Below are 131,755 nucleotides of genomic sequence, written 5' to 3'. Positions count from 1 at the left end.
AGGATGACCTTGAACTCCTGATCCTCCTCTCCCTCTCAAAGGCTAGGGCTGTGTCACCTTGTGTGGATTAGGATTTCAACATGTGAAGGGGGCAAGGTACACACTCGACCTTGCAGTCAGTCCCTCCTTCCCAGTCAGGCATCCCATTTCCCTCTGAAGGAGCTCTCCACTCAGAACCCCAATATTCCTGAGTTATTACTATATAACCTGAGCTAAATTCTATATTCCATCTTTACTGCCCTGGACCCAGTCAGACCCTCCCCCCCTGCTCCCACATGGCTGCCATGCTCTCTGTCCTGCACCTTCTTAGGCGAGGCATCTTTCCTCTCCTTCTCTTGGTGTGGCCGATCTCCTTCTCTCCCAAGTCCCTCACCCATCCCTCACCCAGGAATCCTAAAAATCCTGCCTCTGTCTTCCCTGCCCAGTCATTGGCTGCCAGCAACTTTATTTACCAATCAGAATCAACTGGGGCCAAGGTCCCTCAGTGTCTTAAATGCAGAAATGCAGATTCTTATGCAAACCATTTTGGGGAGTCAAATTAACGTAATACAAGCAGCCACAAGGGACATCTATGGAGCCAACAGTCTTGCATTTGGGAGAACTCCTGGTGTTCTTCTGATACCCGGGACATCTGCCCCCACCTCTTGCCATCCTGCTTGTCTGCCCCAGGGACACAAATTCAACCTTCAGTTCTCCTGGATAATGTGATCGCTGGATTAGGCTCTGGGGTTCTTGGCTGGTGCTGATGCTGGTGGGGACTGTTTCAAGCCCGAGGCTCTGAGGCCATAGCCAGCCTCTGCCTACCATTTTGATTTCTTTTCCTTCTCTCTTAGCTTCTCTCCCTTCACTTCAATTTGCAATGCCAACATCCTCTCTCTCTGTCTTTGTCGTCTCCTCTTCTGAATCTCGAGATCTAGCTTGGAGCCGTTCTCGAGTGGGAGTTTCACAGCTAGGGTGAACTTCTAGCGTGACATTTTCCCACACAAAGCCAATTTCGTAACAGAAAATCGGAAGCCAACTATTAACTATATATATATATTTTTTACCCCCATCTTGTTCCAGGCCCATTTTTTGACTCCTCTCTTTCGGCCCACATTCTACACTGGTGCTCAAACCTCTGGGTATCTGAGCCACAGCCCCCACCCCTCCCGCTATCATCTCCCTTACTCCTGACTAACCCTTGGACCAGGCTCCTGGGTTGTGCCTGACTGCCACCTTCAGACCGCCTCACCTCTTACTTAAGAAATGCCTCCCTGCATCCTCACAGCTCTACCCATAACTCTATCTTCAACACCAGGGGATGCTGCAGCCGGTTCCCTGTTGATGTTCCCACCGCTCCCAGCCTTGGACCGTGCTCTCGGTGCCTAGTTCCTCATGGTGTCTCTGATGAGCCAAACTCTCTGTCACTCCCTAGGCCTTTGCCCCGAGTACTAGTTACATCTCTGTTGCTGTGATAAAAACACCACCAGCCTATAGAAGGAAGGGTTTATTTGGGTTTACGGTGCTAGAGAGATGAAGAGTCCATGATGGCCGCTGTGAGGTATGTCACCTCAGGCAGGTAGCTGAGGGTTCACGGTTTCAAACTGCAAGCAGGAAACAGAGAGACCAAACTGAGACTGACACGTGGCTTTAAAACCGCAAAGCCTGCTCCCAGGGACACACCTCCAAAACTCACCCAAAGGTGCCCTTTGACCCCACCAACTGGGGACCAAAGATTCAAATGTCTGAGCCTATGGAGACTGTTCTTGTTCACACCACCTCACCCCAGATGTCTCTTCTTTTGTCCCTCTGCCCTTGGCCTGCTATCACAGGCTTGTCGTTTTCTTTGTTACCTCTTCTGAAAATCTGTCCCCAATCTCTTCCTTGTTCCATGATGGACAGAGTCTAATTACATTTTCTATGGTCATAATAATGTAAACACGACTGACTTAATTAAGCACTGTGCTAGTTTCTCTCTGGGGATGGTGTTAGGCTGGAACCCCTGCCCATGCCCTGCCCAAGCTGAGAAACCCATCTGCCCTCCGTCTCCCAACCCTGCCCTCACAGAGAAAACTCCAGGCTAACAAAACTCCTCTGCTCTCTCTTTCTAGCAACCCACCCAAGAGTGCCTGACCAGGGGCTCAGTTTTTGACCATGTGTGGACCACATCCCAGATCCTAGCTGTCATGTTATCACTCCTTGACTAAACTCTATAAAAGCCCCTTGCTTTAGCCTGGATGTGTGACTTCACTGGCCTCTCTACCTGTAAGATGGGTAAACTCACCCAAGAGCTGCCTCCTAATAAACCTGTTATCTACTTTTAATCCAGTCTAATCTGGTTTATATCTGTATCACCAAGGGAGATAATATTCCTATCAATAAGGAGGGGGAATCAAGTCCTTGAATGTCAGTGTGGGAGTGTAGAAGGGGACAGGATACATGATTTTTAGAAAATGAAGTCAGAAATAAGATGTTAGTTCAAACAAACATTACAAACACCATAGTCTAGCAGGAATAGCAGTGCCAGCCTGTAATTGTAGCACTTGGGATGTGAAAGCAAGAGAATCAGGAATTCAGGGTAATCCTCAGCTACATAGTGAGTTCGGGTTAGCCTGAGCTACATAAGACCCTGTCTCAAAAATAAACATACGGACTGGCAGGATGGCCCAGTGGGTATAGGTGCTTGTTGCCAAGTCTGGCTATCTGGGTTCTATACCTGGGATACCTGTTAGAAGGAGAAAACTGACTCTCAGATACCGGCCATCTCTGACCTCCACACAAACATCATACTATGTGCTCCCTACCCCAGGCTAAGAAAACCTCCAAGACTCTGAAAGATATAGAAGTGTAGTATTTAGACTTTACAGAAATAAACAGCCAAATGTAGATCACTTGAGTTCGACCTTTGAAGGGCTGGGTTAGGAGACCGCCCGCTATTTAACTGATATTTAAAATACAACAAATCAAATAATTAAATTAGGGAAATGAGTCCACCAGAGCCAATTAGAGCTGCTTTGCTTAGGGTCGGAGAGCAGGCCCTGGACGCCAGCATCTGCCTTTCAGAGCGCAGCTTGAAAACAGAGAAGCCACGCAAGCCTCCGAGGAAGGGTCAGGCCGGCTGGAGGCATTGGCAAACTCCCCATCTGAGCCCCCATCAAGGGACTCCGCCGAGCTTTGTTCTTATGAAGAGGCTGAGACAGGCGTCCCTGTCTTCCCTGGTTTGTTTAACAGTAGAATCTAGAGGCTGGAGCCTCCTTTCCGCAGTGGAACCTGAAGTCTCTGAACTCTCACCTACCTCCCCATTACCTGTGTCTTTGGAAAGTGCCTTCTGCTGGCTGCCCACGAGCCTTCCTTGTTGTTTCCTCACTGGAGTTCAGGGAGGGCACCCTCCCAGACAGCTCTGGTCTCTGACAACATGCAGTTTATTATTTCTTCTTATTATTATTAGTTAGACAAATCTTGGCTACATTAAATCATGGAAACTGCATCTCTTGATTCAATTCTTTGTGGGCCAAGTTTTTAACATAGGCTCTCAGCAATGTCAGACATGACATATAATTATAGCATCTTTAAATGACAGGAGGAAGCTGTGTGAAGACGCTGCCGCAGCACACGGAGCCAAGCAAAGCTTACAGCCAGAGTCTGGGACCATGGGGACGCCTACCATCTCATTTGCAGGCACCGGGCGATGTGATCTCTGTCCAGCCTTAGGAATTTGCATATAATTATAGAATCCCTCAGAGGAAGTGCAGAGTATCAGACTACACACAGGTGCTTCCCAGGGACTTCCTTCCTGGTACACTCTTTTTGGAGACTTAGAATCCTTTTCAATGATTTTATAGAAAAATAGAGGGGAAGGCACAGAGAGTCCTAAACTCCTGCCCTCGGCATGCTTAGACACACATGCACACACATATGCACACGTGCACATGCCCACCCCCACCCCATCTCTGCTTTATAAACCTCCACCCCAGAAATGGCAGTTAGTTATACTCGCAGCCCACACCACTGCATCCAGGTTCAGTTTCTATGACATTACGGTCACGGTCACTCTTGGTGTGTGCTCTATGGGTCTGGAACAATATACACGACACAAACAGCCCTAAATAGATGCTTTTGAAGTATGTTCCAGATTTTACCCTTTTATCGGAGAATTTCTATACCCATTGCCACCCTGAGCCTGGGCTCTGTCCCCATCCCAGACACTCCTGCTCCCACCCACAGCTGCCACAGGACAAAGGGGAGGTGACACAGAGAGACCCCCCCTCCAAGGGGGAGGCCTCCACCTGAGGGTTTGGAAGTGGGGTCCAGGGTAAGTTAGTGCACAAATTTGGTGAAGGAAACACACAAAACTCAGTCCTTGTGCGATTTGCAACTGTGCATGTGTGCATTTGCTGTCCCTAGAGCCCACACCTGAGGCAATTGTGTTATAAAAAGGAAAGGGATATTTCTGTTCACTGTCATAAAGGCCTTATTGCTTTGGACCGAGAGGAGGCAGTACATCAAGGCGGGAAGCCTGTGGCTGAGCAAATTCAATGACCTCACGGCAGGGAAGCAAAAGATGGAGGGGACTAGGCTGCCATCCCAAGGTCCTCTTCAAGGGCCCGCTCCAGTTACCTGAAGCATTTCCCAAGGCTCACCTCCCAGAGGCTAAACCACTGGGATGAAGCTCGAAGCACATGCACATTTGGAACCCACTTGAGATACAAACTACAGGAGAGCGAGAAGGGGTGGGGGAAAGACACACACACAGAGAGAGAGAGAGAGAGAGAGAGAGAGAGAGAGAGAGAGAGAGAGAGAGAGAGAGAGAGAGAGAGAGAGAAAAGAGAGAGACAGAGAGAGAGAGAGAGAGAGAGAGAGAGAGACAAAGAGAGAGACAGACAGAGAGAGAGGCACAGAGAGACACAGAGAGACACAGAGAGAGAGAGAGCGAGAGAGAGCACATCTTTAAAAGCAGTGCTCTTTCTCAGTTTATCAAGAAATTTAAGGTCTCTTTTTCCTTGCATACCCTATCTTCACACTTTATCCTAAAAGTCTGATGTTCCTGTTTCCTTTTAAGCTCTTCATTAACACCCCTCCGTTGCCACGCAGGCTGCCCTTGTCCACCTTGTGCTTTCCTCTCATCCTGTTCATCCCGGCTCAGGGGCCCATCTAACATGATGAGCAGCCTTCTCGGCATCATCCTTGCCTGTTCGCGGCATAGGTAGTGCCACGTTCTCAGATGTTCTTACATTCCACCAGAGGTCAGTCCTATGCAGACCACCACGCCACTGCCCTCTTTTCCTTGGAGCTGGGTCCCTTGAAGTTTTCCTCCTTGTACCCAGCCCTCCCTCTGCTGTGTGTAAACCCAACGGGAGTGGATGTTTCTTTTTAATTCTGTGTTCAGAACAGAATTGAGGGAAACAGAGAAGAGTAAGGTACGGTTCAGATGGAGCCCACTCCCTGCTTATAGCTCTACAAGGAAAGGGAGCCCCGGACAGGGCAGAACCAGAGGTATGGAAGGTGCTGCTTCTCCCAGAGGGTCCATGTGGGTCTCACACGCTGCTCAAACCGGAAGCATCTCTTCCTGAGAAGTGGGACTCTTCTGTCGACAGAGCTCTATTTTTCAAACAACATGACCCATAAGGCAAGCCTTCTACTTCATCTGGTGTCACCCAGAGAGACAGCCATCTGTTCCCTTTCTGGAAGGAAGACTGGCTGATAGGTAGTACTATATAACACAGAAATTCATGGGTAAGTTAAAGAATTTTCATGAGTGACTGTGACCATCTGGGGTAGTCTTTCAAGGAGACGTTAGGATCAATCCTCAAATAAGATGCACTGCTTTGAATTAGGCTTGTTAACCACAGCATCCGGGGGTGGGGCAGACTCCTGACAGACACTCTCCCTGAGCTTAATAACTCACAGCACATCTTTGTACAATCAGACAAGATATTTATTTCAGAAACTTCTATTTTTTTGTTCTTTAAAAACCCTTTAAATATTTTTATGAAACAGTCAGACCTATCGGACTGGAGAGATCACCTGGTGGTTAAAAGCACAGGCTACTCTTCTAGAGGATGCAGGTTCCACTTCCAGGACCCACATAGCAGCTCACAACTGTCTGTAACAGCACTCTGAGGGGATCTGATGCTTTCTACTGGCCTAGACACCAGGCACACACGTGGTACAGAGACATACATGTAGACAAAATATTCATACACATAAAGTATTGCTTTAAGTGCATGTTATTCTTACCAAGGACCCATGCTTTGATTCCCATCACCCATATCCAGAGAATCTCATGCAGTCTCTGGCCCATGAGAACACTGCATCTCTGCATCTCTCTCTCTCTCTCTCTCTCTCTCTCTCTCTCTCTCTCTCTCTCTCACACACACACACACACACACACACTCACACACACACACACACACACATCCATCTCTCTATCCAAGCATGCTCATCAGCCTGTGCCTGCCCAGAGCTGGTGCCATCTTTGTACCCCCTCCAATGCTTATCCTACCTACTGTGTGTCCTACCAGGGACACATCATGGGGCTGTCACCTCCTGTGGTGATGACGGTGTCTTCTGGAACTCTTCCTTGAGGGCGTTCTCAGAAATGGGTCTCATTAATTTGATTCTTTTCTTCATTAGAGATTTGTTATGAACATTTACTGACTATGAACATTCTTGTTAATGAAACTATGTTAGTGTTGGTGGGAGTCTTGGCTTCCTTGCTGCTGCTGTGATAGAATACTGACCAAAGCAACTCTGGCTGGGGAAGGTTTATTTCCTTTTCCTGTTTCCAGGTCACAGTCTGTCACTGAGGGAAGCCAGGCAAGGACTCAAGGCAGGAGCCTGTAGGCAGGAACTGAAGCAGAGACCATGGAGGCATGCAAACCAAGGAATGGCTTGCTCCTCATGGCTTGCTCAGTCTATGTTTGTATTTTTTCCCAGGATCGCTTGCCCAGGAATGACAGTGGGCTCACAGTGGGCTAGGCCCTCCTACATCAATCATTAATCGAGAAAATGCCCCACAGATTTCCTTACATGATAATCTGATGGGGGGCATTTTCTCAACTGAAGTTCCTCTTACTAATAACCCAAAGGTATAAAGCTGACAAAACAACAAAACAAAACAAGCGCTCTCTCTCTCTCTGTCTCTCTCTCTCTCTCTCTCTCTCTCTCTCTCTGTGTGAGTGTGTGTGTGTGTGTGTGTGTGTGTGTGTGTGCGTGCGCGCGCGCGCATGGGGAAGAGGTGCATCTTAGGTGTCATCTATGTTTTTTGAGACAGTGTCTCCTAGTACTCTGGAACTTGCTAATGAGACAAGGCTGGCCGGAGAGCCTCCCCAGCTGGAATCACAAGCACACATTGCAAGCCATGTATGTATGTATGTATGTACGTATGTATGTTGTAGGAACCAAATAGAGGCCAAAGCAACTGCTTTTCCAGCAGAGCCATCCTTGGATTTTTTTTTAGGAGCTAGTTTTGGAGTCTGCAAAGGCTGCTGAAACTCTTAACTCTGTCAGTTTCCTCATCTTCCTCCTCCTTTTCCTCTTTTTTCTTGTCTCTTAAAATATCTTCTTTATTTTTAATTTTGTATATATGCATGTGGGGTTATGGTGGGTTGAGCTGCCATGTGGGTGCTGGGAACTTAACTCATGCCCTTTGCAAGATCAGTGAGCACTCCTAAATGCTGAGCCCTCTCTCCAGCCCTCTCTTGTCTCTTGTTTAGCTGTGTGTTTACTGGGCTCCATTATAACCATCTGGGACACCACTGTGGAGTACCCACTTGGCTCCCAGCGGTAGAAGGAGACCTCACGGGGTGTCAATCTGTGATGTTCCCAGCAGGATGACTTCTAAGCCTCATTGTTGAATGCCCTTGAGATTTTGTGTGGCATTTAGCATCCTTTAATAAGGTTCTGTTCAGCGTGAGACAGCTAGAGAGGAGGTCGTTGCTTGTAGCCACAGGACTTTCCTGCTACACAGAGGAGGAAGGTCAAGTTAAGAGAGTTTCCCAGAGAGCCCGGTGTCAGCAGAAGGTTTATACAGTGATGGGAGAGGGCCATGCTAGAGTGACAGTCAGGGAATCATGGAGGGGAGTCTGGAATGTACGAGGAACCAGCCACACAAGATGAGAGCTACGGAGACTGCTAGGCAAGTGAGCAGAGAATACAAGGGTATTGTGGCAGAGGGGGGTTGGCATGCTGGGCTAAGTAGAGTTGGGTAAAGAGGGACATTAGACTGGAAAGAGGTGAAGCCTTCCAGGCCAGGGGACTACAGGTGTGAACCGTCACATTTTGGCTTTTTAATGAAAAGATCTTGCTATGTAGTCCAGGTTGGCCTTAAACTCAATCCGCCTGCCTCAGCTTCTCAAATGCCAGCACTTATACCATGCACACCAGCTTCCAACCCACATCGTGGCTACAACTCACATCTAGAGTCAGAACCCAGAGCAACATACCAAGTTCCTGACTGGCAAGTTCGTGAGACACACACTTGAGGTTTTCAGCCATTAAGTCTGGGTGATTTGTCCCTTCTGTCCTCCCTTGTGCACCACAGTGGCTATGGCATCTGACTGGCGAGTGCCCGAGTTGCTAACTTTTCTGTTGCTGTGATAAGACACCATGACCATGGTAACTCCTAGAAGAAACCGCTTCCTTGGGGTTTATGTTTCTAGAGGGTTAACGGTCATCACCATCACAGACAGGAAGTATGGCATCAGATGGACACGGCGGCTAGATCTGGAAACAAAACTAAAGGCACAAACAGGAAGCAGAGAGAGAGAACTAGAAACCAAGAGAATCTTTCAAACTCTCAAAGCCTGCTCTCAGTCACTCACTTCCTCCGGCAAGACCACACCTCTGAAAGTTACTCAAACAGGGCCATCCACTTGGGATCAAGTAGTCAAATATACAAAGGTGTGGAAGGCATTCTCACACCAGCACAGTACCCATGCTCAATTCGTGGTAGCTGTTCTGACTACCATTTCTAGTAGGGGTTGGTTTAGAGAAAGACAAGACTGTGAGAGGAAGATGTCTGACGGAGGTAAAAAGAAAGGATGCATAAATGAGTCACTAGCATCATTGGAAAGACAGCATGAGAGAGAGCCCAGCTTCACCACGGTCCTGGCCCTCAGCACTCCGCTTTTCTCCTGGGCTCCTAAGTTTCTATGTCTTCCCTGTAAATGCTCTGCAGCTTGGGTGAGCTGTCTCTCCACCATGATGGTACCCACCCGGTGGCTACACTCAGCCCTGTGTCAGCCTTCAGCTGGGTGGGAGGGGGCACTGGAAGGGCGGGGTTGGGCGGTTTCTTCTGCCTTTTCTATGGGAGAGGCCGGATTGCGCAGACTCAGCATGCTACACCTTGCTCACCTGTGCTGGCTCTGACTGACATCTGGTCTGGGTGGATGGCTAGGTTATCTCTGCAGAAGGTGCCAGAATTTCTGCTTAGTCTTCCAATGTCCTGGAAGCAGATATTGAACATTTTAAAATTTTTATTTTATAAAAATCAATTTTGCTTTTTTAGTGTTCATTATAAAACAAATACAGTATAAAACAGGGCTGGGGTGTAACTCTGTTGTCAGAGTGCTGGCTTAGCATGAATGAAGCCCTTGGCTCCACCCCCAGGACTGCGGAAACTAGGCATGCTGGTGCAGTCTGCAGTCCTCAGGGGTGTATGAGCAGGCAGATTAGAAATTCAAGGTCATCCTCAGCTACCTTGTGACCCCTGGGTCAGTCTGGGGTATCTGAAGCTCTTGTTTTAAAACAAACAAGAACCAGAGGGATGGCTTAGTGGGTAAAAGGGCTTGACACGTAAGCCTGTGGCTGACAACCTGAATTTGATCATCAGAACAGTCTGGAAGCTCGCAGGACGGCGGGAAAGCAAGAAGACCTGTTTAAGAAGCACGAGGAAGGAGGGAGTGGCTGATGGAGCCAGCCCAGCCCTGTGGCTTTGCTCAGGCCTTCCCACTGCCCTGAGTTAGGTCTGGGAAAAACTTAAAGTCCAATTTTGCCTTTTGCTCTTCTCTATCTCTTTCCGATTGATCTTCTCTCCCTGCATCTGCCAGGTGACAGCTCGATGATGCTACGGCCTCCTTCCTTCCTCTTCTCCGTCTTCCCCTGTCAGGAGCCTTGGAGCCTGCCTGGAGTTTTTCTTTTTTTTTTTTTTTTTTTTTTTTTTTTTAAAGATGTATTTATTTATTATATGTAAGTACACTGTAGCTGTCTTCAGACACTCCAGAAGAGGGCACCAGATCTCGTTACAGATGGTTGTGAGCCACCATGTGGTTGCTGGGATTTGAACTCCTGACCTTCAGAAGAGCAGTCCGGTGCTCTTACCCACTGAGCCATCTCACCAGCCCCGGAGTTTTTCTTTTAAACTCAATAAGATTGTCTCTGAGCAAAATAAAAACCAAAACAAGCAAAGAAAAAAGACAGTCAGGTGAGGTAGGAAAACTGTCCTCTGACATGCACACAACCCCATGTGCACCTATCCATGTATTTATACACTACATACACACAGATAAACAAAATATTTAAATAATAACACACACACACACAACTGCAAAAGTGAGCCATCCCCTCTCTTCCCACTCCTGCTGTTGCGATGCTGCCATTCTCTCAGATCCAGACATTCCTTGCCAAGTGTAGAGTCTGGATTGCCAAAAGCTAAATTGCTAGAAGTTTATCTGCACATTCGACATGTTGACAGGTTCTTCTAAGTGCTACTCAGAAGGCTAAACAGAAGCGTCTACAGGCACGCTCCTCTCCTCCTGCAGATGCACAGGGAGATTCGCGTTCCTCTGATCCGCCTCGAGTGGACGTGTCCTTTCTCCACAGCTGTCTGAGTTTCTTCCCTTATGACTGGCTGTTCTTTATCCTTGGGCCATGTCTGCATTAGGCTCTGACGATGTGCCCTCTGATGTAAAGGGGCCCTTTGTATTTGGGGGTGATTGTGCATGCTTCTGTTGCACGAAGTGTGTATCGTTTGATCTTTTCCTTTGCTGTGGGCTCCAGCTCTAGGAGACTGCTTTTTTTTAATAAGGCCAAACCTTAGGCCTTCTAAAGATTTTTGCCTAGAGGGTTTTCTCTATTTCAATATAAAAATATCTTTATCACGTTTCCTTCCAAGACCTCAGTAGTTTGGCTGATAGTGGAGACCAGACTGTCCTTCAGAGAGGCTAACGGTCCACCCGTGCTACAGCTCTGAGCACAGGCAGAATTTCAAAGTCTTTGTTACTGATGAGCAAGATATATACATGTATTGGTGTACATATGGGGGCCAGAGGCTGACGTCATTTCTCTTTCCCAATTCCTGCCTCTCTCCCTATTTTTTTTAAAGTTGGAAAGGGGTCTTCTCTTTTCCAAGGGAATCCTTTATTTGATCCACTGAGGTGGGCTTGAGGGATTAAATAAGATTTGGACCACATGTGCATGCTGTACAGAGGCAGGAAGCCACCGCTAATTTCTGTAGACCCGTAGAGCATTTTCCTTCTTGTTTCTTGTTGGGAGCTTGTTTGTTGTTGTTTAGGGCTTTTGAGACACTATAGTCTGGCCTCGCCTGGGACTTAGTGTGTGTATATGTGGGTGTGGGTGGTGTAAGTATGTGCTAATGTGAGTTTGTGCACATTGTATGGTATCAAATGCATGTGTGCGTATTCAGGTATCTATCTCAATCTTTCTCTACTTTATTCTTTGAACAGGGTCTCTCACTGAACCTAGAGCTCATCGATTTTGCTAGGTTGGTTGGTCAGTGAGTCTCGGGGACCTGCCTGTCTCTGCCTTCTCCAGCGTGTTCTTGCAGGCATGCACCTCTGCAGCAGGCTACATGAGATCAGACTTACATGGCAGGTGATTACCGAGTGAGTCACCTCCCCGGCCCCTGGCCTGGCACTCTGTGTAGCACAATGAATTTCCTGATCAGTTCTCTTGGATGGCTGCTGTGACATGTGTGTAAAACTGCATCCGACTTTCTTGTGGTTTTAAACTCAACCTTCCTTAACCTGACAGGTCTGGACTCATATGCAAATAATGGTCTTTAGCAGGCACCTGCATTTTTAACAAGTGTGCATTTGAGAGCCACATTGTCATCCTCACAAATGAGATGACCAGGAATACATTTTTTTTTTATTTCAAAAATAAAAACCGGGCTGGAGAGATAGCTCAGCGGTTAAGAGCACTGACTGCTCTTCCAGAGGTCCTGAGTTCAATTCTCAGCAACCACATGGTTGCTCACAACCATCTGTAATGGTATTTGATGCCCTTTTCTGGTGTGTCTGAAGACAGAAACATTGTACTCATATACATAAAATAAATAAATCTTTAAAAATAAAATAAAAACCTAGCCCAGAGGCTGCTGGTGGGCTCTGGTGGGCTCTGGAGGGCTAGAAGCCTAGAGATGGTTGCCACATAGCTATGGAGTCATCAGTGGGTGTTTTCCACTGGTGATGGGGCCCTTTTCGAGCAGTACTGGGATCCAAAATACTTTTTTCCTTAAGGAAAAAAAAAGTGTATATGTATCTGGGTGTTCAGCCTTCACGTATATCTGTGTACCACATGAGAACCCCTCTCCTCCCCACAGGGCCAGAGGGTTTTATATACCTTGTGGGTCTGAAGTTGTGAGCCACCATATGGGTTTTGGGAATGACCTCCAGGCCTCTGGAACAGCAGCCAGCGCTCTTAGCCACTGAGCCACTGCTTCAGTCCCTCAAACACGTGTTCTTGGCTATGCACTCATATTGATGTTACGATAAGAACATTAACGGAGAGGCTGGACAGACAGCTCAGCAGTTAAGAGCACTGGCTGCTTTCCCAGAGGACCTGGGTTTGGTTCCCAGCACCAGTATCAGGTGACCTACAATCACCTGTAACACCAGCTCCAGGGGATTAGAGCCTCAGAGGGCACTTGTGTTTCCGTGTTCATATCCATGTGCAGGCACATAACACCTACAGGTAATTAAAAAACAGTAAAACTTAAAACAAAACAAAACAAAACACTGATGGGTTGGTCCCTGAGCCTCCTGTGGTCCTCCATATTGAAGTTCCGTGGCATCCTGTCTTTCTCTTGGCTTTGGTCTCCTCCTTCCCTTTCCCTTGGGGTTGGAACGCCTTCCAGTCTCTCCATCTACCTCTGAATACAATTTTTCTCATGCGGATCCACAAGATGTTGGGGCCTGAAAGGACTCGGGGCTCAGTCTGAAAGCTGCTGGTGGCCATGCCAAGCATGTGGAGATGGATTGGCACTCTGAGGATGCTGAGAAGTCTTTTAGCACAAACCCCTCTTCACTATGCAGCTAGCACCCTAACCCTACACAGGTCCCCAACTGTGCACCCTGTCCTCAGCACCACGAAGGACCCGTGCTTGTCCCAGGAATGCCGATGTTCAGGCCCCCTAGGGGAGGAGTGGTTAGCAGCAGTGGATGCTGCCACCCTGTGGGGTCACACAGGAAGTTCCTCAGAGCCAGGCTAAGCAGCTTCAGAAAGCCTGAACTGGAAGTCACATATCATCAGCCCCCACTGCCCTGCCTGATTGCAAAGGGAGGGCAGAATCAGCCATGCAGGTCGAGGAGAGGCAGAGTTTGGACGCTACAGGCTGTCCTTAGGGAGTGTGCGTTGGCAAGCTAGCCAGCTGATGTGCCGACACCAGGGCTCCAAGGAGAATGTCGGCAGAGCCCCTTGCATGGACTGAGGAATCGCTCAACCATCAGGCCTCCCAGAACCTTCTCTCTGGGGCATGGCCATTAATTTGGTTTAACTCCCAGTCTCTCTGTCTCTCTTACTAGTGCTTCAGACTCCTGAGAGAGTGCATCTAATGGGCTGCGTGGATGGGCCAGCATTGTGGAATTTCATGGCCCAGTTCCGGGAGGTGAGGGCCCAGGTAGCCTCCAGCTTGCAGAACTCCGTCCTGGGCCCAATAAAAGACCTGTAGATGTTTGCAGAGGTTTGTTTGTTTGTTTGTGTGTTTGTTTTTTGGAGAGAATCAAAGCCCCTGAAGAAACCACCAGAGGAAAAGCCTGATTTTAAAGGAACAAGTAACAAGCAAGCATTGTTGGAGGTTGGTCTGGAGGCTCCTGAGGCTAGGTAGGCATTGGTATCTTGAGAAGGTAGAGCAGAGCTGCCGGTTCCCAGCTGTGCTGGCTCCAGTGCAGCTGCAGAGGCAGCCATGAGACCTTTCTGAGGAGTCCCAAGCACTAAGGTGCTCACTTCAGAAGTCGTGGGCCCATTGCTTCTCAGAAATCATTTTCTCATGGTTTGAGGTCTTTGTAATAAAGAACTCACTTTAATATAAAGAATAACCAGAGGTGGTGGCATAGGCCTGTAATTCCAGCACTGGGGAGGTGGAAAACAAAAAGTGGGGAGTTCAGAAGTTGTTCTCAAACACGCAGCAGTTGGAGACTGGTATGGACTATAGAACAATAGCTAACAATAAATAACAGTAGCAATAGAATCCAAAGACTAACAGCAGAAACGGAGGACGTTCATCCTGTGATGATGGGGAGGGGAGGTGGGGTGTCCCTCTCTTCATCTGATAAAGAAACTTAGGCAGAGAGCAACCGCCAGCTTGCCTCTTTTTCACAGTGAAGGGTAGAGGGCAGACATTAACCCCAGTGTCTCACTCGAGAGTCCATATGCTTAGGCCCCATGTCTGCTCCTGAATGGGGGCCCTGTTTGCTTCTATGGTCCTGGCTGATGTCGGATTGTTTCTTTTCACTCCCAGAAGGATCTGGTTTGGGCAATACATGTCCTTTGCTATCACAGGAAGACACTGGTGGATAGTTTGCAAAGCCTAGCCTACAGCTGCTGTGTCCATGGATTCTGGCCCCTGGGTCTCCTTCTCTTGGGCCCCTACCGTGAGATGCTTCATGAAGCATTTAAGATTTCCTACTCCAGGGGCTCGTGTTGATACTCAGAAAACCATTCAACTTTCTCCCTGCTCCCTCTCAAGGGAAAAGCAGTCTGTCCTTACCCATGTTGTCAGCAGTCAGTCTGTTTTTATCCATGGTGTTGCCATTGTAGTTAGGGGTGGGCAATCACGGCCCAGAAATAGAAAATGGAAAGTTCCAGAGATGCATTTTCTCTTTCTCTTGGCCTTTTTGTTTTCGAGTCAGAGTCTCAGGTAGCCCAGGATAGCCTCAGATTCACTATCCTCCTGCCTCCACCTCCGACACGCTCAGGCTACAGGCATGTGCATCACAACGGGGAAATCTTGCTTTCCCACGGGTCTATGTGAACCGGAGGCAAGGACTGTGTGTAAATCAATTCTGACTTCCCAGTTCCCAGCTCGGTAGCCTCCAGCAGCATCTTCACACACACACACACACACACACACACACACACACACACACACGGTCAGGACTGCCCGGTTATTTTCTTTAGTTCCAAATTCTAACACTTCAACCATCCATCACCAACTCCGAGTCAGGACTCCTGTACTTATATTGGGATGCATAGCAGCACGGTGTTTTTTTTGTTTTTGTTTTTGTTTTCTTGTTTATTTGTTTGTTTTTCCCTATCCATTTCCCCCAGGCACCAGGCATAAATCAGGCTGTTGTAAAACCTTCAAGGTTGGCAGCAGAGAATCCAAACACCTGTGGCTGAGACTAGCTCAGCCCTTCTGGCAAAGATTCCCTGATGACAAAGGCTTAGGAGGAATGGGGGGAAAAATGAGGAGTGGGAAGCCCATTCTGCAAGGACAGGCCAGAGAACAGAGTCCACACCCGGAACAGCGGCCAAACAATGGTGGGAGTGAAGGTTATCAGACAGGATGTAAATAGTGCAAGCCTTGACAATGAGAAAACTCAAACTCATAAAATGTGGGAGGGGAAGGAGCCCGGAAGTGGTGATGAGTTCATTTCCTTTCCTAAGCTCGGGTTCTAGGGAGATGCCGTCCGTCCGTCCGTCCATCCGTCCGTCTGTCCGCAGTCCCAGTCTGTCAAAAGCACAAGTCAAGCACTTAGTATTGTTCTTTGGAAAACGCTTTAGCGACATAAAAAGCATGTGACTCTTTGTGGCTTGGTAACTTCCCCCATCACGTCTAGATTTCCTTTTGTTCTGTTAAACAGAATTTTTTTTTCTTAAAAGCACACTATTACCCATACCCGAATTCCCATACTCGCTGATCCTTTCTCTATTATCCACGGTGCATACCTCTCTACCGAAGCTGCCTGGCCCCAGTGATTTCTAGGAGTTCCAGGTTCCAACCACTTGAAAGCCTAGCCTCAGGGGTGTGGCCCGGTGCTACTGTGCATCTGTGATAATGAATGTGCACATTTATAAAAACAAGGCTCTTTCTTCTGGACAGTGGTAGAGATCAATTCAAGGTTTCACTTCCTTCCCCAGGCCAGTAAAGCCCTTTAAAACACTTTAAAAAAAATTACATTTAAAAAAATAAACTGCATCCAGTGCCTACAGAGGCCAGAAAAGGGCATAGGCTCCCTGGAACTGGAGTCTTGAATGGTTGTGAGCTGCCATGCAGGTGCTGGGAATTGAGTCTGGGTTCTCTGAAGAGCAGCAGTCAGCGATCTTAACGGTCGAGTTCCCTCTCCAGCACCTCTCTCTCTCTCTCTCTCTCTATATATATATATATATGTATATATATATATATATATATATATATATATATATATCATATATATATATATAGAAATATATATGTGATATATATGTATATATGTATATTTCTAAGATAGGGTATCATGTAGCCCAGGCTGGCTTCAGTCTTGTCATATAGCTGAGGTTGGCCTTGGACATCTGTCCCACCTCCTGAGCATTCAGCTTCCATGTGTGTAGCAGCATGCCCGGCTTCAGGGTGTAGCTTGAAGCCTTGGGAATCCGGTGCCATGGCAAGGACAGAGACAGAAGGCAGGAGGCCGTGGAGTCAGTCTTCTTAGGGCCAGGGCCTTGCGTGCCCCCTGGCAGGTAGGTGACCCTGAGCCTCTCTGCGGTTCTTTTAGGTTGCTGGAAGGAACGTGGGTGTGCAGTGTCTGATCGTTGGTAGCGGTCACTAAGGATGCTGATGGCCTTCTGTGACTGTGGGCGTCAGTCCTTCCTGATGCCAATCTTCAGAGACCCAGGGGATCAAGTGGCTCTCTTTGGTTGTTTCCCCTGTCCTTAGAACCACTCATACAGCCTCAGCTCCATCTAGTGTTCACATGGGGAAACAGCCCCCTCTAAGATCTTACTGCAAATCTTACTTTCCAGAGCTGCACAGACCACAGTGAAGCCCATTTAGAGTAACCCTCCAGTGCTAATATTTGGCATTTCAAATCAAGTGTTGTACAAGCCCAGTACTCTAAGCATCAGTACATATTGTCCTCAAAGAGACAGATTCATGTAACAAATAGTTGTAAAAAATGATGTTGACTGCCAGGTGTGCCATGGCTTCAGTTCCAGCGCTGCAGTCAGAGGCAAAGGAGGACCCCTGTGAACTCCAGGCCAGCCAGGGTCTTTAAAAAAATGGACACTGGCTGATGGAATTGTAGGTGCCAGGAACAATTCTAAATTCTTGAATTGTGCAAGTTCACTTCACACAACCCAGTAGCATGACATGGAAGGTGTTTGCTTCATTTAGAGGTGCAGAAAGATGAAGCAAAATCTGTCCCTCTGAGTGGACGTGGTCCTTTAGGATGCCCGGACAGTGCTCACTGAACCCCATGGGCTATAAAAGGAGGAATTGGTGTGGGGAGAGGGAGGTGGCGGTGAGATCTAGGAGGTGAAGGGGCATGGGGTGTGTTGTATAATCAGTATCCACTGCAGAGATGTATGAAATTCTCAAAGAATGAGCAAAAAATATGGAAAAAAAATCACCACTCTGTTGAGTGTAGGCAAGGGCTTCTGGGTGAGCAGGGGTGAGAAGGGAGCCAGAGTGGGGGCTTCTGAGTGTCCCACTGGGGCTCAGGCTGGATTGAGTGTGGAGAGAATGGCTTACTCAGCAGCTGGAGCACCGGGGTGACAACTGTGACCACAGAAAGAGCTTAGCAGCAGGGAGGTAGTGACTGAGCTCCGACTCTATGCCAGGCACAGGCATGCGGCATAAGGGCAACAGCCACGCCCATCTGAACCCTCGAGAACTGTGGGCGTGGAAGGCCAATACGGAGGGATGGTTTCTCACCCACAGACTTTTTCATTTTTAACAAGGTTTCTTCTTCTTCTGTGTTTTGGTGTTTTGCCTACATGTGAGTGTGCCAGATTCTTGGGAACCAGAATTACAGATAGGTGTGAGCTGCTAGGTGGGTGCTGGGAGTTGAACCCAGGTCCTCTGAAAAAGCAATTGGTACTCATAACCACTGAGCCATCTGTGCAGTCCTCACGCACAGATTTGTAAGTAGAAGGTAGGTGGGGTGGCACGTGGATGAGTCCGAGGGTGAGGGGTACACGCTTGGCGGAAGCAGATGATGAAGGACTATAGGGGAGTGTGTGGGCCTGAGGGAAAGGGTGTAGTCCAAGGGAGTGTTTCTGGGTTGGGGGAGGATCAGCAGGATAGGAACTAACAAGGCAGGACCCGAGAAAGGCTCCAAGTGTTCAGTGTGCACAGGCAAAGGGAGTTCACAGCTGGGTGTGGGAGGTAATGGGTCTGCGTTCTGGGGAAGGAAGGAGATAGCCTGTAGTCTGAGGGGACTTGAGGAGAGGCATCTTGCTTTCTGTTTTAGGGAGGAGACTGAGGCAGATGCAAAGGCTGAGGTAGAGGGCCTTGGGGTGGGAACTCAGGTAGTTCTTGGAGGAAGAACAGAGTAACAGGAAAAATGAACCCAGGTTAGACCAATGCACCATAGGGGAGGGGGAATAAGGTAGTGAGAGATTTGGACAAGCTTAGGGGAGGGGGATGAGACAGAGAACAGAGGAGGAAAAGATCTGGGGGTGGCTGGAGGGGAAGAGTGCTTCACGAGGTTTCCAGAGGGACCCAGAGAGAGCAGAGGACTGGTTGGTGGGCAAGGTGGGCTGTCTGAGTTTCTGAATAGAAAAGGCCAGGTATGGGCAGTCAGAGCAAAGAGAGCTGTCTGCAGGCTTCCTGGCGGCTGCTAATCCCAGGGACCAAGCAAGGAGTCAGGGAGAAGGGCCTGGATGAGGTCACACATGCTGAGAGACCAGGGCTGAGGTGGACTCTGAAGACGCTGGTCAGAAGTGGGATGTCTGAGAGAGATCTCAGGAGTCACCCCTAATCCAAGCACTCGGTGTGGCTGAGAGGGCATGCCTCTAAAGAGAGGCACGGGGAGAGGAGTCAGCGCTGGACTGGGACAGAACAACTGGGTTAAGGGGTGGGGCAACTGGCAGGGTGAGGCAGGAGACTGAGCCATCCAGGGAGCCCTGTCCTTGTTACCCAGTTTTAACAGGACTGTGCGCCTTTCATACATAACGAGGAGGCTCAGGAAGGGCTGGCTCAGGACTCAGCCATGGTTGCAGATCAGTAACGGCCAGCCAAGGAGGCAGAGATGGTTGGAGAAGCTGCCCACCGAGCCCTTCGTTGCACCCGAGGCCGAAGAGAAACACGGAGAGCAGATACAACCATATTGTGCTGCTTTTAATTATGAAAGATGTAAAATGATGCATTATAAAACTTGGAAGCTACTTTATACAAAGTCCGATCTTTCAATATTGCTTAACAAAAGGCCGGGAGTTAGGACACTGGCCGGAAGTCTGACTAGCTGCTGGGATGGCCCTGTTCTGGAGCACTGGGAACACTGGGAACCATCTGTGCATAAATCAGAAGAGCCCAACAGGAAATGTCTTCAGATATGTGCACGAGCATGAATACACGACCTCTCGGCCCAGATAATCTACAGTAGACTTGGGGGAAGGGAGCAGGGCAAAGGAAAGCTGACCCTCACTTCTCCCCACACTCACGTGCTAAAACCCACGACCCTGCAGTGCTGGGGAAGGGCAGCTGGTGGCACAGAGAGAAGACACTGAAGAGAGGTCTGGGGAAGCTGGTAGCCACTTCAATGCTGATGCCTAAGACAGGCTAGTCACAAAGGCAGCATGGAGTGCAGGCTCACATGACTGCAGCAGGGCAACGCAGTCTCCTGCTGTACTCAACACCATGTAGACCTGTAGGCTCTCTAGTGGCTTAAAGCTACACACATGAAAAGATCAGGCTGATGGGCCTACGGGCAGATTTAATTCAGTGCTACATTGTCTTTTTTGGTTTTTGGGGTTTTTTTTTTTTTTTCAACCTTCCCCCTATCCAGTGCTTGCCCATTGGCTGGAGAAAGCCTCAGGAACAGGGTATGGGGTGGTGAGATCCACCCGGGTGGTGAGGCTCCACCCGGCTGTCTGAAGAGCCACGGTGTGGGGTCTCCAGGCTCCCTTGCCTTAGGCACAGATGGGTCAGCTTCCTTCTACTCCTCCCTTGCTCTCCTCCTGGGTGGGGACAGCCATGGAGCCTCAGCTTCAGCCCATGTCACAGGAAGGGGAGCAGGTGTCATGCAAAGGTTCTCCTCCAGGGTCCTCCTCTTCCCCACCCTGGCTCCTCCCCCTGTGCTGGGTGCACATCATTTTCCCCACGTGGGGCTAGGAGGCAGGCTGTGGTAGAATCTGCTTAGATTACTTACTGTGTGTGACGTGTTAATGAATAACAAGAGTCTCGTGAACCAGGCCTTCTTTCTTTTCTTTTCTTTTTCTTTTTTTTCTTTTTTTTGTTTTGTTTTGTTTTTTGGTTTTTTGAGACAGGGTTTCTCTGTGTAGCCCTGGCTATCCTGGAACTCACTTTGTAGACCAGGCTGGCCTCAAACTCAGAAATCTGCCTGCCTTTGCCTCCCAAGTGCTGGGATTAAAGGCGTGTACCACCACCGCCCGACCAGGCCTTATTTCTTAACCTCAAAGTTTGCACCTCTATTTTAAGCAATTTAGGAAAAAAAAAAAAAAAAAAACCATGGGTCTGAATAGAAGAATTTGCTGTGGGGGTCCAGTCTGGATGCCAGGTGCCCCACACTCCTGTGGCTTGGTGTGATCAGCCATTCTGGATGCATTCACTGGATGATGTCCACCTAGCTGCTGAGGGACATATTCCCAAGGAGGAGTGGCGCTGAGCCTAGTGGCAGGTCTGATCACCTAGTGTTAAGGCACACTCAAGTGAGTCTGAAAGGTGAAGCTCTGAGCTAAGGCAGGGGACAGAGAGAGCTGCAGGTTAGACCGCCCCACCACGAGGCACAGTCCCTCTCTCCTCCTCCATCCCTGGGTACATGCACTCCTACTAGGCACTTGGTGGGCACGAGGGGTCAATACAGAACAAGGCACAGTTTCTGCCCTCTGGGAGCTTACAGTCTAGTGGGCATTGCATTAAACTTGAGGTCTGCAGGGCAACTGGGGAGGAGGAGGGCAGTTCAGCTGCCCTGCACTAACACAAGTCCCAGCAGCTCCTTCCAGTGGGCTGGAGGGTGGCAGGCCTAAGAGGGAGGGCATCTTGTGCAGGTGACACACCTGTAGCCTCCCTTTCCTCTTCCAGTCTCCTAGGAGCGCTGTCCTCCTTAGGCTCATCCTGTTTCCAAGGACATTTGTAGTCTCCCTCTCCTCCTGTCTGTGAGGAAAAGGTGCGCATACAGGAAGCAGCAGCAAAGAGATCACAAACCGGGAGGAAGCAAACTGCCTTCGGTTTGCCTAACTTAAGCCTGCCCTGGGACGGCTGGGTAAGCTTCTTCATTTTAAGTGAGCCATTGGACAGAGCAATGGCTGGGCCCAGAATACCCACCAGCTGGAGGGGTGCCTGGCCTTGGCGGTCAGACAGAAAGGCATCATGGTGCTCTGGTACCGTTGTGTGACACTGAGCCAACTCCATGGGCCCGAGGTCCCCAACTGCCTCCTATAGCGTTCCGTCTTCAGTGCTGATGGGCAGCTGAGGTTTGGAGCACTGACGTGCTACACAGCATTTTCTACATTTACACACTGACTGACTGGATGGCCAATTAAGAGAATTAAGGGTGACATGGTCAGCTTCCTGGTCACCGGAAGCTCCAAAGCAGCTGGCCTGCAGCAATACAACTGGTGCCATGGGCCGAAGAGTGCAGCTGTGTCTAGCAAAGCCTTGGCTGAGCTCAGTGGAGTGCCTGGGGCAGCGGCTCTCTCTATGCTGTGACCACCGGCAGGGTGTTTGCTGGCTCCACCCCAGCTTTCTCTGGCCATTTCAGTTCCCCAGTTCCACTGCACTGTGCTCATAGCCGGTCAGCTCGAAACGTCTCCTCCACAGAGGGGTCCAGCAGGCCCATGCTGGAGTCACTTAGCATGTTGAGTCCATCGAGGCTCAAGGGTTCGATCTGCAGCTCCTCTTCCAGCGGGAACGGGGTGTCCATGTCCAGGCTGACCTCGGGCATGCCCGACAGCCCCCCGCTAAGGCCTTTGAACAGGCTGCTGTTTGTATCTTCTGAAAGGAGCAGAGAGGAAATTTGGAGACAGGAGGACCAAGGCTTCTAAAGAGTGACAGTCCCCAACATGCCCAGACAGGACAGCGAGCACCCAGGTACTGGCCACTCCCAGGCCCATGGCTCTTGCCCCTGGGCCTCACTCTGTTTGTAGCCTAGGCTGGCCTCAACCTCAAGGGACCCTCCTATCTCAGCTTCCCAAGTGCCTGAATGACAGATGTGTACTGCCATGCCCAGCTAAGTCTTTGATGTTTTGTAGGTCTCCCCACAATGGTTTTTAATCACCCGAGACTAACACTTGTATCTTAAAAGTCAGGCCAAGGGGGGGAGGGTGTGGGGGAATTTTGGGATAGCATTGGAAATTTAAATGAAGAAAATACCTAATTAAAAAAAAAAAAAAAGTCAGGCCGAGGCGGGGGATTTCATTTACCTAATGCTGCATGATTTAACCTGTCGGCACAGCACAGTGGTAAACACGGAGAGGAGAGGAGACCAGCAATGAAGCTGGGGCGGGGCCCACACTCACCTGTCAGGATGGTACCTGGGAAGCTGCCACAGCTGGAATATGGGTTTGGTCTCAAGTGGAATGAGTCCTGTGGTTCTCGGTGGCTCTGCTGTACCAAAGGCACCTGGAAGCAAAGAAAGCCACACTGTAGGCAAGCGGCTCTGCCTCTGAGGTGTGTGAGCAAGGGCAGACTGTCCCTACTGTCCCACAGTCCCATCTAGGATCCCGGAGGGCTCTGTAGTGTGTTCCACAGGTACAACATTCCCTGGTACTCAGGTGGGTCCGTGAGGACCACACTGGGTGACTTTTCTCTGCCTATACTCTGCCTGCTACACAGCCCCAAGAGACACAGCAGGCACAGTTCAGACTCTGAGTCTCAGATATCCCCGCTCCTCAGCCTCACCAAGGCCTGTGCGAGCCCCTCAGAGGTCCCTCTGTGGTCAAGGAAACAGTAGGCTCTCTGGCTCTGGGGATAAGAGAGAGAGAAAGCCTTCCCTTCCCTTCCCTTCCCGCCGACCAATGTCTCTCTAGGACGAGGCCTGTGAGGGCGGCTTATAACTGGGGTCTCTTTGAGGGATCTATGCTGAAACTATTTTTTAAAACCTTTAAAAAACAATGTCTCAGAAGCAAGCTCCGGCACTTTTGAGGAGAGTGATGACCTTCGCCTAGCTTGCTAGGGCTTCGTCTTTATGAAACAGCGAGGTAGGGCTGGGGTGTAGCTCAGGGCTAGAGTGCTTACCTGGCATGTGTTAGACCCTGGGTCAGCCGCCCAGTACCACAGAGTACAAAAATAACAGAAGCGAATGGCAGAGAGGTGAGAACTACCTGCTCTCGCCACAAGGCACTGCCAGAGCCCACTTGGCACCAGCATTTTTATCTGTTTTACTATTTACTGTTATTACATTCTGGAGCTGGGCCCGTCCTTCCTTCGCTTTTTAATTCATTCTAGAGCCTGAGTATCCTTACCAAACACTAAGATCTCGAGGTGTAAAAATATAAAAGCAAAAGAAAGTGACTGACTGAAAACACTGTGACGGGAACTTCCCCCACCCTGGTCCTGGGCTCAGCTCTCCTAGAGAGCCACGGCCTGAGCTGGGTGCAGCACCAGGCTTGCTGGCACAAGGCTACACTGCTTTCTAACTCTGCTCCAGGGGCGGGTATGTCTCCTCATCCTTCAGAGTCCCGACATAGGAGACTGATAAGTTAGCTGCTATGGCCACTGTGAATGGATGTGCATAAGTGCGTCAGTGTGTGTGTGTGTGTGTGAGCGTGCGCGTGCATGTACTGTGTGTGTGTGAGCGTGCGCGCGCATGCACTGTGTGTGTGTGAGCGTGCACGCGCATGCACTGTGTGTGTGAGCGTGCGCGCGCATGCACTGTGTGTGTGTGAGCGTGTGCGCGCGCATGTACTGTGTGTGTGTGAGCGTGCGCACGCATGCACTGTGCGTTCTAGAGGCCAGAAGGCAACCCTGGGTTTTATTCCTCAGATGCCATCTACCTTTTAAATCTAAGGCAGGGTCTCTCATTGGCCTAGAACTTACCAACTAGACCTGGCTAGCAGGCCAGGAAGCCCTAGGGACCGTCTGTCCTTGGCTTCCCAGTGACAGGGTTATGGGCATTGCACAACCACACCAGGAATTTCTTTCCTTTATCTTTTGGTTTTAAAAGGTTTATTTTTATGTGCATAAGTGCTTGCCTACATCTATGTATGTACACCATATGCGTGTGCCCAGTGTCTGAGAAGGCCAAAAGAGGGTGTCAGATCCTCTGGAACTGGAGTTCCCGGAGGTTGTAAGCTGTCATGTAGGTGCTGGGAACCACAACTGGGTCCTTTGGAAGAGTAGCCAGTGTTCATATCTGTTGAGCCATCTCCCCTGTCACCCCTTCCCATTTTTGAAAGGGGTCTTATTATGTATCCCTGGTTAGTCTGGAACTGGTACCCAAACTGGCCTTAAACTCACAGAAATCTGTCTGTCTTTATGTCCCAAGTGCTGGGATTAAAGGTGTGCAGTGATGCACCTGGTGTCTACTTCTTTTTTAAATGCAGGTTTTGGGGCTGGAACTTTAGTCCTTGCGCTCTATTGACTAAACTATTTGTCTAACTCTATGACTAGAGTGCTATGAAAATCCACCACTCACTGTTCAAACAGCCCCTCTGCTGAGACCTGACCCTGCACAAGGCATCAGCATGGGGAGCCACATCAGTACTGAGGGAGGGAAGATGCAAGGTGCTCCCTCCAGGCTGTGGAACACAACTGAATGAGAGGAGGGGTGCCTTTTATACATAAAGGAGATGGGACAGCAGCGGCCACTTACCTGCTGAGGAAAGGCAGGGCTGGGCCTCATGGGCTGTTGGTCAAAGCCCACATCTGGGAAGAAGCTGGTCAAAGCTGAGCCCTTTGGGAAGTAAGGAGGTAATGGTTTAGAGCTGGAGTTCAGACTGAAATAAGCCCCACCCCCACGCTCCCAATGACTTACCTGGGCAGTGAGGAGCTGGAAGTCTGACTGTGGCAGGGAGGGGGCTGCCTGGGGCTGCTGAGTTGGGGGCTCCTGGGCATGGGGCTGCTGTAGGAGTGGCTGAGGCAGCTCCTGGGATGTGGGGTAAGGGGGTGGTGGGGACACTTGGGCTTGAGCGTCTGTGGGCAGGAAGGAAAGTGGGCTCTGCTCTGAGGTCACCATCTGTGAAACAAACACATGACCTGTTAGCTTCCAAGTATTAAGGTTCAGGGTTAGGAAGGCCTGGTGAGAGGAGAAGCTGGGCTCTCCCTGTGATGCTGAGAGAAGCCCTTCATATCACATCTCCACCTCATGCTCCGGAAAGCATTTCCTATCGGCATCATTTCTATTGCTGAATCAAACAAGAATACAGCCAATTTCCTCTGCTTTCTCAGTGCAAATAATGTTTTCTTTCTAAAGTCACGGCGGCTGGTGAGAGACAGAAGACTGGAAAAGGTAGCTGCACAACCATCCTGTACTAAAACAAGACACTAACAAAACGCTAACAGCAGAGAGCACTACCAGACAAAACCAAAATCATGACCAACACTAATGGGAGAAGACCATGGGAGAAAAGAAGATGGCACCACATCTGTAAAACAGCAGAAACAAAGAAAGCCACCAACAAGGAAGGCCAGAGGTAACCTGAGTCACGAGTCACGTGACTCAGTCCCTACTTAACTCTAGGTGTGAGGGGCAGGACCAGGATAAGCAATGGTTGAAATCAACCCCTGGTCAGAGTTTCTGTGAGGGCAACCAGCCTCCCTCCTTGATGCTGGCCCAGAGAGTAGAGGCATGGTGAACATTAACAAAACAAGAAAGAACTTTTGAAAAATAGTGCAAAAATCTTCCAGAAAGAAAAAAGAGAGGGTCCAGCAAGATGGCTCAGCAGGTAAAGGCTGTCACCAGCCCTCACAACCCTAGAGTGACTGCCCAGAATCACATGGTCAAGGGAGAGAATCGACTCCCAAAGTTGTCCTCTGATCTGTGTGTAGCGCCAGGTCCCACACATCAGACAAACAGACAGAGGAGAAATGAGAGGGCACAGTGAGAGCAGTGGGAAGAAACCCTCCAGACTCATTCCAAGGCACATTATCTCAAAGTCTCACATGCTGGAGATGAGAGAACATCCAGAAGCCTCCAGAGAGGGAGGGAGACGTCACTCAGTCGGAGGCCTACCCCTGGAGTAAGTCAACGGACACCTGATGGGAAGGCCTCCGCCGAGTCCCCTCTCTAGCTCAGCTAGTTACTAAATGGAAGGCAGAATAAAAGCAGTTTACACTCATGCCAAGGCACCTGTACTGCACCCCAAGGCTCACAGGATCTGTTTGACACGGGTTAAGCTTACTCTAATGCCAAGAGTCTGGGCCTGAACTAGAGGTGCTCAGCTAGCTCAACCAGATGACCAACTCAACAGAGCGGGCATTAACATCTGGAGCAAACCAAATGCTCACTTTGTAATTTCTTCCTGTGCTGTGCCGTGGGGTCAAGAGTCCGACCACATCACTGCAGCCACAGGGACACAAACACCACATATTGTTCTCACTGAAATGACAATAAATGAGCAAACTGAGCAAGGTATGGGGTGTGGGGGGCTTGGGAATGCTGAAAGAATACTGAAGCCCAATCTTGGATGGCAGGATGTCATTAGCCAATGTGGATCAGCAAAAATCCAAAACAAAATAAGCACGAAATAACATGTTTATACCAAAGAGATTAGCTAAATGGTTGGAAATGGCCAACTCCAGGCAGTGAAAAATGTGGTTAATGAGTTAGGGGAGACAACTATTATTTCAAAACACACCCTTCAGAACCATTTGCCATTTGAAACCATGTGCAGTTTCTAAACTTAAACATTAAACAAATAATAATATTAGAGAGTTAATGTTCTCTACTTTTAAAATATATCTAGAAAGCAAGAATACTTTTGTAGCTTGTAAAATAATCTTACAAAGAAAAACTAAAACAAATCCAATAATTTTTAAAAGCAAAAAAAAAAAAATTAACTTACTAAATGCCCTCTCATCTTCTCCAGAAGAAATCCCTTGGCCAGTAACTAGTAGAGTGATGACTAACCAGATCATCTAGACTTCTTCCCTTGTGTTCTAACAACTCCTCTTGGTAAACCATTACTCATTTACACGAAGCAGGGACTAGTTACTGAAGTTATAATGGATCTAGTGTATGGCAAATGGGTCAAAAATATATTTACCAGTGATTATGACAAGAAGGCCCACCCTAAGAGTTTAGAGTAAAAGCAAAGCCAGCGAGGCCACTGCCACGTCCTCCACGTCCACAATGGCTGAGGGTTCCAGATGTGCCTCTTTCTAAGCAGACTCCTTCTGGAGAGCTGTCAGTCTCATTACAACTAGGCTTTTATATAATAAGAGTACTGGTTCTCACGTATCTAGTGGACTGAGGGAAGAGGCTAATCCACTATTGAAGTGTCAGAACACCAAGTGTTTCGGGGGGTTTTCTCTGTGATTTGCTGTAGTTATTAGGTAAGTGATTGATTTAAAAAAAAAAAAAAAATAAAGTTTGCAACTTTAGCCTGAACTGCCTTTCATTCTGTATACCCCAGCCCTTTCCCCAGACCCAAGTTTATGAGTTAATGACTAAAAATAGTTTAATATTTACTTCAGGCATAAACATCACAAACCTGCTATTATAAAATCAGAAATGCACACCCCCCCCCCCTCTTATTCTGAGAAAAAGAGAAGCGTGCACTTGCAAGGGACTGCATGCATCTCAGGGATGCGCAGTGTGACAACGCTGACCAGATCCTGACCAGCCCAGAGATATTAGGTCGTCAACTGTCCAGCCTGCTGACTGGAGATGCTGCAGAAGCATCTTTCTCACCTGGGAGGCAGGATACGGGTTCAGTGGGCTGGTCGCAGAGAGCTGTCTGCTGAAGCCTTGATGTGCTTCAGGGCCAGGAGAGAGCGTGAGAGGGCTGACTGGAGGCTGCCTGCGCCGCGAGGGGCCACTCAGGTTTGTGGTGGAAAGAGACGGGTTACTAAGGGAGAAGAGCCGGAGGGAGGGGTGCAGAGCAGAGGCGTTGGCCACAGACGGCTGCGGGTGGCACTTGAGGGATGAGGAGAGTGCCATCTTACTGAGTGTGGCTTGGATGGAAGGGTTACTTCGAGAACTTTGGAGACCTGAAAGATAATGGAGTTACAAGGATCTTTTGGTGACTTTGGATCAAAGTAAAGCAAAGTCCCTACTAGCTGCACAGTCTCTCTCTACGTGCAAGAGCTTCTGGGCAGCTCTCCTATTGAAAATGTCTCAGGTGGACCAATGACAAGGAAAAGAAACCATACTTAGAGAGCTGTCGCCAAGCAGCCAGCTGGATGAGAAAAGAATCTCTGTGCCCAAAGAGGAAGAAGATTGACAAAACCATTCCTGGGGAAGCTCGGGTGGAGGTGAGCTCAGGCTCAACTCAGGGAACAGAACCTCAGGCTAGACAACAGCCTAGAGCCTCTACGAGCATCTGTCCTCACACGGCCTGGGTCCTCTGTGAACATTGGAGGACATACTTGCCCTAGACCTCTCAGCCTTAAAGTTCACTCTTTGATTTGGGCTTCCTTATAAACTGTCTGTTAAAAGTGTGTCCCAACTCAGGGGAAAGGACATTTCTGCTAGTCCCTTGTTTCTCTGAGGTGAAGGGGGATGAATCTTAGTATTAGCAAGACCATCTGGGGATGGAGTCTCCATAGTCCAGGAAGCTAGAGACCCTGTCCTGTGCCCTGCTGGATCCTTGGCGCTTGGCTCAAGCCACCCACAAACAGCACCTCTCTTAGTGAACAAGAGAGCTGCTGCTGCTGCTTTGACAGGCCACACCCACGGTTAGTTCAGTCCACTGCTCTGTGCTAAAAGTTAAGGAGCAGAAATGTGTGTTAGTGTTGATTAAAAAAAAAATTGTTTGTGGGGCCAGGATAGATAGCTCAGTGGCTGAGAACTTGCTTAGAATTCCTAAGGCCCTGGGCTCAATCTCTTGAACCACAAACAAAACAACAACAATAACAATAACAACAACAGCAAGAGCAACAACAACAACAGCTACAGTCTAAGAAAAGGTGAGACGTCGGTAGCTTAAACTGTAAGGAGAGCTAGAAATCTGAATTCAATTATAAAAGAAGTCTCATTCAAAAAGAAAGTCTAAATATATTTCAAAAGCATGTATTCCAGGCTTAAGAAAAGAAAAGGAAAGAAAAGGGAAGAAGAGCAGAGGGAAGGGGGGGGGGGAGGGGAGGGAGGGGAGGGGAGAGAAGAAGAGAAACTTAGGCTGGCCAGAAATTTGTGATGGACCTGCCTTAGCTTTCTATATTTTTATGATATATACATATTTTTATTTTATGTGTATGAGTACCTGCCTACATGTATGCATGTGCACTGTACACATGCCCAGTGCTGACAGAAGCCAACAGAGGGCATCAGATCCCCTGGGACTGGAGTTACAGGGGATACTGAGCCATCGTGTAGGTGCTGGGACCTGAACCTGGGTCCTCTGAAAGGAGAGGCAAGGGTTAACCAATGGGCCATCTCTGTAGCCTCTGTACCATACATTTTTAAGGAAGAGACACTATAAAGCTACGTGGTGTTCTGCATAAAATGATGTGCGTGGAAGAGGGTGACTGTCAATGACTGAACACGAGGTTCTCAGCTAGAAACAAAGCCTACAGTGCCAGCTTCTTCAAGGTCTGAGGGAGCTATGGCAACGGTGTTTTGTTTCAGTGACGCTGGGTATCACTGTTCACTGAGAGAGAATTCATCTAAAAGGGTAATTCTGAGTCTAGAAAGAACTCTTAATGGGCTTGAGTTTCTGTTGTGAAATAAATCAAAGAAACTCAGAATCATGAGACCTATGTCTTCTTAAAGTGCAACCCAGGCCCCTTGGAACAGTCTGAAATATCTTGTATCAAAGACAGTGCTGTGTGGCTTCAGAACTCACTCTTGACAGTGAGTTTGCACACACATGACTTGATTTCTAAAGTATCAAAACTCACCTTAAGAGATACAAGACAGTTTATTATTAAATGGTACCTCCTTCAAGAAATGCTCTCCTGAAATAAAAGTTAAGAGTGGGCTCTGCAACCAGCTGTGCAGAGCTGAAGCCACGCTGCTCAGCAGGAACCCACGGCCCCACTGCAGGCCCACTGCAGCTGAGGCAGGGAACCTGGTGGGGTCATTCCTGGTGGGCAGGCTCTGCTCTGCCTGGTGAGCCTCAGTTAAACAGAGTGGAAACCAGCAACCACTTCCCCCACTGACGTCCGGCCACTGAGGGGCCCTTCCAGATGGAACTTTCCTCAGCACCATCTCTGGCAGGCACCATGAACTGGGGTGGATGGAGGACGGGGTACCACCTGCTCTGGGTGCTGACAAGAGGAGCGTTGGTTCAACCTCAAGTCATCTTTCCGGAAACACAGGGTCTGGGCTGGGGACAATCAAGCCTGCACAGTAACACTACATCATATTACAGCCAGTACAGCCAGTACCACGTCCCTAAGCACTTCTGAACACTTGAATATTTTTGAACTGTTGTAGATTTCTACCTCATCTACATAAGCATAAACATTTCCATCACACCCATTGTACATTTTCTAAACTTTAAGGTACTGTCCTTCTGAAGTCCAGCGGGGAACTGGGGAGAGCTGAGGAAGGATGAAATGATCAGAGATCACCATGTGCTGATACAAACTGCAGGTCGCTCTGGGATGGTGCCTCTTTCTCCACTCCCAAACGTTCCTCCCCAAGTTCTCTGCACGCATGGGCTTGTGAAGACAGGGAAGGAGGAGGTGCGACAGAACTGCTCCAGAGCTTATCAAACAAGCAGAAATGGGGCCCCTAGAGCAGAAGCCAGCCAGTACAAGGATGTAGTGGCTCTCATTCAATGGTGCACCAAACACACACAGCAGGGGACACAGCCGAGGCCCTTACTCACCAGAGGAGGTTCTTATTCCCAGGTGAGTCATGGCAGCTGGAAGGTTGCCCACGCTGTTCCCCACACTCATGCTACCAAAGAGGTGGTCGCTGGTGTCCAGGGAGGCCGGCAGGGGTGCCGAGTAGTGGAGGTTGGTTAGATCTGGTAACGACCCTCCGGTGTTCAGGGTCCCCAGGAAGGGTGAGAGGCCTGTGTTCTGGCCATTATGTGGGAAAGCACTGAAAGAAGAGAAAGAGCATTACTTGTACAATGCATTTGGCTGTGGGAAAATGGGATGCTAATGCTGCCTCTTCCTTGCTGATGACTGAGACCCATGAGGGGTGCCTCTCATGAGAACGCAGTCTGTCAGCTTACCCTCTCTGGAATGCAATTTCCTTACATTTTTTAAAAAAAGATTTATTTATTATACGTAAGTACACTGTAGGTGTCTTCAGACACACCAGAAGAGGGCATCAGATACCTTTGCAGATGGCTGTGAGCCACCATGTGGTTGCTGGGAATTGAACTCAGGACCTCTGGAAGAGCAGTCAGTGCTCTCACCCATTGAGCCGTCTCTCCAGTCTGAAATTTCCTTCCATGTTAAATGAGACAGATTACTTGCAAACCGTAAGTCACTATATAAAATGTAAAACACTACATCATATTGAGAGTTCCTTTTGCTAGCTTGCTAAATTATTTTTGCTACCCAAACCACATACACATATCTAGTTGGGCAACTAGATAGATACCTTCCAGGATATATTGTTTCAATTAAATGTTCAAAAACTTTAAAAACATAGCAATTTGGGGCTGGAGAGATGACTCATCGGTTAAGAGTATTGACTGCTCTTCTAGAGGTCCTGAGTTCAATTCCCAGCAAGGACATCGTGGCTCACAACCATCTGTAATGGGATCCAGATGCCCTCTTCTGGTGTGTCTGAAGACACCTACAGTGTATTCATATAAAATAAAATAAATAAATCTTTTTTAAAAAGCCATAACAATTTTTACTTTTTAAAGATTTACTTTATTTTTGTATTAGACGTGTGCATTTGTGTGTGTGTGTTCATGGGACTGCAGGTGGCCTTGGAGGGCAGAAGAGAGTTAGGCTGGATAGTTTTATGGCAACTTGACACAAGCTAAAGTCCTGTGAAAGGTGATGACCTGAATTGATAAAATGCCTCTATAAGATTGGGCTGTAGGCAAGCCTGTAGGGCATTTTCTTAATTAGTGATTGATGAGGGAGGCCCCAGCTCATTATGATGGGGTCACCCAGGGACTGGTAGTCCTGAGTTCTATAAGAAAGCAGGCTTAGCAAGCCATGGGAGCAAGCCAGTAAGCAGCACTCCTCGATGGCCCCTGCATCAGCTCCTGCCTCCAGGTTCATGTCCTATGTGAGTTTCCATCCTCACTGCTTTTGATGATAAGCCGTTATATGAAACTGTCAGCATAAAGACTCTTTCCTCCCCAAGTTGTTTTTGGTCATGGTGTTTCATCACAGCAATAGTAACCCTAACTAAGAAGGGGGTTGGACCCCTGGAGCTGGAGTGACAAGTGGTGTCGGTCATCCATTGGTTCCTCTGTAAGAGCAAGAAACAAGTGCTCTTTCTCACTGAGCCATTTCTCCAGGCAAGTTTCCATAATCATGAAAATAAGGAAAACATTGCCATTCATTGATTAAAACCATTGACTGATCACTGTGTGCCAGGTACAAGGGTAGGCCCAAGAAGTGATGAGCAAGCAAGGTATATGCTCATGGCTGGGTCTGTCCTTTATATTTGCACACCTCGGGCAAGAATGCAATGGCAGTTAGCACTGCATCTGTTTTAGTCTATGTGCGCTGGAGGAGGGGTGCACACATGCCAGGGCCAGGGTAGGGTGTCAGGGACCATGATCTGTTACTCTCTGTTTTGTTCCCTTGACACAGGGTCTCACTGGACCTGGAACTAGGCTGGAAGCAGCAGGCCCCAGTAATCCTCCTGTCTCCACTCTCTGTAGCAATAGGGTTATAGCCATGTGTGCAGCCATCCCCAGCTTTTCACAAAGGTGCTGGAATTTAAACTCGGATTCTCAAGCTTTCCCAGCAAAAGCTCTGACCACTGAGCCATTGTCCTGGCTCCTGCCATAATCTTCCAAAGTTATAAATCAAAGGAATACACCCTCCTGTCTTGGCAAATCATACCTTTATTTATAATAGATCGGATTCAAATATAGACATCCCAGAATTCTTGGGGCCTTATATTAGCATACACCGGGACTGGCAGATATACCCAGTTTCCTTAGTTCATATTTCCTTCCAATACCCAGTCCTGTTCTGTGCTGGAAGGTGGGTATGTGACTGTCACACGTACATGTGTACTGTGGGTCCCTGCAGTTTCTAGAACTCTGGCAGCTTGGGAGTGAGCCCTCTCAAGGACAAGGCTTCTTGGTACTCATGAAGGAATCGTGTTCTTAGAGTCCAGAGAAGGAACAACAGAACAATCAAGCAGGCAGCTGTAATGCGGTAGGAAGAATGCTGTGCTAGGAGTGGTTAGAGTACAGTCAAAAGGTACAAGGAACACTGAGCACAAAAGCAAGAGATGCCGAAGACAGGAAAGTCATGTCCAGGAAGGCTACTCGTGGGACACGACATGGTGCTCATAGAACCTCGAGATGCCTGGTGTGGCCGAGGCAGTGCAGGCAGTGCAGGTGTTGAGAGGTGAAGAGGGAGAGGCAGATGTGGAGGAAACAGAAGGGAAGATGTTGTTGGGAAGACTGAGTCTTGAACTATAGGAGAGAGGGAGCCAAGTGCAAGCTAGAGATGCTACTGTGGCTGCAGCATGAGAGATGGCTTAAGGGAACAGAGAGGGGCAGCAGGCCAGGTCAGGAGCGCTTGCAGGGTCCCAGCTCAATCCATGACAGAGCAGTGTGGCTGATGAGAGAGGATGGGCTGAAGAAAACCACCTGAGCCAGAGAAGTGAGAAGGAATGGGTCACTCAACCCAGCACATCTTGTGGAGAGTGACCAGCCACAACTCTTGGCATCAGGGCCTATAGGAGACTCCGATAAAGCAGGAGACAGTCATAAAGAGTGCAATGTGTGAAATGATCAGCTTACTCCTGCAATCACAGAGCCTGACGGTATCTAGAACGGAAGGAGTGACCAGCAGATGGGAGGAGGCTTCCTGGAGGCCATTGGAAGCTAAGTTTGAAAGCTGAAGAATTCAGGTGAGCCAGGCAGGAAAGCCATTGTAGGCGGAGGCCAAAGCAGGGGCAAAAGGGAGGCAGGAAAGCACATGGTATGTCTAGGGACTGTGATGACTGAAAACCACTCAAGGTTAAGGTTAGGAGGGTAGGGACTACTGGAGGTGGGGCAGGGGAAGCAGGCACAGAACACCCGAGGCTGGATAGAGGGCTGAGAACAAAGACGTGGCGGGGGGGGACGCGGAGGAGGGAGGGAGCTAAGAAAACAAGTTATACCCAGTTTCCTTAGGACGGTAGGGTGGTCAGACCTGAGGGGCAATGAGCAGAGGCTGGAGGTAAAGGGACAAGTGACCTTGCTGAGTTACCAAACTGAAGAGTGCAGTGTTGTGGGAGCACAGGGATGAAGAAGTGTGGATGGATGCTGGAGACATCTGTGGCAGGACTCAGGAACATTCCTGGCTCCTGGCCTGGGGAAGCCACTCACTGGAGCCCATGACAGACTAGGGGATGGGCATGGAGACAGGTAAGAACAGAACTCCTATCTAGGTCCTTAGCTTGGCTGCAGAGTCTGACATGCAGCTGGGATGTCCCTCATGGAGGGAAGCACTGGAGGAGGTGACTCACAGTCTGGGGGACACTTTAACTGTAACAGTGGAAGCAGAAGCTGGGTTACTTTCAAAAAGTGTGGCTAGCTAGAAAGAGGCCGTAGGAGCTAAGAGAACTGGTTGCCTAGGAGACACAGGTTCACCAGCATCCATGGTGGCTCAGAACCATCTGTGACTCTAGTTCCAGAGGATATGATACTCTCTTTTGGCCTACAACACATGGCATACACATGGTTCACAGATATACATGCAGGCAAAACACCCTTACACATAAATTATACATATATACTTGTAGCTGAAAATTCTGGGAAGCAGAGGGAATGCTAGGTAGTGGAGAGAGGTCTCAGAAAAGCCAGTTCAGGGGAGGGCCAGGAAATGGAAGTAATCCACTTTGACAGCAAGGTGCCTTCACACCTGATAGCAGAAGAGGCGATAGCAGGAGAGGTGTCAGCGAATCTGCTCTGTAACAGCCTCTTCTCCATGTAAAAGGGCCAGAGTGAGGCTACCATGGCTGGGGAGAACCTGGCAGTAGATGGGGCCATGTGGACGAGTGAGGAGGGAGGCTGTGAAATACGCATGTATTCTTATCTTTTAGATGGCTGGATTCTGTCTTTCAGAACTAGCTACAGAGGTCAAGTTCAAGCACTAGAAAACCAGGACAGTGAGTAGCTCATTGCAAGAGCTTCCTGTGTCAGCAGGTAGGAAGGAAGGTTGGGACAAGAGCAATGGCCAGGTGGGTTAAGGAAGACTGTGATGTGAACAATGCGAGCCTGGTCATTAGTGACATCAAAACGATTCTGTAGTTGGGAGAAATACAAACGGTCACTTCTCGGATGTTGCTACGATCGCTCCAGTCCCTGCTAGATCTGCTGTAAGGCAAGCAATGTTCTTCATGGTTCAGATCCTTCTAGTGAGTCCTGTCTCAGTGGACTCCAACTACACAGCTTCCATACTCATCATGCTTTGCACTTGCTGTTCTCTCTGCCTGGGTCGCTCGTCTCCTTTCCTCAGACTGGATTCTGTCACCATTACCCTATCAGATGGCTTCCACCAGCATCTATCCCCCCACTGCTCATCCACGTCTTCCTTGGCTTTGCCTCCTTTTCCCTTTCTGTTTCACTAAGAACACTGGCACGGTACAAGCAGGGACTGACTTGTTCTGTTTATTTCTGGATCTGGTCAATACCCATCTGTATGAACTGATGGAATGCTACCGGTGAGAGCAGCAAGGCAGCCCCTTAACCTAGCAGATGCTAGCTCCAGAGCTCCCCGGGGTAACAGACTGCCTGAGAGTTGGTTTGCTTGAGGTGTCAACCAAGGTGTGCTTTCAATTAATTAATGAGTTAATCAGTTACTTAAATGCATGTGTGGGTACATGTTCAGAGACTAGAGACCATCCTTCCGGCTGTTTCAAAGGTTCCGCTAATAGTAGCTTGTTGGGGTCCTCAGCCGAGTCCCCCACCCCAGCCTCCTTTGATGTGTCAACACCTCGGCCTCACAATCCCTCTGCCTCTTTATTCTCTCTTAGTCTTATCTTTCTCACAAATGCTTTAGATCTGTTCGTATCCCAGGCATTTTTATATTGTATATGTTTTTATAATCTATCCAAAATCTTTTAGGAAGTAAGTCTGTCTGTTATAAAACCCACGTACTAAGCTGGGTGTGGCGGCACACACCTTTAACCTCAGCACTTGGGAGGCAGGTACTGGATGGTATCAGTGAATTCAAGAATAGCCTGGTCTACAGAATTAATTTTAGGTTAGTTGGGGTTACATAATGAGACTCTTGCCACAAAACAAAACAAAATTAATTAATACATAGTGCCATAAACTCATTTTAAATTGCAAATCTTTCTATTCATACATTTTTAAAAATTGTAGTGAAATATACAGATTATAAAATTTACTGCTTTGACCATTTTTGTATGCACAGTTCAGAGGTATTAAGCACCTCCACAAAACTTAAACACCAACTTCTCTGTAGACAATCAAATTAGCCCATGTCTTCCTTTCCTGTCAACCGATGCTGTGGCCTGCCACAGGCTGTGGCTGATGCGTACACACTTCTGCTTCTTCCAGACAAGGTCTACATGCCCAGAGTCTATTGAGCTATTCTAACACTTGCAGGGTAATTTACTGGCTTATGTCAACTGTATAATGAACTGTCTCAAAAACATTAACTATGAGGACCAAAGAGAACAGACATTTTATGCAAATGCAGTTGACTTTGGCTTATAAACAGCTCTGTGACAGAGCAGGAAAGACTGGAAACCTTCAGCAGAAGGAAGGTCACTTACTTGCCGCCCCCAACATCACAGGATCGAGGGCGCCCCGACAGGGACTGGATCTGGGAAGAACAAAGAAAGTTGGGCTTACTCAGTGCACAGCCAAATTCAAGTGTTTGAAAAGTGGGGATCTGGGCACCCTAGTCAGAGGCCAAGAGAGACCAAGCAAAGCAAGGGCATCTTGAGGAATTTTAAATTTCTTAAATTTCCAGACAAGAAGTATACATAACATTAGCACATTTTCTTAACTCGATGCCTTACTAACTTACCTTCTAGTTAAATGTGACTTCCTTCAAAAAGGCAAATGTTTTGCATATTTAGATTTAAATTAATTTTTTTTCAATTAGCAAGGGAGAAAAAGAAGGAAATAAAAAAGCAAAAGCAAAAGCAAAACAAAAAGCAAAACGGGGCAATGGGAGAGGGAGGAGAGGAAAAGGACCCTGGAACTAGAGTGTGCATTAACCAAGGGAGACAACCTGTCTCTCAGAGAGAGCGGCTCATGGTATTTGTGAATGCACCTGCACACCATTATCTGTCTTCTTTTAGGCCCCTAAAGTTAAAACATCAACACATATTTATAAAAAGCTTTCGAGACCACACCGATGCAGAGACTTCCGAGAAGTCTGATGGAGGAAAGGGGTGGGACCAATGGGAGGGTAGGGTGGAAAAGGGCCAATGTGATCCTGCTGGGAGGGAAGCCGGTCCAATGGGATCCTGAGGGGGAAAGAGGAGGGAAGTGGAGACCAATGGGATCCCGAGGGGGGAGGAGCCAGAGGGGGGCGGGGGTAGTTAATCACAGAGACCAAACAGCCAACTGCATCTGGGCATCACTAGGGGTGGATGGAGGACTTTCTCACAAGACAGCTCTCTACAGAAAGAGGCTAAGCTGAGCTCCGCAGTGGGTGAGGTTTACAAAGGGTCGTGGAGGGAGGCCAGTGACAGAGAAATCAGTAGTAAACAGATGACTCATCGCTGCTTCTCAGAGAGCTTGGGTCAAAGGCCTTTGATTTTAGGAATGATCATCTGGCATGACAGCAGTTCTCGACAGGAGCTGGAGATAGCTCCAAAGCAGAGACATCTGCCCTTTCATGCCCAAATCTCCGGGCTTCTGACCATGTAAGGTGAGCAGCTTAACAATTTCCGTTCGAGAATTAGCAAATCCACAGAAAAGCTAGGAAACCCCAGGGGCACTGCCCTAATCGCAGACAGATCACGGTGACCGTGGGGGACAGATCTCCCCACTCTCTTTCCAGTGTCTGTGTCCAGATAAATCCTCTCTTCCTTTTCCCAAGGTCTGGTTTCCACCTCTGCGGGGCAGGCTGCCAGGACTGACAAGCACCCAGGACAGCTCACCCACCTCCTTGCTCTCCCACAGGTGTTTAGGCAGTGGCTTCGGGACATTTAACAGATTCTCTTCTTTCAGCGGACCCGGGAAGGCGGCTACTAAAAGGGAGAAGAAGCATATTCATTGAATTAGTGAAGAGGGCGGCCAACCTGGGCCAAATAAATTAGCTTGTTTAAAACTGCTGGGGGGGGGGAGTAGGAGGGGGTGGCGGCAAACCTTTAATCCCACACCAGGGAGGCAGGGACAGAGGCAGATGAATCTCTGTGAATTTGAGGCCAGCCTACTTTACATAGGAAGTTCCAGGACAGCTAGAGCTACATAAAGAGACCCTGTCTCAAAAGAAGAGAAGAGAAGAGAAGAGAAGAGAAGAGAAGAGAAGAGAAGAGAAGAGAAGAGAAGAGAAGAGAAGAGAAGAGAAGAGAAGAGAAGAGGAGAGGAGAGGAGAGAAGAGAAAAGAAGAGAAAAGAAAAGGAAAGGAAAGGAAAGGGGAGAGCAAAGCAAAGCAAAGCAAAGCAAAGCAAAGCAAAGAAAATTTTTAAATGGCTCTTAGCATTTAGGGTTGGCTGTCGAAGAACCTGCCACGTAGCTCAGGCTGGCCTCAGGCTCTCAGCTATCCTCTCAAGTGGTGGGATTATAAGCATGTGCCACGCTGACTAGTGAACATGATTTCTTTAGCAAACACTATTTTTAACATACGTTTTTCTTTAATTATTGTATTATTTTGTGTGTATGGGCGGTTTGCCTATGTGTGTCTGTATACTATATGAACACTAGTGCCTGTGGAGACCAGAAAAGGGCATCAGATCTTCTGGAACTAGTCATAGATAGTTGTGAGCCACCATGTGCATGCTAGGAATTGAACCCGGGTCCTTTGGAAGAGCAGTCGATGCTCTTACCCACTGAGCCATCTCTCCAGCCCTTTGTGTGTCAGTGTAGAGGCTGAAGGACTGGTTAAGAAATGGATTCAGGGCTGGAGAGATGGCTCAGCGGTTAAGAGCACCGACTCCTCTTCCGAAGGTCGTGAGTTCAAATCCCAGCAACCACATGATGGCTCACAACCATCCGTAATGAGATCTGATGCCCTCTTCTGGGGTGTCTGAAGACAGCTACAGTGTACTTACATATAATAAATAAATCTTTAATAAGAAAAAAAGAAATGGATTCAAATGTGAGGACAGTATCTATCAATAGCCAGGGGACAAAGGCAGCACATCTATGGGAAGCCCAGAAGAGACAAACATCCTTGCTTCGGAGCAGACAAGCATCGAGGCTTCAGAGTTGAGTGCCCTGGGATCCCTTTAGACACAGCAAAGGACAGTCAAGCACAAGAGTGAGGGATAAATAAAAGAAGACACGGTAGCAAGCACCAGCCAGGATGCTCTTGTTATCTGACTGTGGGTTAGGTAAAGAAGAGCAGTAGGAAATAAAATGTACAAGTCTGAGACCTGGCCAGGGCCCTGCGGGTGTGGGGAAGGGGGTGTGGTGAAGTACACACTAATCAAGAAGACACATAAAGAAGGTAACAAATGGAGATGAGGCGGCCTGGGCAGATGGCCCAGTGGATAGAGCACTTGCCCTGTGAGAGTAAGGGACAGAGTTTGATCCCCAGGACCCATGGAAAAGCCAGGTAGGCATGGCAGGTGCCTGCAAATCCCAGAGCAACAGGGGCAGAGACAGGGGCTCCCCGGAGCAAGCTAGCTACCCTCGTTTAAACAGGCAAGTGATGGATTCAGCGGGACATCCTACCTCAAAAAATAAAGTGGAGAGTAATCAGGGAGAATACCCAATTTTGGGCTTCCACATAAATGGTGCAGTGTAGGTGCCCCTCCCCCATGTCCACACACATCCACGTACGTCTCATGGCTCTACAGCAAGGGACTGTTCCCTGACTGCTTTAATGCTCTGAGCCATACCAACGACAGCAAGAAGGCTGAGCCACAAATCAAGTAAAGGCTTTTTGTTCTCAGACACAGACCAGAGGTTAAAGGTGAGTTCTGAGAAACTATGTGATCTAATGTCAGGAAGATACTCCACAGCAGACCCTGGAGACTGCTCAGCATGAGGGAGGGAGGCTTCAGGGTTCCAGGGACTGTAGGGCTCCCCTGTGACTGTCTTGACTGTCCTGCCCTTGGCCCTCACAAGATGCGTAACAGATCCCAGGAAGTCACTTAAAACTGAGATCAAAGTTAGGTGCATTGGTACAAGCCTGTAATCCCAGCATGGAGAAAGCATAAACAGCAGGACCAGGAGTTCAAGGCCAGCCTGGGCTATGTGATACCATAGCTCAAAGAACAACCATCAACAAAATGGGAGCCAAATTTCAGAATGAACTCTAAGAAAAGCATTTAAAATAAAAATTAAGTTTCTTTTATTTGTAAGTCAGTAAAAGTTGGGAAATAATTAGAGTCGCTGGCACAGCTCGATACAGTCCTCATCATGGCTAACCGCCCAGTACCAGTGCGACAAAGGCTGCCTCTGCTGAGACAAGCAGGCAGGCTTTGTGAGTATGCCTTAGTGTCCGTCAGTCCTGACTTCAAAGCCCTTGCCCCTTGTCCTTCTTTTCTCTGTTTCTCTCTGTGTGCATGGCGTCCTGCACTCCCTCTGGGCCACCCCAGCTGGGTTACTCCTCTCTGAAGAGTATATTTTGTCTATGATCTCATTGGTTTTCTTTTTCTTTTTCTTTTTTTGTTTTTTGAGATAGGGTTTCTCTGTGTAGCCCTGGCTGTCCTGGAATTCACTCTGTAGACCAGGCTGGCCTCGAACTCAGAAATCCACCTGCCTCTGCCTCCCGAGTGCTGGGATTAAAGTGTGCGCCACCACTACCTGGCGGTTTTCTTTTTCTAATCACTAAATAAATGCTTCAGAGCTGTGAGCCCTGTGAGGTCCTAAGACTGGTCTGCTTCTGGGTAATGCGTAATAAACAGTGCCTGGAGCACGCAGACCCACTGGGACTCTCCACAACTGTAGACGAGAACAACCGGCTTTGAGCAGCTGTAGTTCAAGACAGCAGGAGAACAAGGACAGACATACAGAGAAGGCTTGGTGGGAGGCTAGGGTGGCCCCGTGACTTAAAGGCTCCTAAGAGACCACTACAGGAATGTGGCAGAGACAGGCTGCCTGCCTCAACTGGTTGTTTCCTTTGAGGAATTCGCTGTAGTTTCTTCCCATATGCAGGTCTGTTGGAGTCTTTGAAGAATTAACTGGGAAAGGCCCTGAGACCATGTCTTCATTTCTCCCGAGAGATGTTTCATGTTTTTATGATTTTACTCAACACCTAAAATGGTTTGCGCAGAAAAGGAGTGCACAAGGTGATGTCAGAGGGCTCGGCCTCTCCTGTGGGACATCCTTGCTTATGTCTTCCACAAGCTTGGTCTCTGACACTCACACTAACTTAGCTGTTCAGCTTCAGATTATGAAAATTGCGTATCAGCTTATAAAGATTTAACAGTGCCAGGGACTGAATGGCTGAGTAAACATGGCTGGGCCCCATCTGTGGATGGCATTCAGTGATACCAGCGTATCTCTAACATGGGTCTCACTGGCTTAACGAGCTCAATGTCAGTAAAATGTATAATTTTACCTTAAAATAAATTTTCACTTATTTTCTTTGAGACAGAATCTCATGTATCCCAGGCTAGTCTCAAGTTCTATGTGTAGCCAAGGCTCTCTCTGAACGTCTGATCTTCCTGCCTCCATCTCCCAAGTGGAGGATTACAGGAGTGCACCAGTATTTCTGGGGCTCATTTGGTGAAGCTTGGGCTTCACGCAGGCATGACAGGCAGTCCAGCATCTGAGCTGCAGCCTTAGCCCAAGCTTGCCTTTCCCCTGAACTGCTTAAATCTCTCAGCCACTCTCCCTGTGACTTTCTAAATGGGCCAAGGCAGTGCTGAGAGAAGGTCGTGGAACAACTGGTTAAGCGCCTGACTAATTCCCATCTTCATGTGGCTACAACTCTTGCTTTTCCGCACAACCTTGTGACTGTGGTATTGCATGGACTTGGGAAACAGGGGACCATTGTAATCTAGTCCCACATTTCCTTTCTCAGGGCTTTGATCATTTCTAGCTACTTAGAGCATCTCAGATACATAATCCAAGTAACAGTTGGCAGCCTTTACGTAAATGTGATGGTCAAGGCACTGAAAGGTTTTATACACGTATGTCTATATGTACATTTATGGATATATGTGTATATTCACATGTGTATATACGTGTACATCAGCATCCCACCCCAGCACCTGTTCATACCTTCCGCATGGCCGTCGTTTTCACCATCACAGAAACCTGGCAGGGAAGAGAAACAAACGCACACTTTTATATGTGGTGGCTGCATTGACTCATGCATTAGAATGGCTTTTTGAGTTGCAGTTGGATGAGTAGCTCTGCCATGTCAGAGCTCATCAAGGTGCTGTAGCGCTCACACTACAAGGAGACGAAGTTACTCCAAGGCTAGAGCTGATTCCCAAGCACTCTCCTTGAAGTGTCTTAGTCCTAAACGTTCCTGCTGACTCAAGGAGCAGTGGCTGACAAAGTCTGAGAACCTGTCTTCAAAACACAAAGCAAAAAGTTTGTCTTGTCACACTCCCAAACGTGGGATCCCAGGGGAGGGCAGGTGAACTCTGAGTCCTGTCACTGGCCTGCCACTGACCATGGGTCGATGGATGCTATGACACATTCTGGACTCTTACACAAGTTGTTTTAAAAAATACATACCTGAAGCCTAAGTATATGTAATATACTTATGTGATAGCTAGTCACAACTATTCTAAAAAGCTGATTTGGTATCAGTCCTGACTGACTGAATAACAGCTGGCTCAGGAAGCATACTGCAGCTGACTACATAGAGCCCCTTCCACACCACTAAGTGAAAACTGAGGAGCCATCCCCATACAGACTGGGTAACCGTTCTCCTCAGAGCAATCAGTTACACCAAGTGAGTTGAATCAGTATAAAAACTGAAGTCTAAGCCTTTAAACATAGCTCAGCTCAGGTAAGTTTCTAGATGAAATGGTTAAGCTATAAATTAACCCAATTAGTCTATGAAACTTAAACACACAATAACCATCCATTCAGCAGATACTTGCTCAATCTCTGCAGTGTACAACAGAGGGTTGGGGCAGGTGACAAGGTGCAGACAGGAAGACAGTGTGGCAGCAGATTTTGTAAGTGGCAGAAGCTGTAGCGTTGTTGTGGAGCCCAGGAGCAGGACGGACACTAAGAGCTCCCAAGGTGCCAAGAGCTTATCAATTAAGCATACTCACAAAACACAGGACTCTCCCAGGCCACCAGAAAACAGAATCTAAGTAAGTCACTAAAACTTTGTTTTGAGTGCATGTATCAGACCATTAGGGTGAGTCTGTTAAGACAGGATTCCCGGACACAACCTTTAGAGATGTTGATGCATGTGTGTGAACTGCATGTCACTCAACAGAAGAGTGCTTGCCTAGCATGCTAAGGCATAGATTTGAGCCCAGCGCCACAAACAAACAAAGTAAAAAGTAAAAAGTAAAAAAGTAAGGTGGTGTAAGGCGGTGGTACGCATGGTGCGCACCTTCAGTCCCTGCACTTGAGAGGAAGAGGGACGCGGTTCTCTGAGTGAGAGGTCAGCCTGGTCTACAGAACAAGTCCAGAAGAGCCAGGGATACACTGAGAAACCTTGCTTTGAAAAGGAAGATTAAAAAAGCAATGCAAAGCGGCCAAGCTGCCCGAGAGCTGGACTAAGCCACTGCTTATTCAGTCCGTGATTGAGTATTGCAAAGACGGGCTGCCTGCACAGGCCGTCAGGATGCAGGACGCAGAGGCAGAGGCGATGCTCAGAGTTGGACAGAAGGAGGGGAGGAGCCGCTCAGTGACATTTGCACGTATGGCTTTTTAGGTCTGGCTTTTAAGAAAGGGTAGGGAACTTGCCTATTCCAATCACTAAAATGGGATTATTATATTAAAAGTGATAAATGGCATTTTATGCAATGGTTTATTATGGTATGCTAAGAGTCTCTTCATCTTCCAGACACCAAGTTTAAGTACTAAGGCTGACGATTCCCTGTGACACACAGAGCTATGACAGCATGTGCATCTCAGAGGCGAGCCGATTCCTGGGGTGGCATCCTGCTGGTGCCACCCTCTTCCCTAGACTGGAGCGGGAGGCAGGCTTTGTTCCTGGGTAGGCAGCAAAGAACAGGGAGGTAAGATGGTGACAGTTGCTGTGTACCTGGCACCTTACACAATGACCTCATGGAATCTTTGGAGCAATTTATGAGCTATGAACTATTATCCCACGCAAGGTCACACTGTTAGTTCTGGGGCTGGCTTTCTGGGCAGGGTGCCTTCAGAAAGACCATGTCCCTAGCAGCTGTGCTGGGCCAGGAGGAGTCAAGCAAGAGGAAGTAAGGTTAAAGGGCTGCCTTGGTGAAAACAGGCAGAGAGCAGGAGTAAGGAAATGGGAGCAGAGGCAGGGAGCGGCGAAGTCTGGCGATGGACTAGAGGAGTGGGAGACATGGGTGAAGGAGTCTTCTAGTCATTCGGATGAAGTGGAGAACAGAGGCCTCGGTTAGAACCAACCCAGTTAGAGACTGTTGTTTTTATGGTAGAGCATGAGGCTATGGGAAAGCCTCGAGGCCAGGAAGCCAGATAGAAAACCAGACGACTGGACAAAAAGCAGTAGAGCACACTGCAGGGAGAGAAAGAGCGGGGCTTAACTGCAGTGCAGGGGTGAAGAGTGAGGGAGTATTATGTATTGCTCTCAGGCAGCCCACTTAAGTAGCCAAAGGACAGTGGCGGCAATGATTGACAGGTTTATTTCAGTAATAAAATGCCAGATTTAGATTTCTATTACTGCTACTACTACCACCAACACACAAATACCGACGAGCACAACGGTAACAAAAGGGTTAAAAAACTAAAGGCAGAGTTCTGACTAGTTATCTGGAAATAGAGGACATTAATTCAAAGCAGTCCCACAGGGGACAGGACAGCAGTGACCAAGGTCACATGTGTTGCAGGAAACTTTGGAGCCTTAGAGGGCTGACCTAACAAAGTACCTCTGAGTCCATGTTCCTTTAATGTGCTCTCATGTCTGGCAAGCCTAAATAGCCCCTCACAGACTTAATGTGAAATAGAAAGACAGGGTGCAGGTATGGTCACCACAGTACATTCATAGTTTCTGGAATCGCAGCCTTCCCATCTAGACTTTCCTACCACACTGACGACACGTTCATTTTATATTTTATTCTCTCTCTCTCTCTCTCTCTCTCTCTCTCTCTCTCTCTGTGTGAGAGAGAGAGAGAATGTGTGCACGTATGATCCATGATCCACGTGCACGTGGAGTCCAGAGGACAACCTTGGGTGTTGGTCCTCACCTCCCACCTTCTCTGAGACAGGCGCTCTTCTCCTTTGCTGCTGCACCCGCCCTGCTTCCTGGCCCATGAACTTTAGGGGCTCTCCTGTCTCTACTCCCCACCTGCCCGTGGAAGTACTCGGATTTCAGGTGCATCCTGCAGCATCTGACTTTTTCATGGCTTCTGGGGACACACACACAGACTCTCATGTCTGCATGGCCAGTATTCTACCTGCTGAGCCTTCTCCCCAGCCCTTGGTGACTCTTTAGACCTGAGGGTCTTGTGTCAGGTAGACAAATGTCAGTAACGGGCTTAGCTCGCTCCTTACTGCTGCTGTGGGTCAGAGCTCACTGCTGGTTGAAGGGCCTCTGAGATACAGATTACATCTCTGCCCCTCAGCAGAGACTGAAGGGTCTACAGTCCTCAGGGATGGCCATCGGCAACCACAGTCTGCACTCTTGCTCTTAACTCCTAGGCTGCTAATAAGGGCCACTTTAGCGCCTTCTCCAATTACTATGAGAGGGGGACAGTTTGGGGATAAAGCTAGGCTGTGAGACAGGGCAAATGTCACAGAGAGCTACTGTGTTGATCCACCCAGATCTGTATACCAAACAGTAATTAAACTGCACATGCTACCAGGGAAATGGGCAATTAAACAAGAGAGAAACTATAAAAACCCTGTTTGGTTGTATAAAAGTTTATTTCTGTCATCTACGGCTTCATATCACTTGTGTAATTGTCATGTGACTCAATAACCATTATGAACACTACCAATCACGTAGCAGGCTAATGGCTTGGCTTCCTGGGGATGCAAACCGAGCTGGCAAACATATCGTACACTTGACGACTCCTGTAGCTATACTCCAAGCTAATGCTCCCTCAAGATCTGCTCCCGGTACCTACAACGGGAGGTACCACTGTGCCAGCAGATTCCCAGAAAGGGCCATTATTATTGTTCTCACTTCAGAACCTAGTTCTGGGCTTTGATTATATTTTCCCATCACTTTTTAAATCTTTACTTTATTTGGTGGGTCCTATAAAAAGAAATACTTTTTTTGTGAAGCTAGTTGATATTTTTAAAATCCAAAAGGAAAGAAAATGAAAAACTTTAATGAATTACAGGGGGAAAATACATAAAAACCATTTAAAATAGCTCCCACCAACAAATATAATTCTCCAGAAATAATTCTCATCCTTGGAGACTTGAATAATATTTTAAACACACTGGCTTTCCCATGTAAACACATCCATATTTGGATGTGTTTCTGAGTTCTGTGGTACTTGAAAGCGACTGCAGAGCGGGCACCCAGTGCAGGCATCCATGCTGGGGTGGGCCACCTTCTGTAGCTGGCAGATACTGTGACCCGCAATATCTAACACTGGCATGAAAAGGAGAGACCACCAAAGTTCCCAAGGCACGCAAAGAGCTGTCCACACCCTGCCCCTTCCTCTCCTCCTGGTTTCCTATTGCTCAGGGACTGGATAGGCATGTGCGTTGTTCCACCTCTCCACGCAGTCCCACACCTGCTGACAGCTCTCACCTCTACCCTCAGAGACCAGGAACTCTTAGAAGAAATTCTGTTTCTTTAGTTACTTTCTCTTTATACAGGAGCTCAAATGTTCCTTAAATTACCCATGACTCCCTTGTCCTCTCTAGGTCGTTAGTCCCTTCTGCAAAAGGAGAATCTCAGCACGGAGGGCAAAGCTGAGGCAGGAATCCAGGGGTTCCAGGGACGATCCTGCTAGGCTAGCTGGGTCCCAGTCAGCGTGTCACAACCTTGCTGTGCGCATGGCACCCCACTGGTTACAGACTCTGCTTTTTAAGGCTTTGTTTATACATATCCATCTCTACCTATCCCAGAGCCAATCTCTAACCTCCCACACACCCCACTTCTCCAACACTGTTCAGTGACCCATATTCAATTTCCAACTTCTGCCAACTTCCCTCTCATATTCCCATGTGTGGAAATATAGCAGACGTCCCCGTCCAATTCCAAAGCTCTCAGACTTTACAAGCAAAGAGTCATTTCAATAAATGAATTGTATAAAGGGAACAAATATCAATTACTATCAAATCCCACCCATACTATATATGCAAGGAAGAAAGGCCATGAATGGCTCTCCTCAAAAGAAACAAATATTTTAGGCTTTAAATAGACCATAACTGTAAAGAAAACTGGAAAAGCTAGTATGTAGGCCAGCCCTCATACTCAAAGTCAATCTATGTACAGAACAGATCGCTCCAGCCCATGCTCGTTCTAGATTAGAATGGCCAGACAGACAGGCTGGGAAGTATCTGAGTGAAGCATCCTTACTTTGAGTGCAGGCTAGATGTAAGCACCTACGGTGGGTTTCAGGGTGTGCTCGGTACTAGGTGACTTCTTGGCACTTCAGCAGTCAGTGTGCCTCTCTGTACTGGGCACTGTTTCAGGGAGGACAAGACTTAAGATACTGCCTTCAGGAAATTCACCCTAAGCAGAGATAGATGTGCATCTCCTCGAAGAAGAGTCATCACAGCATCTGCTTGTCGGAGGTTGGAACAGGGGAGGGCATGGGTAGCTCAGGACCAGAGAGGGAGGAAGGTCATGAAAGGTCCTACTGAAGTACAGATACAGTGGAGGCTTTAACACTGAGGCAGGAGAGGAAGCCATGGGAACAGGATGAAACCGCAGAACACCAGCGAGTCCACATAGCTGTGAGGATGGGGGTGGGGTGGGGGGCAGTGTGTGTGTGTGTGTGTGTGTGTGTGTGTGTGTGTGTGTGTGTGTGTGTAATGCTACGGTTCATGTCCTGCCAAACTAGCTTGAGGTGGGGTGTAGTGAAGGTTCTGGCTGGAGAGGATGAGGAGCAGAGAGGGTTAACAATGGAAGCAGAGGGGGGGGGTAAAAAAAAACAAAAAAACAATGGAAGCAGAGCATGAGGTGGCACAAGCCTGCCCTTTCACGGTTCCTGGCCTTTCTCTTTCAGACTCTCTCTGGACCACAGAAACATGTCCTGAACAGAAGTGGGAGACAAGGAGCAGGTGATGATACTCAGCTTGCCCTCTGTCCCCTCTCTCTTGCCTTGTTCTCTGGGACATGTCTTCCTGTAGAAATGTCTCCTTGACTCTCCCCTGGCCCCTGGTCTTGGTTATTCTTTCCAGAGGAATTGCCTGTGCCAGTACTGCTAGCCGCTGGAAAGATTTGCCTCATCTGGAAGGTCAGCCATACAAAGTCCATGAACCCATAAAGTGGAGCCCCTTCTAACCTGGTCTTACCAGTGACAAAAGGAGGCCTTAGAGAACCCAATATAAGATTAGGCTGCAAGGCTGTGCATAGGACAAGAGCAGCTGGGATGCTACTGCAGGAGCTGTGCAAAAGACTGGAGTGCCTAGAGAAGTGCGGGTGCCACAGGGAAGAGGAAGCCAGAGCCAGGACATGCCAGCAGGGGAGCAGGAGCCATGGAAGGAGCAAGGAAGGGATCATCTTAACGCTGCGGTGAACGCACACTCCCCCCGTGGCGAGCTCTGCTCGGAAGACCACCAAACCCAGGAAGAGCATGCACTGCACACAGCGCAGAAGCAGGAAGCACAGGTACAGCTAGCAGAGGCCTGTGTGTCTTACCCATGTATGGGGCAGGCCAGGCTGACTGGCCTCCTCCTCCATAGGGGTCCTGGGGTTTGGTGCTCAGAGCACTCGTGTGAAGAGCAGAATCAGAATTGGTCCTAAGGAGGTGAGGAGAGAGTCTGGCTGAAAATCCATTTCTTCTTTAGTGAAATGCATTTTTTTTTTCTGAATATTATCAACAGGAGAAAAGATGAGAATAATAGACTTGCAAATATCCATACCTTGAGGGTTAGGACCTACCTGCAGTCCTTTACATCAAAAAGGCATTTGAGGACCACCGTATGTCCAAAAGGAGTTTAATTTGTATTTGGATAACCTACACTAACTGTACAAGGCCAGCCTCAGATTCACAGCTTCCCTAAGACCATCCTTTTCCTCTCTGCAACTCAGAACTCAGCCTCAGGCCAGGCTAGTCTGTGTCCATACTAGGCTTGCTGAGAATTCTTGTGTCTGAAACAGTGGTTCCCAAGCCTTTTCAGGGAGAATGTGAGATGAAAATACACCCCACACCATTGCCACTCCTGCCCTCTGATGGCACAGTGGGATGGCCCAGCAGCTGTGTGACGTCAGCACAACAGACTGAATGCAGACAATGACTCTACGTGCCAGCGGTATAACAATGCAGCTATTCTTGTTTGTTTTAGAAAATGATATTATGTTTCTTTTTTTTAAAAAAGAAATATATATATATACACACACACACACACACCGGCATGTAGTGGGTTGATCGTTGTATGCTGAAACGCACCAGTAGGTATATTTCATGGCTCTACATTAGACTTCTCTCAGCAGCAGCTGAGGATCAATAGGTATTCTCACAGGGAGAAATGCTCTTTGGGTGTTTTGGTGGATTTTCAGAGTGTAAATACTCCTAGAGAAAAGTTTGGGAACTGCTGATCAATATCAAGAATCTCAAATACTCCCAGAGAGCTCTTGTGTGTACACAACTTCAGCTCCAAAAGATGGCAACTGCTTATTTACTCTACTCAAGGTCAAATCAGACTGTCTAGCATAAAGGGGGCACATGAGCAACTTCGTTAGCCTAAAATGGTTCTTCATGGTCTGCTCCAGGCAACAGCTTCATGTGACTTAAACCACATGGCTTCAGAGGAGGGAAGAGGTGAAAGGGGAAGACCCTGGGATCCAGAAGAAACAGTGTGAGCCCTGGGGGCTCCAGGCTCCTTCACAGAGTCACAGAGACCCAGGAGGCATCAGTCAAACAGAGATGACTGAAAATGGGGATGTGGACTGGCTCTGGGACCATGTGGAGAAAATGATGCTTAATTTTGTTAATTGCATTGGTTATCATTTTTCAAGCCTCTTGGCCTCTGACTGTAGGGTACTTACAGGTGAGACAGGCTTTACCTAGCTGGTCATACGAGGAAGAGAGGAATCAGACTGGCAGAATGCCGGTCAAGACAGAACCACGTCCAGTGGGCACAGGGATTGCTCACAACTCTACCTTTCCCTCACACCACTAAAACATTTTTAATTTTTAAATTTTTCCCCAAGGTTCAACTCTATAGCCCATTCTGGTTTTCAACTTGCAGTTCTCCTGCCTCAGCTTCTGGAGTACTGGGATTACTGCCTGATTCAAGGGTTTAGTTTTGTTTTTTCAAATTCCAGCCTCCTAGCTAAAGGGCTCTGGGGCAAGCCATCTATCCTCTTAAAGCACAAAAGGACACTCATTCTTGTCATGTTGGGATTGAAAAGTGACCCAGGTCCTTCCTAAAGTATGGCCCAAAGTAACCTCAAGAAGAGTTGATATTTATTGTGCACTATGCCTTCGTGCAGCATCCTATTTAGTCCCTACAGCCACCCCATAATGGGTACAAGTACCTCCACGTTCATATGTGCAAACTAAGGGAGAAAGAAGTCACTTTGCCCAGGATCACATGCTAAGAGGCAAACTTTGGTGGTCCCCTCTAGACCTCATATCCTTACTGACTACACTATCTCCTACATATTCAATTTTTTCTTTTTAATTATTTCATATAAACACAAGTGATATAAACAGACTGGGCAGCAAGATAATATGTAAAGATTACCTGGCTAATCAAATCTGTCTCCTGGAAAATGTGCTTCCATCATGAATCAGCTCACATACCTGTTAAGTGCAGATGTTAGCCTGAATCCAGGATGCTTCTCTTCTTTCCAAGGAGGCTGTTGCCTTTAGAAACCAGAACGACATCAAAAGGAAAGAAACTTAAGCTATGGGACCAACGGAGCGCTTTAGACCAGCGCTTGACGGTTGGCTTCTCTAACCTAGGGTATAAGCCTAGGTTCTACAGGCCCCCTTTTCTCATCACTGTGCAGAGGAGGCCTGGCTGATCTCTCAGGACCCACAGCTCTGATTCCCAGGATAACTAAGCGAATCCATCGCACAACATCAGCTAGCTGGGCACACTTGATGCTGACTGGAACTGGTCAAGGAAAGGCTGACCCCTCTCAGAGGGACCGTGGGTCTTATAGGTACAAAAAAAAGTGACCCCTCGTCATGTGCCTTGAGTCTGTGTACAGAGGCACTTTGGTAATCCTGGATGCAAACACTTTGCTTTCTCATGAGGAAGCCCACAAAGTGCAATGGACTTGCTAGCCATCCTATGAAAATAGTCACCTGGCCAATCCCAGGGCTCTGAGAAGCAAAGTCATTTTCTTGGCTACAGAGATGAAATGCATCCGCTAGAGATGTGCTTTTTCTGACTTAAAACATATTACTGTTTTATCTTACAGACTTGAAACTCAGGACTCCTGAGGAGGCTGAGGGCCTACGTGAGGTGGGGCTGCTGTTGGCCATCTTGATCCCCTCATAAGGGCTCAGCCAGGATTTGTCCAAAGGATTGATAAGGAAATTCAGAGTTGAGACTCAGATAGTTTATTTTTTTAAATGTCTCTCCTTTATTTATTCATTTATTTATTCATTTTGAGACAGTATCTCATACTGTATCTTAAGCTAACCTTGAATTCACGGCAATCCTCCTGCTTCAGCATCCCAGCTTCCGGGATTACAGGTGTGGGCCACACTCCTGGTGATATATACATTTTAAGAATCTCTTCTGTCAGATGTGGTGGTGTAAAACAATGCCACGCCCATAGCAAGGGCAGCACTAATGCCATGGTGGCCAGCGGTTATACGGATACAACGTGCTCAGAGACTAAACCAAATTCACGGCACACAGGGTCCGCTCAGGGGTCTTCCATTCTGTTCTGAACTGACTAAGAAATGCCAGAGAAGGGGTTTATCTTTTCATGTCTACTGTCAGACTACCAAATCAGATATTTTGTTGGTAAATGTTTCATAATATGTTTCTATTTGAATCTAGATTTGCTTAAGTAATTTTTGTTCTATATTTTCTTACAAGCTCAGAATTATACACAGAAAGGTTGAGGGGTTTTTGATGTTATGATTTGAGACAGAGATTCCTTTCACAGCTTAGGCTACCTGGAGTTTACTATGTCACTCAAGCTAACCTCAAGCTTGTGACTCTCCTACTTCTGAAGTGTTGGGATTGCAGGCATGTACCATCACCCCCAGCTCAAGATTTAAATTTCAAAGATAAAACAAATTTGATGTTAAAAATATCTAACTAGGCTAGACTCTTAGGAGATAGAAATGAGAAGATTGCTGTGAGTTCAAGGCTAGCCTGATTTACATAGCAAGCTCCAGGACAGCCTATACAACATAGAGACCCAGCCCCTCCCCCCCCAAAAAAATTCATAGTGGAACATGTCTCTAATTCCAGCATTAGAGAGGTAGAGGCAGGAGAATCTGGAGTTCAAGGCCATCCTTGGCTACATCACAAATTAGAGGCCAGCCTGGGCTAGAAGAGACTTTGTCCTGATTATTAAAAAAACAACAACTAAAATAACAAATAAGTCTAAACCAGCATTGAAGATGGTTAAAATAAAGTAAAACCATCTTAAAAAGAGGCTTCCCTATGTGTGAAAATAGTTCTACAGAACACACACATCACATGTATACAGCTCACTTACCGTGGCCAGCTCTCATCCAGGTGCTGCGGAGAATAACTGGCTGCAAAAGCATTCCCATCGAAGTAGAATTTTTAATAAAGGAAAACAAACTGTATGGGTGTTGAAGCACAATTATGAAGCTAAGTGGAGTGTGAGCGAAAGCCTGCGGCTGCTGATCCTACACCTGATGGCACAGGCTCTTCACTCCTGGTCGGCTCCGGGCTTCCACCTTCTAACCAGAGCCTTCACCACACTCCTGTGGCGGACTCCTCTGCTTTTTGTGGTGTGTGTGTGTGTGTGTGTGTGAGTAAACGTGTGTTTGCAGGTATGTCTGTCTGTGGAGGTCGGAAGTCATTCATGGATGCCACTCTCAGAAGCCATCTGCTTTGTTTTTTTTTTTTTTTTCAGTTGTTGCTTGATTTTGTTTTTTCAAGACAGCATCTCCCTATGTAGCTCTGGCTATCTAGGAACTCACGATGTAGGCCAGGCTGGCCTCTCAAATTGGAGATCTACCTGCCATCCGAGTGCTGGGATTAAAGGCTTGTGCCACCATGCCGGTTCCTTGTTTGTTGAGCCGGAGCTTCTCCTTGGCCTGCAGCTTGGTGAGCAGAGAAGGCTGAGTAGCCAGCAAACCCCGGGGCACTGCCTGCCTCTGCCTTCCCAGCGCTGGGATTACAGGTGTGTGCCATCCTGTCTCGTTTTGTCACAAGGGTCCTAGAGTCAAACTCAGGTCTCCAAGTTTGCATGGTAGGTACTTTGCCCACTAAGCTATTGCTGCAGCTTCCCCTCCCTTTCCCTCTCCCTCTCTCCCCCTCTGCAAGTGCTTGAGTGCGTGCGTGTGTGTGTCTCCTGTCCAATATCTGTTTTCAAGAACTTCGTCGATTTGCATCACAAACACTGGCAAGGCTGTCATGCTATGCAGGCCTCCTTTCTCATGGGATGGATGGACTCAGGCCCAGTTAGTTTCAGTCACGGTATCTCCTATCTCATTCTCCGGCCAACCATGACTGGCTTAGGGATAAGTTTAAGACTGGACCACGGAGAGTACTTTCCAGGTGGGAGGGAGGTGTTTGAGGTCAGGTGGCTCCCTTTATAGAATGCTTGTCTATGAAAGAACTCAACACCACAGACGTAGTCTTAATGTTATCATATGGTCTCCTGGCCATTGCCGTTGGGTTTCCAGTGACATAAGCCAATCTGGTTCTTTTTTCCTCAGGAGGCAGAGGCAGGGAAATGGAAAGTTTGAGAGCAGAGTTGGCAACTTAGAATCTCTCTCAAAGAAAGTAAAAACCAGAAGCTCAATGGCAGAGCATTTGTCTAGTATGTGTAAGATCCTGGGTCAATCCTCAGTCCCAGGGGATACACTTATTGTTTGAGTTTGTTTGGGGGAAGCTTTGGGGCTCTCTTACTAAGTAGCCTGGGCTGGCCTCACTCACAGCAATCCTTCCACTTCAGCCTCATGAGTGCTGAGATTATCGGACTGCACAACCATATCTGTCTAAAGACAATTCTTTCCCCAAGTTCAGGTGAGGACCCGTTCCTTCTGAGTCACATGCGAGCTGTACTAGGTCTGAAGAGGATGTGAATCCTAGTATAAAGGCTTTGTTTCCTAGGTTCTGGGTTGCTTATTGGGTCGGCAAACCTGAAGATCCAAATACACGGAGACAAATGGGATGTTGACTCCACAGAGTGAAGCAGAGCTGTCAGTACTGCTTTAGTGAACTGCACTCAGAGGGCAGACTGTCTTAAAACATTTAAAATCATCTCATTCTGCTTTAAAAAACATTTAAAAGCTGGGCATGGTAGCACATGCCTTTGAGCCCAGCACTGAGAGCCAGAGGCAGGCTTACTTCTGTTTGTTCAAGACCAGCCAGGTCAACATAGTAAGTTCCAGGCCATCCAGGGCTGCACAGTGAGACTTTGTCTCAGAAAGAAATCAATTGAACAACTAATTAATTTAAAAAGGGGACTGGCTCTCTTGCCTTCTTGCTCTGTTATCTTGTCCCTCTCCCCCTCTCTCCCCATTCCCCTCCCCCTCTCTCTACATGCTCATGGCTGGTTCTCTCTCTCTCTGCCTTTCTCTGCCTCTACTACCCTCTCAACTCCTTTCCTCGTGCCCTGAATAAACTCTATTCTATACTAAAAATAAAAAAATAAAAAGGGGAGGGAGAAACAGCTAAATAGTTAAGTATAGGCAGCTCACAACCACCTGTAATTCCAGCTCCAAGGGAGCCAGTCAGGAATCTGTCCTTACGTGCACACACCCCTCCCCTACTCACATAGTTAAATACAACAAAGATAACAATTATAGTTATTAAAATTACAATAAATATAAGCTGGGCGTGGTGGCGCACGCCTTTAATCCCAGCACTCAGGAGGCAGAGGCAGGCAGATCTCTGAGTTTGAGGCCAGTCTGGTCTACAGAGTGAGTTCCAGGACAGCCAGGGCTACACAGAGAAACCCTGTCTCGAAAAACCAAAAAACAAAAAAACCAAAAATTACAATAAATATAACAAAAATTCATCTTAGACGGGAAGTGGTGGCTCACACCTTTAGTTCCAGTACTGGGGAGGTAGAGGCAGGCAGGTCTGTGTGAGTTCAAGGTCAGATTGGTCTACAGAGTCCCAGGACAGCCAAAGCTACACAGAGAAACCCTGTCTTAAATCACAAAAATAAATAAAATCTTAAAAAACTCAAACTAAACCAAACTAACAAACAGCAAACAAAAGCAAAGCCCAAACGGTCGTTCAGCATTCTCTTCTTGCTGAAAGGCTGACCTTATACCTGTATCCCTCCCCAGCGTGGCTCCTCTCAGCCCACTCCCACATGCCGGCCTCTCCTGGCTCTGCCTTCAGTAGCACTGCCAGGCTCCTCTCCTGGGCCATCTGGTGGATGCGGCCTCCTTATGACTTGGCTCTCTCCTCCCTACCATCACCACACCCACTCTTTTTGTCTTTTCTGTCACTGACCTGATCAAATACACACTTTACAATCACCAATACTATTTATGAAGTATTATATTTGAAGAAATAAATAAAAAAGAATATTTCTTTTTTTTAAGGGAGAAATAATAATATAGGAAACGCAAGTATACATTAAGACACCTGAAACAGGAAAATGGAGATAATAAGCATTTACTGTATGTATCTCTTGTGTTAAATAAGTTCATGTTACCCCTATAAAAATTTTTTTTTGAGATAGGGTTTCATGGTATAGTTATAGCTGTCCTGCAATTTAACTCTGTAGACCAGGCTGGCCTCAAATACAGAGGTCTGCCTGCCTCTGCCTCCCGAGTGCAGGGATTAAAGTGTGCACCACCACCTGACAGCATCCCTTTAATCTTAAAAATCTTAGGCGGCAGATGACGTCATCACCACTTCACAGCTGAAGAAAACAGAGGCTCCACAGCTGGCATGGTGGGCTGGGGTCAAACCTACCATTTACTCACTCCAAGGCTTCAGACTACACAAGCCCTCCCGCCTCTGGTGAGGTGGTGAACTGGCACCATGGGCCCCAGAGAAGAGAGAGCATGTTTTTTTGGGGTGTCCTCAAAAGAAGATGGAGCCTAGAAAGGCTTGGGCTCAGGAGAAAAGGGTCTTAATGGAGTGGAGGCCTGCTGTGGAGGCACAGGCTGGGCATCACGTGAATACAAAATATGGAACTAGAGAAATGTGGGCACTAATGGGATCTTAATGACTTCCTGTGCCAAGAAAATCACTATGGCTGCAAGTGTGTCTTCCAGATAATACTTGTTTTCTTTGTCATGTCTCAGTATCTTATTTCTTAGTCTGACTCTGAGCCGACATGATGAGACAGAGGTATTTCCAGAGAGACCTTTCTTCCATCTGATTAGGCTTACTGTCTGCGAAGTTCAGGGTCGGTCCCAGAAAGAGAGAAAAGAGGCAGAGGTGAAGACGGGGAAAGAGATCCCCATGAGACAGGAGGATGTCAGTGCTGGAGCAGTCCAAGCCTGGAGGGCGAGGCAGGGCCTCTCACAGCCTGTACTTCTCTACCTTCTTCTCTTCTGGGTCTAATGAGCCTCTGCTTACAAAAGGTCAGGTCATCAAGCAAACAAATGTCTAGCACGGCTTTTCAAGTAAACCGCTGTTCTTAAAGCCACCGAGTCCCAACCAGGCGTAGTGTGCACTCCTCTAATTCCAACACTTGGAGGCAGAGCAGGTAGGTCTCTGTGACTTCGAGGCCAGTCTGCTCTATATAGTTCCAGGACAGCCAGGGCTACACAGTGAGAGACTGTCTCAAACACAAATCGGGAGTTGTCATCACAAAGTATTGGCCACTCAGGTTAGAATGTGGTAGCATAACACCACCAGCACAGTGGGCAGATACTTGTCACCTCCACGTCGAGGCTCTGAGTTTGTATATTACCCTCTAATAAGCACCCAGAACGTAACGGTGCAGTAAGTCCCTGCTGTTCTTCATCAGACTAGGCTGAGGTCAAAGCAGCTAGGCTGTGGCTTATGGGCTCTTCTTAATTCTATCTCATCTAGTTAGGTTACTGACTGAGGGAGGGGCTAGGCGTCCCTGTCTATGAGAAGATGCTATGTGGGCCCTTCCCATTGTCTATGCTGTATCCTCTGATTTCTGTTTCCTTTCCTTTCCTTTTCATTTTTCTCTTCCTAAGACAGGATCTCATTCTAGACTACAGTGGCTTTGAATTTGCTGTGTAGCCCAGGCTACCCTTGAACTGCAATCACCCTCCCATGTTGGCTTTCTGAGTGTTGAAACTGCACTTGCAAGCCACCATGTTGGGCCCACACATGCTCCTGTAAAAAGAATATATCAAGTCAAAAATTTTAACATATTAGTGTGTGTGTGTGTGTGTGTGTGCATGGTTTGGGGGCAGGGCATGAATGCCAAGGCATACTGGCCAGTTTACTGGAGTAAGTTCTATCTATCTTGGCGTAGGTTCAAGGGGGTGGAACTCATGCTACTAAGCTTGCATGGCAAGCCCCTTTAGCTGCATCACCTTGCCAGCCCTCAAGCCAAAATTTAAAAAAAGTGCACAACACCTTCCTAAGTCTTCACACAGGTGGAAGGGACACAGGCTGCATGTGGCACCATGATGTCAGGCTTGTTGGGGCCAGTGTCTCTGCCTCTGATAGGAATGTTACATAAGAATTGGGTTTTAAGGCAGCACAAGTTTTGCAATCCTGATGAAGATAGACATTTATTAACTCCAGAGATTCTCAGAGCCTTCCTATAACACCATAAGATGCTAACAGCAGGTAGGGGACTTAACAGGTTATGATCTCAAAGAACAATGTCCCATGTTGTAAAATGTCCATCCTGTGTGACAAGATCAGTCAAAGCAAGGCCCGCTGCAGAGCAGAGCGGCTCCCAACTCCCAGGGCCACAGGCAGGATTCTCTAGACTACTCAGGCCAGGGTGCCCAACTCTGTTGAGAACTTTCCTAACACGTGTTTCTCCCTTTCAAACAGCATACCTCTTAAAAGATGGCATTGCTACTGTGTCCTCTTTTAATACATTACTTACAGACCAGAGAATAGTCACGTGCTGTCAATGTATGGAAATAGTTCAGAAACTCGATAAAATGGTGTTTGAGTTGGAGCAAGTTTGCTACCATTGAGAAGAAGGGCGTGGAGTAGAGGTGGGGTGGGGGTAGGGTGGTTGCTAAGGGCATGGACTGCTGCCTAAAGGTCTAACTTCTGGACTAAGCTCCCAGGCCAGGAATAGCCTTTGTGGTGCCTCTGCTGTGCCTGCATGTGGCAGGGGTCGACCAGGGTCCCCTTGTGGCAAGCCCTGGCTTTGTGGTAGCCGTACGTGCCAAGAACTCGGCCTACTGCAGAAGGAATCTCCTGCGGGTCGGGGCTGCCCACTCCGGCAGGAAGCTGGAGTATTTGTTGACAATGCTCATTTTATTTGGGACCAATCTATCTTAGCAAGTCTGCCGACCCCAAAACAATACCCACAAGAAGAAAATCCTGAATACATCTTTTTTTCTTCTGTTTATACCAACAAAGATTCAAACCAGTTTTCTGGCTTTTAAAATGGTAAAACGTGTGAGCTGGAGAGATGGCTCAGAGGCTAAGAGCACTGGCTGGTCTTCCAGAGAACCTAATTTGGTTTTTAGCATCCACATGGTGGCTCACAACTATCTGTGACTACAGTTTCTGGAAATCTCACATTTTCTAACTCCTATAGGGACCAGATACATATATGTGCACAGACAAACATGCAGGCAAAATACGATATACATAAAAGATAATTCTTGGGACTGGTGAGATGGCTCAGCAGTTAAGAGCACTGACAAAAAAGATAATTCTTAAAAATTAGACTGGTACCATAGACAAATATGAAAGGCAGGAGTTTAAAGTGAGCTGTTTCATAGCTAACAGCATATACACCAGAAAAGCCAAGAAGGTCTCAGTGTCTCCCTGCAAACTCTGAGTAAGTCACCAGCTGAGGTGTCAAACTGTCCTTCCTGTCACTTGTCACTTGCTGCCCAGCCTTTTGACTCCTCACATAGGACTTATTAGTTCATTAGTGACGCCCCTAGGCTAGCGAACTTCTGTACATCAGCACAGGTCCAGGCCCAGAATCCCAACTAGGGGCTTAGGAAACAATTGCAGAGAGATGGCTCATGATCAGTGAATCAGATCACACTCTGCGCTCAACAACTTTCTCTGCAAGTCTGTTTGGTTTTTCCTTCCCCTGGGAGCTGGCAAGCTTTGCTAATGCTCTTACAAACTGATTCAGAGCCAGGCCATCCTCTAGGATGTATTACCTAGAATGAGACAGGTTCCCTGAACACGCAGTACAGTCCTTCCTAGGACTTTACCCGTTCCATTCCCAATGTCAGAACATTTCTTGGGAACTGCTATGTTCTTGAATATACTATCTATGGTGACTTGAATGAGAACAGCCCTCATAGCCTCTCATGTTTGAATACTTGGTCTCTAGTTGGTAGAACTAGTTAGGAAAGATTAGGAGGCGTGGCCTTGTTGTAGGAGGTGTCACTAGGTAGGGGGTAGACTTTGAGGTTTCAGAAGACATTTCCAGTTAGCTATCTCTGCTTTGAGGTTGTGTCTCAGGATGTGAGTGCCCAGCTATCGCTCCAGTGCCATGCCTGCCAGCATGCTTTCTGCCATGCTCCCCACAATGATGCCATGGACTCTAGCCCCCAGAAACTCTAAGCCTCTAATAAACTCTTTCTTCTATAATTTTCCTTGGACATGGTGTCTTATCACAGAACTAGAAAAGTAACTAAGATACCATCTGAAGTTATTTTCCTTAATTAATTATTATTATTTGCCTCTTAGCTGTCCACCGTCTCCCAAAGGACTGTAAAACTCAAAAACACAGGGTTGATATCCCCTTCATCACTTTGAGCTCTGTGCCTAAGACATTGCCTAGTCCAGGGAAGGGTCTCCATGTGTGTTTAGTGAGTGGACACATTACACCCTACTTCTTTCTTAACCTTTAAGCCTCAGTCCCCTTCCTTCTCTCTCCCTTATCTCTCTCCCTTATCTCTCTCTCCCTCCCTCTCTCTCTCTCCATCTATCTCTCTCCATCTCTCTCTCCCCCCCCCCACCCCTTTTCTTCCCTTTTCTCTCTTTCCCTTCCCCCTCCCTCCATTCCTTTCCTTCTTCATGCTGAGAATGAGTCCTAGGCTGTGCACAAGCCACAAGGCTCTCTGTCACTGAGCCACGCTACCAGGGAAATTTTTTTTTCTTGAATCCAAACCCTCAAGAATGCTAGGCAAACACCTACCACTGAGCTGCACACTCCAGCCCCTGCACAATCAGGCAGAGAAACATCTGGTTGTTTGCTAGAGGATTCCAAGCCATTTGGACAACCGCTCGGTGTGCCGCTCCACATCAGATGTGTTTGTTAGACAAACTGCTTCCCTTTACCCTCTGCATTCTACACGAAGTGCGGGAAGGAATTCCCACGATCCCCCATCATTCTTATGTGCCCTGACGGACACCATGTAGCTGAGAGAACTAGAAGTCACTGCAGCTCTGTGGGCTGGATCTGCCAGTGGGGAGAGCTGGGAGAAGTCAACACTCCCCAGAACCACTGTCCTCACCTCTCAGCAGAGAGAGACCTAGAGGCCATGATGGCAAGGAAAGCTGGGCTTCCTCTCTACATCCCTGCCGTTCCTCACAGGAGTATTCTCTAGCATATGTTAGCATGGTCACTGAGTGGACGATCCTGGGCTACATGAGTCACAGCAGTGGACTCTTGGGCAACTTACTCTGATATCTTAGTTTTCTCGTGGGAAAACTGAGGGTTAAAAAAACAAACGACTCATTGAATTCTGAGGACTAAATGACATATAAATTGCCTCGCACAGTGTCTGGCATGGGTAGGTGCTCAGTAAACATGAGTGCCCTCCCCCACTTCCTGGTTTCTAAGCTTATGAAGCCAACTCTACCATCACTGCCAGGAATCAGCTCTCTGCAGGGAGACTCGCCCCGCCCATCTGCTCCTTCCTCCGCCAGGCTTGTCCTGAGCTCAGTGAAGTGAGAGAAGCTCCCTCACTTCTGCCTCTTCTTGTCCTAACCATCAGGCTCAGGTTTGTCTGCCCCAACCCTCAGCACTGTGCTGGCCCCACTCAGAAAGCCACCCTAGCCTAGCCCCTGCCCGACTCCCAACAGACAGTGCTGAGCTCAGCCGGCCGGGCTCACAGCTCCTTTCTTCATTACTCAGCCACACAGAGTGCACTGGTACATCACTGTTTAGGAGGCTTCCTAAATTCCCACTTTACATCTTACCTGTCATTTACTGAGTCTGAGACTAGACAGACAGACAGTCTTGTTAAGATTTCCTCTTTCAGTTCCAAAAGCAGGTCATCAGGTCAACAAAACACAAACACATGGATTTGCCTGGTTTTGGCTAGATAGCCTACATCTCTCTACTTGATTCAAAGTCAAGCTTAATACTGCTGATTTCTGAAGAAAACATCAAAGATGCCTTGTCCACCAGAACTGAATGCTTCTGTTCTGTTCTAGTCAACAGAACTTTACCGATGCTCTCATAACCAACGACCGTGCTCTTCCCAGTCTGGCTGTAGGGATGTTTACAGTTTTAAACTCTTGTTACTTTTATTGCTTCCTCTCTGCAGATCAGATGAAGCTCTGAGGCCACAGGGGAACCACAGGGAGATAAATCCCGGCCATTTCTCAATCATTTCAAAACACACACTCTCCTCAGACAGGGAAAAAGGATATCTGTCTCCCTGGCTTGTCCCCGGACCTTCGGTGAAGGGGGTGGAAGCGGTTCCGGGCTGGCCTCTCCACCAGCCCATGGTGGCGGGTTCCACGAACATTATCAGCTTGATGAAGTGACGGCTGCAGAGAGAAAGAAGAACGGTTAGCCTCAACCATGAACTGCCTGCCACTCACCCTCAGGAGCAACTGGTAACAGACAAAAGCTGGAGTTTCTAACTTTACTATTGCATGTTGGTGCTTTGTGTCAAAGTGAATAAAATGTCACACATGGCTCTGTTTCTATATAATTACAGAATATATCAAAAATAGCTTTAATGTGTTAATATGGAAGCAGGCAGATTATATACAAAAATTGTCACAATTAGGAAATGGAGAATCAGGGGGACGACGACTTCAAGCTCTTCTTGCTCTTCTAAAATTTTCCTCTAAGATGTACTTATTGGGCCAGCAAGATGGGTCAGTGGGTAAATGTGCCTGCCTCACCAACCCTGAGTCTGAGTTCAATCCCCTGATCCCACAAAAAGAAGGAAGGAAAGAACCAACTCTATAAAGCAACTCTTGGATCTCTACACAAATGCCAGACGCACTCACCCACACACACACACAGACACACACACGTTTAAAACTGCAATATCAAGCTGGGTGCCACACACCAGTAATCCCAGAATTTGAAGGGTAGAAGCAGAATAATCACAATTTTTAAGGCCTACCTAGGCCACAGGGTAAAACAAACAAATAAACAAAACAAAAAATAAATATCAAAAAGAAATCAAACCCTTTTGCCCTACAGTACTTAATGTTCCCTTTATTCAAGTCTACCTGTATATGACTTTTACATTAATTGTTGCACCTCAGAGTGAACATTTCTGATATATAGCTTTTATACGTGACATTACTTCATAAATATATTATAAAACCTATTTATTAATTCAGAGATCACACAGTACTTCATCTCTAGTATTCATAAAACCAGCAATCTATATTGTAGTTCAAAAACTGTATGAAATCCCTAACAAGCTCCTCTGCCCTCCTGGTGTATAAGATGGGGATGATAACTTCCACTCAGGCTTGTTAAGGACATGAAATAAAGGACCAGCAAGATGATGGCTCAGTGGTTTCGGTTTGCCACCCATCCCTCAGTTTAATCCCCAGGACCCACATGGTGGAAAGAGAAAAGTGACTCCCATAAATTGTCCTCTGAACTCCACGGGTATAATATGACTAAGTAAATAAATGTAATAAAAATAAGACGAAGTAAAATAGCATGAGATCCCTTATGTGTGGACTGCTCTGTCCCATCTGGGTCTGGGCATTAGAGGCGGGCTTAGGTGTGCATATGATCTGGCATGCTGGGAAGCACATGAGAGGTCACCATATGCATCCTACATCCCCCTCAACAGACCAGACCTCTGCGAGGCCCCGCCTGCCGCACATGCTGTACCACCTCTCTGAGAGCTAGCTGTAGCCTTCAGTGACCATCTGGGTAAAGGATTGGAGAGAGGTAAGTGAACCACATGGCTTGCTGTGGCCCCGGTCAATGACTTAGGAGCAGACAGATGTATGTGTGATCTAAACAAACTCTCACACTCTTTTCTTTCTGCTGTGAGAACGCTAAGTCCCAAGCAGGGATGTTCCTTCTGCCTGGACTGCAGGAAGACACAGAAGAGCTTCCCTGGCTACCCTGAAGCCATTGACCTGTGTAATCCAGAGAAAAGCGGATGTGTGCTGAGAGCCCCACAGGGTTTAGGCTGACTTCCTGTGGCAAACCCTCTGCTGTGGTAGTGATGGCAGGGAGGGCTGCACTGAGGAGAACAGGGGGGACCGGGGGCCATAAAGCCCAAAGACCACAAACTGGTCATATATACTGTTAGGAGGACCTCAGCTCAGCTCCCAGGAGCACTGTAAAGATTCAGAACCTGAGGTGCAGGAGAATTTCAGAGCTATCTGGGGTGCGTGTGGGCGCTCAGGGCAGCCCAGCATGTTGCAAGCACAGCATGGGCAACAGGAGCCAAGTTGTCTGAAAGAATTTCTAACAATTCCAAGCATTCATTGTGGGAGAAATCCAAACTCAGTTGTCCTTCCGTGGCTTTTGTTTGTTTGGGGTAATTTGGCAGCTTTTTCTGAAACAATAAAAGGGGGCTAGCCAAGTCATCTGGGGTCTGGAGCTAGAGCCACTCTTCAATTGGTTGATGAGCACCAGAAGAGGAGGGTAGCACACAACATTGTCCGTGGCAACCTAAAACATCAACAGCCCGCAAGTGCAAGTTAACACCAGGAGCCAGAAAGGACCTTAGCAGTTGAGGGCTGGCCTGCTGGGTTCTGTCTTACAGGGTGACCTAATTATTGAGGGTGAGCACAGGGAAATGTCTGGGTAGCCACCAAGGGAGGAGAAGGATTCTGGGCCTAAGTCACTAGTCTGTGGGAGGGCAGACTGAGAGTAGAGCCTGATCCAAAAAGAAACAAGATTTCGAGGAGATCCAGGGGTGAGGGCAGGCTGAGGCTAACACTCAGGTGGCCGAGGAGGTGGCTAAGACCATTTCTCCCTTTGCTTTGGTAAGTAAGCTATGAGGAAAGGGGATATTTGGATATCCAAAGTCGTTCAAACAGGCTCCTTATCGTACAGGATTGCAAACTGAATGTTTCTGAAATATACATCTACCAGGGCAGCAAATTAGTTTGGCCTTGCAGTGATGGATAAGGTATGGGAGACACAGCTGTGGCTGAGGGCAGAACCTTTCTGAGATGACTCTTCTCAATCCCAGAATGCGACTGTTCACGTGCCCATCCCTTCAGGACTAGGCAGGCACTCTACCACGAGTTATATCCCAGCCCTGGTTGGATTGTTGGTAGTTGTCATTTTGTAACTTTCCAATATGGTCTTGCTAAACTATTGTTCTGGTTGGCTTTTGAACTTGTGATTCTCTTGCCTCAGCCTCCCCCAGTGGCCCAAATTATAGGCTTACCAGCACTAGGTCTCTGCGAGTTGTGAATTTCATTGAGGAAATCTAGAGCTAATAGATCACTGTACTATACTCTTAGAGCACTCTCCCAAGGCCTTGGGTAGGAATCAATCTCTCCCACCCCTTTATGTGTGTGCATATGTGCACATGGGCATATATCCACAGAGAGAGATTTATTAGGGAAAAGTAAGAAACAGTTTGAGTGAGAGGGTTCCAAGATAGGGATACCCTAGCTTTTGTTTGTTTGTATGTTGTTTTTAAGCAGGTTCTGATGTAGCCCAGGCTGCCCTCAAACTTGCTTCTTAGCTGGATGACCTTGAACTCCTGATGCTCTTGCCTTCACCTCACAAGTGCTGGATTGCAGATGCATGCCACCAAGGTACCAGACAAGCACTCTACCACTGAGTTTCATCCCCAGCCCGGGAGGGCTCTTTATGTGTGCAGGTAATCATACATGCATGATCACACAGGCGTCCTCATCAGATCGCTTCTGAAATCTACAGCTATTCAGCTGGTTTCCTCACCCCCCAGTGACTAGAGGAATACACGGCCTGTACCATAGATGCTACTGCTCGCCACTGTGACTCATACTTGCACTGAATCTCTCAGAGGCTGTGCAATACTGCTGGCATATCATTCCATTTGTGGTTAAGTAGCAATCCCACATCTTTCAAACTTTATTGGCAAACATACAGGGATTCCGACTAACCCCCATTTGGTCATTCAATGAGCTGAAGTCTGAGAGCCAGAGAGCTATATGTTAATTTAAGGATGTTATCATTATTATAGGTCTGTGTGGGGCTGGTGAGATACCTCAGCGGTTAAGAGCACTGGCTGCTTTTCCCAAGAACCTGGGTTCTGCAATACAGCACTTGTGAGGTAAAGGCAAGAGGATCAAGAATTCCTGGTCACCCAGCTAAGTAGCAAGTTTGAGGGTAACCTGGGCTACATCAGTTTCCAGCAACCTCATGGCAGCTGACAGAGAATCCACACCCTCTTCTGGCCTTAGAGGGCACTGCATATATGCATTACATGGAAAAAAGCACCCATATGCAAAATGCATAAAATAAAAAGAAAGGAATCTTACAAACAAACAAATGGCTGGGTATAGTGACACATGCCCTTAATCCTAGTGCTTGGGAGGAAGAGGCAGGAGGATTTCTATGAGTTCAAGGCTAGCCTGGTCTACATAGTAAGTTCCAGGACAGCCAGAGCTAAGTAGAAAGACCCTGCCTCAGAAAGATAATAATAGTAGTAATGATAAAATTTAAATTATACATAGGTAATAGTATATGACTTATTTATAATTATAATTAACCAAGACATTCTTTATTTCTACAGCAAAATAGAAATATCAATTCAGCTCATGGTTATACTTCTATATAAAATTATTAAAAACAGAAAAATATGATTACATTTTCAAGTAAAATAAGATCTTCTAAGTACTAGTCTTTTGAGGGGCAGACATTTTCAAGACATGGTTTCTGTGTATTCCAGGCAGGCCTTGAACTCATAGAGCGCCTGCTTCTGCCTCTCAACTGCTGAGACTAAAGGCAGGCACCACTACTGCCAGGCTTTTTTTGTTTGTTTGTTTTTGTCTAAACACTAATCAAATGACAAAATAACAATCTCGAATGTAAGGAGCTCTATTGACATTTTAAAAATATACTGTGGCTGTCTAGAATGCATGAAACCCCAAATCTGATCATTAATACTACCTAGAGAGAGAGAGAGAGAGAGAGAGAGGGAGGGAGAGAGAGAGAGAGAGAGGACACAAGCAAGCATGCATACACATCTCGGTGTTTATATTAACCTAGCCTTGGTGGAATGTACCTATAACTCTAGCTACTCCAGAGGCCGAGGCAGGTGAACTGCTTAAGCACAGAACTTTAAGGTCTGTTGTTTTAAAAATGACAGAAGACCGAGTTTAGCTCATAAATGAATCTTTTGAAAATTCTGGCTTATAATGCCAAAACATCAGATCTTTACAGAGCATTGCTCACTTGATACTGTCAATCTCCATAGGCAGCTCTCACTGGCTGCATAGTCACAGCGATGAGTACAGATTAAAGAACAGATAAAACTGCAAAAGCAACAGAAAGCCGCCGTCCGTGCCTGTGATCCATGCTGGCCGGAAGCGTCATTATATCACAATGCAGTATCATTTACGTGGCTGCTTCAACCATCTCAGCAATGGACAATGACAGAAGCAGATGGGAGCCAAAGAACATTAAGAAGAGAGCTCCTGGGATTCTCTCTTCATCCGCACAGAGGCCCTCTTTTCTTCAGCTTGCAACAACGGAAGCAAAGGGACCGGGGCTGCTGGTCCATCAGTGTGTGCTAGACAAATGACACCAGGGAATTCCCCCAGAAGGCAAATGGCTGATCTTCCTTCTAGAGATGGAGACCAGGTCCAGACAGAGTGATTTTTCTCAGGAAAGCTAAAATATGTTTTTGTTTTTGAGACTGCCTCTCACACAGCCCACGCTAGCCCTAAGCTATGTTGTCAAGGTTCCTACCTCTGCCTCCATGTGCTGAGATTACAGGAGAGCATGCTCAGCAGTCTGTAAACCTGACCTGAGTCCCCGAGCTTTGCCAAATGATCTATAAACAATCAACTGCTTTTGAGATTTTAGGGAGACTTCTAGTTGATGTACACATTCTTTATTTAGACTCCTTCTGCCCAGGTGTACTAGTGCTTGCCTAAAATCCCAGCCCCGGGGAGCTGAGGCAGAAGGCTCACGTGTTCAAAGTCAGCGTGGTCTGTACAGCAATATTCTGTTTCCAGGGGATGGGCAGATGGAGATCTGTATCCCTTAGGCTGTAGCTCAGTAGTAGAACACACTTACAGAAAGCCCTTAGTTCATTAATTCAATCCCCAGCAACACACACGCACACGCTTATCTGTTACTGTGTTTGTAAATCTACTGCAGAGCTACAATTTAAGTGACAATAACCTGGTGTAAGATCCCCGATTTTGCTACAATGCACATATCATTCCTAATGGCTATAAGATACCTGATTATGTTATAGTGCATGCAACATTCCTAATGGCTTGACAGTCATCTATGACCTCACTTGAGGTAGGTAACCAACTTAACATTTCAAAATGATCAGCTGGCTAAAAGCCCTAGAGCTGCTTGCTGGTCAGGCCACACTTCCTGCTGCAGGCTGACAGAGCTCCTTGGACAGCCCTGCATTCCTCTGCACCCAGCACAGCTGTCCCCTACTTCCCTGATAAGGGTAAGTGAGGAGTCTGCAGGCAAGTCTGGCTGGAAGGTAAGACGCTAGACAGGGTGAGCTAATGCTCGGCCAGAGGTCACACTTAACTGGATCACTGAGCCCTACAGAATGACCCCTTAGCTAGCCCGTCATGGTGAAGCTCTTTACCTTGTTTCTTTAGATTTTGGTAAATCTGTAAAGACTGACCCCTGATATTGAACCTACTTCAGCCGAGGAAGAGAAAAAGTTGACTGAAGGCAAGTTCTCTGAGCAGGCTTCGTTTATACTTGGGCTACAAACTGAGAGATGCTACCGGCCCCTTCTTAGAAGGGCACATGGAACCAAGATCAACTGTGTCTGTCTTGAGGACACAACAGGAGTTCAGGATAACAGCCACCCGCAGAAGCTCCTTTGGTTCTCGTGATATCTTAGAGTTCATATTCCCGTAATAAAACATCATGACCAAAGGAACTCGGGGAGGAAAGGTTAACTTGGCTTACATGTCCTGGGTCACTTAGGAGAAGCCAAGACAGGAACTGAAGCAGAGACCATAAAGGAAAGCTGTTTACTGGCTTCAGGTCACTCAGACAGAAGCATTTTCTCAATTAAGACTCCCTCTTCCCAGGTATGTTTAGGTTTCTGTTGACAAAAATCAAGCAGGACACGTGACGACAAACCATCTGCCCACAGCCAGATGTGCCAATGCCCTCCGAGGCTCCCTGACTGCAGCATCCGCGTGCCTCTGCCCTCTGCAGCACTGTAGCCCAGCAGAGAGCTGGCTCTCAGTTCACACACGCTAACACGCTCTTAACTGTTTCAGAGCCGTGCTTTGCTCCCAGGGTTACCTCTACCTTGTCCTTCCTCTTAAATGCCACGTAAAAGGGACGTGTAAGCCGAATTAGATAAACCAAGCTAAAAGAGTACTTTACAAAATATAAAATGAAACATGGTTTTGATTGTTCGGTTATTTGTTTTGGCAGCTAAGGTCAAAATCAAGGCAACTGGTATGATTGCAAAGGGCCAGGCCAAATAATCTGTCCAAACAAGAAAGGCTGGGCATGGTGGCACGTGTTTGTCACCTTAACCCTCAGGCAGCCAAGGCAGCAGGTGAGTGCCAGGCCAGTCAGGATACAAAGCAAGACCGTCTCAAAAAAGAAAGAAGTTACAAAGGTGCAGTGAAGAACAACACCCAAAGCAGTCTCCAGCGAAGACAGGAGGAAGAGGGGAGGCAGCATCTCTGGCTGGGCTCCCGGCTTCCATCCTGAGGAGGGGACTCAGGCACTCAGGATTCTAACTCCTCTCTTCAGCACCCACACGGTGCTGCCATGGGTGGGAGGGAGCCAGACCCAGAGGCTGGGTCAGTATGAGACAAATGCCTAAGGACAGCCAAAGGATCCTCCAAGTGTAAGGCTCAGGCCCATACTTTAGGCCAGCTTTCAGGAAGGGAACCAAAGCACCCACCACAGAAGATGGTAGAGGAGACGGCCATTGCTGGCCTGCTTCTGTTCCTAAGCCCTACTGCATTCTGACTCACACCAGATTCACTGCTGTGATTACACTTGGTGAGACACTTCACTGAGTTTCACAGAGATCTAGAATTTAGATTACGATGAGGAAAAAAAAAAAAAAAACCCTAATAGGTGAATAGATGAAACAAGAGTAGCAAACTGTAGAAGATAGAAATGTGGACGATCCCATCTCAGGCCTATGACACAGGCCTGGTGGCACGGGCCTGGGATGCCAGTTCCTCAAGAGGCTGAAGAGAGAGGATCAAAAGTTCAGGGCCTGCCTGGACTACAGAGTAAGTTCAAAGCCAGCCTGGGCAACTTAGTGAAACCTTGTCTCAAATTTAAAAGTACAAAATGGATGGAGATACAATTCAGTGGTAGAACGTTGGCACAGAACGCACAAGGTCCTAGGTTCAATGCCAAGCAAAGGGGGAAAAAAACAAAAAATAAAACCTTGGAAGATACTGAAACTAGTTCTTAGTATATACAGTTGGCTACACAGAGAACGCTTGCCCTGCCCTCGCCAGTGGCCATGTATATCGTTACGCCTTGCCTCCTTTCTTCTTTATCTATTGCCAGCTTAGTTCACTATCCATAGATAACCTGTTTATTTGTGTATGGACACCACTGCAGTATGAGTGTGGAAGGCAGAGGACAACTTGTAGGAACAGGTTCTCTCAGGTCGTCAGGTCTGGCAGGAAGCCCCTTTACTCACTGAGCCACCTCACTGGCCTGGTACTGACGCAAAATAAGGATATGCAGCTGATGGGCAGGGCGGTCGCCCAGCACGGTGGGTTTGATCCCATCACTGGGGAAAAAATGAACAAAGAACAAACGAGTCTTTAATGTCACAAAAGAAGTGGTAAAGTACAAGAAAACGTATGTCAGGAAAGAATAATATAGTCTGGAACATTCAGTTAATATAGCACATGATAATTCTAAATGCAGATATTGGGCTAAATAAAACCCTGTAACCCTCACATCCTGTTTTGGTTTAAGAGCATAGGATACCGTCCTCACCCGGCTGCTTGCTTGTGATGCGTGAGACACACAAGTCACTACAACTTGTGATGGCTGTTTAGGGCAGCCAACCCACACACAAGCACCCTGACCATCAGCTATCTTGCCTCCTCCAGGGCCCATGGACATGAGGATATACTACATCCTCAGAGTGCGGTCCTCTGTTAAACAGCTTCTAGCCCAGCTGCAGTGCCCTCAAAGCAGTCCCTGTCTCCGGAGGGCATCTGCTCAGATGCCAGGCTGCTAAAGATTTACAATCAGTTGTCCCCACAAGGAACCAAGCTACCCAGAGAGAACAGGTCTGGGGAACCAGATTCTTTTGGGGATGTTAGTTTCTGTTTTAATTTTTTGTTTTCCCCTTCCCTCTTTCCTGAATTCTCCATTTAACCAAAACTGGATCTGGTTGCTTACTTACAGCTGAGTTAAATTGGTCTGAAATCTTTTGCCAAACAAATAGGCAAACGTGTAGGACCTGGACAGAGTTTTGCTTCTGTCTGAAGCCCCGGCTTCTGCCTCCACGTGGAAGGGAGAACTGAGCCCAGTACAACTGGCTTCACTTGTCACACGGTCCAGCCCACAGACTTTAGGAGCTCCTGAGCCACCGTAAGGAAAGCTGACAAGTGACCCTTCACTGACTTCTCACAGGCTCACTAGCAGTGACCGTCCAGACCACAGAACAGTGGTGTATAAGGCCCCTAGTCTGAGCTGAAACATCGAGCACCCGGGGATTTTAACGAGGGAAAGCTGAGTGCTGACGTGGTGTCCTCCCTAACACAGTCCTCGGGGGCAGACCATCTACTTTTCTTGCTACACTGAAAATGGGTACAGAGAAATGGTGGAGAGTGAAGCTGGTATATTTGTGGAACTTCAATGTCTTTGTTTATATAATGAGCTGTTTTCCTTTCTCTTCTTTGTGACAGTGGGGACACCAGGGTCTCAGTACAAGTTTTAGGCAAGGACTCTGCCCCTAAACTTTATTCCCTCATCCAGGATCTGAATGCTCTGAGGTGATTTTTTTTTATTATTATTATTATTTCATCTGATGCTTCAAGTGAAAGTCACAATCAGCATGGAACAAAGAACGTGATGTGTGCTAACCCTTGTAATGTATATAAAGTATGCTAACCCTTGTGACATATATAAAGTGTGCTAAAACGTGTGACATATATAAAGTGTGCTAATCCGTGCAACCATTTCACCATTTCTTCCAACACTGGAATGAAATGAGGAAGCTAGAACCCTGTCCCCCACTTTGACTTTCTGTGTTTCTTACTTCTGCTTACTTGGGGGAATATTTGAGGTTTTATAGTTTCTGCGAATCATTTGTAACAGTGATGGGGTGACAAGCTGACGGACTGACTGTCACTGGTTTGTGTCATAGCTGGGCTGTGGAGAGGGCCAGGGTGAGTGTCAGCTTAATGAGGATGCTAACCTTGCTCTTCTTTCTGGGGCTACAGCCAACCTTAAAGTCCATTTGCTGAAGCCGAAGCCAGAGGACCAGGTGCAGCAGACAGCATACACACCCCCTCCCTGACCCAGGGATGCAGTAATGCTTCCTGGAGGATGCTGGTCCCAGTAGGCAGAGTCAAATAAAGGCAAAGTTCTCTCAGACTCTCTTAGCTGCTGAACAGACAAGTCAGGGGCACTGAAGAGTAACTGGGAAAATCCAGGCCCACGGCTGGGAAGACAGCTCAGGCGGTAAAGTGCAGGCCTGGCATGTACAAAGCTGGGTTCCATCTCAGCACCCCGTAACAGGGCATGGTGGTCACACAGCTGTATTCCCAGCACACAGAGGTAGGAGGAGGGCCCCAAAACAGTTCAAGATCATCTTCAATTGCACAGCAAACTGAAGGCCAATCTGAGCTACACGAGACGCTGTTTCAAAAAGAAAATTCAAGCCTTGTTGGAATTATTATTTTTAAAGGCAATCAACTATTTTTGACCAAGTTATTTTAATAAGTATTTATTCACACTCTCAACAAATGAAAAATATAAAGATTGAGAGTGTGCGACACCTCTGATCCCATTTCCCCTTCTTGCTTCCTGATAGACAGCCAGGGTAATGACTGCATGAGTCCTTCAGTGAACGACTGTGTAAACACAGCAAGTGGGAGCAGACCTTACTGCTACTCTTCTCTTTTAGCACGGATAGTAACATGTTATACATTACAGTTGGCTATAGTGTATATGGACTGATGAGCTGTGTGTGCATGTGAGGAGGCCAGAGGTCTACACTGGCACCTCTGGTCCATTACCGCTCTTTTCTGAAAGACTTTCTCACTGCTCTGGAACTTGCTAAGCAGACTGGCCAGTGACTCCAGCTCTTCGGGGCCCAGATTACAAGCATGCACCAGCACACCTGGCTTTTATGACTGTTCTGGGGATTGAACCCACATCTTCCTGGGTTTACTGAATTACTCCAACCCACTTTTTATTTTAAAAATTTTTTTCAATACTAGGGATTAAACTCAGGGTCCTGCTACTGAGCTGGGTCCATGTCCTCAGCAATTGCTTTTTAATGTTGCTTTTTAAAAAATAGGTATTTACTTTCATGTGAAGGTGGGACAGGGTAGTGTGGAGGGCAGCACACATGCCACAGCCCACGTGTAGTGCTCAGAGCACTTTCAGGACTCAGGTCTCTCCTTCCACCACGCGTGTTCTGCTGACTGAACTCAATCATCAGGCATGGCAGCAATCCTTTAACAACTGAGCTACCTTGCTGGTCCTGCTCCTTAAACATTCTCACTCTTTCACTAAATCCCTGGGGGCTGATTCCACCTTCAGTTTTGTTTACAGCTGCTCCTCCTGCCTTCTTTTTTCTTCAGCAATCCTTCTGCTCCAGCCTCTAGAGAGCTGGGACTGCGACACTGGTTCTTTGCTGTCTTTCACTTGTCCATACCCTCAGTGGGGTACTTTCCTCCACAGACCACGGTTTCTCTAAGCCCTTGACAGGGCCAGGAATCTCACACACCCCCATACACACACACACACACACACACACACACACACACACACACACACACACACACACTTCTTCCTCTTTCTTCTCTATTGGCTCTTCCCATGAGCACATGAGCCCAGCCAAGGAAGGCTCTCATGAGTGAAGCTGGGGGAGGGGTGGGACAGAAGGATTCACCATTCTCCCTCTGAGCAGTCTAAGCAGCCACACCTCCTCAGCACCCTGCTCAGCTCTCAACTCCCAGCCTTGTCCACTCCACTGAAACTCCCAGGGCACCACAGCCTTTCCTTGTCACTAAATACAAATGGACTTTTCAGTACCTAAGTCACTGACATCTCAAAAGTATCTGAAACTGGAATTATGTGTAATATTTTAGAACCTGTTCCATGATTCCATGATCCTATGATTCCTGTCTCTGTAGACTTCTGAACACAAGAGCCATCCTTCAAATGCTAACTTCTCCAGGAAGTGGTCAGTCACACACTCTACCAACAGCCCAGATCTCTCCAGAGCTGCCCACTGCAGTCAACGCCCCAAGGGCTGGGTGCCTGGCACTTCAGTGGAGGTCACTGTGCGCCACCCTCTCACCTGGCACTAACTTGTCACTTTGCACTTCCTCAGGCACTGGCCCCATGGGGCTGCCTAACCCCAGTGTTTGGGCCCCCCCTTGAGCACTTTCCCTTTCCCCTCTCCCCCTGGGCCACACGCAATGCTGGTTATGATGACCCCGATGACCCCGTGTCTCCCACACCCTCCTTAACTCCCTTCACTTTCCCCTCCGTATCTGAAACGGCCTTGGGATTTGCTGTTTTTTGATTGTTTTGAGTCAAAGTCCCACTTGAGTAGCCCAGGCTGGTCTGAAACTTACCGGATCCACATGGTGTGACACCATGGTGAGCTATAACTGATTTTTGGTCTTTATTCTTGTCACCTCTACATTGCTTCTACACTGCAGTCAGAAGAAGCCCCTGAAACATGAGTCTAATGGCACTGCTTAGCAGTGCAAACGTTATTAACAACACTGCTTTTAAAAATACTTCTGTCTTGGTTACTTTTCTCTTGCTGTGATAAGACACCATGACCAAGGCAACTTAAGAAGACAGCGTTTACTGGTGGTTTAGTTTCAAAGGGCTCAGTTCCATGCCCATCTTGGCCAGGAGCACGGCAGCAGGCAGACAGGCCTGGTGCTACATCAGTAACTAAGAGTATATTTAGAGCCACAGTGGGAGGCAGAGAGTTAAGTGTAAATTGTCTGGGCTCTTGGAACCTCCAAGTCTGGCCCTATTGGCAAACGTCCTTAAACAAAATCATACCATCTAATCCTTCTCTCCAACTGTTCCAATAACTGGGGACCCAGGATTCAAATACACCAGCCTATGGGGGCCATTCTCATTCAAACCTCTAAAACCCCAAATGAGCCTAAAATAAAAATAAGATAAACCTAAAAACCATCGTGGAAATAGACATTCAATAGCCTGGGGGTGGGAGCTAGGAACTGAAAAGCCACATGAAAATAAATCAATATGTATAAGTGTAATATAAACCTATAGTAATTAGTCAAACAGTGTGGCACTGCTACAGGGGTAGACAGATCAACGAAGAGGAAGCCAGGGGTGGCACATGCCTGCAACTCAAGCACTGCACCACTGTGCGACAGTCCCACACCCCACATGTTTTTAAATTTGCATGAAAAATTTCTAAAACATAACACTCAACCACCAAAATTAAGGGTAAAAGTCATGTCATACAGCTAAAGATAGTACAAAACCACGGGGGCGGGGAGGGGGGTGCATTTCATTTATAAAAGAAAAGCGAATGAAAACTACACAGAGGATCTGGAGAGATGGCTCAGAGGGCAAAGCACAAGAGATCAGATCCCCAGTGCCTACATGCAATGCTCGCATGGTGGTATGCATCTGCAGCCCCAACTCTCAGGAAATCACACAGGGGGATCCCTGACGTCTGCTGGCTAGCCAGCCTAGCCCTCGAGAGAGAAAGAGCCTGCCTCAAAACACACACACACACACACACACATACACAGAGAGGCAGATGAACAAAACCAGAGGGGCTGGCAAGGTGGCTCAGTGGGCTAGGGAGCCTGGTATACGCAGCTGCAAATAACCAAAGACCCTGCCTCAAACACGGTAAGGATTGACCTCCAAGGCTGTCTGCGACCTCACCCTGTTATACAGTACACACTGGTGTACCTGTACTCACATACTTGAACACATATGCACATACACAGTACACACACATACAAGTGCATGTTTCAAAAAAAATATTTTTAAAAAATACAAGGTTGATGGCTCCTGAGAAACCACACCTACAGGTGACCTTAGGCTTCCATGCAACTGTACACCTGCACACACTTAGCATCGCACACACAAGCATCTCTCTCTCTCTCTCTCTCTCTCTCGCTCGCTCGCTCGCTCGCTCGCTCGCTCGCACATGGACACACATCCTACATACAGGCGTTTTACAAGCTTAAGAAAGATTAGCAAAGATCACAAATTTTGGCAAAACCTTGGGCATGATTTGGGTCGCCGGGCTCTCTGACAGAACAGACGTGGGTATAAACTGGCAGACATTCTAGAGAGGATGACAAAATACAATGCCAAATTACAACTGTTCCAGTAACTCGCTTCTAGAAAGTGTTCTTGCAGCTATACCTGTCTGTATAAAACTGTATGTGTATAATAAAAATAAATTGTGCGATGTTCATGTAATAGAAGACTGTGTTTTGGTTTGTTTTGATTTGATTTGTTTTAAAGAGGGGCTGTGGAGATGGCTCAGTGGGTAAAGTGTTTGCCACTTGAGCATAAAAACCTGATTTGGATCCCCAGTGAGAGACTCTGCCTTAAAAAATAACGTGAGCTGGGCTGTGGGGGTGGCTCACCAGGCTGCACAAGTATGAAGAACTGAGTTCAAAGCCCCAGAACCTACATGAAACTGGACATGGTCTCAAGCATCTGTGAGCCCAGTATTCCTACAGCAACATGGCGGGGTGGGGCACAAGAGGATCCCTAGGGGCCATGAGCCAACTAGCCTGGCATATGCAGCCATGAACAGGAGGCCCTGTCTCAAAGAGAAAGGTGGAGACTGACTCCTGAGTGTGACCTCTGATCTCCATATACATGTGGTTGCACATCCTATACATCCAGACACGAACACACACACACGTAATCCACACACACATGCATGCACACACATGTATACAGACTCACACATCAAACACACTTTAGAAAAAAATGATACTTAATACGTTGAGTAGAAAAAAGTCAGGTTAAGAACTAGAGATAATCCAGGTGGCAGTGGCAGTGCACACCTTTAAGCTAGCACTCAGGAGCCAGAGGCAAGTGGACCTCTGTGAGTTCAGGGTCAGTGTTGTCTGCAGAGGAATTCCAGGATAGCCAAGGCTATAAAAAGAAACTGTGTCTTGAAAAACCAAAAAGAGAAAGAAAGAAAAAAACAAATGAAAGAAAGAAGATAAAAGAGTCAGAGTCAGGGGACCATTGGTCATTATATATAAAATGCCTCTAAAGGAATAAGGAAATGTGAAAACACTCGTTGCCCGTGGGAAGGGACCTAGGAGCTGCAACAAAGACTCAAGGGAAACTCTGCACTGGGCATGCTTTCACCTGCCTTTAACTCCAGACCATATGGACATATATTCATTTAACTTAAAAACATAAAACTAAAATTAAACTCAAAGGCTATACTTTAAACCCACAGTAGTACACAGAATCAAAGCAAACTGCGAAATGGACCAAACAAAAAGAAAACTTAGAAAGAACTATATAAGAAATAAATGGGGGGAGGGGTTGCTAGAAAGATGGCTCAGCAATTAAGATCACATATTTTTCTCAGAGGACCTGAGTCTGGTTCCAGAATTCATACCAGGCAGCTTACAGTCACCTGTAACTTAAGTTCTAGCAGATCCAACAGCCTCTCCTAGCATTCAATGCCACCACACATAGGCACATACAAGTACACATAGTTAAAAATAAAATAAATTAGCTATGTACTAACATTGTTGCTCAGCTGGTGAAACTGTTAGCCATGCTAAGTGAAAGCTATTAGTTACTGAAAGTTATCCTTTGACCTCCACACATATCACTGTAGTAAATGCATGTCCACACTCACAAATACATGTTATATACACACATGTAATAATAAAATTAAAATATTCAGTGGATATGGTAACACTTGCCCATAATCCTAGCCCTCAGGAGGCTGAGAGAGACTGTCTTTGAAGCTAGCCTGAGCTTCAAAGCAAGACCCTGTCTCAAAACTGGGGTGAGGGAGGAGAAAATAAATTCCAAAATAGTAATAGTATTAGGATAGAAGACGAATTTTTAAAAAGAGTGAATGAGAAATCTTAAAGTGAAGACTATCCTAAACATACTGAAAGTCGAAACTCAACATTACAAATACCAATGTCTTCAATATACAGAGCAGAAAACCCCCAGACACATTCTGAATGGAGAGACTGTTTGGATTATAAACAGAAGACTGTAATAAACAAGGCAAGGGGCCCCCAACAGTCCCCACCTCTCTCCTCCTCTTCACTGCTTGGCATAATCCTCAGCCCAACTGTGGACAGGGTCTACACACACCTCTACTGACAGGATACAGTCACAGTGATGGACAGGGCCTGCACACACCTCTACTGACAGGATACAGTCACAGTGATGGACAGGGCCTGCACACACCTCTACTGACAGGATACAGTCACGGTGATGGACAGCACTCCCAAAATGACGCTCCTGCTTTACTAGCAGAAGCACTGGAAAGCCTTCCCGGCTTACAGGAGTCATCAGCTGCCGTGTGGCTGATGGACATGCTAGACAAGACCACATGGTGTGAAATGGCCTCTAGGAGCTCAGAGTAGCTGCTGCCCCAAGCAGATACCACAGTGCTTTAAGCACAAAGTAAATCTGACCACCCTGGGGAAACACAGAAGATAATCCCCAGTTGAGTCCCCAATGAGGCCATGCCTCTGCCCATAATTGGATTTGAACCTGGTGAGCCCCTGAAACTGACAACCCAGGTAAGCCTTGTCTGGGCCTTCACCACAGAAACTCCAGATGATAAAATGTGTGCTGCTTTAACCACCACACTTATGGCAATTTGAAATGTAACAACAGACAACTAATACACCAAAAGCCAATTTGCTCAACATAGATAAAGTGTTTTTATACAAAAGATATGGTACTCAGAACTACTACTGGCCACAGAAACATAAAACAGCATCAGCCTGGCCAGGCGGTGGTGGCGCACGCCTTTAATCCCAGCACTCGGGAGGCAGAGGCAGGCGGATTTCTGAGTTCGAGGCCAGCCTGGTCTACAAAGTGAGTTCCAGGACAGCCAGGGCTACACAGAGAAACCCTGTCTCAAAAAACCAAAATAAATAAATAAATAAATACATACATACATACATACATACATAAAAATAGAATGGGCATCAGCCTGACTTAGGTGTGACACCTCCCCAGGATCTCAGAATGCTGTACACAGATGGGGCTCACTCACTTTTATTTGTTGAATGAATTAATTTCACTCATTCTAAGAGACTTGCTGACTTCAACAAAGAGAAACCTTCTCCAGCTTTTGCCTGTTACATCCTTGGCAAAGACAATGCCAGATATGACTTAAATAAGCATTTCCCCATAGAAGACACATAAATGGCTGGGGATCACATGAAGAGACGCTGCCTCTCTAGCGATCTGGGAAGCACGAAGTCATGAGTTACCACTTTACACCTGTTACAGTGACTGCCATAAACAATAAAAGACCTCAAAGCTTCCAAACAAAAAACAAAGAAGTAGGCTAAGTCAAACCCTCTCTCCTTAGGCTGTTTTAGCTGGAGTGTCCTATCACAGCAAGAGGAATGAAACCAGGGCAGACACTGTAGGCAGGAAGGAACTATAAAATGGTGTAAGTGCATAAAGAGCAAGTGCCCAGAAACTGAAAGTAAGGCTAGGATCCGGCTGTAGCAGCTCAGCAGCAGAGCACAGCACGCACAAGCTCTGGGTGTAATTCCTAGTGCCACAGAAACTCGAAACACCAGAGAAGGGGATGCAGTTTGCACACCTATGCTCCCAGCCCCCAAGGAGTTCCAGGCCAGCATGTGCATGTGACCCTACCTTATGGTCTAGCAATCCCACTTCTGGGGACACATCCAAGAGCATATTTATAACCATTCTCATAGCTGCTTGACGTACAATAGCCAAAGGGTGAAAACAACTCAAGCCTCCATCATAAGATGCATAGGTAATTGGATGATATATGCACATAAGGTAATATTACTAAGCCTTTAAAAGGAAGGAAATCCTGTCAATACAGCATAGATGAGCCTTGAGGGCATCATGCTAAATGAGAGAGACTGGTCACACAAAGGCAAAGTTTGTATGATTTCATTTATGAGGCCAAGCTCAGTCAGAATCACAGATGCAGAGAGAAGAATGATGGCTTCTGGGGGAGGAGGAAGGGAGGAAGGGAGGGAAAAAGGGAGAAGTGGGGGGAGGGAGAAGGGGAAGAGGGAGGCGGGGAAGAAAGGAGGAGGAGGGGGAACGGGAGCTGCTGTTTGATGGGTACAGACTTCCTATTCTCTAAGATGAAGAGGTTCTGGAGATCAATTTTGCCCAACAATTTAGTACATATAACATCACTAAACTGTACACACAAACACACACACACACACACACACACACACACACACACCTTTTTCAAGGGCCAGATCTCACTGTCAAGTCAACTAGTCTCAAACTGGCCAACCTGTACCTCAGCCTACCACACACTGGATGACAAATGGCGCACCTGCCTGTATAGCCCTTACCTCATTGCTTTCCCTCCAGGAACCTGTGCTACAGACACCATCAGAGAAATATCCAAAGTGAATGATATCAAGGATGGTCACCGCAGTTTTGCTTTAGGGTTCTTGTTTTGGTTTTTGAGACAAGGTCTCCTGTAACTAAGGTTGGCTTCAAACTTGCTGTGTAACTAAGAAAGGCCTTGCATTTTTGATTCACCTACCTCCATCTTCCAAATGCTGAGTTTACAGAACGTGCCCCAGTTTTGCCTTGTAATAATGAAAAAATACAAGCTATTTAGATTTATCTCTTATGAGGCAGGTCTAGCAAATGAAACACTATAGAAAAATATACTATACTGCTCTCTCTCTCTCTCTCTCTCTCTCTCTCTCTCTCTGTGTGTGTGTGTGTGTCTGTGTGTGTGTGTGTGTGAGAGAGAGAGAGACTCACTATGTTGCCTAGGTTAGACTTGAAGTTGGGCTCAGGTGAGCCATCCTACCTCATCCTACTGAGTGTGTGGGAATACAGGTGCGTACTACAGAGCCTATTAAGTGCTGCACTAACTGAACATGAGAGCTAGTGTGGTCGACTACGTACCTAGAATGTTCTAGGACCTGGAGCCGACCCCGGCACCGGAGATGGAAAATGAATATAAAGGGGTTGGTGAGAGAACTCAGGGGGAAAGCATGCAATCTGTGTATATGTGTGTCTCTGTATGTGGTGTGTGTGTGTCTGTGTGTGCATGCATGTGTGTTAGGTAACACAGTGACGGTTGTATAAAAGCAGAGTACGTCTATGCGAGCTGACAGGCTTGCATGTATACAGACACCTCTAGAAAGAGGAGAACAGTACTTGGCAGTAGGAGCCCTGCTGGGGACTGGAGTTGGGTCTGGTGAGTGAGAGAACGGGCTTCTGCTTTCCATTTTACAATGCTTCAATATTATTTGAGGTTTGGAGTGCTTTTGCTTTGTTGGGGTTTCTTATTTGTTTTTCTCTCTGTTTGCTTTGAGACAGGGTCTCACTATGTAGGCCAGGCTATCCTGTTTATATTTAAGTATAGATTATCTTTGTATTTAAACAAAGTGGAGGAGCCAACAAACGAGCAGAGAGCAAGTACACATTCTTGTTTGGTTGGTTGGTTTGGTTTTTTGTTGTGGTTAGGGTTTTTTTTTTTTGTTTTGTTTTGTTTTTTTGTTTTTTTTTTTTTTTTTTTTTGAGACAGGGTTTCTTTGTGTAGCCTTGGCTGTCCTCGAACTCAGAAATCCGCCTACCTCTGCCTCCTGAGTGCTGGGATTAAAGACGTGCACTACCACACCCGGCTTGCACATAGACATTCTTAAAGTCGTCCTGCACTGTCCTAAGACAGACTTGACATCCTCAAGACAAGAGTAAGGTCTGTGTTCTGCTTCTCACTCTAGGCTCTTCCCGTCCCCTCCTCACAGGGATGGCAGGTTCAGACTTAGCAAACATTTGGTTGCTCAGACAGCACATGCTTTCTCCTACCTCCTGGATTTATTTATCAAACACAGCTTTTCTCGATAGAACATTCTGCTCCAACTTCTTGTGGGTCACAGTATAACACCTCCTCCTCTTCCTCCAGGAAGGCTTCCTTGCCTACAGTCTGGATTAGGCAGCCCTCTGAGGTGTTCCAGCTCTGCATTCCTCAATTGCAGGTTTATCACATAGTATTAAAAATTGTAAGATCATCTGCCTGTCCCACTGGGCTAAAGTTCCACCTAGCAATGACCTGGCATGTCTGGGTCATGACCATATCTCTAGCATCAAGCAGGGTGTCTAGACCATAAACTGTATTCAAAAAATATGTGAAGGTTTCTTATTTCTACAGCTTGTTTTGTTTGAAAAAGGGTTTACTTTGTTGCCCAGGCAGGCCTCAAACTTTGACAATCCTCCTGCCTCAGCCTCCCAAGTGCTGAATTACAATGAACTGAACAAAACTACCAGGTGGCATGAGCACATTACACATAGGTTAGGGACACAGGACAGGGAGGCAGATGATGCTCTTTCCATCCAGATGCAGCCACTGCTGTGTCCAGTGGTTTTGTTCCCTGTGTCCTTAGTCGTGACCCCAAAGCTGGGCATGTGACAGGGCCATTCTGGTTAGGGAGTGCTTTGCTGCACCAGGTGAAGCCTAAAACTTTTGTTTTATTTTTGAGCAGTGTACATGCAGAGCAGACATGCTGCCTTGCTCACCGCTGGAGATGCTGATGCTGCCCTCAGTAAAGACCGTGCTGCTGAGACCTCAGGTGGGTGTGCTAGAATGATAACCACGGTTTGAGTTCTTCTTCAAATCATTTCTTTTTTTGATTTGTTTTATCAGACAGGGTCTTATGGAATCTGGACTAGCCTCAGATCTGCCATGTAGCCAAGGACAGTCTTGAACTTCTGATTGTTTTGTCTCTGCCTCCAAAGTTCTGGGTTTAAAACATGCCTACTTGGCTTGTTTCTTAACCTCCCCAGTTGTTTGTTTACTTGCTTGCTTGGTTGGTTAAAGCAGAGTTTCACTGCATAGCCCTGGCTGGCCTAGAACTCACTATGTAGTCACGGCTGGTCTCAACCTTGCCACTATTTTTCTGTCTCAGTCTCCCGAAAGCGGAAATAACAGCTATGTCCTACTATCTCTAGCCTAATAACAACTTAAAAAAATAATGATTTAAATTAAAGCCTTCTGGGTTAGCTATAGTAGTCATTACTTGGTATCATTAGGACAGTAGCATAATATATGTATTACTTAAGAAACCATTACAAGTTTCCTTGCATCTGCTCGCAGCACATGAGTTTAGCCCAGAGTGTGAGATCAAGAGCTGGTGTGCAGCACCTGTCTAGCATGCAGAGGGCCTGGGCATCCATCCCTGCTGCACACACAAGCACAGGAGATCCCACGTGGCCTGTTCCACTTCTCTACTCATGTTTACAGAGAACCCCTCCATAAGAGTATAATGTTTTACTCTCTTATGATAGAGTCTCCCCTAGTATAATCAATTGAAGAAATCTTTTGTTTTGGTTTTTCATGGCAGGGTTTCTCTGTGTAGTCCTGGATATCCTAGAACTCTCTATGTAGACCAGGCTGGCTTCAAACTCAGAAATCCGCCTGCCTCTGCCTTCCAAGTGCTGGGATTAAAGGCGTGCACCACTACTGCCCAGCTAAAATCTAATTATTCTCTATATTAATAAGAAACATAATCTTAAACTGCTTTTAAAAGACATGTACCAAATTTCAATGTCTTTATACTAGGCACAAATTTCAGTATTCTCACCAACACCAAAGAGTTAACTCAAATTGTTTCCTAACTGAATGGGTTAAAAAGTCTGAACTGTTAGCCTAATAATAATTATCCTGAACTGGCACTTAGAGTGCACATGACACAGTGCTAATGTTTCACACATGTCTTACTTAATCCCCACAGCAACTCTGTGAAGAGGGACTAGTACTACCCCAATAAACAGATGAGGAAACTGAGGCTCAAGCACTCAATGTGCTGCAAAGCTCAGGAAGAGAAGAGGCAGGGTCTGGCCCAGGCTCTGGAACTCCTAACTGCCACCCCACCCTTGGTGCAGCATTTCACTGATTACAGTGACAACAAACTCTTCCAAATGTCTACATGGCTTTATTTTCCTACGTCCTGACGGTCTACCTAAGGGAAAACACAACCAAACTCAAAGTGCCAGAGGTTGCTGAATCCAAAGATCATGAGACTAGGGGCACAGCGAGGGGAGCCCTTGCCCAGCACGGCTGGGAAGCTGCAGTCCTGGCAGGGGCTCATTTGCCTTTTCTTCGTGATTTGGATGCACAGTTCTATAAGTGTCAAGAACCAAATGTAAGGCAGAGAAAAATCAAACAGAGGGTACCAAACAGTCAGAGGGTGCCAAGTGTCGCCCCTCACAGCTCCTGGAGCTCCAGAGGCATTATGTCCACTTCATTCCTCGGTGTGAAGCTGGGAGACCAGAGTGCCTCGGCCCCAATGATGTCATGGGGTTAACAAATGAAGAAAGCAGGAAACGGTTTCCTTTTTTTTCTTCAAGAAATACTCTGGTTGAATTTCCTTAACAGGTTTCAACTTCTGCATTCAGAGAAAACAGTTCTGTTTCAGAAAACCAGCAGAAGAAGAAAAGCCATGGCCAGGACATCTATGGTTACAGGCATAAACTCTAGAACAAAAGAGCCTGGCTTTAATCTGCCGGTACCCAGCTCTGTGGGCTACAAAGGTCCTTGAGCCTTATTAGCCTCCATCTTTGCCCACACACATTAGCTGGGGACAGTAATAGCACCTAGTCTGGGGTTCCTGGGAGCAGTAAATAACATAGGTGAAGCCCTAGCCACCGTGTATGCTACGTGGTTGTTTCTATGCGCCCAGTACTGGGAGAGACAGATATAGCAGAAGCACAAACTATTCCTGGTAGAAACCTGATTGAAAGAAGGGAAGGAAGTCAGGTAATATGAAGCTCACCTGTCAGAGAAACAGAGGCAGGAGGATCACTGTGAGTTCAAGACCAGCCTGGTCTACATAGTGAGTTCCAGACTGGCCAAAGCTACATAGCAAGGTACTGTCTCAACGGCACAAAACATAAAAAGAAAAATGAAAAAGAGATAAGAGAAAAGAAGAAAGAAGTGAATTTCCTCTCTACTTGAGAAACAAAGGCAAATACTGCAGCAAACTGCACCAGGCTGCAAAGCTTAGACTGGGCTGCACAACTGGCTGAGCAGCTTCCAGTTCTGCACCTATGTACTGAAAGGGTGCAGTCTGCTCCGCTGCTACAATTTTGCTATTCCTCAAGGGCAAGTAGTCAAAACGGACAGAGGACTGTGACAAAGAGGGCCGTTGCTGCTGCCAGAACCCAGTCAAGGCTACACAAGCGCTCCCAGGCCCTTTGTTTAGCAGGCTCGCCACTCTGTTTTAGGTTACATTTAACTCGGAAGCTTTTCTAAGCTTTTATTTTTTTTTCTTTTTAATTATCATATAATAACTGCATGTATTAAAACTTTTAGATGACTACCCTGATTAATTAACTTTAAACAACTGTCAAAACCTACTCAGAAGCTAACAGGCACAGACTGGTCCAATGGATCTGTTGAGCAACTTCATGAATGCCAAGATGTCGGTGAGCTACTGAAGAGAGAAGCTCGGGCATGGGCGCTTCAGGGGAGGCAGGACCATGCTCTGAGTGGCCATGTCTGCTCTTGCTGGGTAGCTCATCCCCCTGGCCGGGCTGCCCCCACTTCAGGGAACAGACTGCTAGCTCTGGCCTTTCCTGACCAGGTTCCAGCATGAAATGCTCAGTTCCGGGGGGCGGGGGGGGGGATGGGGACTTAGGACCGCCACAGAGACACACTTCCTTGGAAGCTGAAGGAGGGAGGGAAAGTTTGCTGAGGGGTGAAGGTAGGCTTAGATTAATAAAAAGATTGCTCAGGTGGCCGAGGGAATGAAAAACTAACGCATAATCTAAGAGAAGAGCCAAGCAAAAGTGACACTGCTGTTGCTAGCTGAAGGGTCCAGGAGGCCAAAAAAAAAAAAAAAAGCAAAGCAATTATACAGACTGGAAAATAATAAAACACATGATTGATTCTGGGTATCCTATTTTATTTGCTAAATAAGAGCAAAGGCCTGGGAAAGATAAACTGGGTCAGGGTCATGACCCCATCACTTGCCACTGTGCGTGACCTTTGGTATGTCACTGTCAAAGCATCAGTATGATGGGGATGAAGATGCCAACCTGTCCTCCAGCAGGAGAATGAAGTGGCAGAGCATACAGACAGAGTTCAGGCACTCAACACTTCTGTCCTCTGAGCACCATTGGACTTCTGCCTAGAGACTGGAGTGTAGCTTAGGGAAGTGGGTTCAACCCACAGTACCAGAGCCAACCTTAGGCCAGCAGGTGCAGGAGCCCACTCCTGGAGTCCTGGAATCCAGGAGGCAGAGGCAGGAGAATCAGTACAAGCTAAAGGCCAGCCTGGTCTATGTTGAGAGTTTCAGGCTAGTCGGGGCAAGATAGTAGACTGTCTCCATCAAATGAACCCCTCCTGGCTAACACTGTGGGGAAGTGTTTCCCTCTGCACTCGGAAATTACACCAGGGCTAGTGAGATGACTCAGTGCATAAAGTGTTTGCTGCCCAAGACTGAGGTCAATCCTGGAGCCCATGAAAGAAGAAGACACCCACCTGCTAACACACGCTAGGTGGGGATCGGGCATGCACGCACACACATTCACACATCACACACAATAATAAAAAAATACATGTGTTAAAAATAAGATGACTGTAAATTAAATAAATACCCAATTTAAAAAAAAAGAACACTGTGTTCTTCAAATGAAGCTTAATAAACCACATGTATTAATTCATAACAATACATTGAGGGCCTTCTGAAAATTTCAATTTTTTATTAGTATTGCTTTGCTTCTTTTTATAGAGGGAAAATATCTCTTACAAGGAGAAGGGTTAAAAGTTACCATTGTTGACTTGAGCCAACTGAAAACTCTTAAACTCATTTGTTGTGGGGTTTAAGAAGAAAGCTTCTTTTATACTGAAGGAACGGTCCTTGTCCTTTGGAACTTTGATGGGACTGAGGATTATTGGGAAAAAAAACCAAGATGACATCCTCAGAACCCAGATGGTGAAAGGAGGAAACCAACTCCCCTTGCAAGCTGTCCTCTGACCTCACACATCCTCTGTGGCTTCCAATATCTACAAACACACATGTGCACACACACAGACACATACACAAAGAATAAACAAACTAGAATCTCTGGAAGGCTAGCTTAGTGGCAGTGTATTTGCCAGCACTTATAAAGTCCTGGGTTCAATTCCTAGGATCCTCCTACTCCCCTCAAAAAATGGGAAGTCTGAGCTGGACCTGCTGGGGCAAGCCTGAGGCTGGAAGGCTGAGAGCTCCAAGTCTGTCTGAGTTACAGAGCAAGTGGGAGGCCAGCCTGGGCACCTCGCTGAGACACTATCCCAAAATAAACCATTTAAACAGGGATGAGGACAAGGCTCAATGATATGAGTACCTACTTAGCAAAAGCCGCGTTCAGTCCCTGGTACTGAGAGATGGGTGTCGAACAGCTACTACTGTGACTGCCTCCAACAGGTTTTCAGGAGAAAATGGGAGGGGAAAGCTTTCTGAAGTTACATCCCCAAGAGTAAAGAAAGAAAAGAGCTAAGACACCAGCTGTCTGTTGCCAAGGAAACCAATTTCTGTACCCAGGGAGTGCCCTGAACACAGACTGTATTTTTGAACAGAGAAACTGCTACAGAACCTGGCATTAAGGACAACAGAGAAACTTCCACAGATGGCACTGACTCTTGGAAAGCATCCAAAGTAATAATCAACCACTAAGTCTTCATCTTCCAGTTTAAAGTATCAAAACCAGCTGTTTCACAACACAGGGACCAATTCTAACGCCCGAAATGTTGTGAAATTTTGTAAGGAACTGGAACAAAACTTTGGCTGATTCTACAGCCAAAATATGTGGTGACTTAAAAAATTTAGAGACAGGCAGTGTGCTGCTTGTGGCTCCCGCCTACCACTCTTTAGCGACCTAACAATCAGGGCCTGGTTCCAGAGAGAGGAATGAGAACTGAATTTCAGAGTCCAAATGTAAGGGCACCTGGAGAAACAGCTTCCACCCTTGCCCTGCTCTGCCACTGCCTAGGTCCCTGCCTCTCCTGGAGTTGCACTCAGTGCCTTCACATACAGTCTGGATGACCCCAGCCAGGGCAGCTAAGACTTCAGCAAGGTTATTTTTATCCAGCCAATGAGGAAACACTCAGATGTTAACCAGCCTGCACAGATTCTAAGGAGCTTTATGTAAGGCTGGTGTGGTAGCACATGCCTGTAACTCTAGCACTTGAAAAGCTGACACAGGATTACAAGTTCCAGGCCAGTCTAGGTTACACAGTAAGATCTGGTTGAAAGGATAGGGGGCTGTGGGGCGGGGGACAGAAGAGGTTAAGATTGTGGCACAATTAGCAGAGTGCTTACCTAACACTTGTGAAGCCCTGGGTTCAATTCCCCAGCATGGTATAAACTGGCTATAGTGGCACATGCCTGTGGTCCCACCACTTGGGAGGCAAAGACAGGAAAATTTGAAGCTGAAGGTTGTCAGGCATGGTAGCACCCACCTTTGGTCCAAATACCTGGGAGGTAGAGGCAGGTGGATTTCTATGAAGTCCACATCAGCCTGGTCTATCTACAAAATTAGTTTCAATCCCGCCAGGGGTACATAGTGAGTTCCCTCCTCTCCCCCACCCTACACAGAGTTCTAGGCCACTCTCATCTGGGCTCTAGTACAGCTCTGGATACATGAATCCTCACCTGAAAAATGAAAACGAAAGAAGAAGCTTTATATAAATAGCAAAACTTAGTTCTCTAGCCCTAGACAGCATACCACACAGAGAGGAAAGGTGGGATTAGCATTTACTGAAATCACACAAGGCGGCCCGGTTTCTAGCATTTCACTCAGCAGAAGTTGGTACAGGAATTTTGCAATATTCATTGAGCAATAAGTACATACTGGGCATTATTCTGGGATGTTCATGTATTATTAGCTAATTTAATCCTTCCAGTCTACCTTAGGTACTCTTAGTCACCAGAGCTCACTGATGCATAAGTTAGGTGCAGAGAGGCTAATAACCTTGCCTAAGGTCCCAATGTGAGTTACTGAGCAGCTAGTAATGAGATCCAGTTGGCCTTCAGGGACAACACCTCTGATCTCCAACCATCCTAAGATGCCAAATCAGGGCATGAAAATTGTATATATTTCATGCATCAGATGGCTGACAAGTTATAATTGTTTTGTTTGAGGCATAGTCTTACTAGGTAGCCTAGGAAGGCCTCAAATTTGTGATCTTTGTACTTCGAAATCTTGAGTGCTAGGATTACAGATATGTGCCATGGTGTCTGTAGCTGGCTCTACAGTAAGTGTGAGCCTGACCTGTGCTCAGTCCCCAGCAGCCACAGCAGGCATCTCATAGCCATCTGTGACTTCAGCTCCCTCTTTCTGACCTCTGCAAGCATAGGAATACACACACACACATAACACACCAATAAAAATTAAAATCTAAGAAAGAAAACACTTGGGACCCTAGGGACATAGTTCAGCCAGCAGTGGCTGAGCACGCGCAGAAGGGCTGGGTTTGATCTCTAGCATGGCATAAACAAAAGAGAGGCAGAAAGATGCACACCCAGGGGTGGGGGTGGGGAGACAGATGGGTTGTATAGCAGTAAAGGTATCTGAGGAGCTGGAGAGCTAGCGGTTAAGAGCACATACTACTCTTGCAGAGGACTCAAATTTGGTTCCCAGAACCTACATTGGGCAGCTCACAACTGCCTGTAACCCTAGCTCCAGAGATACCACTGGCTTCCATCGGCACCTGCACTCAGGTGTACATACCCACCCTCACATAATTAAAAGTGAAATAATAAAACAAGGTATCTGAGAGACCCATTTTACTGAACACCAAGTGGCTCAACCTACAAGATACGAAGTCCTGTGTAAGATGTCTGCACAAATCCAACCTGGTCCAGGAAGGCCACTCTGGCCATTCAGGGCAGCAGTCGAAGGCCTAAGATTTTCAGTTCAGATTCAAAGCAAACCTGAGCCAGTGGAGACAGCATCTGGGTACCACACGCACTCCCCAGGTGTGCAGCACCCAGGCCTTGGCCGGGCTGCAGAGCCGGTGGTCTGATAGGACGCCACAGTACCTCAGAAAAGCCTGCCAAACCCTGGCCATATGAATTCTGCGTCTAGCTGCTGAGGCTGTCTTTGGAGTTCATCCCACGGGGACGTCTGAAGTATTTCTCATCTGCCCCATTTGCTCTGCACAGCTGAGGGAGGAGGGTGGCGTGAGCTCAGAGTTAACTGCCCTCGGAGAAGACGACAGATGCCTGATAACTTGGAGGCCAGCCCATAAATTCCAGAACTCTTTTGAAATTTCTGATTATGTGGCCAAAATCTGGGAAATGTTTGGGTCTCCTTGCCTCTGAGAAAACATTCTTTTTCAGGAATCCGCTCAAGCCAGCGTGAAGGGCCATTATCAGTGGCACAGACTGAAAGTCAGGGTTTAGGGCTGTCCTAGCTGAATAGGCACCCCCAAATTGTCCAGCTTTAAGGAAATATTTGCTGAGTGAATGAATCTGTATTCTCATTGACTTGAGTATCAACCAACACTGGACCTCTAACGACATGAAGAGAAGATATTAACAAAAAAATCATTAAACAGTGAGGGAATATGAGAAAGACTATTTGTAAGACAGCACAGATCTCTACTATTCAAAGAGTTCCTCCCAAGTTAATTAGAAAGAAACCAAAAAGAAAGCTGGAAAAAGTTATAAACAGAAAGTATCTAAAGGAATTCCAAAAGACCAATAAAAATATTTTTTAAAAAATTTCAACTCTACCAATAAAAACAAAAAAAAAACCAAACAAAAACAAAAACAAGAAAATGGCATACTCAAGATCTCCCATAAGCCTTCATGCAATCCGAGAGAAGGTCAACTGCCCACGGTTTGTATGTAAGGGAACTGAAGCTGTGGAGGCTTAAACTCAGCAGTCACGACAGGGCTGAGACTGGACACAACTAGTTGCTGACGATCTAAAGCTTACGCTCTCGCAGCCCTGCCGTCCCATCTGACCACCTACCTGTCGGCTCAGACGATCTTGGGTAGGTTGTTAACCTCAGCTTTCTACCTGTAAAGTGGGAATTGCAAGAGCAGCCTCATATAAGGTCACCACGAGACTGTACATATGTATAAGATGTATTATAATACACATAAAATGTGGTAACACACAGGTAAAGAAACCTTTCAACTTTCCATTCTTCCCATCAGTCAGTAACTATGAACTGCTTGCTACTCATGAGATGAGACTATGCTAGGCTGTGGCACCTTTGCCTTCTGGAGTTTGCGTCCTGATAAAAGATAAATGGCAGACAAGAAACCGATCAGGTAGCCAGGCAGTGGTGGCGCACGCTTTTGATCCCTGCACTTGGGAGGCAGAGGCAGGTGGATCTCTGGGTTTGAGGTCAGCCTGGTCTACAGAGTGAGTTCCAGGACAGCCAGGGCTATACAGAGAAACCCTGTCTTGAAAGAAAAAGAAAAAGAAAAAGAAAAAGAAAAAGAAAAAGAAAAAGAAAAAGAAAAAGGAAAAGGAAAAGGAAAAGGAAAAGGAAAAGAAAAAGGAAAAGAAAAAGAAAGAAGAGGGGGGAGGGAAGGAAGGAAGGAAGGAAGGAACCAATCATGTATGGGAGAGTGACAGGCTGAGGAGAAAAGCACAGCTGCAAGGACTGAGGTGGAAGTGTAGCTTCAAAATGCCAGCCCACTGATGGTTAAGATGCCAGCCCACTGATGGTTAAGATGCCAGCCCACTGATGGGAACGAAGAACTGAGGAAAGTGAGGAGAGCCTTTTGGAAGGCTGGAAGAATGGCCCCTTCAGAGAACTAGAGGAGGCTGGAGGGACAGATAATCTAAGTGTGGCCAAGTGTTCGTGGTGAGGAAGAATGTCAGGCTGAGGCAGTGAGCGGGGAGGAGCAGAGGTGATGGGAGATGTGGGGCACCGGGTACTTCATTTGCCTTTGGCTACACACTGATCACCACGAAGCTACTGCAAGGCTGAAAGCGGAGCATCCCGGCCATGCTCATTCAGAGGCTGTTCTGAAAATACGATGAAAGCGACAGGACTCTCCTGTCAGAAGCCAGTGGGAAGGCCACTGCAAAAATCCAGGGAGGAGAGGACAGTGGGCCAGACAGAGTAGCCAAGATTCTAAAGGGTTTTTACAATTGTTTACAAATTCATTTACTCATTTTGAGAAATGATCTCACAGAGCCTAGGCTGGCCTCAAACCAGCTATTTAGCCAAGGATGGCCCTGCATTCATGATCCTCTCAACTTCACTTCCCACCTGCTAGGATTACAAGGTCATACTTTTATTGTAGGGAGCTCTGGGGAGGTCCAGAGTATCCCAGGAGAGCCTCTAACTCACTATGTGGCTGGAGATCACCTTGAACTTCTGATTCTCTTGCTTTTACCTCCCAAACTCAGGGGATGCAAGCATGTGTCGCCATGCCGTGTTCATCCAGTACAGGGTCTGGAGCTAGGGTTTGGTGCATGCTACTACCTCGATAATCACTCTACCAACTGAGCTACCTGTCCAGCACCGAGCGCGCTTTGCTGCAGGCTCGAGAGCAGATAAGAGTGAATAAGAGGGGAAATGATGACCCCAGAATTCTGGCCTGAAGAACTGGAGGATGCAGCTGCCCTCTGGTGAAGTAAGTGTCCAGAACAGAGACTTCCTGAGTGTGGGCACCAGAACAAGTAGAAACTGCTCCAGAGTATGACCCCAAACAGCAGGCTGCAGGCTGGTAGAAGGGAGGGCAATGGTCCCTGGGTTTCAGTCCCTGGGAATGAGGTTGATAAAAACAAGAAACAGAGAAATGAGGCAGGTTACCATGGGATTCTGGCCCAGAGGACCCAGACAAGAGCCCAGCTTTCAGAGCTAAGGCACACAGCCAAAAATGGGGACTGGAGGCCAAATTACAGAATGTGCAGCAGCGCCCTGAGTCCCTCTGGCTCAGTTCTGGCTGGAACCTAGTGATGGCCTAAATGAAGGCTAGTGGGGGGTCGAGTAGCCCAAGAGGCTGGGGAATAAGGCAACAATGGAAACCAACGCCAACCAGACCTGAGCCCTTTTATGCCATTTAGTCCATAACAGTCTGAGGGGTTTGCACATTATAGGTGATGCTCATGCCTGGAACAGAGCTTGTATGAAAGGACCAGACAGGAAGAAATGTGAGGCTGTCCAATACAAGATGGGGCATCACTTTGTGTAGTTTAAAATCTTCAATGGGAAAAATCTCTCAAAGGAAGGACTTGGGGTGCAAGTTTGCCAGAGACTATAAATTAAAAGCTATGAACATTCCTGGGACCAGACAGGAGGCGACTATAGCTACCACAGCTCCCAGTCAGCAGAGGGAAGGGAGGAAGCCACTCTAAGTCTGTGATGCAGGGACTGCTGGAATGGGTGGTTCTCTTTAAAGTGTGCAACATGCACACTGGTACAGAGAAGACTGCAATAAGCAGATACGTGCTAATAACACTTGTGGTTGGCGGAGGCAGTGCCCCTCTTGCTTAGTTTTTCTCAGAAACTGATTAAACTATTTCCCATATATTTTCTTTCCTAAAGAGCCTCCTTTAAAGTTAAAGTATGTAAGTGGTAGGAACATGTTCAGTAGCCCAACACAATGGCAGCTTCATTGATGCACTCATGTTTAATTACATGCATGTACACATGACTTTTTATAAAGAAAATAATTACTTTGGTTGGTACTAAGAATAAAGCCATGGAGCTAGAGAGATGGCTCAGCAGTTAAAAGCACTGACTGCTCTTCCAGAGGTCCTGAGTTCAATTCCCAGAAACCGCACGGTGGCTCACAACCACCTGTAATTGGATCCTATGCCCTCTTCTGGTGTGTCTGAAGAGAGCAACAGTGTACTCACCTATGTAAAATAATAAATCTTTAAAAAAAAACTTACATAAAAAGAAGAAAGACAGCTTTATTTGCTAGGAGTAAAAGATTAAAATATACAATCTAACAAGTAGAAACGAGATGGCATTTTGGGTCTTCAGCTGGAAGTGTCAATGTCCTCTGGGCTTTCTCTTGGGTACACTTCTGTGGCAGATACAGCTCTCCTCTACAGGTCTGTATACCATAAATTAATAGCCTTCCCAATTTTCACAGAAGTCCTCTTTTTTAAAAAAAGGTTGATTTATTTTTGTTTTATGAGGTAAGGTGTTCTGCCTGCATGTATGTCTGTGCACCACATGCATGCCTGGTACCTGCAGAGCCCAAAAGAGGGGATCAGATCATTTGGAACTGGAGTTGCATAGGGTTGCTAGCCATGTGGGTGCTGGGGACTGAGCTCGAGCCCTCTGGAAGAGTAGCCGGTTCTCTTTACTTCTGAGCCACCTCTCCAGTCCCCACAGACATCCTCTATACTCAGAAAAGGTAAGTATTTAAGCCAATGTATAAGAGGTCCTGCATAGGGCTAGGAGGTCCCAGTGACACATTTGCTAGGCAGTATTAGTTGTCCTCAGCTGCTTAGCCCATGTAATCGTGAGCTTCAATAAATATGAAAATGTCTTTATGTCATAAGACTTTGGAGTCATTTTGAATAGTAAACATGCAACACTTCAAGTGTGAGTTCCAGAAAAGCTGAGGGTCTCCTACAGCTAAATAATAAATATCTACACCAATCAGCACCAGACTTTTGTGCGACTAAACACCACTGCCAAAAGCAGTGAGACCGCATGTAGCCAACCCTTGCAGACGGTTCCCTTGGACTGATTTTACTGGCAGAAATTTATAATCAAATATAGATGGGTCACATAAATTTGCTTACTACTATATTATTTCTAATAAAAGAAAATCAGTATCTGACATTTTGGGAATGGGTGGGAATTATATGTCAAAGATGATGAAATATTGCTTGGCTTTTAAAACTGCATTTACAAAGTATGTTAATGACGTGGGAAAATAATTATTATATAATAGCTGAAACAAAAGGTAATGCCAGAATACAAACTTGGAAAGTAAGGGCTAAAGAGGCTGAAGCAGGAGGATCAGCTGCAAACTATCTGACTGCAGTGCAGAAAGCCTGAAATGAATGTCCAGGAATACATGTGCACGGCACACACGCATGCACACACTCGTACATACATACATACACACACACACACACACAAACACACACATACACTTGGGGTATGGTAGGGGACACAGGAAGGGAGACAGAAACCACGAGATGGGGAGGGAAAATCACATCACCTGTATAAAAGACATAAGAGAACTAAAATGAAATTATTAAAATGACATTTCCCAGTTCCTACAGGATGGCTAGGGCCTGGAAATGTGGATCTGCTGGTGAAGTGCTTGAAGCCCTGAGTTTCATCTATAAACTAGGCATTGTGGCACACAACTCCAATCCCAGTAGTCAGGAGGGGCAGATAGGAGGGGCATAAGTTCAAGGTCATCTCCAGCTACATTACAAATTGCAGGTATTCTGGGCTACAAAAGACCTTGTCTCAAAAGCAAAATGTGTGTGTGTGTGTGTGTGTGTGTGTGACTAGTTTTTCTGTCCCTCCCCACTTTTTGAGACAAGGTCTCTCTATATAGTTCTGGCTTGCCTAGAACTCATTACATAGACCAGGCAGGCCTTGAACTCACAGAGATCCACCTACTTCTGCTTCCCAAGTGCCACACACACACACACACACACACACACACAGACAACTTATTCCTTTTTAATTTTAAATATCTTTTAAATTTTATGAGCATATATTATGTTTATAGTTAAAAACCTAGACTTAAGAACCAAGCTGCCGGGCGTGGTGGCGCACGCCTTTAATCCCAGCACTCGGGAGGCAGAGGCAGGCGGATTTCTAAGTTCGAGGCCAGCCTGGTCTACAAAGTGAGCTCCAGGACAGCCAGAGCTATAAAGAGAAACCCTGTCTCGAAAAAAAAAAAAGAACCAAGCTACACATAAATGCAATATATTTATCATTTTCCCTGAATGTGAAAGATTTCTTTTGTTGTTGTTTTTGGAGACAGTCTTACTATGTAGCTCTGACTGACCCCAAACTCTTGATTCTCCTGCCTTGCCCTCCCAAGTTCCAGGATTACCCATGTGTACCAGCACACCCTTAGTGAACAGAAAAGTTTAAAAATGAGGGGACTGGACAGATGGCTGCTCTTCTGAGGACCTGGACTAGATTCCCAGTATCCACATGTTGGTTCACAATTATCTGTAATTCTACTTTCAGGAAATCTTATACCCTCTTCTGGCTTCCATGGACACCAGGCATGGGCATGGTATATAGTCATAAAGTAGGCAAAACACCCATATACATAAAAATTTAAGACAGTAGTGTGTGTGAACGTGTGTGTGTGTGTGTGTGTGTGTGTGTGTGTGTGTGTTTAAGCTTAAAAAAAAATAATAATGGCAGGTGTTACTTAGGAGGTAGAAGCAGGAGAGTCAGAGGACCAGGAGTCCAAGGTCAGACTTGACTACCTAGTAAGTCTGAGGCCAGCCTGGGCTACATGAAACCCTATCACATCTCGTCTTGGAAGGAAGGAAGGAAGGAAGGAAGGAAGGAAGGAAGGAAGGAAGGAAGGAAGGGTAGGAGGCAGGCTGGCTGGCAGATAAAAAAGAGAAAGTATATTAGAGTCAATGGTTTTGTGCTATAGTTATGCAAACAGTCAGTTTGTCAGACTAGATTGTAAGTGACTTTATTGCTGCTTTAGAGCCAGAGTGTGACTATGTAACCCAGGCTGGCCTGGAAATCTCCTTCTCCCTCTGCTTCCCAAGTGCAGATATGGCCATGAGCCATCATGCCCAGCTAAAGCTTTCTGAACAGATATTGTTTGAATTATCTTCATAAGCACCAGGATATCTATGCATAACAGGTACTCAATAATACTAATAAATAAATTCAGGGCTAGAAACAATAGCTGGTTGATGTAATAGAAAAGTGATTTTTAATAACCGGAAGAAGTATTTCGTTGGCACATGAGTATGTATGGACAAGAAAAGTGCAGCTGTGCTGTGGAGGATTACGGCGCCTTAGCCTGGCAACCACACAGATGAACGTGAACATGGAAGCAGATGGATGGGGTCCCACCATCCCAACAGCACCCCAAGGCCTGTAACTCTCAGACTTGTTTTCTGCCCACACAAATAACTCAGCAACAGCTGTAGGAACTTTGTACCAAGGTGTTCCAAGTGTAGCCGCAAGTGAGCAATCTTGGGGGTTGCATGACTCTCTTCCAAACATCTACCTACTTTTCAAGATGGAAGTGTAGTGAGGTGATGGTGGGGACAGCTTCCACTAGCCACAGTCCTGCTCATTCCTAGTTTGGCTTCTTGAGACAGGGTCTCTGTGCAGTCAGAGCTGTCCTGGACTTAATCAGAATGGCCTTGAAGTCAGAGGCCCATCAGCCTCTGCTGGGATTAAAGCACAACTGCCTTTTAATTTCTTTTTAAGGATTATTTTATTTTAATTGTGTGTGTGTGTGTGTGTGTGTGTGAAGATATGTGCATGTGACTGCAGGTTGAAGAGGAGGGGAGAAGAGAACACTGACCCTGGAGCTGAAGTTACAGGCAGCTGTGAGCTGTCCAGTCTGGGTGCTGGGACCAGAACTTGGGTCCTTTGCAAGTGCAGAGCCCACTCCTAACTGCTGAGTCCATCACCTCTAGTCATTCTTTAAAAGTTCATTGTCAAGTACCAGAACTTCATTAGTAAGAACAAATGACTTACAAGGGACACAATTCACAATGGAAAATAAAACCCTGGTGTGAACTCCTTTGTCAGAAACTGCTGTGGTCACATCGGTAATATCAGGGTTAAGTATTTCTTCCACCACTGCAGTCACCCACACCGCTAGGCAGACTGCCGGCTTCACCCTCACCACAGTCCTGGGACGTGGGTCTTAGCAGCAGACATAAGGTCTAGACCTGCACAGGACTCTGAGCTGCTGAGGGGCAGCACTCTGCTGCGCATGTGCACCGTGCCACAGGGAGCATGATGCTGGCAGTAACTGCTGCTGTGGCAATGGCAGGGGCAGCAGAACAGTGCTGAGACAACGCCTGCCTGGCTCACCTTGTGCCAACCACTGTTCAAGCAGTGTTATACATGAGTACTCATTTATACCTCCCAATCAAGCAACAATCCAATGGCACTGGCATTACTGATTATCCCCAGTTTAAAGGTAGACAAACTGAGCCAAAGAACCCCCTGCCTTAGCCTCATGAGAAGTCAAGACTACAGGTGGCTATTATTGTGGCAGCTGCCTTTTAAAAACATTGGAATATTCAAACAAACAAAACCCCATGTGTCAGCTGGCCTTGAATTGTGCTGTAGCTGAGGATGGCCTTGAACTTACGATCTTCCTGCTTCCACCTTCTGAATGCTTGGATTACAAGTGTGTGCCATCTTGCCTTATCTATGCAGTGCTGGGAATCGAACCCCGGGCTTCATGAATGTAAGACAAGCACTATACCAATTGAGCTACACCCCCAGCCTCTCAGGCATTGGTGCCATTGCTGACCCCTCATTGCAGGGACGCCTGGAACCACATGGAAGGGCAGGATGCAGATGGCACAGTTCCAGTCGTTCAGTGTTGTTGCTCAAGTTCTCATAGACACAGATGTTCCTAATTCAGTGCTGGGGGCCAGTGTTCCCTTACTCCTTCTATCATTTCAAGCAAAGGCTAATTGCAGACCACTGGAGATTCATGAGCTGTCAACTTTTCTCTCTTATTCTCCAAGTCTCTTATTTATCACATATGGTTAGATAAAAAGAAAGAAGAAGAAGAAGAAAAGCACGGTTCATATTTGTATGAAAATATGACAACCATCTCCCTGGTCACAGTCCTATGCTGGGACAGATACGCATTCCACAAGCATTAAGTAAGCTACTAACTTTCTGTGCTCCTTGCTCCTCCCTTCAGCAGAAGAGAACACACTGCCGAAAGCAAAGCTCAGGCAAACAGCAGCAAAGCACCCAGAGAGGAGTCCCAGTTGCAAAATGCATTTGGTCTGCAAGGGACAGACTCCCACAAAGAACTTAGAAATAAGGTCAATTTCTGCAAAAGAAAGTAAGACACGACATAAAACAAATATTAGTGACCACTGGAAGTCTTTCCTGGAAATAATTCATACTAAAATGACTTGTAAAATGGTCTTCTAAGTCTCATGTGGACACACAAGGTCGCTGTCCTTTCTCATTCTCTCAAACTATGCTTAGATGAATGTGACTGTTGTTTCAGGACTGGAGGAGAGCACTCAGTGCCCAAGAGCAGGGCTGGAGGAGAGCACAGGGCTGGAGGAGAGCACAGGACTGGAGGAGAGCACTCAGTGCCCAAGAGCAGGGCTGGAGGAGAGCACAGGGCTGGAGGAGAGCACAGGACTGGAGGAGAGCACAGGGCTGGAGGAGAGCACTCAGTGCCCAAGAGCAGGGCTGCCTCCTAAGCCTTATGACCCTGGGAGTAAAATTCCCTCTCGCTTTTAAGTTTTGAGCAAACGACTCTGTCACAAAAGCCACAAACTATGAGCAGTGAACATATATAAACAGAATCTAACTAGTGGCTTTGGAAAGAACCTCTTATCTCTATATGCTCATTCCCTTGACACACATCAGTTTCCAACCCCCTTGGCCAATGCCTGTGCTTCCTGTGGTTTACCCTACATACAATTATCAGTACCATACCCTACAAACCGACTAAAAGAGATTGAGAACATGCCCAAAGCACAGGCTCGCTGATGGCGGTGCCGTCTAGGGCCTCACAGAACAGTTCATCTGGGGCAGTACCCAGACAAGCAGCAGCGGAGAGCAAAGGCCGAGGTCCAGCTGCAGAAGACTGAAGTCTGGCTAGCAGCGAGAGCTGCCAGGAGAGGTGAGGAAGCAGGAGCCAACCCCAGAGGTATGCAAAGGGTTTCTGAGATGATTAAAAACAAACAAACAACAACAACAAGCCTTCTAGGTGGTCCCCACAGATGCTCCTCTGAGATTTTAAGGCCATTTGTGGCTGGAAGCAGAGCCTTTTACATGGGGAGAATCAGAGCCAAGGGTTTTAAACCAAAAATAATGGAACTTGAGACTGGGGGTGGGGGGTGGGTTGGGGAGGCTACAAGTCTTACTCATTTCCATGTTTCCTAGGTCCTGTACTGAGCCTGCCACACAATAGGTATTCAAGAAACATTTGCCAGATGAGGCCACAGCTCAGTGGTACAGGCTAGAGGTTGTGCCCTAGTAGTACCAAACAGACAAACAAACCAACAAAAACCAACAAAGATTATGCCAGGCATGGTGGTGGCACACGCTTTCAATCGCAGCACTCTGGAGGCAGAGGCAGGTGGATCTCTGGGTCTGAGCCAGCCCTGTCGACATCCTGGAAATAATCAGGACAGCCAGGCTTACACAGGGAGACTTTGTCTCAAGAAAAGGAAATGTTGGCCAAGTTTCTTTCTTTGGTATGAAGGAGGAAAGTAGTTAACTCCCCTCTCAGAAGAGGGAGGGACAGAGCGGGCAGCCCTCACAGGTCAGTTTGTGCACACACTAGGAGAAGCTGCTGCCCTGAGCATCACCTACTGGTTTTACAGTGTGGCGGTTGACCTGCCTGGGTTTGCAGGCGTCCTTGCTTCAGATGCTTACACCTGAGAGTAAGCAAGTGAAGGCTACAAGTCGGTGCTACCACCCCTGGGCATCGGTGGTACCGCCCCCTGGGCAGGGGCCCTGGAGAGTCCAAGAAAGCAAATTGGGAAAGCTATGGGGAGCAAGCCACTAAACAGCATTTCTCCATGGCCTCTACTTCAGTACCTGCTTCCAGGTTTCTGCCTTGGCTACTTTAGTGGACTGTAACCCAGAACATGTAAACCAAATAAACCCTTTCCTCCTGAAGTTGCTTTTGGCCATGTACTTTATCACAGCATTAGAAACCAAGCCAAGCCGGGCATGGTGGCGCATGCCTTTAATCCCAGCACTTGGGAGGCAGAGGCAGGCAGATTTCTGAGTTCGAGGCCAGCCTGGTCTACAGAGTGAGTTCCAGGACAGCCAGGGCTACACGAGAAACCCTGTCTTGAAAAAAAAAAAAAAAAAAAAAAAAGAAACCAAGCCAAGGCACTCTTTTCCCAGATGCAGGACATTGAGGCAGAAGCCAAGGGGCCAGAGAACTGAGAAGTTAGCTTCCAAACTGGAAAGCAAAGGTGTTCTACAGCTTCTTGATGCCACATTCGTGCCACTTATGCTATGACCCTGAAGTTTAAAACCCAAAGGTTTAGAGAGCTGACATGCAAACACACAGGGAGGCATGGATTTTCCAGATGAGGATGGGAGGGATTTGAAAAGGTCAATGGGACGATGGAGAAGCAGGTATTTGAAATGACCACTCGTCTGTCTGCTGGTCACAACACCCACCGAATCACTACAGTATCTTCTGCCATTTTCTTTTAGACATGCTTTACAGCCCAGAAAACCAGGTTTAAAAACAAACAAACAAACAAACAAACAGAAAACCTACAGAATAACTTTCTTTGGGGGGAAGGGAGTTAGGGGATGTTTTTCCTGCAGGCCAAGCTGGCCACGAGCTTTCCAATCTTCTGACTCCACCTCCTGAATGCTGAGATCACTGGTGTACACCGCCACTTTGGATAATATTTTCCATTTAATACAACTTACAAAGTAAATCATTTTAGGCCAAGAGCTCTTGACACGGAATAAAAACATAGACAAAAATGAGAATGATACATTAAAGTTTTACCTAATAAAAAGTATTATTTTTGCAAAGGGATTGATTACATATCCATAATTCCAGCACTTGGGGCAGACACTGAAGTAGGAGAAATTAGAGTTCCAAGCTAGTCTGAGATCTCTGGCCAGACCCTGTTTTTTTAAAGTAGGGCTGTTGGGGTGGAGGGGGTTGTGGGGAGCAGCTAAAGAGATGGCTCAGCAGGTTAAGAGCATTTCCTGTTCTTCCAGAGAAACCAAGTCCAGGTTGCAACATTTACATCAGGCAGTTCACAGCCGCCTGTAGCTCCAGCTCCAGGGACTTCAAACCTTCTTCTGGTTTCCGAAGGTACCCCTACCCACATGCACATATCTACACAAAGATACACACATATACATAATTTTAAAATAGTAATAAAATTGTAACGTTAGGTGTGGTAGTGCATATCTTTAATCCCAACATTTGGGAGACAGAGACAGGTAGATCTCTCTCTGTGAGTTCAAGGCCAGTTTGGTCTACACGAGTTCCAGGCTAGCCAGGGATACACAATAAGACCTTATGCCAAAACCTTTTTTTTAAAGTATAATTTCAGAGAAAGGAATACGGTTGCACGTGCACACATGTCTCTTCTAGCTCTGATGTACACATCCCTCACAGTTTACTTTTTATTCACACAATCCTGAGTTTTTGTTTGCTTGTTCTGTTATTGAGTCTTATCATTCGGGCTGACCATGACTCTCAGCTGTTAGGACGCCTGTGTATGCCACCAGGTGTCAGCCAGTCCTTCCAGACGTAGGAGCACAGTCTGTTAGCTAGAGTAGCCAGCTAGCTATGCATGTGCTACACTTGGCTTGTGTATATGTGCTACTCAAATGCTGTCCTTTTGTCACAGTCTGACTAGTCTCTAACAACACATCTAATTTTTTAAGGATTTCATTTCTTTCAAATGGTTGGATTTTAAATTTAAATTAATTTTGGTTTATAATTTTATACCATTTAGGTTCAGTTTCTCCTGAGAAGTTCCTAGTCTAGTAAAAATGACCCAAGCAGGCATAGAGCAACATGCACAAGCACATGCCGGCTGAACTGGCAGCAGAACAACCAAATGTCCAACACTGGGGAGCTGTGCTATTCCACATTCAGAGAGCCCAGTATAGAGGGAAGCCTTTAGGCTCCTGCTCTGTAGTTGCCTAATAAGCAGGACACACAGCCAACAGGTGCCCAAGCTGTGACTCAGACTGAAGATGACAGTGGAAGGATTACTTCTTTTCTATCCAGAGAGCACAGTCCTAGCCCTCACAGGAATTGTCCCTTTCCTCCTCACTGCGTGCAGTGCGCATGTGCCAGTCCCATTTGTAGACAACTTTGACCTGACAGTGGAGCCCACGCTAAGAAAGTCAGAGGAGGACTGGAACAGCAGGCTTTGGTTTACTTGACTGATACTCCGCATCCCCTTGAGGGCCTTTGCACTAGAGGAGAAGAGCTTTCAGATCGGCCACTGGGATAAAGAACTGGCCCTTAATCATATTAAAATAGTAGTCTGCTTAGCATCCAATGGTATAGCAAAAACAAACAAAGTCACAGGCTGTGCTTGGGTGGTGGTACAATCTTTAATCCAGCACCCAGGAGACTGAGGCAGGAGAACAGAGTTCCAAGCCAGCCTGAAGCTATGTAGTGAGTGGTAGGCCAGCCAACCCTGTCCCCAAACAAAACATAAGCATGAATGGTTAGGAGGAACTGTCCAAAGGATCTACTGGACTTCCTAGTGACTATAATTACTAACTACATATTGAAGAACCAAAAACGTCTAAGAGCAGGGTCTCAGGAAGAGTGATGAGATGAGAGTCAGTGTAGCTAATTAGCTTGAGATACCAGTCCCATGTACCAAAGCATGGATGGAGCTCAGTGGGAGAGTGCCTGACCTGCTTACATCCTAAAGTCAATTCCGGCAGAGGGAAAAGAGGAAGGCTGTACATTATAAATATACACTTTGTTAATTAAAATATAACAAGAGGAAAACATATTTTAAAAGAGGACTGTGTGTAAGTAAGTGATTATAAGAAACAACTAAAATCTGTGTTTCTGTAATGTTTGGAAACAGAACCATACTCAAAAATAAAGACTCTATATTATTAAGATGTCCCTGGTCCCCAGCCTGAAATCCCAGCACTAGGGAGGCTGAGGCAAGAGGATCACTAGCAGTTCAAGGGCAGCCTGGGCTACAAAGTGAGACCTTGTCTATGAAACAACAGCAGTGATAGCTGTTGCTATTGGTGTTATCAGAAGGAGGAAGGGGAGAAAGAAGGAGAGTGTAGCAGGAGGGAGGGAGGAGGAGGAAAAGGAGGAAAGAGAGGGACAAGGGACAAGGGACAGCACAAGTCTAATAAAGATGCTGCAGCTGGGGTGAGCACCGGCACTCAGGAGGCAGAAGCAGGCAGATCTCTGAGCTTGGGGTTAGCTTGGGCTACACAGTGAATTCCAGCCCAGTCAAGAGGCTATCTCTCAAAAGACAAACACAAAAGACCCTCAACATTATTAGTTGTCAGGAAAATGTAAACTGAAGACCGAATGAGACATCCAAGCCTTTTCTACTAAAATATCCAACCTATTAGGGATGGCTATTAACTGGGGAAGAGAGAGAGAGTGAGTGTCAGCTGGAGGGAGGTAGAGGCAGGAGGATTAGAAGTCCACCGTTATCTTCAGCTACTAGCTAGTTTGAGGCCAGCCTAGACACCTGAGCCCTGTCACAGAACAGGAAGTAGAGACTTGAGAGAGCTGCCTACCACAGCACATTCACAACAGGATTATGCACCAGTCAAGAGGCAGAGCAAGGCAGTGTCCACCAGATGAACAGATAAACACATGTGGTATGCACATACAATAGAATATTATTCACCCTTAAAAGGGAAGGAAATCCTGTTACAATATGCATGAAACTTGAGGAAATCGTGTGAGGCGAAACAACTTAGTCACAAGAAGACAAGCAGTGTTTGATTAAATGAGGCACGTAGCACGGCCCCATCCATGAGCAGAAAGCAGAGGGTGGCTGCCAGGCCAGGAAAGGGAAAACAGAATTGTTTTTCAACAAGTACAGACTTACAGTTTTAGAAGGTGAAAAAGTCCTGGAGATGGACTGAACAATCATATGAATGTTTTTGTTTGTTTGGTTGAGTTTTTGTTTGTTTTGTTTTTTTCAAGATAGGGTTTTCCTGCTGTGCTTGCTGGATCATATGTGAGTCCCAGGAGCTGCCTGGTTTCTATAGCAGCTGTTCTTTGTGTTTCGTCCATAGTACGCAGGGCTCAGTTTGCATTTTCCTTGTAACTAATAATGGGAAGGGTTTTGTTGTTGCTTTTTTTGTTTTTTTGGTGGGTTGGTTTGTTTGTTTGAGTCCTGGATGTCCTAGAGTCACTTTGTAGACTAGACTGGCCTCACAGATATCCACCTACCCCTGCCTCATATAAATATGTTTAATGCCACTGAATTATATATTTTAAAAAATTATTAAGATGGCAAGGCGCCTGTGTATATGTAGCTGGGTTTTTTTTTTTTTTTTTTTACTTTTTAAATTTTTTTTTATGTATTTTTTGAGACATCTTTCTATACCTCCCCATCTGACCTAACCTCAGGCTCAGAGAGATCTACTTGCCTGTGCATCTCAGTTGCTGGGATTAAAAGCACATGCTGCCACACCCAGATGACTTTTTGTGTTTAAGCCTGAAACATCAAGAGCTGGAGAAGACAAGGGCTTCTTATGGGATTCTTATGTCTTCCTGATGGAATGGAAAACTATAGTCACTTTGCAAACCAGGCGGCAACCTCCTATAAAGGTAAAGCTAGGGTTCGGGGGATATGGATTAGTGGTAAAGGGCTTGGTTAGCATATTAAACACTAAGTCCAGGCTCCAGCATTAGAAATAGACACAGACCAAGAGAGGGAGAGTCCACCAATTCTACTGCTAGGTATTTACAGGAGAGCACAACTGCACAACGTGGTGGTGCCTGGGATTCCAGCACTCCCGAGGTTGAGGCAGAAGGACTGTCCCAGGTTTGAGGCTGCTCTGTGTCATATAGTGAGTTCCAGGTCAACCTGGATTGCAGAATAAAACCTTGCCTCAGAAGAAGAAGGGGAGGTGGAGGGAGAAGAAAAGGGAAAGAGAAAAATCAGGATCTTTGCATGTCACTCATTCATTTAGAAGATGCTCGTACTAGAATTCCGTGGCTCTGCATCCAAGGAAAGAGGGAAATCACAGACACATGGGAAGGTCACATGACAACAGAGGTGCAGGTGGCAGCAACAGAGCTACAAACCAAGGATTTTACTAACGAAAACACCAGAGAGAGGTAAGGAAAGACTTCCCTGAGCACTCAGGGGGACTCGGCTCTGCCAATCCTGTGATTTCAGACTCCGGGGCTGAGAACTGTAAGAAAGTGAATTTCTGCTATTTTAAGCCAAGCTATGGTACTTGGTACCAGCAGCCACAGGGAACGAGGGCACACAACACCATGAATAAGACTCCACTGTGATGGGTTAAAGGCAACAAGAAATCAGAGGACCACATCCCTCTGACCCCACTCACAGGGTACTCGGCAGGGAGGACAGAGGATGATGACAGGGACAGTCACTCTGAAGTGAAGGGTCCATTTCATACCTCAGTGACTGCGACACAGTCCCATGGCATAGAGCTGTATACCCAAAAGAGCCAACTATACCTCAACAAAGAAGGTAACAGAAGAAAACCTGTGCTCCAAGACTCTTTTTTATATTAATTTATTAAGAAACTTTCTATTTGGAAGAGGGCTTCCTAATGGCCTAATAAGTGACTATATCATCATCAAAATGAAATAATAGTTACAGACCATAAACCACTGAACAAAATGGGAATTCATAAAATCACATATTATGAATTATATTATGTATATTATATATTGATAAATATAAATATTTATGAGTGTGTGTCTATAATGCAAAGTTTAAAGAAGTTTATGACCATTTAAGGTAGCTATGCATAGAAGAGTTGTTCACTACAGAGAAGAAAAGAGCAACTTCAGAGAGGAGAGCCTGAAAGACCGATTGTAGTTGATAAAAGGCACACCCACAATCACAGGACAAACTGAAATCACATGCCTAATAGGATCCAACCAGCACTTCTGAGCTATTCCTGCCACAGATCCATCATCTGAATCTCATCACAAAGACAGACATAAGCCCCAGTGTTGGAGGTTGGGGTGCGGGTGGGGGGTGTACCAAAGCCAGCAGCGGCTGCTGGAGAATGCTTGCCTGCTGTGTGTGAGGCCCTAGGTTCAATCTCAAGCACCAGAAGGTGTCACAGGCAACTGGAACAACTGGGATTACTCTACAAAATAATTGGCCTGGAATTGCCAAAAATGTCGGGGTTACAGTGTCAAAAACATTTTAGGGGCGGTTGAAGGGAGGGTTTCCAGGCTGTCCTCAAACTTGCTAAATAGCCAGGGATGACTGACTCTGAACCTCAAATCTTCCTGCCCGTGTTGTTCTGGAAACCCAACCCAGGGCCGTGTGTATGCAAGCCAGGTGCTCTACCACCTGAGCTACATCTTTACCCTCAAATAATATTTTGACTGTGCATGATGACACAAACCTACAATTAGTTGCCAAGGCAGGAGGATAGCGTTTGATGCCAGCCTGGGCTATATACCAAAAAAAAGAAAGAAAAAAAAAATCAAAACACATTTGACAAATGGATGTGTGTGCATACGTGTATCCATGTTCACATGGGCATAGGCACATGTGTGGGTGGGTGGCATGCAGGCACATGTGAGCATGAAATATGAAGGCCTAAAGTTAACACTGGTGTCTGCCTCAACCTTGCTCCACTTTACTGAGGCAGGCCCTCTCTCCTGAGCACACCAAGCACAGCCAGTGAGACTAGCCACCTCTGCCTCCTCAGCACCATGATTTCTGGCGGCTGCACGCCTGCCCAGCTTTTCTGTAGGTTCCCTTGTCCCATGAAGACACTTACACAGCAAATACTTAATCTATTGTGTTGTCGCCCCAAGCCCTCGAGCAGATGACAAAGATTGACTTGGTTTTATTTCTGTGTACATATGTGTATGCGTGTGTATGCGTGTGTGCCTGGGTGGATGGCTGTGCATCACGTGCTTGCAGGTGCTCACAGAGAGCAGAAGAGGGAATCAGCGTCTCTGCGACTGGAGTCCCAGGCGGTTGTCAAGCCCTTGATGGGGCACCTCCACTTGTGTCTTCTAAAAGAACAGCAAGTGCTCTTAACTGCCGAGCCGTATTTCCAGCCCCCCAAAATAATTTGTTTTTCCTAATTTTGTTTTTTTTTTTAAGTTTAGAGACAGGGTTTCTCTGTGTAGCCTGCCTGTCCTGAAACTTGCTCTGTAGAGCATTCTGGCCTCAAACTCAGAGATCTACCTGCCTCTGCCTTCTGAGTGCTGGGATTAAAGTTGTGTGCCACCACACCCAGCGTAAAATAATAACTTTTTTTTTATGTTTTTTTTTAAATATTTTTATTACATATTTTCCTCAATTACATTTCCAATGCTATCCCAAAAGTCCCCCATAGCGCCCCCCACTTCCCTACACACCCATTCCCATTCTTTTGGCCCTGGCATTCCCCTATATTGGGGCATATAAAGTTTGCAAGTCCAATGGGCCTCTCTTTCCATTGATGGCCGACTAGGCCATCTTTCGATACATATGCAGCTAGAGAAAAGAGCTCCGGGGTACTGGTTAGTACATCATGTTGTTCCAACAATAGGGTTGCAGATCCCTTTAGCTCCTTGGGTACTTTCTCTAGCTTCTCCATTGGGAAAATAATAACTTTTAATGTAAAAAAAAAAAAGTATTCTTAATCTGAATGCTTAAAAGCAGAAGTGCGACAGACTCCAGTTTTTTTCAAATATTAACAAAGACTTAACTAAAGTCTTTGCTATTTCATTTCTAAACTAAATTAGCATTCCTAATTTTACAATCCAGTGCCGGTGAGCCCACTCTCTGTGAGTGAGATGGGAGGGAGACTCCAGGATGTGCAGGTTGGCTGGCCTGGTGTACCCAGCAGCAGAGACCCTGTGTCAAACAAGACAGACAGGGAAGACTAACAACACAGGCTGCCCTCTGACTTCCTCATGTGTGCCATGCTGTGGCATGCTGTGCACATGCTAACATCCAAATGCAAACAGACACCACAGGTGCACACCTCCACACACAGACCCACAAAAAAGAAATCCGAAATGCTCCACAATATTTTGGATATTATAAAAACAGTGACCCCAGTTTCCTCAACAAAGAAGATCTACCTTTAAAACTCGGGGGAGATGTGGCTAGGAGGGCAGCCCAGGGGGTAAGAAGACAGTGCAAGCAAGCATAAGCCCTGAGCTGAGAACACCTCTGTGTGCCCATGACCATTACTTACACACACACACACACACAGTCACATCCCAAAAATAAAATGGAAGAGTATCCAAAAGCATAGAGTTATGGTGCTACATCACAAAGTCTACATCTCAGCTCTAACATCAAATCCTAACTTATTTAATTGGGAATGGTAGGCTTCGGGCTGGCGAGATGGTTCAATGACCGGGAGCACTGACTGCTCTTCCAGAGGATCCAGGTTCAATTCCCAGTGCCCCACATGGCAACTTACAACTGTCTGTAACTACAAGATCTGATGCCCTCACACAGACATACATGCAGGCAAAACACCAATGCACAGAAAATAAAAAGAAATTAAAAAGAAAGAGCAGGCTTCTACCTTTTCTGTGGCTAGGACAACAGAATAGGTCTAACTCAGATCTTAACTGCAGTAGCCGGCACTATTGTCTCAAACACTAATTCCACATTGTTTTGAATAAGGCTTCTCTGGTAAATGATTACAGCTATGAGCCAGCACTAATCTCGGGGCAGCAAGACTATTATCTGTTCCTCTGACCCACCTGCCCAGCGAGGCCATCATTAGCCACATGGATCTAGTGACTCCGATGTGCTTTAAGGGTAAAATACATAACAGACTCCAAAGACTCAGCACAAAAACAACATGGGAACTAGTGTATGTTTTCTATGTTGACTACATGTTGAAATGGTTTTATGGTATATCTTGGGTTCAATAAGTATTCAAATTACTTAAATGAAGCTGGGCACGCTGACACAAGCCTGTAACCCCAGGATTTAGATAGAGAGCTACAGGAGAAGAATGAAGATCTTCAGAAGCGGCTGGAGATATAACTCAGCCGTAGCGTTTGCCTAGTATAGCATATACGAAAGCCCTAGGCCCCACCCCCAGAACCCCAAATAATCCCAGCACTCTGCAGACAGAGGCAGGAGGGTAAGAAGTTCAAAGTCACCCTCAGCTATGTAGCTTAGCTGCTCAAGACTAGCCTGAGACACTTGCAAACAAGCCAGACACTGCAGACAGTGTCGGCTCAGCATCCAGGAGGGGTACAGCCAGGGGGAGCGCGCCAAGTCTGAAGCCACTCTGGTCTTTACAGCAAGTTCCAGAGTAGCCAGGGCTGTCTAGCAAGATTCTATCTCCAACAAGCTAAACAAGGGCCAGCAGAACCTTGACAGACACTGGTGAAAGCCTGAGGCCTGAGTTCCAGTCCCAGAACCCACAGTAGGAGACAAATGACTCTTTAAAGATGTCCTCTGGGCCGGGCGTGGTGGCGCACGCCTTTAATCCCAGCACTCGGGAGGCAGAGGCAGGCGGATTTCTGAGTTCAAGGCCAGCCTGGTCTACAAAGTGAGTTCCAGGACAGCCAGGGCTATACAGAGAAACCCTGTCTCGAAAAACCAAAAAAAAAAAAAAAAAAAAAAAGATGTCCTCTGAAGCTGGGCATGTGACACACTCCCTTTATCCCAGTGTTCAGGAGGCAGAGGCAAGCGGACTTCTGAGTTTGAGGCCAGCCTGGTCTACATAGTGAGCTCCAGGATAGCCAGGGCTACACAGAGAAACCCTATCTCAGGAGTGAAGTAGAAAGCTGTCCTCTGACCTCCACACACATGCCCAGGGACAAGCATACCCACAGACATACATCATATGCTTCCATACAATAATAATATGTTTTTAAATAAATACCTTTCGTTTAAATTATATTACATTTTAATTTCACCAGTTTATTTTCCTTTAGTGTGACTAGTAAAAAACTCTAAAGTAAACATGTGGTTCACATTACAGTTTGGGATGTTCTGTGTTTTGTTTTCTGGGGATCTGAGGAAGGAGGCCAGAGTCTCACACATCTGAGGCAAGCTCTCTCCACACATTGCAAGTGGATGTTCAGCCTCTGACTCCTTGTGGAGTAACATCACCTGCATGGGCGGACACTATGAAAGACTCCACGGAGGGACTTCCCAGAAGACTGAAGTGCGTTCAGACCCAGGCTATTCTTCTAAGTAATCTGTGCAGGGCTTATCACCTCACCCCCATTCAGCATCACGAACACCAGCAAGTGCAGTACCTGCAACTCGGACGCACTGCTCCGCAGCTGGCTCACGTTAGGTAAGGATCCCCCGTGGTACTGGGTAAGACGCAGTTGCTGAAGCTTCTGAAACTGAACCTGGAAACAGAAGGAGGTCGAGGATGTTCACGATTGTTCAGCAAAATCTCAAAGAGGCATCCCAATACAGACAGACAGTGTCTATCTTACAGAAAGCATCCCAATACAGACAGTGTCTATCTTACAGAAAGCATCCCAATACAGACAGTGTCTTACAGAAAGCATCCCAATACAGACAGTGTCTATCTTACAGAAAGCATCCCAATACAGACAGTGTCTATCTTACAGAAAGCTGCAAAACAAACATCTCGGGCAGGGGTAGGGCTGTGGGAGGGGGTGACCAGGAGAGGGACAGTGAACGGGATGTAAAGTGAATAAATAAAAAAATTAAATTAAATGAGAAAAAGAAGGAGAATTTTGTGAAACAAGTCTGGAAAACGTATGTCAATAGATGTGCTGCTTTAAAAGACATGAGTTCTAGATGTATATTCTGTATAAGTTAAATATATTGTCTTGTGAATAAACATGATATATGTTAACAGTAAACCAGGACAGTGTAACAGATGAATCCTCTCAATCTGGGCATCAGAACACATCCCCAGATATACTTTGATGTATGGATTACTGATAAAAATGATCCACATTTGTCTTTCCAACAAAACAAAACAAAACAAAACAGAACAAAAATCTTGGTTTTGATTTCTTTTTCTTCTTAAGTGCCCACACCTTTCAGGTTTCCAGAGCTTTCTGGGTTCTGTTTCATTTGAGTTTGGTTTTGAGATATGATCTTGAACAACCCAGGATGGCCCCAACCTCACTGTGTAGCTAAGGACCCTGATCCTTCTGTCTAACACCTAAGTGCTGAGGTGACACACACGTACCACCTATCTTCTTTCTGGTTTTTTAATTTATTAGTTTTAGAAAGAATTTATGAATATTCCAAATGTCCTGTACACCATGATATGTAGGCATGCAGACACAATCTTTAACAATAAAAGACTTTCCTAAAGAAAATTAAGCTACTATCTAAAAACCAAAGTCACTGTTTTCCTTTCTTCTCCACAGGCTTCACTATCTCCATGAATACTTATGTGTCATAACTATGTACAAGGGGGTCACATCATGAGCCTTATCTTACATGACATTCACACACACACACACACACACACACACACACACACACATGAATGGTTTTTTTTAATGGTTGTAAAACATTTCTTTTCCTGAAATCATTATAACTTATTCTAAGGAATGATTATTAAATCTCTAGATGCGGGTTTATTAAATGAGACCACAGCCGGCTGATGAGATGACTTAATGGAGTGGAGAACTTGCCACCAAGACAGGATGACCTGAGTTTGGTCCCCAGGATCACAGGGTGGAAAGAGAGAACCAACTCCAGCAAGGTGTCCTCTGACCTCCATGCACGCCCTTGTGCAAGAGTGCACGCGAGCATGCACGCACCCACAGACACACGCACGCACACACGCACACACAAACACGAATTTGTAATAAAAATATTTAATAAAGGAGGCCAAGCCACCAGGTATCCACAGTATCCCACAGAATTAACAGCCTTTGTTCTTTACTCTTCAGAGGCCAGTCAGCTGGCTATAGTTAAACGCCATACAGCGACCCAGCCTGACCTGCTTGAGTTATGCTTCTAAAATAATGTTAACTGTGTATTTATATAAACTGGGCACTTATAGATCATACAAGGAAAAAAGGCCATAGAGATCCCTGAGACAGACTTTTACCCTTCCATTACTCTGTCCTTCTCTAATTAAAAAATAATTAAATAATAAATTTAAAGTAATAATTAAAAAATATACCAGACCTGATCCCTTAGGGTAGACTAGGCATTGTCCACAGATACTTGGTTCACTTCAGCCCTAGCTTTCCCCACAATCATGCAGGGAAGTTGCCCTGCCTGCATTTACGGACCTGAGGACACAGAGAAGTTCAGTGTTCAATGTCTTGCCCAAAGCCATCCACGGCTGCTTTATGCAAAGCCCATACTCCTATTTCTACCATGCTCTTTTCCTGTTTTCCATTACACCTCGAAAGATCATAATATTTATTATTATTATTATTACTATTATTGTTCAAAATATCTAATACAATGTAGGCGCTAGAGAGAAGACTCAGCAGTTAAGAAAGTGGCTTGCTCTTCCAGAGGATCCAGGTTCGGTTCCCAGCACCTACATCAGGCAGCTCACAACCATGCTGTGATTTCAGTTCTAGGGCCTCCAAGAGAACTTGCCCACACATAGAGTACATAAACTCACAAAGGCACACATACACATAAAATTTAAAAAGTAATTACTAAAATTTATCTAATATAACGTAAATATTATGAAAGTATGGTAATAAGAAAATTATGACAAGAAAAATTCAATGACCAAGCTATTGACATTCTGAAAGACAGATACATTGTGGACACCATTAGTCTCTGATTTGCTACTATTCACTATGAAAGCTTTCAGATACACAAAAACTAGAGATGACTGAGATAAGACCCATGGTCCATCTATCCTCAGCTTCTGTGATTACCAACTAAGATTAAGCCAAGTTCACTGCCTCCTCCACCACCCTTGGCACCCAGAGAGAAATCTCAGATACAATAATATTCCTTAATCTAATATGCATATTCAAAAAGTAAGTGCACATGTTTGTTTGTAAATTTTAAAGCCCTTGAGTGTCTTTAACGTCATTATAAGCACAATACTTGATCTCTCAAGCATGCTGTATAGGGAGACACATTAATTATATGTTATCATATATTCATCAAACTCAGACCTCAGAGTTAAACTTGAAGACTCAGTATGCTATTTCTGCCTATGAGCCAAGTTTAAGAGTAAAGTCAGCTTCCCTTTTAAGATTCTAAATGCACTTACTAGAAGGAAGCATCGGACTCGCAGTCCTTGAAGTGCTCAGACATCTCCTTGATCTAAAGCCTTTCCTTCCTTCTTCAATGAATCTCTCAGCCCACCAATTCATTTATAAAATCTTAATCGCGTGTTACATACCATGCCAGCCAGGCGCAAGCTTACAAAGATACACATGTGCCAAAGTTTCTCTCTTCTGAGAGTTCCCACACAGGCTTCAACCCTTACACAAAAGCCTTGACCCATCAGCCTGGCTTGATTATAAAGCTAGCTAGGGACATGCCTTCAACTGAACGTCAGCCCCTCCCTCTCCAAGGACCCCACCACTCACAGCTGCCCACCGCCCTCTGGAGGAGCCTAGCCTCAGCGTTCTCAGAGACCACCATGTGACCCCAGAGCTAGCTCTCCTGTGGTTAGCCAAGTCATCCCGTGCCCCTCTCAGCAGAGAGAAGGATGAAGAGAAAGACTGGGTGGTGTTCTGTGAAGCACGGAGACCTGCACGAGCCTGGCTACGACTTCTCTGCTGCCTCTAAAACCTTTCAGTTATTTTGACACTTTCCTCTTTTGAAAATCTGAATCATTAAACTAGAAAGAAACTTGAGCCTGAATTTAACACCTCCATGTTTACACATGATGAAAATGAAGACTAAAATACAAGCAGGTTAAGGCAGAGGTCACAGGCTGGCAGCCCTCACGGATCTCTCACTTGGGCAGTGTTTTCAATTTCAATTTTAGAACTTGAGAGACTACATAAAATCCAGATTTCTAACTTTCTTATCTGAAAGAGCAAACCACATTAAACCCATTCTCGTGTGTGTGTGTGTGTGTGTGTGTGTGTGTGTGTGTGTGTGTGTGAAAAGAAGTCAGAAAGCGATTATCTCCCTCCCACATGGGTCCTGAGAAATGGATTCCAGACAGGAGGCTCACAGCACCTTTACCAGCAGAGCCATTTTATTAGCCCTAAACTCATATTCCTGCATGACCATACTGTCGGCTCTTCGCCCAGGGCCTAAATTGTCCTGCTTGCCCCAGGCCTCGCTACACCCTGTTATCCACCACTATGGTAAGAATTAGCTACCACTTGCCATCTATTGCTGGCCCTTCCATTCATCTTCCTTATTTACCTCACCCTGAAGTAGTCAGTAGCAAAATTTGACATAAGGTCACATACTTAAGTAAAATTTCTTCTAATGACTGTATAAATGGGATGGAAGCCACACTAATTCTTTTCTGGAAAAGTCTCACAGTGGTCAACACAGTCCTAATCAAAACCCCATCAGGGAGCTGGGGGTGTAGCTCAGTGGCTGAGTTCAGCTTAGCATTCCACAGGCCCTGGACTCAAGCTCCAGCAACAGAAAAAGACAAAAGTTATAAAAATCTCCAGGCTTGCTTTTATAGATTGACAAGAGCAAGATAATTCTAAAATTTATGTAAGTGCAAATGACCCAACTTGTCAGGCAAAAGTTTTTAAGTGTTTATTTTATTTTGAAATATGTACATATATGTATATCTGTCTAGGGGAATATATACCCATGAGTGCAGGTGCCTACAAAGTCCAAAAGATCCCCGGGTCCCCTGGAGCTGGAGTGACGGCCATGGATGCTGGGAACCAAAGCTGGGTCCTCTGCAAGAGCAGGACACACACTGCTCTTAGCCACTGAGCCAGCTCTCCAGGAGTAATTTTTTTATTAGATATTTTCTTTATTTATATTTCAAATGCTATCCCGAAAGTTCCCTATACCCTCTCCCCACCCCCGCTCTCCTACCCACCCACTCCCACTTCTTGGCCCTGGCGTTCCCCTGTACTGGGCATATAAAGTTTGTAATACCAAGGGGCCTCTCTTCCTAATGATGGCCGACTAGGCCATCTTCTGATACATATGCAGCTAGAGACACGAGCTCTCGGGGTACTGGGTAGTTCATATTGTTGTTCCACCTATAGGGTTGCAGACCCCTTCTGCTCCTTGGGTGCTTTCTCTAGCTTCTCCATCCAGGGCCCTGTGTCCCATCCTATAGATGACTGTGAGCATCCACTTCTGTATTTGCCAGGCACTGGCATAGCCTCATACGAGACAGCTAGATCAGGGTCCCTTCAGCAAAATCTTGCTGGCATATGCAATATATCAGACCTTCAAAGTAATTTTTAAGAAGGACTAATTTACAAGACTTACTAGCTTTAAGATCTTTTATAAAGCTATAGTCATCCAATGTGCTACTGTGGAAGGACTTAGGGGGAGGGAGTGGCTGAGAGGTAGGGCATTGTCTGGCATGTAAGAATTCTTAGCTTCAGTCCCAGGAGGTGGAGGAGGAGAAAAGATTAGTAAGTGTGATAGAGAGAATGAACGAACAAAAATAGACAGACACACACACACACACACACACACACCTTTACTAGGGACTATACAGATAGCCAGTGTGACACCCGGATTCAAGTCCTAGCCCTGCCCTTAGCAGCCTTGTAAAGATTCTTCTCCAAGCCTGGGTTTACTCATCCCCCAAATGCTGGAAAATCCAGACAGATAAAGCACGAGGTCACTTTGAAGACTGCCTGAGATAACAAGAGAAGAGAGAGCGTGCCTGGCACTGAGAGCCGTCAGGTTTAACCTGAGCCTGGCCTTCCCAGGCCTCCCTCTACTCTTGGCTCAAAGGCTTCACCGGTCTACAGCACACCATTGTTTGTTTTAACAGAAAATCAGCAAATGGTGTGTGTGGGCTGGGGGTATGGCTCAGCTGGGAGAGGGCTTGCCTACACGCATGAGGCCTGGAGTCCAGTCCTCAGTGCTGTCTAAGCCAGTGATAGGGACACACCTGTGATCCTAGCATTCTAGAGGAGGAGCATCTGGGGTCAAGGTCACTGTTGACTGCTTAGTGAGTGTGAGGCCACTCTAGTAAGGCTACCTGAGACTTGAGTCTTTAAAGAAGGAAAATGAAAACAAAAGCAAAACAACAACAAAAAGAAAGCAATGGCTTTCCTCAACTAGTCAAGGCAAGGCAGCACTTAGGGTGGCCATGCTGAGTTTATCCCGAGATACGTCAATATGAATCGCCCTTCACAGCCAAGCACCCTCAAGTTTCTCACACTCTCCCTCTCTTCCCAGCCATCTCCCCATGTCTCACAAGCCACCTTGCACCCAGCATCCTGCACACGCAGTGGTAATTGATGGTAGCAGTGCTGGCTCAGCTGGTGAGCACCCCCTCCTCTTCACTGGACTCCTTCTGGCTTCTCTCCTGCTGTTCTAATTGCTCTTTAGCCTTCTGTGATTGCACCTCCTGCTACCTTCCCTTGAAATGTCAGGGGCTCTTTGGCTTCCGGGCCCTATTCACACTTCACTTTACAGCCGGGGGACAAAGTCAAGTAGATATAGGGGAGCTAAGTCATTAAAGCAATCTGGAGCATCATGAGGCACGCCATAGGGATGGCGGGGGTCTGTGGCAAATGATGACTCAGCAAGGAAAGATGCTTTGCAGTCCAGGCCTCTCTCACACACACACACACACACACACACACACACACACACACACACGGACAGAGAAAAGTCACGAGCCCTTCCTGCTTTTGCAGAGGCCCCAGGTTTGGTTCCCTGCACCACCATGGCAGCTCACAAGCTAGCCCTAACTCCAGTTCCAGGTTCTCCAGCACCCTCTTCTGGCCTGTGTGAGCACCAGATACCCACGTAGTACACTTTCATACATGCAGGCAGAACACTCATAAAATAAAAACATAAATATTTTTAATCAAAAAGGAAAGAAATGTGAGGCAGACGTTGCTAAAAGATCTCATTTTCTAAAAATCTATACTCTAGACTTTAATGTACAATACTAATGGTCATTACTGGCCCTTATCAAACAGATGTAAGAACACAGACACACATAGACATAGACCCAGATACACATACAGAAACATAGACACAGACACACACACACACAGGGACATAGACACAGACACACACACACACAGGGACATAAACACAGATACACACACACAGAGAGACACAGGTACACACTAGCATAGAAAACAGACACACATAGACACACACATGTTTTGGGAAAACAAAATAAAAATAATGTCAGAGAGCCAAAAATAGGGTGAAGGTCACTAGTCAGTTTGTAGTTTGTGGGGCTGGAGGGTCATTTGTTTTAAATAGGGTAGGCTGACCTCAAATACCCTGTGTAGCTGAGAATGACCTTACATTTCTCATCCTCCTGCCTCAACTTCCCAAGTGCTAAGACTGCCGGTATGAGCCACTAACATGTATGCAGGGGATCAAACTCAGGACTTGGAGCACTCGCTGTGGGTACCCTACCAACTGAACTACACTCCCCTACCTGTAGTATGTGGTCTCAAAACTCTCCCTAAATCAAATCTCCTGTGGCTAAACTCCAAAGAGCTCCAAACAGGAGGGAGACCTAGCCTCCACTCCTGAGTCCCAAGTCCCTAGAGACAACAGCCTGCTAGAACATGCTTCCTACGGCTTAGAAGCTTCAAACTCAGCCTCTCTTCACAGCCCCACCCTGCTACTTCAGAGTGTTGCCCACCCAGGACCCTGACATGCCTGAAGCCTGGGACCATCTTCAGTTCTCCCTCTCACCTTGCTGGAGTCTCCAAAGCTCCTTACACTTTGTAAGCACCAATCTGTTTGCGCTATCAACGCCACCCAGCCCTGCCAGAGCTTGCTGTACAGTCTCAGAACACTTTCTCCACCGTGGCCTCCTCTTAGATTCTGGCTAGAAGGATCCTTTGAAGATACAGAACCACCCGGGATCAACCTCTCCAATGGCCTACTATTGCTGTAGGATCCGGTCCCAAATCCCACATCTACAACCTGATCCTTGTGGCATCCCCAGCACCTCAAATCTCTCTCCCAGTTATCCTGCTGGACCGTAGACTCTGCCAGAAGCTCATTGCCTTTCCACATATATCCCAAAATTCTCTCCCCATTCCCACAGATCCCTTAGACATTCAGAAATGGCAAAGACTTCGAGCTACCCACGCCCAGAGCTCCAACTACTTCCTTTTTATAACACTCACCAAGATGGGTCCTTACTTCTTAAATATCTTCCTCACTAGATCTTAACACCCATCAGTCTGCACTGTTGCTTGCTCATACAACATCCCAAACAACCATAGTAGCCCCAGGCACACACTACAGACACAGTGAGCACACTAAGTAGACTGTCAAAGCCGCATCACATACCTCACATAAACAGTCCATTAACTCTCCTGGAAGCATCCAACTTACCAACAGCACAGAAATCATTCAAAGCCCAGCAGCAGTTCCCAGGCTGACCTGCCTCCGCTCTCCTCCCTCTCCTTACCGGGAGATCCCAGCCAGGTATCACAATGGGCAGGTCCTCCTTCTCCAGACTGCCTCTCTGCTAGCTGGGCATGGTGGTGCACACCTGTACTCTTAACACACAGGAGGCAGAGGTAGGAAAATCTCTGAGTTCGAGGGCAGCCTTGTCTACAGAGAAAATTCCAGGACAGCCGGAGAAACCCTGTCTTGAAAAAAACCAAACCAAACCAAACAAACAAAACCTTCCACACTGTTTCTGAGGAAGCTGAAGCATAGCACGAAACCTGGGGGAAAAAAAATTCTCCAAAATCTAGGGCCGTGGTTCTCAACCTTCCTAATACAGCAACCTTTTAATAAACTCCTTATATTGTGGTGACCCCAAACCGTAAGAGGACTTCCTTGCTACTTCCTAACTGTAATTGTGCCACTGTTGTGAATTGTAGTGCAAAGCTCTGATCAGCCACGCCTGTGGGACTCCTGACCCACACGTTGAGAACTGCTAATCTAGACCCTCAGTAGTGTTCAAGTCAGTCCTCATGACTGGCCGTGATAACGTGAGCAGCTGAAGCTCCACACAGGCTAAGAAGAAATGGTATCTAGATCACTGCAGTGCTTGTCCATCAGTTAACATGCCTGCTGTAAGCACTGAACAAAGTCAGTATACTGGCCATCCAATCACCCTCTGCCAGCCACATGGACTATTCTCCAAATGAGAGTGTACAAACACTTGAGGACCCAGGAGTTCGTTATGAGAAGTGTTTCATTCTGTAACTTCTGTGGGGAAATAAGCCTTTAAAATACTAAAAGAGCAGGGCTGGAGAGATGGCTCAGTGGTTAAGAGCACTGGCTGCTCTTCCAGAGGTTCTGAGTTCAAATCCCAGCAACCACATGGTGGCTCACAGCCATCTGTAATGAGATCTGATGCCCTCTTCTGTTGTGTCTGAAGAGAGCTAAAGTGTACTCGTATACATAAATAAATTAAAAAAAAAAACCAACTAAATAAGCAAATTTTCTCTGGCACAGTCAGGGTTGTCACAAGTGTCTGTTCAAACACAATGGGACCCATTTCTCAAGGAGAAAACACAGGCTGAACTAACATGCAAATGACTCCCTGGCCCAGGTACAGGGCAAAATAGCATAAGTTTGTAGTAATTTGTAGTAATTAGCAGAAATAGCAACTGGATTAGTCTATAAGCCACAGTTGATCAGGCTCATTAAATTCAACATATCACATAGAGACCCCAAGTTCAGTGCATCAGAATAGCATTTCTCATACTACATGAAATTTGACTTGGATTTATGAATTTGTAACCTTGGGTTATTGCACACATAAATGTTTTGGTCTATGAGTGTATAGACGCTTTACCTAGTGAACGTCATACACAAGATTATATGCAAACACACATGAGTAAAATCAAAACTATATGAACACTAAGGATCTAGGAGGACTTGTTTTTAAAAATCTGAACCAGATCTGATGGTGCATGTCTGTGATCCCAGCATTAATGATCTAAGGAAAAGGGATGTCGAGCTAGAAGCCAGCTGAGCTACAGAGCACAAAAATAATCTGGGGGCTGGAGAGATGGCTCAGAGGGTAGGAGCACTGACTGTTCTTCCAGAGGTCCTGAGTTCAAATCCCAGCAACCACATGGCTCACAACCATCTGTGATGAGATCTGACACCCTCTTCTGGTATGTCTCTTCTAAAGACAGCCACAGTGTACTTACATATAATACTAAATAAATCTTTAAAAAAGATTAAAAAATAATCTTTACATTACTCATGACCTCAGCACGAAGGATGATTTAAAGGGGGGCCTCAAAATCCCATGAGCGACTGGACCAACTCTAGCTATACATAGACACATAGAGCACATGTATGTGTGCATAAATTCTGCCTTGTAACATCAACACAGGCCTTACACTAATCCATGGCTTTTACCCACACCTCTTCAATACATCCGAAGCTTGTCAGGCTCAGTCTAATCAAGGTCACAAAATGTCAAGGCCTTAGATGCCAACCTGTAAGCAGTATAACTGCTCAGGGCATAAGGACATTTTTTTCCTTGAAATTTTCAGCCTTCTGTATCTGTATCTATCTGTATCCTGTATCTATCTCTTATCTCTCATATATTCTTTTTTCTTCTTCTTCTTCTTCCTTCAGTGCATGGAGAATGGAAGTTCAGAAAGCAGTCCACTTTGCCCTTAATGATGAGTGGTCTCGGTGTAGGGGACTATAACAGTGAGCCATGTGAACTGTATTATAGCAAAATAGAGTTCACACTCCACTTCAGGGAAGTAACACTCAAGATTGTTTCCAGGTCTCTTAATTTTAAAGTAAGTCCGTTTAGTTTATGCTATACATTTATGTTAGTTTAGTTTATGTTAAATTTATGTTAAAAGAAAAAACTCCCAATTTAAACCCTAGCAACAGATTTTAGTTTTCTTGTTTTTGTTTTTGTTTTTCAGTCCCAAATACTATGGTGGCCAAAATAGAATACGCCTGCACCTTGGGAAGCAGGGAAACAACCAGCTTGCAATCTGCTCACACGTCTGCTTCCAGCTGTCCACCCCCAGCATCTTCTCAGCCTCCCCCATCTGACAATGTGCCTTCAAGGCCAGCACTCAGAATCCTCAAGGCTGCCCACTCACGTTGACTCTCTGCAGTCTGCACAGACACTCCTGCCATCTCCATCCCCTGCCGTCCGCTCCAGTTGTCTATCTAGCCTCCCAGGTGTTTGTCCCGACTCGCTCTTACTCATTCCTCTGGGTCCCTCCACGGTCACCATCTGCGCTAGGCACCCTGTCAGTTCTCACTAAATATCTGATGCTGAGCAAATGCACCGGACCACGGAAAGCACCTCCAAGAGGCGAAAGAGGGAAAGCCACGGAATCTCAACGTGGTACCAAGGCCCCCTGCCACCCAGGGGCCAGCCGTCGATTCGCTTGTGCGTGCACCGAGTCTTCCCCTCCGGGAGGATGTGCGACCCTCGGGCCCCCGAGGCCTTCTACGCCAACAGTCGAGGGCGCGTTGGCCGTGGGTGTCCACGGAGAAGCCGCACCGCCCGAACCAGGCGCGCCTCGGTCCGGCCTCTGAGCTGCAGCTGCGTGCGATTTCCTCTCGGGGTCATCCTCCCGCTTAGGCCGCCCGGCCCCGCTGCCCGCCTCCCCGGGCTCGGCCGTTTCCAGCTCAACGCACCGAGGCCCGTCCACCGAGATAGCAAGCCGCATTCGGTGTCGCCAGGCCGGCCAGAGCCGAGGCCGCGGCCACCCCGGCCCCGCTCCCCACCCGCGGCCCCCGCCCGGCTCCGCCGCCGCCGCCTCGGCCCGGCGACCTCTTCCCCGCCGCGCGGACCCGCCCGCACCGCCCGCGCCGGCCCCGGAGCTCACCCGGGACAGGGTGAGGTCGGTCATGAGCTGCTCGAAGGCCCGCGTCTCCTCGGCCTGCCGCTGCGTGTGCAGGGCGATCTTCTCACTGAACTTCCGCGGGTTGGCGCTGCCCGAACCGGGCGAGGCGGCCATGGCGCGCGCCCGGCGCTAGCGGGCTAGGCAGACGGCAGGCGCGGGGTTCCGCCGCTCGGCCCACCCGGTCGGTCCGCAGGCCGTCCAAGCCGCCGCCCGAAACCTGTCCTCCGGCGCGACCCGGCAGAGGAGCCGCCGCGGCCCCAGAGCCAGCGAGCGGCCGGGAGCGCGCCGAGGTCCGCCCCCGCGCGGCGGCTCCGCCCTTGGCGCGGCCCGCCCGGCCTCCGGGCCCCGAAGCCCGGCCTCCCAGCCGGGGAGCTCGACCTCCGGCGAGCCGACCGAGGGCTGAGCCCACGGTCCCCAGCCTGCTTCGGGACTTCTCACACCTATATCCCGTCTTTAAAGCTAAGCTGCACCAATGTGTGAGAGCCGCAGGGTACCACTGCCCAGTGTGGATGTGTACATATGTATATGTGCATGCAGGCACCCACGGAGATCACACCGGTCTAGGAACCAAACACGGGTCTTCTCCTCTATAAGAGCAGTATGTACTCTTAACTGAGCCATCTCTCCCATCCGTTCAACTTCGCTGGTAAAACAGCAAGTGGCCTCATCAGGCTTCCCCCTTTTTAGCCCAGAAGCTGCTTCCAACATAATTGTACACCAAGATGTCCTGGCGAGTGTTGAGCATGACCGTGTTTTGTGAATTAGGACGTATTAGCGACATGAGGAGAAATACGGAAAATAACAATAACGCCCACGCACCTCATGATTAAACCATCAAAACATTTTTGCAGAGCCTGGGGACGGTGTTCAGCTGTAGAGCGCTTGTGTGACAAGCCCTAGGCCTTGGGTTTGATTCCAACACTGCAAATAAAATTTAAAAGGCATTTTGGGGCCAGCTAAATGACTCATGTGGAAGGAGATAACTGACTCCTGAGACTTGTCCTTTGACCTCCACACTCAGGCTGTAGCAAGCACATACCTAGACACACATACACAAAAAAACTTTTTAAAATTCGTTTTGCTTCATATGCTTGGAGTTTTGTTTTGTTTTGTTTTTTTTTAAGAGCCCCACCTCATTCTTTGTCTCCATAAAAAGTAACTATGTTGGGAGTGATGTCTAACACTGCTGTTCATTTTTTCAAAATTAACATATACTGATTATGCTGTTCTTGCTTTTATTGTGTGTGATTTATTAATCCAGTTAGTTACCTATATGGGATAGGAAGTTTTATGTTTAAAATTTATACAAAAATGAGGCTGGGCATTATGGCAAGTGCCTGTAATCCTAGCAGTCGGGAGGTGGAGGCAGGAGGATCAGTAGTTCAAGGTCCTCCTTGGCTACATAATGAGAAGAAAGCCAGTCCAGACCGTATGATGACCTTGTCTCAAAACCAAAGCCAAAAAGAATCTATAGACATGATGTGCAACTTTTGTATTTCCTGCGACTGTTTTTATATGTGTTGGTTTTTTACATTCATTCATTCATTATTCAGTGTGTGTGTGTGTGTATGTGTGCTCACGTCCGCCAATAACTCAGGTTGGTGGCAGGCACATTTACCGACTGAGGGAGCTCACTAGTCCCTAGTTTGTTTTGTTATAATTAGGCTTATGTGTCTGTTGTATTGTCCTACCCAATATGCTTTTTTTTTCTTATTTTCTATTTCTTGATTTCTATATGTATGTGTGTATGCTTGCATGCAATTATGTGCAGCATCTATGTATAGGAATCCTTGGTAACCAGAAGATGGCCTTAGGTCCCCTGGAGCTGGAGTTACAGATGGTTGCTTGTGAGCTACCATCTGTACTATGTGGGTGCCGGGAACTGAACCCTGACCCTTTGCAAGAGCAGTAGGTGCTCCTAACCACTGAGCCATCCCTCCAGCCCATCCCTGCTTTTTCTTTACATGTTGCCTTCTGCTTTTATGCCATACTGAGTTCAGTTTCACACAAATGAGCCAGGCTGGACATAGTGTCCTACATCTGAGATCTCACTACCTGGAGGGTGGAGGCAGGAAGACTGCAAGTTAAGGGTCATTCTGGGCCACCCTGTCTTTGAGACAGTGAAACCCTGTCTCAAAAAAAAAAAAAAAAAAAAGCAAATGTGTTACTCTTTCAGAGAACCTGAGGTTGGTACCCAACACCCAAATTGGGCATTCACAGCCACCTGTCACTCCCTCTCCAGGGGCTATGATAACTTTGCTTCCACAGGCACCTGCACCCAAGTATGCATGTCACACAGAGGCACCTAGACACATGATTAAATACAATCAAAATAAATCTTAAAAAAAGAAGAAAACGAAAGAAAAATCTGGGCATGGTGGCACATACCATTTAATAACAGTACTTAGGAAGCAAAGGCTGCCGTTGGGTCTCTGTGAGTTGGAGGCCAGCCTGGTCTACAGAGTGAGTCAGCCCTCCTTCCCCATCACATTAACAAACAAACAAACAACAAATAAAGTAGGACTTTCTGGCTAGTTCAGGTAATAAAGGAGTTGCTGAGACGCCTGTTTGGAGGGCTGAGAGCAGACGCTGATGGAGCTCCAGGTTGCAGAAAGGAGGCAGCAAAGGAAGCACTTCCTCTCGCGAGCTGGGAAGCCAGCTGGGAAAGCTGTCACTACACTGAGCTCCGCGCAGCGGCTCAGAACACACACAGGAGGAGACCGTTCCCCACCCACAGTTTCATTTCCAAGGCTTCAATTATACTCCATCAACTGTAGTCTAAAAATATTAAGTGGGACATTTCCAAAAATTCATAATTCATGATTTTTTACATTGCTTGCCAATCTGAGCAGCATGATGAAACATTGTGTCGTCTCACAATGGGTGGGAGGGATCCACTAACCCAGCATACCGTGCCCTACAGACCTCCTGCCTGTTTGGTCACTTAGTAACGTCTCTGGTAGTAGATCAACTATCATAATAATGTACTCAACTATCATAATAATGTACTTTCTTCACCTTTATTTCACCTAATTAAAAAAAAAAAAAGCCTCAGCCAGGGGCCAACAAGGTGTCTCAGTGAGTAAAGGCACTGCCACCAGGCCTAACTCCTGAATCTGATCCCCAGGATCCACATGCAAGAAGGACAGACCCATCGGGCAGTGGTGGTGGTGCATGCCTTTAATCCCAGTACTTGGGAGGCAGAGGCAGGCAGATTTCTGAGTTCAAGGCCAGCCTGGTCTACAGAGTGAGTTCCAGGACAGCCAGGGCTACACAGAGAAACCCTGTCTCGAAAAACCGAAAAAAAAAAAAAAAAAAAGGACAGACCCAACTCTTAAGAGTTGTCCTCTGACCTTCACACACAAGCACTTTACGTACATACACACAAGCACACACATGCACAGGCACACACTAAACAACAGTGTTCAAATAATAAGAAATAAGGCCAGCTGGGTGCCTGCAATATAAACCAGTGGATGAAACTTTTACTGTGCAAGCGTGACATCTGCAGAACTAACCGGCTCCTAAAAGATGATCTCTGACAAAGTCCACGTGGGCACGATAAATATGATGAGATTTTAGGGATAAAGCCCTGAGGACGCGAGAGATGGCTCAGTGGTTAAGGACTTCTGTTCTTGTAGAGGACCCCAAGTTTAGTTCCCAGCACCCAAGTCAGGTGGCTAGAAACTGGCTATATCCAGCTCAAGGAGATCAAGGCCGCTGGTGCTGCCAGGCGTCTGTACTCACAAGTTCATACCCACATGCATAGTTTAAAGACAGGGAATAAGCCCTGGCCGGCCCAGGTGGTACCCATCTTTAATCTCAGCGTTTGGGAGGTGGGATGCAGAAGTCCAAGGCTGGCCTAAGGTGCCTGGTCAGCTTGAGAGCAGCTTGGACTACAGGAGACCCTGTCCCTGGGGAGGGGGTGGGGACAAAGAGAAAGCCCAGGCGCTGTGATGCTGGCAGATCAGATGCACTGAACACAAGTAACGAAGTGCTGTGCCTTTTTGGGTTTTCTTTTTAAAGTAAAAAGGCAGAAGTTCTTAAACACGGGGAGGAGTTGCTGAAGCTGCTAAGAGCTGAGATATCAATGGTAAAGGAGAGTATATGCCGAGGACTCAGTTCTGCCTGAAGTTCGTGCAGCCATCCCACCATAGGGGAGTGACTCCTGCCTGGTCCTGGCAAGAACCCAGGGAGAGCTCTGACTCCACCACCATGCACAAAGCACAAGGAAAGGATATTGGATCCTTGGAAACTCAACTTATAGGCAGCTCAGCTGCCTGACTGTAAGTGCTGGGAATTGAACTCTGGTCCTCTGGAAGAGCAGCAAGTGCTTTTAATCACTAAGTCATCTTTCCAACCTCCAATTTACTGATCTTGTAAGATAAAAAAATAAATAATAGTGGGAAGAAGCAAAATTGTGCCCAGAATCCTAGCTGCAAGGTCGTCTAGGAAACATAATTCTAACTTTTCAGCTTTTGCCATCTTGAAGGGCACTGGGATAGGTCCTAAATGACTGTCCCCATCAGCCTGAACACAGCACCAGCGGCTGTCAAATACTTAAAGTGCACTCGCTCTATTTCTAGTCTTCTCATAGTTAACTTGTATAATTTTCTTTAGTGAATGCAGCATCTTGCATGTGAGAGGCAAGTCTCTACCACTCAGCCATGCCACCTTAAATCTTAATCCAGTAAATAAATTGTGTGAAATTACTTGGAGTAAGTATAGAGGTTAACATTTTTTAAAGAATTACTTATTTTATATATGAATGAGTGCACTGTCACTGTCTTCAGACACACCATAAGAAGGTGTCAGAACCCATTTCAGGTGGTTGTGAGCCACCGTGTGGTTGCTGGGAATTGAACTCAGGACCTCTGGAAGAGCAGTTAGTGCTTTAACCGCTGAGCCATCTCTCCAGCCCGAGGTTTATAATTTTAGAAAGTCATTTCTGCTGAAGATGACCCTGTAACCTTGCTGTCTATGTCAGGCTTGACCTCACAAACTGTTCATTTTCTTATTGAAAAAGATGTTTCACTGCTTTAGGCCCAATTTTTAAAGGTTTTCTCTGCTTCCATTTTTCCAATGCAACTGAATTGTCACATTTAATAAATCAGTATTAAGTGTTTACAGAGTATACTATGGTTTTACTTTGGTATAAAGGTGGCGAAGGAATTAAAAATTTGCCTCCTGAGGGACTTCCCAGTGAGCCCTACAACCTAGGTCTAGCCCTGCACAAGTGCCGAGGCACGCGCGTGAGCACACACACACACACACACACACACACAAATAAATAAATAAATGTAAGAAAATATACATGGGGGATGGAGAGATGGCTCAGGGGTTAAGAGCAGTCGCTGCTCTTTCAGAGGACCAGGGTTCAATTCCCAGCACCCACAGGAGGCTTACAATCATCTGTAAGCTAGTCCCAGGGCATCCCAGGGCATCTGACACCCTCTGCTGGCCTCAAGTGGTACATGGACATATAATCAGGAACTGTACCCATTTTATTAATATATTAACATATTATTAATTAATTAACTTTTTATCTCACAAGAAAAGAAAATGCCCCCTTAACCAGGGTGTAGCTCAGTAGGTAAAGTGCTTGCCTGGCAGGCATGCAACCCTGGGTTCAATCCGCAGCACTGCATAAAACCGCTTGTGGTGGCTCAGGTCTGTAATCCCAGCACTAAGGATGTAAGAAGATCAAAAGTTCAAGGACATCCTCAACTACACTGGAGTTCTAGGACAGTCAGGGCTACAAGTGAGACACTGCCTCAAAAACAAAAACAAACAAACAAAAAACAAACCTCAACCAACACACACACACACCCCGAGTCTCCCTTAAAAGCAGGCATGGTCACAAGACTGTGTTCTGTCCAACAGGACATTATTTAATCAGGAAGAAAAATGACTCTCATCCCTTTCCTCTCTTCCTCTCTCCTTCTTCCTCTCTTCTTACTGTCTGGAATGGGGACTTGCCAATAAGAATGGAGGCAGCTGTCTTGGACCAATGGGTGAAAGGGTTGATTGGAGGATGACAGAGAACAGACATCAGAGAGGCCTGGCTCCTAGCACCAGGAAACCATTTGTGAACCCTTGGCAGCTTCAGGACCACTACTCCCAAGGTGGTTGTTTACAGCCCTCTAATGCTAACCTTTGTTAAACAGATCAGGTACTGAACCAGGGCTTGGTAGTTAAAGAGGTGTGTGTGTGTGTGTGTGTGTGTGTGTGTAAGACCCCTGGGAAATTTTAACTTCTGCTTTACACATTTCTAAGATATCTACATTTTATTTTCTGAAATAAGGTCTAACGTAGCCCAGGCTATGTGGCCCAGGGTTTCCCTGAGCATCTGACCCTCCTACCTCCACCTCCAGGTACTGGCGTTACAGCCGTGCACCACTACACTTGCACTTTATCTTTTGACACGTCGTACATGCATCTGTACCTAGAGAAAGACAGGTTCTCTCAAGTCTATCGTGTACTATATTCCTCCCCTGTTGTTCCTCCTCCCCCCTTCTCATGGCTGGACTTTAGGTATTTTTAACTTGTTTATTGTTATTTTTCCTTAATATTATTAAGTTTATGTAACTATTGTTGGGGGCCAGTATGGGGAATGCCACGGCACGTATGGAAATCATCTCACACCTTGTGGAAGCTGCTTCTCTCCTTCTACCATGCATGTCCCGGGGATTGCACTCTGCTTGGCAGGTTTGGCAGCAAGCCCCTTCACTCACTGAGCCATCATCCCACAGCCCCATTTGTAACTGCACAGCCTCTCACCTGGCCTCTCTTCCCAGAATAACGACTCTGAGACTAGTCATTTATTAATAACTGCTTAGGTCACACACTTTGGCTTGTTCCCCAACTCGCGGTTAACATTTATCTTCCACATGGCTGGTTACCTCTCCTCAGCTTCATGTGAGCATCTTCATCATTGGCTTTCTGGGGCAGATCTTCCACCTGACACTTTCCCGGAATTCCTCTCTCTCCCTGCTGGATGTGCCATCTTCTAATCCTGCCTCAGCTCGTTGGCCACAGGCTTCTTTATTGACAGGTGATGCTTCCATCCAGCATTGAAGAGATTTTCTCTACACCTATTATTGGCTTTTTGAGGCAGAGACTCTAGTATCTGAGGCTGGCCTCCCAACTCCATCTCATTATGTAGCCAAGGATGATGTGAACTGATGTTTCTGCCTCCGCCTCCCAAATGCTGGGATTACAGGTGAGCAGACATACCCAGTTTTTGTGGTGCTGGGGGCACAACCCAGTGCCTTCTGTATGCCGGGCAAGCACAATGCCAACTGGGCTACAACCTCAGTGCTCTGCGTCCTTTTCTCCTCCTTTGTTTGATGGTTGTTACTTTGTATATAATCCCTGTCTTTTCTTTGGTACAGGGATAACAGATATCTTTCAACTAAATCATACTTTGTTTTTTTTGTTTTGTTTTTTTTTTTTTTTTTTTTTTTTTTGTTTGTTTTTTGTTTTTCGAGACAGGGTTTCTCTTTATAGCTCTGGCTGTCCTGGAGCTCACTTTGTAGACCAGGCTGGCCTCGAACTCAGAAATCCGCCTGCCTCTGCCTCCCGAGTGCTGGGATTAAAGGCGTGCGCCACCACGCCCGGCTTTTCTTTTCTTTTTTTTTTTTTTTTTGGTCATACTTTGGTTTTTGTTTAGTCTTAAAATGTCTTCTCTCTAGCAAAGCCATCTTTGGAATAAGTCCTGACTCCCAACACGATACCCTGCCTCCACTTCCTCCTCTCCCCTCCTTCCTCTTTCCTCCTGCTTGCACCTTAGATTTTTTTTTTCTCACTTACTTACTTACTCGCTTATTTATTTAATGTGTGTATATTTCCCCCCTCCTTTTATGTATCATACTGCCAGCATGCTGTGCCTGCAGAGTCCAGAAGAGGGTCTTAGAATGCCTGGGACTGAGCTGGGTGGTGGTGGCACATGCCTTTAATCCCAGCACTTGGGAGGCAGAGGCAGGCGGAGTTCGAGGCCAGCCTGGTCTACAAAGTGAGTTCCAGGACAGCCAGGGCTATACAGAGAAACCCTGTCTCGAAGAAAAAAAAAGAATTCCTGGGACTGGATTTAGACAGTTCCTAGGTGCTGGGAATCAAATCCAGAGCAGCC

General features: G+C 46.7%; 1 protein-coding gene across 1 annotated transcript; it reads right to left on the bottom strand.

Moving 5' to 3' along the window:
• Positions 1-19,456: 19,456 nt before the first annotated feature.
• On the bottom strand, positions 19,457-124,119 carry Crtc3 (CREB regulated transcription coactivator 3). Its single transcript, XM_021168643.3, has 15 exons — positions 123,607-124,119; positions 111,997-112,095; positions 62,770-62,889; positions 53,576-53,637; positions 51,690-51,752; positions 49,580-49,680; positions 42,892-42,927; positions 38,659-38,744; positions 37,314-37,363; positions 31,252-31,469; positions 28,170-28,468; positions 25,293-25,493; positions 25,131-25,211; positions 22,837-22,939; positions 19,457-22,312 (listed from the first exon to the last, which is right to left on the bottom strand). The coding sequence occupies exons 1-15, from the start codon at positions 123,736-123,738 to the stop codon at positions 22,104-22,106; spliced, it is 1,860 nt and encodes a 619-aa protein (XP_021024302.1). The 5' UTR covers positions 123,739-124,119; the 3' UTR covers positions 19,457-22,103.
• Positions 124,120-131,755: the final 7,636 nt, after the last annotated feature.

This window comes from Mus caroli, unplaced genomic scaffold, assembly GCF_978045245.1.
Source record: "Mus caroli unplaced genomic scaffold, Mus_caroli_1 scaffold_8, whole genome shotgun sequence".
In the NCBI taxonomy this organism is placed as follows: domain Eukaryota; kingdom Metazoa; phylum Chordata; class Mammalia; order Rodentia; family Muridae; genus Mus; species Mus caroli.
Note: the sequence above shows the minus strand (reverse complement) of the source record. Positions and strands in the feature narration are given on the sequence as shown.

Bases quoted from the DNA above. Each gene is read 5' to 3' on its own strand.
- Crtc3 (XM_021168643.3), bottom strand. From the start codon at position 123,738: ATGGCCGCCTCGCCCGGTTCGGGCAGCGCCAACCCGCGGAAGTTCAGT. The intron at 51,753-53,575 runs GTAAGTGAGCTG...TGGTTTCTAAAG, and splicing joins CTGGATGAGAGCTGGCCACG to GCAACAGCCTCCTTGGAAAG. The intron at 25,212-25,292 runs GTAAGTCATTGG...TACTTCCCAAAG, and splicing joins TCCAGCTCCTCACTGCCCAG to GGCTCAGCTTTGACCAGCTT.